Here is a 143,658-nt window from a genome sequence, read left to right as displayed (position 1 = left end):
GGTATCTTACGGGGATGCTGCTGCAGGTGGTTCGGCCGTCCCTGTCCTTGCTGCCGGACACCGCTCCTGGGGAAGGGACCACAAGCGTCTCCCCGGGTTCAATGTTTTTGAGATCCGTGTTGTGGGCTGGCCATGGGAGGGCACTGTGTAGTGGTAAATGTAAACCCAAGGTTATCCTCTGTTTCTGCACAGATCCCGTTTTCCTGGGAAGCAAACATGGACCGTGAGCCCCTCGCCTGTGGAGCAAAGCCCTCCTGCTGCCGCAGCAGCCTTCCCAGCACGGGGACACGGCTTCTGGGGAGTTACGCTCGATGGAGCTCTGATGGCGTGGCTTGTTTGGGAAATATAACCAGGCATGATAGGAGTGCCAAGTGAGCTTACCTTTCTGCAGGGAATAAACTGAACTGACTAACCTAGTGGCCTTCTATGATGAAGTGACTAGGTCAGTAGACAAGGGGCGACCTATGGATGTGATCTATCTGGACTTCTGTAAGGCCTTTGACACAGTTCCTCACAACATTCTACTTGCCAAATTGGGGGGATACGGATTTGATGGGTGGACGGTTCGGTGGATAAGGAATTGGCTGAATGGTCGCACCCAGAGGGTGGTACTCAATGGCTTTAAGTCCAGATGGAGAGCAGTGACTAGTGGTGTCCCTCAAGGGTCCGTCCTGGGACCAGTACTGTTTAACATTTTTATCAAAGACATAGACAGAGGGATTGAGAGCACCATCAGCAAGTTTGCAGATGACACCAAGCTGTGTGGTGTTGTCGATACACCGGAGGGACAGGATGTCATTCAGAGGGACCTGGACAGGCTGGAGAGGTGGGCCCAGATGAACCTCATGAGGTTCAACAAAAGCAAGTGCAGGATTCTGCACCTGGGAAGAAACAATCCTCAGTATAAATACAGACTGGGGGATGAGGTATTAGAAAGCAGCCCTGAGGAAAGGGACTTGGGGGTGCTGATGGACGAGAAGCTGGACATGAGCTGGCAATGTGCACTCGCAGCCCAGAAGGCCAATCCCATCCTGGGCTGCATCAAAAGAAGTGTTGCCAGCAGATCCAGAGAGGTGATTCTGCCACTTTGCTCTGCTCTGGTGAGACCTCACCTGGAGTACTGTGTGCAGGTCTGGAGCCCTCAATATAGAAAGGACATGGACCTGATGGAGCGGGTCCAGAGGAGGGCCACCAAAATGATCAGGGGGCTGGAGCACCTCTCCTATGAGGACAGACTGAGGGAGCTGGGGTTGTTCAGCCTGGAGAAAAGGAGGCTCCGGGGAGACCTCATAGCGGCCTTCCAGTACCTGAGGGGGCCTACAGGAAGGCTGGGGAGGGTCTGTTTACAAAGGCCTGCAGTGACAGGACGAGGGGCAATGGTTTGAAGTTGGAGAAGGGGAGATTTAGATTGGATATTAGGAAAAAATTCTTTACCATGAGGGTGGTGGAACACTGGAACGGGTTGCCCAGGGAGGTGGTTGAGGCCCCTTCCCTTGAGATATTCAAGGTGAAGCTCGACGAGGCCCTGGGCAACCTGGTCTAGTTGGGGGTGTCCCTGCTGACTGCGGGGAGGTCGGACTAGATGACCTTTGGAGGTCCCTTCCGGCCTGGACCAATCTACGAATCTATGAATCTATGAATGTCTTAGGTGTTACGGGAAGAAAGGGCGCACCTCTGCAGGTTCCAGGCTGGACCTGCATCTTCAGCCAACCGAGAGGTTCAACGGGTTATAATATTTATCCTTTCTAAACCCAGTACAGCTCATGATGCGAGGCGGGCTGTCCCCAGGGGCTCTGTAGGATCCCGAGGCCACATCGGGGGCTGTGGGACTGGGTGCTGTTACCTCTGTCTGTGTCACCCCCGTGGGTGACGCTGCGCGGGCCCAAGGAAGCATCTGCTGGGGGGCTCCGCCGGTGCCGGTGTGGGAAGGGCCGGTTTGGCAGCTGGCGGATTTCAGCTGAATCAGGCCAAACAGACAGCCTGGCGGTCCCCCGGGATTATTTTGGGCCGAGACCTCTTGCTTAATTAAACTCATATAAACTGGGACTTCCCTGGGAGAGCGGGAAGCCTCCGAATAGCAGGGAGGGGTGGGTCGGCTGCCGGCCCGGCTCGGTGGGGAGCCGCAGGCGCGACAGCGACGCGCAGCAGCAGCTCTGTCGGTTTTGGTGTGGGTGAACAGAGAAAGTCTCAGCATCGTAAATTTCTTCCTCTTTCGCTTTCATTCCCGCTTCCTCTGAAATGCCCGTTTCCATTGTGTTGAACGGCGAGCGTTGCTGCAGCAGCGGCAGAAGGGGCTACACTCTGCCCCCGTGTAGCCGGAGCCCGCGCGCGGCCCGGTGAGCGCTGTTGCTCTGGCTGCGCCGGGTAAGAGCGCAGCGGCAGGTTGGGCGACTTCTCGGACTTGAAAGGAACGTGGCTTTACTGCCGGCGCGCTCAGCTCCGCGCTCGAGCTGCTGCCATTGCGTTGTTAAAACCTGCCCGGGTTCTGCCTTCCGCCGGGGCTGGGGCTGGAGCTCGCAGAAGGGCTCGACCCGCTGCCCTGCCGGCGTTTCCCAGCTTCAGCTGCTCCCTGCCCCCTCCCATAAAGAAGGAAGTAAAACAAAACCTCGGGAAAGAGATTGTTTTCTGCAAAGAAGCAGCAATTTACGAGTAATTCATTTTAAAATAAGAGATGCGGTTAAAGGGCACAGGCCCGGCAGCTAACTATAGTTAAAATAGCTTGAAAAAAACCACCAACAACAACCCAACCTAAACCCCAACAAAACAAATCCAGAAACTTGGATTCTTGGATTCTTGAAATGCGTTGTGAAATGTCTGTCCTCCAGATGATGCCTCGGCTGGGCAGCAGACTCAGTGTGTACGTTTCTAATTGTTCGTTCTTTCCTCCCGCCGTTCTTTTAACCTTGATCCCTGTGCTCTGGCAGGATGTGGATATTTGTCAGAATCCCGATTTCTAGGAGTTGGGAACTTTGCCCGTCACAAAGGGAATAGCCACGACTGTGAGAACGCTGGCGGGACGTGAGGAATAGCTCCGCGGATGAGTTGTGCCTTGCAGCTGAGCCGTAGTGCCTTGCTTTTGTGCCCAGCTGCACGGGCTGGGGTTGCGTTAGCGGGGCCGCGCTAACTCAAGGCAGGTTTTCTTTTTTTACCAGGGTTTATCTGCTGGAAAAGGGCAGGATGGTTCAGAACGGTGCACTGTCAGGCTGTCCTCTCCTTTGGCAGTTCCCAGCCTTGAATAGTCCTGCCTGGAGGGTGGAAGTATGGTAATATAATCTGTGCTTTTCTGTGTTTGTTTTCAACTGAAAGCAGTTCAAAGTCTAACTCTCCTTACGCATCTCTATGCTGTGATCACACTGCGCTGATTTTGGAGAGATGGGAGTGATGAGTAACGCTCAGCAGAAGGTGTCCTGGGGTGACGTCCTCGTCAACTGTCCATCTGGTGACTGGTGTGGCGGGGAAAAGCTCTGCTTCTGGCCTCCCCCCGGTGCGAGTGGGCGCGAGGTCCTGAGCCGTGGTGGGTGTCCATACACACGTGAGGGCTCATCACAGCTGGAAGGGTGCTCTGCTCTTCCCTGCCCCTGCCGGGCGGGTACGGGTTGTCTTTCAGGTCTCTGGGGGATGAAGCGGCATCTTATCTTGCAAGAATGAAGTGCTCTGGAAGATAAACTAACAGCAGGGAAGAAGTTTTTTTGGGTTAGGTTGGAGGGAGGAGAGCCAAAGGAATGTGTTTGGGTTTGTGCTCTGCGTGCAGTCCTCCTCCTCCTCTGTTTATCCAGCTCCTCTGATGAGAGAGAATGTCAGGTCTCCTTCATGCCACGGAGTAACTTACGTAGACTGTCATCAACTTCTGAAATAAGTCAACAAAAGTATTTAACTTTTTAATCATTGAGAAATTACAATAGGGACATTGCTTCACAATCTCAGTATTTTATTTTTTTTCTGCTGAACGCCAGCCAGGCTTCTTTTTTTCCTGGCTTTTGGTATTTCCATGTGAAATCTTGCTTCATCTCTGCTGCTAAATGAAAGCAGAGACATTTCACTCAAACTTTTTTGTCTGTTTGAACAAACTTAATAAATGAGCATCTCTTTTTTTCCAAAAAAATCCCTTGGCTGATATTTTCACCAGCCCTCCTTATGGCCGGCAAGTGATAAGGCATTCTGGCCAGTGTGTAATGGAAGCCATAGCCTTGCAGTCATCAGGTCCTGGGTCTGCTGTGTCCCACAAGAAATAATCGTAATAAAAGATCTGAATGAAAATGAATGACTTTCTATTACAAACAGATTGCCTCGCTTTCTTGGCTTTGAATTCAGACATACAGATTCGGTCTCTGGAAGGTCCTTGAGTCTGACGTCCCTGGAAGCTGGGGGTTAATACCATTTTGATGTTGCCAGGTTTTTGTCTGTATCTTACTCTCTTTAGTGTTTGCTTTTGGTTGGTATAGGAAGGCATTTGCTGGCCCAGCTGGACCTTTGGCTGGTGTGTATACGCCTGTGAGTTAAAGGGGCTTGTGGGGTGACCTTGGATGGGCTCCTGGGTCGGTGAAGCAGAGCGGGATTCACTGGGCAGATTTAGGTGGGGATCGCTGGAAAGCTGCTGTTGTTGCCTGAATGTTGGGAACGCCTCAGAGCTTTGGAGTGTGTGTTGCACCTCTTGAAAGGGTTTGGATGTGTGGCCTTTAGGGTCATGGAGATCATCATCTCTGATCTCAGCTGACATGGTGCCTCTAGCAAATCCTGGAGTGTCACTCAGGTATGCTACTAAATATGAAATGATTTTTAAAGCCTTTCAGTCCTCACATGATTGTCAGATGGCAAAGGCTGAAGGTGTTAGAAGAGCTAATTCCCTGCTGTGGGGAGGAATTGGTGGAGGGGAGGTGGCCAGGCGGTCCCAGCACACGAGCTCTGTGCTGAGGGGAGGAGGATAAAGTCTCCCCAGGTTCTTGTGTGGAAGAGAAGTGTCAGGTTTTGTGGTGGGAAGGAGGAGGCCAGGCTGAGGCCATTGGAGATGGAGACAGCCCAGGCACCTGGAAATGAGGCTGAAAAGAGGTCCTTTAGCCCAGATTATTAAAATGAACTGAAATCTGGATTTCTGGGTTGGTGTAATGCTGTGGCTACCTCATTACCCTGGTTCCCTCCTCCTGGGGAGGCTGGGGAAGGCACAGCTGGGTGGGCTGAGGACCTTCAGCTGATGGTCATCTGCTGCCACCTGCGAGTCGTTACCTGTGGGCAGTGCCCCAGTGCCACCTTGTTTAGCAGAGGGAGTGGAGGCTGTGTCTGTTGGGTGATGGCTTCTGGAGCAGCCGCTATGGATCTGGTGGATTTGCACTGCTGAAAGGCAGGTCCTGCTTTCTTGGGTACATCTCGGGACCTTCTGTGAACCAGTACAAATGGCTAGTTTGCAGGCAGCTGCCTGCCCCTTTGCTGGGCTGTTGAATTGCTGGAGAGGCGATGGGAGTCAGAGGTATGTGGCAGGAGGGTGGTGGTGGTGGAGGTGTGTGAAGAAGTGAGGGCAGGACATCTACTGTTTGGTGGCCGTGAGCTATCAAGTTGGGCGTCTGGGTCTCGTGAATCCAAAGCTTTGGCTGGAATCCTGACCCTGGTGAAATCTGTGGTGAGTCTGTCTAAAACCAGCTCATCTGTAGCCTTCTGGGAATGATAAATGGATGAACTCCCCAGCAAACAAGTGGAGAAAATAAAGGTCTCTTGAGTTTGCCTGCGATGATGTTTGTGGTGATGGGAGTTGTGAGAGGGACACATGGTGTGTGGACACAACCATGCATCTGTGCTTTCCGCTTATGCTAATTTAGCCTTATTAACAAAGCAGCAGAAATGGTGCTTTTGAAAGAGCAAGGGGCAGCGTACTCGCTTAACCTCTGCTCTTAGGGAGGTGATGTTGTATGTGTTGTAAAATATTGGCTTATAGCTATATTGCTTATAGCTATTGAGCCAAAAGAACTTGAATATACTCAGCTTTGGACAAGTCTTGCTTTAGTGAACTGAATGATAGCCGCAGATTGAGTGGAATATTTCAGCAATTTCACTTTATAGCTGTGGTAATGTTGTAATTGTTTGAAATCTCAGTATTACCGGGCTCTCCTCCCTGGCTTTGTATGTGCTTTTTTCCCCCTCTCTTTCTTAAAATGCAGTCTCAGTGCTAGTGTTAACACGCGGACGTGTCAGTAGGTAGACACCTGAGGAGATGGTAAACCCTTGTGTGCCCGAGAAGGTGTGTGCTGTGGTGGGGGAGCTGCTTCACCCCTTACGGTACCTGTCCTGGGGAAGGACTCTCTATTGCTGCCTCTGACTCTCAAACATTCAAAGTACTATGTACCTACAGCCTTTGGGGTGGTTTTCCGGTTACTTATAATCTTTCTTATTGGAATGCCAAAAATTAAGTATTGTGTTTGTATTTTTAAGAGGTACATTGGTACTATACATCGGATTGTTCTGAGCAGGGAATTCTACCATTTTTAATGGCTACAAATATATTTAAACTAGGCACAGCCTAGGTGTTGTGGAGGTACAGTTACTTATCTAAACTTGTGGAAACTTCTTGAATCCCATCAAGTTACTGACTGAATGGTATAATCTGCCTTATGGTTAGGAGACGTTCACCAGCTATGACAAAAATGGTTGCTCTTAAGATGCGATTTGGTTTTGGTACATCCAAGGAGCTGAATTAACATCTCATTGCAGCCGGAGCGGGCAGGCTGGATGGCTTTGCCTCCCCCTTCCTTGGCTCCAGCTGTGATTCCCCCCACCCTTTGTGCCGGCACTCTGCCGATAGCCAGGTGTGTTGGTACGGGTTAGCCAGAAGGGGTTAGAAATAAATCACAGTTCAGGACAGGTCTGGTTTCTGCTGTCCTGGTGAGTTCCTTTCGCTTGGATGCAGTTGTGCGGTCCCGCGGCTGTCTCGGGTAAGCGGTGGAGGCCAGTGGTTGGATGGGTGGGAGAAAGACCTTTATTTTCATCCTTGCTCTCTGTTTTGCTTCGGTTCCATCTGGTCAAGTCTTATCACTTAATATTTTATTCCTCATTTCCAGTGTCTGTAGAAGAAACTTAATTCCTGGAGGTCAGGCAGGAGATAACGAGCACAACACTAGAAGTTCACGTGCGAGTTCAGCCCGGGTTTTGGGTGAATAATGCCTACTCCCACAGCCTTGGCCTGAGGAGGCACTTCTCGTTTCCGTTCCTTGCACAAAGGAGCTTTGCGGTTTGGTGATCCTTTGTGGGGAAGGCTGGTCTCAAGGGTGCTGTGACACACCTCTGTCCTGACAGTGTCCCTCACAGTGACTCACCGGTACTCCCCGTTGGAGCAGAGGCCTATTAGACAGCAGAGTGAGTGGGATGAGTCGTGTTTCCTGTCTTCTCCCTTGGTAGTACCTCCCAGGCTTACCCCGCAGGAGGGCTTGCTTCTGCTGTATTGTCATCTCCTGGGCTAGATCTGCTGCTGGTTCTCGCCCACAGTTCTGGTGCTCATCTTCTCTAGCAGTAATGGTTGGTTAGAGGCTTGTAGGAGATGAGTCCAAGAGCATTCTCATTAAAAACTAGATGTCCTGGGGTATCAGCAGCCTGAGACTACCGCAGGTGTTTCTCCTTCCTCTGAAGCTTCTTTGTGGTTGTGCCCATCACCGGCTGTTTAACGAACAGTAGTCTTTGCTGTGCTGTGTCGTTGTGGCTTCACTGAAGTCTTGATGAGTAGGAGGTACAACATACATTGTGCCCCAATTCTTTTCTGACTCTGATATCAAAGAAATGTGCTCTGTTAACTTCATGGGGTGCTAACTTCAGCAAGACCACGTTTTACCTGCCACGTGTCTCTATAGTTGTAGTTTCTCTCTTAGAGCGTGTTTTTTCTACTTTTCAGAGTTTATTGTATTCTAGATTTATTGTGTGCCTGGGTTTATCTTACTGATTAGGAGGTGGCTTTGGGCTGACTAATGACTTGATGATTTTGTGAGTGCTTTCTGAGGGTAGGAGCTGTGACAGCCGTGTTCAGCACAGTGACCGTTTGCTCAAAAGGAACGGGTGGAGGGGTTTGTTTGATGTGTTGGGCTGCCTGGCCTGGCTGGCTGTGTGCCCACACGAGCGAGCCAGCGGGGCACCGGTGGCGTGTCAGGATCCAGGTGGGCGCTCAAATGTGACCTCGGATGCATGGATGCTCGCTAGTGACCTGGGCAGAGACAGAAGTGGGCATAACCTGGCCACCAGGAAGGCTGGGCTAAAGGTCTGAAAACCAGATGTAAAGGTGGGGGCCAGTAGTGTTTCAAAACAGCCTCGAATAGAAATAATGGGCAGTTAACTTGAATGGATCTTCTCTTTCTTTTTAAGGTAACACAATATTATTTTTTTTTCCTTTTTTTTTTTTTTTTTTTTTTTTTTTTACAAAGAGGATTATCCTGATGGTGCTGTCCTGTTGCCTCTTTTATCCAAAAGGCACCTTCTCCTTCTGTGGCCTAACAAGCAGGATAAAGAAGCTCTCTCGTTTTCCTCCCCTGCTTTGAGGATGTGATTTCCTCGGTACCCGATTCAGTGAGAGGCCCGGCTGCACCCCCGAGCGTGGTGGCTCTGCCTTTGTGGAACCCCAAGAAGGGGAAGAGGTGGGAGCAGCGAGGAGGGTCCAGCAGATCTCCTGTCCTGATGGTGCTGGGTTTGCCTGGTCCAGCCAGGGTTAGAGCTGCCACTTCCGGGGACATCCTGCAGTTGAACCAGAGGTTGGGTGACATGAAGCCGCACAGTCAGGTTCTGTTTTTGTCTTACTAGTTTCTATTGTAGTTTAAAAGTCAAATGTTGTAAAACAGACTACTGCTAAGCGGTTACGAGCTGGGTGTGGATGACCTGCAAGGTCATTAGTCACCATATGCCAGCGAGGTCCTGGGAGAGCCACTTCTGGGAGCCCTCAGAGCCATGGGTCCTTCGTAACCCGTAACCAGCAGCCTCCAAGTCCTCCCAGTAAAGTTTGTAGCTAATGCATTTTCAGGTCTTGTGGAGATCTGATACCGTGTGCCTACCTGTGTCACTTGTTCCTTAGGATGTTGTCCAAACTTTGGCTTGGAACTGGTGCATATTTTAAAGCATTTCCGTCATTGTCATTGGAGTGACCGACATTGTTATTACAGAAATGCCTCTGACGCTTGCATGAATTGATTTAGCAAACTTTTTTATTGTTCTCTCATCCTGCTGACACTAGGAAAATTCACCTTTAATCCGTTGTGCTGCTGTCATGGAGTCTGATTTTTTGTTTTAAGCCTGGTCGGTTCAGTTCTGAACGGCTCGTATGCGTTTGTTTCCCTTCATTTCACTCCGGTGAGGGACAATTAGAGGTAACCAGGCACAGGTGACCATAACCTGTTGGGAGTGTGTGCCGTGCCCCACAACCACTGGCGAGCTGTCCTGGCCGCCCTGCCAGGGATGGAGGTTTTGTTTCAGATTCCTAAAACTTGCACCAGAAGCAGAGCCGTCAGCCCATGTGGCCAACCCCAGCGAGAGGGGGCTCAGAGGTGAAGGGGGCGCCCCAGCCTGGGCCTTGTGCGGGGTCTCAGAGCTGGCTGAGACCCCCTGGGGCTGGGGCTGCCCGCGCCAGGGCTACGGCCTCCGGCAAAGGGGACGAAGGGCGCTGCGGCGTGTCCCTGGGCCGGCTGGAGCACACATGCCCATAGTGTTTGATAAGGCAGGAATGCACCGCCGCAGCGCTCTGTGTCATTGCGAGCGTTGCCATGGAAACTGGAATTTTAGCCCCGGCTGGTTTCGGTGTGTTTGCCGCTCGGCATCCCGATGTTTATCGGGGACGCAGGCCCGCGGCCTGGGGTGGCAGGCCGGGCCCGGCGGACATGGGGGCTGCCTCCGCGCCGGTGCTGCAGGGTGCCGGCTGTGCCGTGGCTCCCCTCGGCGGTCAGACCCTCCGCAGGTGTGTCCCAGGGCTGGCCTTGCTGTCCGAGGCACCTTCTCCTGGCTTCTCCCCTGGTGTGGGCTGTCCCGCCATGGGCCGTGCTGGCCCCCAGGCCTGGTCGTGGCCCGTGGCTGGGCCGCAGCGAGGCAGAGCCCACGGGGACCCCCGGCCCGAGCCCCCTCTGTGGCTGAGCAGGAGACGGACCGTGGGGACAAGACCCCGTTATGGGGAACGCGTGCTGTGGTTTGGTTGTGTTCACTGTAAGGGTTACACCTTTGAAAATCCAGCGCCTCTGCCTGGAAGAAGCTGTACGCAGCTCTTATCTGGCTTCCCGAGTTGTTCTGGCCCTGGCACTCACCTGACTCCTGTGTTTGCCTAGCAACAGCTGCTTTTTTTTTTTTTTTTTTTTTTTTTTCATTTTGAGGCTCTTTCGGGTTTTCTTCCTGCTGGGTGTCATGGTCTCCTCTCGCCGCCCGTTAGGCGGTCGGGCTCTCCCGCCCCGCGCCGATGGTGTCGGTGTTCAACACCGAGCTACAACCGGCAGCTGGGCAGGGCGCCTGTCTGGCTGCACTGGTACGGACTGGTGTGTGGCAATGGTGCAGCAATTGACCTTTGGATTTCACCTCTGGTCTCTGGGTGCAGGCTGTGCTCTTTATGCCTCCTCACATCAAGGGGTTGTGCATCGCTCTCTTCTGAAGAGGTTCAGGCCCTTCTCCACTGTTCAACTGTCCATTAGTGTTGTGCAAGTCACTGGTCTGATGTAGCTTAGACTGAAACATACTTCCCCTTTTACTGGCACTAAAGAGGTTTTTCTCTTTGGACAAGAGTCTCCCAGTCAGATGGGAAGATGTGGCTGTTGGCAAGTGGAAGCACTATGAGATCCCCTTAGAAAAGCCTTTTCACAGAGAGAGTCCTCCCCCACCCCAATATTCCATAAAGGCTTGAAATACCTGAAAGGTGCATGAGAGGCAGGAGGTGTGTGAGAGCACAGCACAGGTGGTCTATTGATTTATTGTTATCTTTTACAATTTCTGACCACGCTTGCGGGTTTTAGGGTAGGCCGGATGAAGAAAGAATAGCACGGCCATATCGTATTGGAGACCCAAAAATGTTGAGAGAAGGTAGCACTTCACTGCTGACGGATGCAGAAATGTTTAGATGTTCCCCTCAGAAAAGAGTAGTAAATGAAGTTGTGGGCTTTGCACGCCAGTGAAACAGCCTGCTGGCTTGGCCAGCACTCTTAAAGAATATTAAACAAAAATGACCCTTTTTCATTCAAGCAATGACTCGGGAGGGAATGCTGGTGAGATTCTGCCATTTGTTTCCCCTGACTTACACTCCAGCGGCGGTGCTTCTGGCCGTGCTGCTGCCGGGCTGGGGTATGCTCTGGTTGGAAAATTACTGAGCTAAAAAGCTGCCGTGTTTCTTCCTCTGAGATGATCAGAATGAAACAAGATGAAGTTGTTGCAAAAGGCTGAAGGCTTAGTGATTAATGTTAATTTCTTGCTCCCGTTACTGCCTTGCATCTCTGGCAACCTGCCTATTGTGCTGTGCCTTTTTTCTGTTGTAGTCATCTTCCCATCCCTCGGCGTTACTCCTTACATGGGAGGAACTTGTACTTTTCCTCTCGCACTGTTTTCTCCTGGCTGCTCGTTCTGCCGTTCCCTGCAGCATCGCTCCGAGGGCACCGGCTTGACTAGATAACGAAGGTTTGCCTTTTGCTTTGGGTTAGTTTTTTTCCTCGCTGTGAAAATGCTTAGGGATAAAGAATAAATACCTCTGAGTGATACCTGCTTCACAGAGCTGTTACTTGGCAGTCTCTCTCTCTCTAGGCCAGTGATTTTCAGGTTTCCCCTGGTAGCGAAGCCTCCCTCGGTGAAACAGGCTGTGGCTTGTGCCACACAAGCTGCTGTCTTTTCCCTGCCCAGGGCTGGGACTGCTCCCGTTATCCCCGCAGCCCGTGCTGGGAAGCAAGGCCGGGTTCAGCAGATACTGGGCAGTCCTGGATGCAGGCTGGTTCCTTGGGTCAGGAATCACTGCCAAGGACCTGCAGACCACCACCGGAGAAGATGGCTCCACTGAAGCTGCTACCTTCTTCTTCCGCCTGTTTCCCTGATGATGGGGGTTTAAGCAAATTCCTCACACAGGGGAAAAGCCTGGGACTGGTTGCCAGAATAACCCCCGAGACTGGTTACCAGCATAACCACCGCCTCTTCTGAGCAACCACCTACCCCAGGCCCCACTGTCACCAGGCAGCCGTGACCCCCAGACCAACAGGGGTTAGGCTAAAAACTACACCACCCCACCCTCCTTTTTTTTGATTGCTTGTGAGTAATTGTTGAGGAAGCGATTTGGGAAGGTGTAATTGTAGCAAAACATAGTTGGAACAAAGTTTTCCTCGCCCCAAGGTGTGAGGGCAACCCCTGCGTAATGCCCTCACCCCTGCAGCCCAATAGCTCCCTTTGTTTGCAATCACAGAATTAGCTTGTAGCGTGCTTTAACTGTATGCCCTTAAAAACACTACTGAAAAAAATACTATATTAAAAACATCACACAAAACCCCCTAAATTCGAATACTGGTTTTTTTCTCAGAAACTTAAAACCCCCAACATTGGATTGAGGGTTGCAGGTTTTTGAACAAGCGAGGCTCACCCATTCACAAAGCACTTATTTTGTATTCAGCAAACCTTCCAAACCATTTTCTTCCCCTTCCGTGTAGCACGTGTGTACCGCAGCTTCCTACCCAGCAGCAGGAGGATAAAGTGATGGCAGCGCAGGGTCACGTTGAGTTGATTGATCTGATTTGACCCCTTCCCTTCTGCCTGCTGCAGCGACCAGGAGCAGCAAAGCCGGTCAGTTTGGTGAATTGAACAGGCAGACGAGGAATGTCTTGTGGGGTTGTGTTTCTGTCACATCGACCTGATGGCCACACTTACCCTGTCTGTCTGAGCCGTGGGTCAGGTGCAGGGAAGGCATTGAGAGTGCTGTGGTGGTGGAGGGGACAGGCGCTCTTTGGGGGTGACTGCAGCTGGGCTTCATCCAGTGAAATACAGCGTGGTCATTCCCAGTCCACTGCGTCTGAGATGCCTTTTCTGGTTTTGATGTGTTAAAGCTTCCTTTTTGCTTATAAACTGTTGATACCTGTGCAGGTTAGCTTAGGGGTCTGACAGTCTATTTGATCTCTTGGGAAAGGCATACTGAGCTCAAGTCACTTTCATTTGAGGAGACGTGTCTTCACCAGTCCCTCTGTGTCGCTTCAGCAGATTATCCATGGGACTCTCGTGAATGAACGCGCAGGGGGAAATGCTGCATCTTCTCTTGTTCGCAGAGTTAATTTGTCTTCAGAAATGTTGCCTGCAAAAAACAACTTCTGCTAAGTTTCTTCGTGATGCTTTGTGGGGGTTTTAGGAAAAAGCCAGAAGTTTGACAAAATGTTCAGATACTTTCCCTAACAGAATTTTCTTGGCAATTGCTTGTGGGTTGTACATGTTGTTTATGGGAGATCTTGCGTGCAGAGAGAACGTGGTTGTAAGTTTTAAGTGCTGACTGATGTTCCCTGTGGCACGTGGGAGGAGAGGAGAGCCCAGAAGATGTTAACACACTTGGACATAGTGGTGCCATTTGTGTTCTCCCCACCAAGTCCTCTGAACCAGTGAGACTGCTGCTGCTTTTGAGATGATTTTTGTTGTCTGGGTGATGTTCAGCTGGGAAGGGGAAGTTCCCTGGATTGTGTAGCAGTTCTGAGAAGTTTGGTGGTGGTTTTTTTTTTTTTTTTTTCCTTTTTGCACCAAACTTTCTGCTTGCCAAATAAAATCTCAGCACAGCCACTCTCCTTCTTACTTAGTGTTTGGTGATTTAACACAGTCCATCTAAAGTCTTGACAAACACAGTGCCTTGCCCTGGCATTGCGCACTTGTACTGCCTGAGCGTTGTTTTAGGAAACTTCTTACATTGTGGTCCTTCGCGATGGCATCTCTGACCATACTGCAGCTTTATTCCCTTACTGGTGGCCCTGGTTCTCATCTAAGGCTATGGCAGTGTGGTTTTGCGGGTAACTTCTGTGTTTCCTGAGTTTTGGGGTTCCTTTGGGCAACAACTTAAAGCTGCTTTTAGTTAGGATTGACAAGTGTGGCGGGGGTGAGCGGAGGTACGGGGGGGTGTGTATTATTTTGTTTGTCCCCCAGCGCTGCTGGTGCCTGTCAGCTTCACCTGACTCTTTTTGCCGACCAATTCAGCACTTTTCATAGCATCATAGGTTCCTTACCAGCAGTTGCGTTTTCTGGAGCTGTTACCTGATCCTCTGGGCAGATTTTGCTATATTTGATATAAACAACTGCAATATGAAGTTGTGTATAGGCCAAGTAGTATTACATGAAATGCCTAAGGGTAGGTATTGTTTTTAAACTCCCGACGTATACAGAAGCTATGCCTGTTAAAGGGAGCAGTTCTGTGTGCAGTTGGATTTTGGTATCGCTGCAGCAGCTCCTACCTGCTTTTCTCCCTTTGCTTTGTGTGGCCACAGTAATAGCTTAGCAGCAAAACTGGACTTTCTGTAGATTGTCTTTGTTATTTCTGAAAGGGGCCGTAACTTCATTTCAACCTGCCTGGAGGAAACTGACTTTGTTTTCAGACTCCATCTGTTAATTTGTATTCTCCCAAGAGCTTTTCGCTGCTGTACTTCATTCACCGTAATACTCATTTGTTGTCTTGGGGAAAAAAAATAAATAATCCCGTCCTTGATTCTCGATGTTCCTGACTGAGCTCTCTAGAAGTAAAAGCCTTGATGGTGGTAGAAGGTAGAAATTACCCTTCCCAAACAGCTCTCTGTGTTACTCCCCATCCTGCCGCGCCGGCCAGTTCCTGCTCTACTGGGAGAGGTGTCTTGTGCTTTGGGACTAGGCGCAAGATTAATCTAAAACTCTTATGTCTAAAATGATGAGTGAAGATGTGGTTAAGAAAATGGCTTGTATTTGTTATCACAGGCTGCCCAGTTAGATACAGCTAGAGAAACTGATATGAAACTCCAAATCTTGGAAACTTCATACAGGTTGGGTAATTTTGGGAGTGCAAGCAGCAGTGGGGAAGAAATGATTGCTTCTACCAGCCTGTTCCTGACCCTGGATGGCTTTGCTGACACCGTGGAAGGTGAGGTAGAAGCTGTTTGGTTGCCTTGTAGCTTGGCGAGGAGATTTTGAATTGCTCTGCCCTCTGCTCCCTTCTTTTTCTGTTTCTTCCAAGAACACGCATCTGCGCTTCTCTGGGACCAGGTCCTGCTCCAAGATGATGAATGACTGACCTTATTGCAGATCTTCTGCAATACATTGATTCTGAATGTGGCTTTTGTTCGGCCACATTTGGCATCCAGAATGCCTGGCAGAACACAAAGTCCACCCTTTGTTTTGGATAATGAGCGTTGAATATTTTAATGAGCGTTTCTTAGTCTAGTCAGTGTCAAGTACCATTTTGGGAACAAGCGACTGAGCTAACCTCTCAGCTTCGTCCAGCAGCAAGCCATTTATTTATAGGACTGCACAAATTCTTAAGGAGTTCCCTATGAGCAATTAATGCAATTAAAAAAAACAAACCCAAAACACCAAACCCAAAGCAAACAACACACCAAACCTCCCAAGACCAGAAGAACCCCAAGCCTTCCACCCTCAGTATGTGTGCAGATATTATTTACATAAAACAAAAAAGTTCTTGGTGTCACTGTATGCTTTCTGCTTTTTTTTTTTTTAATATGGGTCTTTTTTACAATGTGAAAAAGAAGAGCATATTTTATTAAAGGAAGAAAAAATATTCCTTAGGTATTCCCAGCATTTCCATGGTACAGATGCAGCTGCCAGTGTGTTCTGGTTGCCCCCGGAGCGAGGGCATTGCTCACCGCTCTGCACGCTGAACATAACACTGTGAACCCACGCTAAAGATCTTACGGACAAGCGAATGCTGACACAGCTCTGCAGTTATGTAACTTCATTTTTAAAAACCACAGTAAGCCATTTTTTAAGTGTTTTAACAAGTATTTTTCGTCCAAGCAGAAGTACTGTGGTTTTTACCCAATCCTGTTGATTTGCTGGTGATGAACTGACTGTGATGGATTCTTTTGACTGTGTACATTAACTCAGGTGTGCCTTCGGCCTGTTTTGAGCAGTGATCATATGTCTTCTAATTAGGAAGAAAGACAGTAACTACTTTTCTGCCTCCTGAAAAGCATCTTAAATGCACGTATGCGTAGGAAATAACTTTTGTAGCTAAATTGCTTTAAATTTAGTCTCCTGCATTGGTCGTGTTCTTGTTAATTATTTCTTTTAAGGTACAGCTATTTTTCACCATAGCTTAACTTTTGTCCATGTCTTTGGCTGTTGATACCATACCCTTGTAGGTCAGGGACACACTGGAGAAGGGAAGGGTTGGACTCCATTGTGGGATTTGCTGCCCTTCCAGCCAGGAGGGTCTGTGTGTGCTCAACACAACTTCCCAAACCTAAGCAGTCTAAGCCCGAGTTGGAAACTGCACGGATTTCTTAGGCTTTTACGAGACACTGTAGTTCTCAACTGTAAGAGCTCACTAGCCTTAGAGTAGACATTTAAATGACAAATACTCTTAGCGAGCAAAAAAAAAATAAATAAAAAATTCAAAGGGCTGCCGCATTGTTAAAGCGAGTAGGAAAGAAAAGGAGGGAAAGGGGTGGAACAGAGTGTGTGGGTGTGTTGGGAACGGCAGGCGCAGGACCAGGACGCGAAGCCTGAGCACTAGACATCGATGGTGAGAGCAGGTCCCTTCTCCATCAGCTTGGCTGGGCACTGGTTTGAGGAGTGGGATTTTCCCCCCCCAATCCAGGCAGAGGCTGGGACAGGAGCGATTCATCCCCAAAATGTAGAAATCCCTGGGGAGCAGGGCTGATGGTTGGGTGTGCCTTATGGGAAAAGAAGTGCAGCTGGAGGGATGACTTGATGTTGTTTTTAAAAAGAAAGAAACTCGCTCAAGATGAAGAAGGGAGGCCGAAGGAGCGAGCTGCTGGGGTGACTGACAGCAGCCCTCATTGAAATGTTAATGTCTTTGACAGGGCTTCTTCACCAGGGAAGACTGGAAACTCGTACAGTAACATTAATTATTAACTCCGGTTGAGAGCTGGAAGATCTAATTTCATTTCTGGTTGGATAATAGGATGATTCATGCAAGAAAACGAATTGTGTCAGAAAACGGAGTCTTTCTCTGAAAATTGACGTTCCTGATTTCTGCTCTGAGCTGAAGTTTACCGCGGTTGAGCTATTACAAGAGTTAAAGACAAAGTGAGCCTTGCCCTCTGCTGAAGTGGTGTTAGGTCTTGGGAGTGACCTGGCAGTGACCAAGACTTACTCTAGTCTGGAAACGCGCTTGATGCTGCAGCACCTCAGCCTTGGAAATGCTGTAAGAAGCTCTGCTTTTAGAGGCATTTAAGGTGCTAAGAGTCTCACTGGCGTTTTCCTGGCAGTTCCTGCGGTTTTCCCTGCTATCAAGGCTTTTTCAGCAAAGCCTGTTAAATGGTTCGTCCTGTTCCTCACCTGCCCCGCGGTCACTCTCCAGCTGTGACAGCCAGTGGTGGCACTTGGTCGCTGGCTCCGTGCTCTCCAACAGCTCCCTGGGGCTGTTGGGTGAGAAGTGAGACTCCAAACCCCACTATTGTTGGGTTACGGCTTTATCAAGTGCCTCTTCTGTCATCAGACAGGGCGGCCGCAATAAGGCTGACTGGTTATAGTCCGAAATCATTAAATATCTACTAGGAACATAGATTGTGGTTACGTAAACGTGCTCCTGTGATCAGCTGGCAACTAGCTGGGCTGCTGGAATGAAGTACAGTTAAACCTCCCACACGTGATACTCGGATCTTCTTTTGCATGTTTCAGAACTGGTGAAAGGTTCAGTAGGTGATTGAAACTTGCATCTCTTGGGGAAACAAAAGAAGAAAAGAAATCTAAGCTGGTGACCAACAGCACCCTGGTGAATGTACATCTTCTGTGCATGAAACTGCAAAATGGCAAGTTTTTTAGTTATCTGCAGGCACTTGCTGGGTTTTTCACTAAGGAGGCGTGACTATCAGTCTATGACATGACAACGATCGACGCTGGCTTTTTTTTGATCACAGCTGTCAATGTCCTCAGGGATTAAATAAAGAAGATAACAGAATTTTCATACAAGTGGCTTTAAACAAAGGATGTCTAGAATATCCTGCGTGCGCAGGAAGCACTTGCTGCGCTGCAACATAAATATCTTGAAGTTTGGTCTATCAGAACACGTGTATGAAACCAGCATCTCTTTGAAAGTGGAAGTATCTCCTCGGAGGGGGGACACCCTGGTGACTCGCCTCTTGCCTGGTTTGCAGCAAACTGGCTGGATCCTGGCTCCGTGTGCAATTAACAGCCTGTCACTTGTGCCACGCTGAGAGAGCTGCTGTCCAGGACCATCGAGCAAGCTATCCTGGGAAGTGATAGAAGCTTTAAAGTCGCATTGTGAAGCGTGTGAAATGGCAGGGACAAAATGCAGGTTGCAAATGAGCATAAGCGAGATAAGAGTGTCATTTTCTTCTGAGGCTTGTTGGTTTTCCTGCTTAGCGATTCAATAGTTCGTTCTTAAGAACATCTAAAATTAACTGCTGCCCATTGCGGAGGCTCTTAAGGAAGATCTTTGAAATGCGTTGGTCGGAGCTTTAGTCCCCCTTCTCTTGACACCTGGTGATCTCCAGCGCTGGTTATTGCTCGCGGCTGAGTTTCTGAGCACCCTGGTGTGAAGGAAAGCCCCGAGTCCCTTCTCTCCAGCCGGACACCGCGGCACTGCCACCTCGGTTCTGCTGCCCCCAGAGGTGCTCGGGACAGCGCTCCTCGTTAGCTCAGCCTTGTTAATTGCCGGTCAGGATGAGAGGCTGAAGTGGGGCCGCAGGTGCCGGTCTGCACTGTCAATCCCACTGAGGCTGCTGCTGAGCTGGGGGGGTGTGCGCGTTGGTTGTGTCGCCTTTACAGAAACGGAGCGGAGCTCGAGTTTTATTCTACTGAGCGTCTTCCTTCTTTTCTAGAAAAGGAACAACTGATCATTAGAAAGTGGATTTATTTCCTCTGTGAGGGAGGAAAATCCATCTCTAAAGGATGCTCTTCTCGTACTGCCTTTCTGCAGTGGAAAACCGCATATAAGCTGTTGAAATACAGGCTCATGATCTTCAGACCCAGTGAATGAAAAACAAACAAACAAAAAACCCGACAACAAACAAAACCCTACAAACCAAACCCAGCCCCGCCTGTGTGTCTAACAAATCTGTAACACAATTCATAAACAAACAAAGCATCTTCTTTGGACTGGTAAAATAACATTCCCGTTTCTGAACTGTTATTTTGTTGCAGTCGGGTTTGTTTTGCAAACAAAATGCTGAAGTCTAGTCAAATACAAAAATAATTCAAGTTTTGGTCACAGAAAACAAGATACCCACGTGTAAACGAAGAAATGTGTGTAATTCCTTGGATTTTTGTCTGTATAATGAAGTCACACTGGTTCTGGTTAATCCTAGGACCCGATGGCTTGTGACTGTGCAGAGCTGGTCAGGGTGTCCCCCCCGGCTCGGCCCTGCCCTGCGAGTGGGGCATCAGGAACACTCCCTCTGTTTGCCCTTGTTTAAATCCCTCCTGAGATGCTCCGGGAGTTTCTGTTGCTGTGGTACATCCCAAGACGGTCATTCCAATGTCTAATAGCTGGTTACAGAAGAATCATGCTGAGGGTTTCGGAGTTTTTTCTGGACGTAAAGGCAGCAATATTTGCGAAGGCTGAAACAGACCTTATTCTTACTGCGTGGTTTTCCTCCAGTGGTTTGCAATAAAGAAATCTTCCCAAATTCACCACTCTGGTGACGGTCAGTGTGGCTGTAATCCTCGGAACAGCGGCAGCAGTAGCGAGGTGCTGATACCGTGAACATTTACATGCAGTTTAACCAGTTAGCAGCAGAGTCGGTAGGAGGTGCTTTGGGCCGGTGCTGCTCCGGGCCGTGCTGAAAGCTCGTGCAGACGCCCAGCATCGCCGAGCGTGGGCCCGGGTGAGCCGGAGCGGTGCCTTCCCCCAGCAGCGTTGGTCTGTGCGCGAGTGCCCTTTGCAGCGCCACGTCTGTCCCCTCGGAGCCTGGCACTTGTCATTGCCTGCAAATACAGCCTCAGCTCCGTGTTTTCCTCCCTGCCTGCTTCCTAACCACGGTGGTTTGAACCTGCTCTCCTGCCTGCCTCATTCCTAACCGCAATGGAAGCTGGTTTTCAGGGAATTCTGTTTTTATCTGTTTCCAAGTCATTTGTAGTAGTACTATTATTTAAATCTGAAAACACTTTGTGTTTGAAGACCTTTGTTGCCCGGGTCTAATTCGCTATTTGTCAGCAAACTTTTGAGATGGAGATGGTAGAAACTGGGAGGGGAGGCTGGTACCCCAGAGGGTTGCTCTGCTGCTGGGAGGGACCCAGACGGGCTGGAGAAAGGGGCTGGCAGGAACCTCCTGAGGTTCAACAAAGGGAAATGTATGTCCTGCACCTGGGCAGGAATAACCCAGGAACAGCCCACGCGCCAGGAGAGGGTGGGCCTGACACAGGAAAAATTAAGTGGGTTGTATTAAGTGGAGTTCAAATCTTTCACTTCGAAAGAGTTTGCATTTTAACGGCCTGGTGGATTTCATCATATCAAAAACACCAAGATGGTTAGTGTTTAAAAAAAATATGAACGTTGAAGTGTATCAGAGGTTGGCGTAGTGAAAAGTAAAAACCGAATTGTCGTGCTAGAAAAGATGCTTTGAAAACAAGTCTATTGCGTCCTTCTGTGACTTCTTCCTGCAGGCTCTTCGTTGGGAATTCAGTCCGTTCTTCATTATTGGCTAAAATTGTTAGACCTTCACTGGGGAATTGGATTTTTTGTGTTTCTCTTTTGACTAATAAGTTTTGAAGTACTGCTCTCTTTTGTGTGCTGGAGAGTAATAGATCTGTCCGGACATTGACCCGAGGATAATGAATATCTGAAATTAAACAGCTGGCCTTGCTTCTCTCTGGTTGGCAAAGCTCTTACCAGTGTCAGGGCCAGTGTAACGCAATCACCCGACACGTAAAAACGTTGTTCCTTTATTTTATGGTAGTTCATGCTCAAAGGGCTGCTTTTGCGTGCCAGAAAGTTACGTATTTGTTTAAATAAAACTTGAGGTTTTAATGAATCAGTTGAGTTTCTGTATCCTCTAAGGGAAGGAAAAGAAGTTACTGTCAGATTTTCCTTTATGGATTTTCCATTTAAACTTGCAGTAGATTTTCAGTTTGGATACAGATGATCTTGGAGCTGGTCTCTGGTGCACCATCAGGGTTGGGTGGGTGGGTTGTTGGGGTTTTTTTTTCCCTTTTAAAACTAAAACTAAGTCAATCAGGAGAGTCACTTTCAGGTCACAGGCTTCTGCGAATGCACCAGTAACTTTTAGTCAAAGCTTTGTTAATATTTTTAATAGCAACATGTACCAAATGCTTTTCCTGTTTCTTTGCTCCTACCAAAGATTATACACCTCTCGTGGCTTGTCCAGGGAAAAGCAGATTGAGGGTTCCTTCAGAAAGAGAATTTCCTACACCATAAATCTGTGACGTGTACAAATGATTCAGCAAATATACCCTCCTTTCTCATGCTACACTGGGTTTTTTCCTTCCTTTGAGATGCTTGCGCAAAACGGTGCTAAATTAAGCAGATGTGAGTGATCATTGTGCTTTTTATGGGAAACGTGTTGGTATTGCAAGCTTCCCAGGGGTAGTCCCTCGTCTCCTACGAATGAGAGGAGGAGGTGTTTAGACCAGTGTCAGCCTGTTGAGATGGAAAAGCCAAGAAGATGGAAATCCGAGTAACCACTGGGTCAGAGCCCAGGACGGGCGCAAGCAAAGGGACACCAGGGGGTGAGTGGTCACAGCCCCTTTGCGGGGTCGTGTCCCCCCGCTCTGTGCTCGGAAGCTCAGAGCCATCCAAAGGGAGTGAGTCCAATGAACTAACCTGACTTACTGTGACTGTCACCGACTGCTGTCAGCTGGAGGGGGAGATGGCAACCTCTGGCAGTGTTAAATACTGGGAAGAAGGCTGTTGGATAAGAATTGTTTTCTTTACTGGCACAGCTGGATCCAGAAAACATCTGTGCACAGCCTGCAGGAGGCTGCTGGGGAGTTCAGTAAATCAGGTTGTGCAGAAAACAACGGGTCGGTTAGATGAGTTCCTTTAGTGAGTGATATAAATAGGGCTAAATGTTAAGTAAGGAGAATAAAGTCTTGTGCAGGATGGCGAGTGCATTAATTTAAAGTTCTTCTGCATTCTCTTAGGTATTTCGACAGAGCCCAGGTGACCTGGTTCAACACGCTTGCTACGGTTGCTCAAGTCTATCTAGCTGCGTGGGCTTCAGCTGATTTTTATAAAAATAGATCACAATTCACCTGGAACACTTACTTTTTTTTTAAAATGTGCAGTAAAAATAACTCATAAGCAATTTTTCATGAGGTCAGTACTGTGATTGGAGCCTGTCTCTTAATCGTGCGCTCTCAGCGTTGGAGTGGGAGTTCTGGGGTTCCCAGCCCCGTCTGATACGTGGGTTCCTGTGCTCTCCATGCACCACTCCTGGTGGATGGGTTTTTAACTTGCTCACTTCAGTGCTGTCTGCCCTGCTCGTCCACAGGCACGAGCACCGCCAGGGTATGTCCCTCTAAGACAACCTCGTGCCTTTCTGAAATTCTACCTGGTGGTTTTTTTCCCCCCAACAAAATTTAAACAAAATAACGTGTTGTTTTTTAAAATACGTTGCATCATGCAAGGAGGGTTGAGAATTCTGCAGGGAAGAAAGGGCACAATTTGTTCTGGTGTCGGACTTCGCAAGGGGAGTGCGGTCAGCTCTTGAAGGGAGGAAGGTCTGAACTGGGCTCCCAGGTTGGTCGTGGTGATTTACCTGCAATGACATTTTAATTTCCGTGCCCAAGCCAGAGAAGTGGGTGGTTGTGACCCAGTCACCTCTACTCTGTGTTTGTTTCCCTGTGCTGAGCGTCGCAGAGCGGAGATGCGGTTCGTACCCTTGGTGCCCGTTCTTGTTTCCATTGCAGAGCTGAGATTTTATCGAAGGCTGTTTGCAAAATTGCCACTGACAAATTTCAAGATTATTAAGATATCGCAGGAATTGTACTGAGGCTTATCACGTTCTGTTGCTGCGGCCGGCAGAAAATCGCCATAGTGTCCCCAGAGGCTGAGTTCTTCACTTTGGGCGCCTCTCTTCTCCCCGTGTCTCCAGAAAGAAAACCAGCTTCTCCCTGCTCCCGCTGCCCGCGCTGTTGGAGATAACAGTTTCTGTTGACTGGCTTCCCTGCTTGGCTCGTGGCCTTTCTTCCAAACCGTGGTCACTTTTGTGTTGTTTTGCTGTTTTTCTTTTGACTGTCTGCAGAGACTTTAACTTGAAAGCAGAGCGTTTCTGGCTCGGGGCGCAGGTGGGGTGTCCCACCCCAGTTCTCCCTCCTGGGCTGCCCTCCCCTTGTTGGTGTTGGCAGGTCCCTGTCTGTCAGAGGAGAGGATTATCTGACTTGGCAACGCTCGGTGTGAGACGTGGATGTGGTTTAGCTTCCTAGAGGGTGGGTTGGTTTAATCCTCTCTGCCTAGTGATAGGGGTTAGTGGTGATTTTTGTCAGTGTTAAGTCAGTGGTTGGACTCGATGAAAGGTCTCTTCCAACCCAGGCAATTCTGTGATTCTATGAATCCACCAACAAATCAAAGTAGGAATTGGCACGACCCTTCTGTGATCTCGCTTTTCTTCTGCCCTCTCAGTTGCTAGGAGGTGTGGGATTGCCTACCATTGTTAGGCTGGCCATAGACAACACTTCTCTTTTTTTTTTAAGGAGGTGTCAAATATTCTGGTTTGTTTTGAAGCTGGAATGCTGGTTGATTTTTCACAATAACGGGGAGAATTAAAGAGCAGTTTGTCTGGGTGACTGTGTTTTTATTACGTCCGGCACAGCAGGGGCTCTGTGCGTGTTGTGTCATTCAGGATAACAGAGGTTCCAGCAGTTAAAACATTGGGTTAAAGTTTTGTTGTCTTTTCCACCCTGATGTGTTTTGCAACCAAAACGTTGAGTTAAAGATCTGTTGTCTTTTCTGTTTTGTTATGTTTTGCAAACTTTCAGGTATAATAAACCAGAGATGAGGTGCTCAGTGGATGAAACCGGGTTCACAGAGTCCCTGCGTGCAGGTAACTTTCCAGTGTGATCTGGTTTCCCTCCTTCCAGTCAGTGGAAATTTACCTTGCCGACGCCTATCTTGGTTTGGAATCAAAAATGTCTCTACACAGGGAGAAGGAAAAAAAACCCCACAAACTCCAAAACAAAAACCAACCCAACACTCCCCCGCCGCGGTTCAGGTTAAGCTTTCTCCAGGTGAAACCCTAGATTGCTGTCCTTTCCCCCGGTTGCCCTGGTGAGGGACGTTGATTGCCTCCCTCAGCCAAGCCTGCGCGGTGGCCGGTGGCGGCAGCGGTGCCTCGCGGCGCTCCCGGGGACGTGCCAGCTCCGGACCGGGGGGCTCAGCCCGGGGTGAGTGAGGCTTCGGTGACTGCGGGCGGTGGGGTGTCTGGGTGCGCTCCCACTGCTCGGGGTCCCCCACGCAGGCACGAGGAAGGCTGGCTGGGGTGTCGCGCGACTCGGGAAACATGAAAGGGAATTTGTCCGTCTTGAGGGACTTGGCTCACGGGTGGGTTTATGCACCTTTTATAGGGTAGTTGCGGAAGAACGTGTTGAATGTTTAATCTTCTCTGGTCTGCACGGCATCCGGCTTGCGTTGATCCAAGCGTTGTGCCTCTCACACCTGTCTGTTGGTTTAAAAAAGCCAGGTTTCTCATTTTATACCCATATCGATAGTTATTTCAGTGCACGCTCTAAACGTACCACGGGATTTTCCATCCTATAGAAGCTGACGCCTACAGCTTTCCTTCTTACACCGGGCAGTGGCTTGCTGTGGGTTTCTTTTTACGTGTTTATTTAGAACATACGGATGTGTATTCCAATAGTTGCTCCTGTCGGCTTTTGTAGCCCGGCTGTTTTGCTTTAGCAGCTGGGGACTGTGCCACCTCTCCTGGACCGTCCCTCGGAGGGGCAAAGCGGAGGGGTGGCCTTTCATCCTCGCCGGTGGGGGACAAGCACCCAGCTCAGGGCACTGAGTTCTGCCCACATTCTTCCCCTGTCGCTGCCATAGCTCTTCCCTGAACTTCCCGGCTCCAGGATATTTTGTTAATCCAAGGGCAGGAGGAATTTTTAATAAATTTTCTTTATGTGAATACTTTATTAAGTTTTAGAAATTACTTTGCTCTTCAGAGCACCTGGAGAAAGTAAACATGTCGCTCATTTAAAAATTAATTAAAAAATGTGAATCATGCATATAAATATACGCACAAAAGTAAACACATCTGTATCCCGTCATCTGTTTTCTGAGGTGAATTGGGGTCTGTTCCTTCTCGGTGAAATCCGGTCCTTGCTGCATGACTGGCTTTGGGTTTCATAGCTGGGTTCCACCTGAATCGGCCATGTCTTCTACAACAGCAATGTGAATTGCAGATGAGAAAACAGAATGTGTGTAAAGGTTATCCTTCAGCAAAGAAGAGAACTATGTGACCTCTGACATTTTTCGGGGAGGCAAGAATACATAAACTGCACGTTAATGATTGGACAAAGCGGGAGCCGGTACGAAGGGGCTGAGCGGTGGAGCTGGCCGTTAATGCCTAACCGAGGGGTTTATGGCCCCCTGCCGCAGTGGGTGAGGTGGGGTAAGGTTAGCGGGGCATAAATGGCTGTGACAAGTGAGGCTTCATAAACGTTAGCGTTTTACTGCTTAACAGCCCGCCAGCAGCCGCCTCCCCAGCGCGCACCCATACCCCCGGCTTTCCAGCAGCAGCGGTGCGACATTTCTGTAATCCAAGTGCTCTGAACAACATAACTTTTTAAAATTCTGAGACTTGTTCTGGTTGTCGCGGCCAAAACCCGGTGGAAGGTGGACTTGCCCTTGGTGAAGCCATGCTGGCTGTCACCAGTCATCTCCTTATTTCCCATATGCCTTAGCAGCGATTCCAGGAGGATCTGCTCCACCATCCTGCTGGGCACAGAGGTGAGACTGACCGGCCTGTAGTTCCCCGGGTCTTCCTTTGTTCCCTTTTTGAAAATGGGGTTACATTTCCCCTTTTCCGGTCAGCGGGAACTTCACCAGACTGCCACAACTTCTCCAGTAGAATAGAAAGCGGGTTAGCAACTTCATCCGCCAGCTCCCTCAGGACCCGTGGATGGATCTCATCAGGTCCATGGACTTGCGTATCTTCAGGTTCCTTAGATGGTCTCGTACTTGATCTTCTCCTACAGTGGGCAGTGTGTCTTGCAGAACATGAATTAGGGATCTTCCTGTAGCTGGACTTCATCCTGCTCTGTAATTTATTTTTTTTAAATTTTTTTTTTTATTCAATTAATACACAGAGGTGATTTTAACGCACAAATAAAATGCCACTCTAGCAAAGTTGATGTTGGACTTCGTGGGAAGAAATCTGAGTAGCTTTGATAATGTAGTGACTGCCAGAAATCCCGCTTCCCGTCCCTCTTTCCTTATTATTACAGCTTCTTGTCCTCCAGTTCTCCTTCAGTAAGGTCAGAATAGTCTGACCCATTTCTGATGGGTTTTTTCTGTGCTGTCTTCTCTTAATGAAGGAATTTTCTTGATCGCCATTTGCAAGTTCATTGCCTTTTGTCTATTCAAACCACTCTGGAAGAGCAAGCACGTTGTATTGACATTAACAGCTTGAAAAAAGTTAACATACCAAAAAATTCAGTATCCACTACCATAGCACCATTGAAATTTCCCATAGTGTTTTGTTCACCTGTCCTGTAAGCTTCAGGCTCTTCTGGGAAGGGATCCCACTTTCTTAATTAGAAACTCCTTGGGACAGTGCGAAGGGCTGCTGGAAAGAACACCGACAAAGGCATTTTCAGAAAGGATTTAAATCCTCACGCTCTTGTTTGGCAGCAGCTCCCTACGGCAGGACGGGTGTCAGGATGGACCTCGCCCTGCAGACAGGTTCAATGAGACCTTTGTTTTTCTTTCTCTGAAGTCATCTGTTTGTGACTCCTTCCAGAGGAATGGCATTAGACCGGACAGGTACGGCTTTGCTTCTGGGGAGTTTCTGACCTTCCTAATAATCTCAAAAATCTCAGCAGCAGCTAACAAATCTGTGCCTGGCTCCTAGCTATCGAAAGCAAATAGAGTAGGTGTAGTATGGCCATGCCAGGAGAAACCTGGGGGAAAACGCTATTGTTTTCTGAGCAAGCTTCAAGGAACGGAGTCTCAAATTACTGTAACTGAATCTTGTATCTTGCAGGTCTGGGAGGCTTATCAGGGCAGAAACAGGTATCAGTGATACAGGTGACTGCAGAACCTGTTTCTGTAGGATCCTTTCCAGATTTCATTTGGGTGGCCTCTTTGTGCAGCAAAAATTAGCTGGTCAAACAGGGTGAAAAAAAAAATAAAGTGAAAAATACCCTTTCTACTGATGTTCCTCAGGAGCTTAACACAGTGGAGTGATAAACTGAGCGTCGGGTTGATGCCCTAGTGATAGGCAGCCTCGGGAATTGCCGTGTGTCACTGGAAGTTGTTTTTGAGCTCTGTATATACCCAGGTGGTGAGACAGGTTTAGAAAATGTAATTTTAAGGATTTATTTTTAATCTTGCACCCTTTTTTTAAACTGCAGACATTTCTCTGATCAAGAAGCATTAGCATTATTGGACAGAAATGTTGTATTTTCCCTTGTGTTTGAAGAGACAGCTTTAGAGTTGAAGCAGAATGAATTTGGGGGGAGTATGGATCCTTGAGGATTTGAAACGGCCCTGCTCAGCAAATTGTCATCTCCTTTTATTACTATTATTGTTAAATTACTATTACCATTACATTATTGCTATTATCTACCATTATTGTGCTTTTACGTAACTCTTTAGCAGCTCTGACTGGAGTTGGATGCTTTTCACGTTTGGATTCAGGATATTCTTCAGCAGATAAAGCGTATGCCTCCTTCCAAGAGATTTTTCTTTTCAAAATCCCACCCAGGAGAGACTCCCGCTCTCTAAAGGCTGGGAGTTCACCCACAGCTTAACCTCTTGCCAACAGCTGATCTTCAAAATGAATTGCAGAATGAACATTAAACCCGTTTTCTTTTTCTGTTAACAGGAGGAGTCTCGTATCCTCAGGGTAAAGGTGGTTTCTGGCATTGATCTGGCGAAAAAAGACATCTTCGGAGCCAGGTGGGTGTTCTGCATTGACCGTTGTGTGGCTTTAAACAGAACAAACTTCGCAGAGCAGAGATGCTGTATAATTGGTTGTTCATTAACGTGACGAGAGGTCCTGTTACTCAGTTACAGCCAGTGCAAGTTAGGGGCAGTGCTGGCGAGAGCCCCCAACTCGGTAGCCAGGCTCTGAATTGCCATGGTCTCAGACAGATCCAGGTGCCACTGTTGCAGTTCCTAAGGGTGGCACCTTGGAATCTAGAATACCTCAAGTTGGAGGGAACCCATAAGGATCAGCGTGAGAAAGGCAATGAAAGCATTTTCTCCTGTCCGGCCTGTGCCAGGAGAAGGCAGCAGTACGTGCTGGTGTGGAAGAGGTGTTCTGAGAGGACTGTGCTGGCTCAGTGCTCTCCTGTTAGGCCAGGGCAAGCCCGGGTTTTCATCCCGCTTGAGCCTCAAAACACTGTGAGTTTCAAACTGGGGACCTGAGAAGGAAAAGAGAAGGTTTTGGAGGGAATAACACGGTTCTTCCTATGGTTGCTTCCCTGTTCGTCTGTGTATCAAGAGATGGGGCAAACAGAGCATGGTTTGCACTGGTCTTTGGCCAAAATAACAATTGTCAAACGAGAAAACTGGTTCTAAATGGTCTAATGGAAAGATACAGATACAGTCACTTTGTGTGTTCTCAAGTCTTTTGTTTTGAAAGAGTTAGTCACAGCTGTAGGAATAGCTTTTCTCCAAGTCTGGGCTTGCTGTGCAATGACTTAAAGAATCAAATCCCCTAGTTACTGGGGAGAAGCTGGTTCTGAAGCCACAACGAACCGGAAATCATTACATTTTTTCCCAAAGATTAATTCAGGTTTGACATTCTTGTTACCTCAAGCCTAAGTGTGAGGAAATCCTTTACTGTAAATGCTCTAATCTACTTAGAAATTTTTTTATCAGTTTGAAATTAGTGGTATCCAATTTAGCTTTTATTGAAATGACTAATTTCTTAATGTATAAATGAGCCTCCTTGTGGATTTTCCTGTATTTCATTAAAGATGCTTACAAACTGTTCATTAGCTTGCATATCTAGCTTGAAACTACCTGAAAGCAGCAATTCAAAGTTTAATCAACTAATGTGTTTCTTGTGAAATTTGCAACAAACGTTCCTTCGGTAGCTGTGTGCGGAATATGGTAAGACAAAGCTGCTTTTCTTTCCCCAAAATTTGCTGTTTTGAAGAACAGCTTTTGATGCTGCCCGTCAGCAGCAAAAGCAGCAGCTCGTTTGTAGATGTAGTGGGACACCTAACGCTTGCTGAAGAGCTCCAGTACTGTTACTGGTGTCACTGGGCCGCACCGGAGGGGTCCTACCGCTTGCTTGAGATGCTGCAGTACCAAAATAAAAGAGAGCAGGGGCAAATTCTAGAGAAGAGCTGGGGCAAAGGCACATAGAAAACAAGATTCCTATTGTAAATACTAATCCTAGAATTGCCATGTTTATCTGCTAACTTGGCTTTTTCTAGATCTTGTTTAATTTGGCCTTTTCACACAATTACAGATTTCTTTGATTACTTGATATATTTAATTGGCTGGATTTTGTTTCTGCGGTGTTTCCAGAGCTTTAACTTTTACCACTTCTTTGGAAAAAAGCAAAACTAGTGGTTGGAATATTGAATCTGCTCATTTAAGAGGAACTTTATATAACTCTTGAAGTGCGCGGCAACTTTACAGAAGTAATCCGAGAGAAGTGAGAATCTTTTTAGTGTTCATTTGATGTGTTAAAGGATACACCGGAAGCTTTACAGCTGAATCCCCGCATTGGAGTATCTCCTTCGGCCATACTTCTCATAGAACTTTTGTTAATATTTAAGATGTGTTCAAAAGAACGCCTAAAATTTGCTTCGGAATTGATTAATCGTAAAAATAGTTTTAACTTCATGCATTTTGAAAGATAAAAGGTAAGTGACATTTGAACTGAGGCCTATTGATGTGGCCCTTAAATATTTAAGTAAATTGGTCTGGAGTCAGTAGGATTTCCATGAAACCAGAGAGTTCAAGCATATCCCCAACTTAGGCTTTTAACTTTTACTAAAGAGCTGTTTAAAACAAAGTTGAGACTCACAGCATCATATATTATAAACTTAGTGAAATGCTTGAATTGCTGTGTTGGCAAGCTTTCAGAAAGTTTTCTTTTTTGGCTAAAGTTCCAATTTAATTTTTCCGTTTGTTTTGGGGGGCCTTGCCAACCTTGCTGAGGGACTAACATTTCGTGCTGCCTGAACCTCCAGAGTGAGTTCAGTTCCTACAGGTAGTGTCAGTCTGACAAAGCTGTCGAGTGTCAGTCTGACATAGCGTTGGGGAATGGCTGCCCGTGAGCAGCTCTGCTGAGGATCAGCACGGAGTAGGTGACTAAATTCTCATTTGGGACGATGGAGGAGGAACATCTAATGTTTGACCTAAGCAAGAGGATAAGGAAAATTAATCCTTGTCCTTTAAAAAGGCCGGGGCTGCACTGGGTGTTTGCCGCCGCCATAGCAAAAAGAAAAGAAGTCGTCAGCACCCAAAACCACAACAGCACGGCCTGAGGATTTTCATACACTTGGAGTATCCTGCACACCATGAAACATGAGGATTTCTGCACGTCGTTCCAAACCGGCACTTCTGGATTATGATCAAATACGTTTTGGGGGGTGTGTGTCTCTTTTCAGAAATTAAATTGAGTGTTGAGGACAAATTCCTGGTCTCTGTAATGTCCTTTTTGGGAGAAAGAAGGTCAAGTGACTGCTAAATATTTTAGATAGTTACACGCTTTAGAATGAGTTAATCTAAAATCATTTGGAAGCAGGTTAGAATTGCAGAGGTAGGGCCCCGGCAGCTGCCGAGCCTCTGGGTGGTGGAGTCACTGCGGGCTCAGTGCTGGGCTGCACAGCAAGTGACCGTGTAACGGTGAAAGATTAACTACGAGGCACACACTGTGTTTTGCTCCGCAGTGGGTTTTCCCTACCGCTTGTAATCAATTTTACCATTATACAGCACTGCCTGTAGGCTTGCCGAGTCTGAAAGCCGTTTCTTGCCTGGTTAGACCCAGGGAAGGTCTCTTGCCAGCGTAGAGCATGAGAAACCAGCATTTTCCTTCTGAAGACTGCAACTATAAAGAAAACTCAGCACTTCTGATTTTGCTTTTTTGAAGTTCCTTTTGGCCTCTGAAATCGTTTCAATAGTAACTAATGATATATGAGTTCAGAAATGCATAGAATTATGATTACAGGACACAAAGTATACTAGAATATAGAATGAAATACAAGCTCTGAGCAACTGAGGAGATGGTTAAACAGGATGAGGTCCATCTGCGTGGTTTCAGCTGAGGTGGACGTCAGGGGCTGGTGGGTTTGGGTGTAGGTGGGGTTTATAACCTGTTTGACGTTCTGCCCTGTACAGTCACACGCCTTTGATAGGTACTGATGGCTGATAGGTACTGCAGGCTGGAGCTTTGGGAATTTAGTGCTAGCTTTGCATGCGGAACTCTGAAAGGCACGTTACAGTCTCGTTGCTGCCTAGTGCATTGGCACCATCTGACATAAACTATACTAGAATATATACAGTATTATTTTACATTTATTTCCTTTTCATTGCCTCTCAACTTTTTGAATGTAATGTCTTAATGAATTCAGCTAGTATTTGTGTTCTCGTATGTAATTAGGTAATGCAAATTATAATGTAATTAATCTTAGTTGGGCAACATACTGGAAAAAAGTTATTATTTATTACTGTTTTGCTTTTACTCACATATTTGGAATGATGCTGTGAGTATCACGGTAGCTGAGGCTGCTCAGTGCAAGTCACTCCACGTGAATGCAGTCACTGCCTAGAGAACCTTGGAATATAAAATGGCATTTCCCCTCCTGAATCTCTTTACGTATTACTGAAATCAAAATAGAAGGACTTCTCTAGTGACTTTGCTGAGCAGGCTCTGCCTCAGTGGACAAGTTTGTGTCTTTCCCCAAAGGTACGTCCTGCGTGGGCTTGGGGTTTTGATTGGTTTTGTTTTTCCACTTTTAAAAAATATAAATAAGCAAAATCCAGCACTTGTGAAGGTAGCGGAGGGATGGCCATTGGGGTATTTGGCACAGTGGGGACACACTTCTTAGGAATATAGTTTCTGCATATACACACCAATGCACTCACAAGTAGAAAAGGTGAATGCGTATGTATAAATGAGAAGAAAATGTCTTCTGGTTATTATTGGTTGTGTGAAATAAGACCCTATGGTGGGGATATTCTTATTTAAACTTATGGTTTTGGAAAGAACGAAGGGATTGTGTCTAAGTAAACAGGTATATCTGATGGAATTTCTTCATTGCTGCTTTTGCCTTCTAAATCATGAAGTAAGTGGAAATTGTGGCTGTCAGGAAGTTGAAAAAGGTAAAGTGCTTTCCAGTTAAAATTGCGGGTGTTTCTCGTTAGGGGGAAGCTACACCCCAACTGAGACGATCGCTTACGGGGGTTGCCTCTGGGGTTATTGCTTTTACCTGCTCTCTTCTGAAAACCCGGCAGCCACGACACGGGCAGCTTTTCCGATCTGCTCTCCTGGGCCCGGGATGGGTGGCTCAGTGGGAGAGCTGGGGTGCTGGGTCACGCAGGCTCCTGGTGGCATCTGAAATCACCCTGTGGGCCCCTGTGGAGAGCAAGGCTCTTCCAAATGGGGCTGGATTCCCTAATTCCTGTGTATTCTGTCACTGGACATCGGCAATGGGAGGAGAGCACACGTGACTGTGAATATGCCTTGCGGATGACAAAGACAGCAGATGTTTATCTTCTAGCTATTCCTTTAAGTCCACTATCACTGTTTCTACACCAATTCGAGTTAGGGCATACCCTGTTTGAGCTAACAGAAAAATTCTGGTGACAGCTGTACCCCTGGAACTATGCCCCCTAGCGAGTGCGCTGCCTTGGGACTGGGCTTTAGAAACAGCCTGTTCTCCTCCTACTGCTAGCTCCTTTGTCCAGCGCAGACACGTTAATTGAAGTGAGTGTCACTCAGAAATTCACCAAACATTTTTCTGTTTCCTTTAAAATTATTTACTGCATGTAAAAATAGACAAAACTCAAACTCTTAATGGATTTTTTTTGTGTGGTGGGCCTAACGAAATGGATTTTGACATCAGCCATCAGTCAAAAATCATAGCCGGTAAAGTGTTACATTAGCTAGATTCATAGAAGCCATTCTTGGGGAAATGTGTCAGTGGTGCAAAGTGGCACATACGCCAGTGTGAAGTCTGCCATTATCCTGGCTCGGGAAGCTGCTGGAGGTGGAGCAAAACGAGAGTTCTGCATCCCAAACCTCTCAAAGGACCGAATTCAACAAAGCCACTTGCCCAGATGGCAGTTGCTCAAGTAGGAGAGAGTTCACACTGTGGCTCTTTTTCCTTTTTCTAGTTGGGGAAAAAAAAAAAACAGTCTAGAAAACCACTTTTCTGCTGGTTTTAAGGCTTTGAGAAATGGAATATTCAAAGCAATACAAATGTTCCACTTTCTGAGATTTGAGCAATGCCATTGAAGAGAGCCTTTGCTCTTACCAGAGTGATCTGCTTGCTCCCACCCCTGCTTTGTGCCAGCCGTAGCTATGGAATTTTCTCATTTGCCATCACTTGCTGGGTTTCGAGGGACCGTTGGGCAATCCGAGTTGAAATTCACTAGAAAATCTTGATGTGTTACGGTACTTCAACAAAAATCAGGACCAAATAAGACTTTTTGTTCTTGCAGACTGGAATGAGTGCTCTAGTAGGCACTGGGATGAAACCATGATGAGTTCCTATCACTGCTGTCTTTACTGTTCTTTAGATGATGAATGATTCAATGCATGGCAGTTAATTACAGTACTGCATCGGAGGGGGGACGTTTGCTGGCAATATATTCTAAGTGACAACTCGCAATGAAAAAATGAAGGTTTTTCTAGTATAGTAGAAATGAATATATTATTTACAGAGTTAGGGGGAAGGGAAAGAAACCAATTGGGAGCTTCATTAAGTCTAAACCTGGCTGTACTTCAGAAGGCAAAGGAGTAAAAGAAAAAAACACGGTTCAGAAGCTGACAGTAAGATGGTGAGGATGTCCCGGAGAAAGCAGGCTCCCCGTGGAGCACCGTGACTGAGCCGTCAGCTCCGGGTCGCTCTGGGGAGCTGGCACCAGAGGGCACCAGAGAATTTCCTCAGCGAGGTACCACAAGCTGGTACTTTGATGGATTTTGTGGAAATTAGTCTTTCATGTTTTTCACCAAAATCAGCAGGGTTTTATCCATTTATACATACTATGTTCTTCAGGAGGCACTGGGTATGTATTTCAGTAGCCGTAAATGGAGAAATACTGCTTAGCGGAGTATGTGGTCTTGCTAATGGGTAAGAGGACTTAGTAATAATTCCTGAGCTTTATAATGTTACAGTGAAAAATAATTTTAATCAGGTAATTGCTCACTAGAAAGGTTTCTGTGTATGGATGCAAAAATTTAAAATATTTCTTGTTATTTGAAAAAGGAATTGTCTGTATTCGGCCCCTCATTTTTCCCACCAGCCTGCTGTCTGCTGGGACCCACTGTTCACCTCAGTCTGATCTTCATAAAAGATAAAGAGGCACGTGAACAAAATCTTCTAAGGAGAACCTTTTGCTTTTAAGTATTTGAGGCAGAATGTGTGTCTTTCTTCCTCTTCTACTAATCACTTTAAATCATTAAGCAGAATGGATTGAAATGTTCCGCAGCTTCTACTTTTTATATATTTTAATTTTTCCTCCTAAACTTAGTAATGTTTCGTATCTTAGAGTTGAAAGATTGTCCATGTCTGACAGTTTCCCAGGATGCATGGTATATTTATTTCTACTTCATTAGAACTAATCAACAGCCCCAGCATTATTGTATTGTTTCTCCTCTGACAAATGAATATACATCTTGCTGCTCTGCTCAGCAGTGTGAGCCTGTAACTGCGTTTTCATCTTGCAGTTGTGGAACGCATACAGCAGCTGTAGGCGGTATTTTACTCCAGAAGTACAGCTGCTTACCTATGGTTGCAAGGGCGATGCTAGAACAGCTGTCTGTAGACTTGGAGAAGCTTTCTTCTGTGGAGCTTTTCCTTTGTGTGTGAAGTACTTCTTTCTGCCCGAAAATTTCAGGCCTGGGGTTGTGCATATGCATTTAAGGATGTCCAGCGCTTTAGATTTCAAATGGCTCTTACTCTATTTTCAATCTCTATTTAATGAGAATTAGTAACACTGCTCGTAGGTACTTTTGGGCAGCGGGATGGTTGGGGATTCCCTCCTTCGGTGCTGCTCTCCTTGACCCTGCCAACTGACCTTTCTGGGCCTTTGCTCTGAAGCATGAGCGACCAGCTGAGGGCTCTCTGACTCTCTGTTTCCCACCCTGTCCTTCTCCCAGGTAGTCTTCCCTCCACTCCTCTGAGCTGGGGAGGAGGCCCTGAGAATCGGAGAGCTCGATGAAGTTCCATAGGAGGGCAGTGAGCAGGCCACGAGACAAGGGTCATGGCTACGAAGTGGTATTGCTGCCAAATAACGTATTTTTTTGCGTACAGAGCTATGGATTCAGTAAGTTTGGATCTCTGGTGGATGTCCAGCCTTCAGCTCAAACCATTTGATCTCTCCCTGGGACTTGAGCCCTACGCTGCCTCGCGTCTCTGCTCACAGCAGCATCGAGCCTGTTTCGTGCCAGCATCGCTTGTGGCTGCGTCTCCAGGCTGTGAAGTTTGCAGATCTCTTCAGTATAAATCCATGAGTTGGAGCCCTCCTTGCCTCTGGCCATCACGCATCTCCATTACTTCCACGGCCTGTGTTTCTTGCTTGGGCTGGTGCACATGGGGTCGTTTGTGGCAGAGGGACACATTTCTCTAACTGGCTGCGTTGACCCTGTCACACTACTCTCTTTGAAGCTTCTGCTCTCAGCGGCTGAGGTTGTTTGCTGCTGCCAGCGATTGCTTTGGGAGGTCTGGCGCTCTCAGTAATCCATTAATTTTTTAAAAAAGATTTTGTTTCCTGTACTTTAGCTGTGTGGGTCATCACAGAACCCTGTTTTGGTGGTGAAGCTTGGGAATGCCTCGCTAATAGCCAAAGGGGCCAGTGCTGAGATGTGTCATAGAATCACAGAACACCAGGTTGGAAGGGATCTCAAGGATGGTGTGGCCCAACCTTTCTTGGCAGTATCCCATCACGCTGCCTGGTGCTGTTTGTTGTTTCTTTGTATTCACCCATCTGTTTCTGTTGGATCTCGTCTCATGCTTGGGTTGTCCCCTCTTAGGGTCATGGACCATCTTTCTGTTCTGTATTTGTCCAGTACAAGGAGGTTTTGCACATTTAAAGACACCACAGTGATTATTATTTTTTTGCTTTTACAGAATTTACAATTGAATCAATAGTTTATGTAAGTGAAAAACAAACAGTTTTGAGGTTTGAGTGTCTTCTTGGGTGACAACAAGGTGTGGTAGCTTCTCACGGATTATCAGAGACAGAGGGGAGCGCCGGGAGCCTCGGGCTAGCTGCGGGAGCAGTGAGAGAGCCTAGGCGGTGGTTTGAGCCATGCTGGTCCTGCCAGCACTGAGCGCTGGCCTGGATGTCCCCAGGAGGGGACAGCAAACCCCAGTGGTGGGGAAGGTGGTGTGAGGGCCCTTGTCCCGCCCCAGGCAGTGCTCTGTTCCTGCAGCTTTACCTTTTGTCCCAGCTGCTTACTTGCCCCTCTTAGAGTTGTCCAAATCTTCACCTACCTGGTAAAAATAAATGCATAAATAAAATCATAATTTGTGGTTAAGAATGTGCTCCAAGTTTTATGGAAGTTAAGACTGGTGAAATAGGGAATACAGATGCTGCAAACAGTGCTTTTTGCCCTGAGAGAACTCGGAAAAACATTTTGCATGTCTTGGTAGCACAACAGTTAGTTTTTTATTGATGTAAGATGTGAGGAGATTCTGACACTACACAACCACGTCGAACTAAGGCAGTTCCTAGAAGCCCTTCTGCTAAAACCTCGCCCTTGCCACAGCTGTTGGCTGTTGCTGTTTGGAGTTGCCGTTGGGTTGGAGCAGCCAGGTGTGCCTGTATGGTCAGCACCAGTGATAACGAACTGAAAACAGTAATTTCTGATGAGCAACACATGTTGTTTGTTGCCATGTTGCCAATGTTGGTGCCATTGAACAGGGATTATTGTCACTTAGCTGACTTGAGTAGCGGCTGCTGCAGTCCTGGCCCCTGCTTGCTGTGCCCCAATGGCGTGGATCTGCGTGCTCACAGGAGGGTGAGTAGGACTCCACGTTGGTCCGGGGAGGTGGTTTGGCTGGAAATGAGCACATGATGAAAGCCACTTGGTAACTCGTGGATGTGCGCATCACCTGGCTGCAACAGGAAGGACAGGAGGACCAGGACTGCCAGACGTCGGAGACCTTCTCCATCTGCTGCGGGAGAAAAGATGAGCTGATCCCGTTTCATGGGACTCGGTGTTTCTGGATGCGTTTCCCTCAAATGGTCAGTTCAGGACAGTCTGCGATGTCCCCACATGTGTGGGTGCTGTTCTGTCTCGAAGCACCCTGCCCACGGCGAGGGGATGAGTGCTGGGACAGGGGAGCAGGACTGGGGCAGTGGTGGGGCTGGGAGCTGCTGGGGTGGAGAGCTGTAGAGCCACTGCAGCGTAGGCAAATGTGGAGAGAAGAAAGTGGAGAGGAATGCAGACACTTCCAAAAATAACCGCTTTAGCACTTTTTCCCCTGACTTCTCTGTGAGGAACTGGAGCAGGTATAACTTGGTGGTTGGTTTTTGTTCAATGTTTTTGTCGTTATTTTTCCAATTTTGCTGCCGGCCAATATAGTTTCTGTTGCTGTCACTGATTCTGATGTGCATTAAAAACCAGCGTATTCTACATGCATTTGTCATTGTCAGTGAGCTAAAGAACTGAGTTGTTTCCCTCCTCGCTTCCCTTGCTGGAAATCCTGATACAGGTTTAGTATTCACAGAGGGTGGATTTCAGTCAGGATGAGTTTATCTACGAAGTTTCATGTATCCCAGTCACTCTTTGCAGGATATAAACGCATCTCAGCTTACCCTAACTTGTGAGCTCCATTTTTTAAGTAATTTTAAAAATAATACCTCAGGGAGCTTAAATATAGTGGCGTGCAGTTGTTTCATGCCTGCCAGTGCTGTCTGAGAGAAGGAAAAGCATCTACTTGGCTATCTCTGTGTTTTAGGAGGTAATAAATTGTGGATTAGCCTTCTAAATGGAATTTTTTGATGCAGATTTAACCAGGGTGCTGTAAGTACTCGTTTCTGTCTGAAGACTCCAGGGCTGCAGCTGTGGTGTTGGGGAGCACGAGCAACCCTTATCTTGCCCCCGTTGCGGGGAGGGCTGCGTGCCAGCCTGCAGGAGGGCAGGGATGCTGGAGCTGAGCATGGCTGCCCTCCTCTGCAGAGACAGCTCCTGCTGAGGAACAGGTCACTGCTCTTCACTAGGGACATCACTCATCCTCACTCTGCCCTTCATAGAATCATAGAATGGTTCAGGTTGGAAGGGACCTTAAAGATCATCGAGTTCCAACCCCCCTGCCAGACTTTGCTGTCTTCCCTGGTGCCTTCTTGGTCAGGAGGAGTGTTTTGATACGATGGAGAGCGTGGTGGTGAATCTCACCAAAACCTCATTGTAATAATGAGTAACAGCACAGAGGAGTAAGGCTGGACTCCCCCTCTCAGCGGTTCCTGATTGCTGTTCTTGAAGCTGTTCTCTCCGGTAATTCATGTCTGCAGCCTCCCTTTGCTGTGTTTGAAAGCAGCTGCCTTCTCCTTTGCAGATGGAGCTGCAGAGCTTTGACAGGCAACCACTAACCCCTGTACACGCACGCTTTCCTTACAGCCATTTTAATAAACACATTCTTAAGACAAATAACCATCTTTATAACTAAGAACTTAATCTTAGGCGATGACTCATGGCAGATTTCCTATCATCTCTAAAATAAGGAAAGATTTTCTTGGCTTGATTTTTTTCCTCCTGTTCTGGCATGCAAAATGTTGCGGTTCAGTGTGTTTCTGTTAGTGAAGGCGGCTGGAGGGCAGCTGGGACAGGAGCGGGCACAGGAGCCGCTGGATGGAGACATCTGATGGCAGCTATACCTTTCCTCAACGTCCTAAAGCATGGTCCTGATGGCGCCTCTAATGGCACGAGTTCGCTTCACCCTGTACATTTCGTGTTCTATGGGTGCGATTGCAATAGGGGTGAATACCTAGTACTTACAATCCTGTTGTGAGATGGAGGGGAAAGGGATTTTCACGTCTATGGCCTTGTAAGTGCTCTTTGGGAGGTGACCCTGAAGGGCCAGCCCCAGTCTCCTGTAGCTGCCCCTTCTGGGCAGGATGGTGGTGGGAAGGGAGACGTGGCTCCCCCCTGCAGCTCTCCCTCAGAAAACCCGGGCCTCTGCCCGCTCCCCCCCTGCAATCTGCCGCCTTTTTGGGTGGCAAATGGGGGAGAAGACCATTTTTGGTTGAGTTTAGCTGGCTGAGGCAGCCCTCGATGTTGTCTGACCAGGGTCGGAGCTGATGCAAACTATAGTTCCTATCTGTATGGCCCGGAGTACAGAAACGGCTTGGCGTCTGCCTGCAAAAATGACACTAATGTGTCATGAAATGCTGTGGAATACTAAGTACTCTTCAGAAACTGGCTTTGAAGCGTGTGGGCAGGTTGGGTGCCGGTGTGTGGGTGCTGGGGGAGCCCCGTGGGGGGAGCCGGGGCCGGTTCCGGCCGGTTTGCAGCCGCCCTCAGGCCGGGCCCCGCCGAGGCACCCTGCAACAGCCTGTCTGAGAAAGGGCAAAAACACTGGGCAGGACTGAGGGGAAAAGTGAGAGAAACAGCCCCGCAAACAGCAAGGTCAGAGAAGCAGCACAGAAAAGTACCGTGTGAGGTTTGTTTGGGTTTTTTTTTTTCTTCCCAGTGTCTTGGATAGCTGATTGTAAAACGCGGACAAACGCCAGCCCTCGGTTTCCACAGGTGTGAGGTGGGAGGTGGGCAGGAGTAGTGCTTGTGAAATAATCCCTGGAAATTGGAGCCTGAGAAAAGTCTATGAGGAAATTAGTAATTCAGTCTTCAGAACAAGGCTAAACACCGAATAAAATAAAGGGGGACGAATAAAAAACGGTGGGCAGAGGTTGCGTGCAGAGGTGCCGAAGCTGGAGCTGTGGGAGGCAGAGGCCTGTCAGACCCTCCCTGTGCGGGTTCACATGGAGGTGCTGCTGGGCTGGGTTATATTTCTTGTCACCGGCAGGGTGTTCAGTGTTCTACTCTCAGCTCTTTAGTAGGAATTCATTTTTAATTAAGTGGGCTTCCGTTGGCACCCACAAATGTTGGGTTTTGGGAACTTTTGGCAACTTGTGGTTACTGTCCACTCTAGGTGTAGAAGGTAAATTTAATTAAACTGCAATCTCAGAAACTATCCTGTAGATAGCAAATGCATGCTGTCGTGATGCTGTACCAGGAGATTAAAATGAAAAATAAAGAAATCTGTCTTCAGATGGGGGTAAAGTTCTGTTCAGAAGTATACATCTGCTGCATTTCTGGGAGAAAGCCTTTCGGAAGGAGCTGCTCAGACAGAAGTTCAGACTTTCCTCATACAGTCCGGTGAAGAGTAACATAGCGTTTCTTAGGAGTAATAAATGACATTTTGTTTCTAAGCAATAAGCCCATGATATGCATCTCTTTTTCTGGTGGGTGGAGACTGTTAGGTGGTTGGGTTGCCACATCCTTCAGTAGCACTAGCTGAAGACTGGCTTTGGCTTGCCACGGGTAGCGGCTAAGGGAGCACACTGGCCCTGGAGATCACAACCTCTTCAGTGTTCAGGTAGGACAGAAAATAACGAAATCGTATATTTCAAGGAGAAGCAATGGAGTCGAGCACTTATATATCAGGCAGGGCGGGGAAAGGCTGATTGAATAAAGTTGGTGTTGTGTTACAGTTTTGGCCTTCTACCTGCTAATGGCTTTAAAGGTTTGTGGCCTTTAATAGCGCTCGGGCTGTTTGTACGTTTGTGTGCAGATGTGATGGTGGCCGGCACCAGCAAAGGGTGTGGGCGCCTGGCATTGCCCAACCTGTAGGATGGCGGTCACCGCCGCTCACTGGAAACAATAGAGCCCAGTTGCCTTCTGTTAGGTGTTTGCATAACTTGCATTTTCATTCAGTCATTGACACAGTAATCACTGGGGAATTTAATTCACTAAACCCAGCCCCTGTTGCCAAGTTCCCAGGTCTCTTAACGGTAGTGATTTTGTACAGAACTTACTATCTTCTGTACTTGGGATAAATAGCATGAAACTTTTCCTTCTACTGCTTTCCTTGAAATTTAAGCATGATAGAAATGTCATTTATTTTGTGAATTTTTAGTTTATGTATCCATTTATGTCCTCTGTGGCTGTTGAAAGTTGAGATTTAAAAGATGTTATGTAAATAATTAATTCTTCATTCTTTGCTGTATTCTTCTGTCATTTGTCCTAGTATTCAGCATGCTACACTTTTCTTTCCTAGTGTGTGTTGCAGAATAAGGATCATTGAATATATTTAGATAAAAGATAGCAAGGTCTTATTTTGTACTGAAAACCTCATACTTAGCAGACTGTCTTGAGTTAAATTTCCTTGTAAATCTGAATTCAGGATTTTTTAATCTGAGGTTGTTGGAAGTCTGGCCTTCACAGTGACTTCTACCGGCTAATTCAACCTGTGTTAGTAAGAAAATAATGTGCTTCTCATAAGTTTGAGTTTTACCTCAGTAACTAAAGATTAACATCAGACTTCAGGCAGGAGTTTTTTAATGTATCCCGAGTTTTTGATGAACTTAGCTGGCTGCTCTTGTTGTGAACGTGACCAACTTGGTGCCTTTTGAACCTGGCTAATTCCCTAACCACAGTGAATACCACTGACTAATTACGTTTCACTGAATTTCACTGTTTCCTTTGTTTATGTTTCCTTTGCTTTCTGCCTTTTACTTTCGTCAGATACCATTCTGCTCCTGTGTCAGGACTCGTGTGTCTGCCGGCAGCAGCTGGGGAATGCAGAGGGCTCCTGTGGCTGATGGATGGGCTAGCAGCCTCAGTGGAAAGCCAGGCTTTCTGAGGGTGAGATGGCAGTTTACACCTGCTAAATCAGTAGTCAAAGTCTTGCTCATACTGCTCTTCCCTCTGCTGAGCAGAAAACCTGGCAAAAGTAGCTATCAATCATCCTCAGTTTGGTCCTGTGCGATTGCTCACCTTGTCCTGCCTGACACAAAGGAGGTGGCAGCAGTGGGGCTCTTTGGGGCAGTAGGGCGAGACCCCAGCAGTTCTGTCCAAGAGCCTTGGCGAGACTTGCGCATCATGTGGCAGGGACAAATCCCATTGTCCTCTGCCTCAGCTGCTCGTTCCACCAACTCTTCCACCCACCAGCGCTTAAGAGGCTTTGCAGTGAACTGGGTGAAGGACCTGGTCTGGGTTTAGGACACCCTGGACTGAAGGAAAGCGTAACCCGAGTTTGACTCAAGTTCATTTCCCCATCGGTTTCATCTCTGGTGTGTGAGGTACGTGTTTGGTGACAGGAGAGGGGATAGCAGAGGACCCGGAGCAAGTGGTGGGGTGAGCCAGCTTCCAGCAGCAGTGCTCAATTAGGTCATTTAAAATGTCGCTGAGATTGTGGCCTCTCTCATCCCTTTGTGTTAAGCTGGATAAGCCTGTTCCTGAACGCACCCAGTGAATGTGGTATTCATTGGTACGGGTGCTGCCTCGAGCTCCCCTGTGGAACTTTTCCAAAAGTCAGGTGTCACGGGATTTTATTCTTTTTTTTTTTTTTTTTTTTTTTCCCTGCTGGATTTTAGAACTTGTTAAGATATTTTGGGAGTGTGAACCAGCGTAGGAAGAATTCAGATCTAGGGCTGATGTATGCAGATTTTCTTTTAGAGCATTCATTTACCTTTGCCTTACAATTACAAAAATGGCCTCAAGGAAAATTAAAAAATCCATATGTTTACACTTAAAGTCTCTTACAAAATCAAAAAGATAGTACCTTTTTTTTTTTTGAGACATGCTTAGAAAACTGAGCTTTTCTTTGTGCTCTAGGAGTATTTCAATACAGGAAAAATGCAAAAGGAATCTGGTCTTCTTACTCTAATAGAAGACAGCATTTTAAAGGAACAACCTAGGAAGGTGGAGACACTGTAGGTGGAGTTTGATATATAATTTTTAACTCCCTCTTTCACCCACAGGCACTTCTTTGCAGCTGTCTGTGATGTGAGTCATTATCTCTAGTAGCTCTTTGAATAAAGCCTTGCTAAATTGCTTGTAGAGCCAGATGAGGTGTGAGCCTTTCCTTGGAAAATAAAAAAATAGAAGGAAAATGTGGGGCCTGTAAAACGGCTCTGGGATTTAGTATGGAGAAGTGAGATTTTAGCATGCTGAGACACAGAGGATTGCAAGTTTGGCTTTTCAGTGAAGGATAAGGTAAGAGTTTCTTTTCTTCTTGAAAGCAGATGTTCCTCTGTTCTAGTGCAGTTAGTCACTTCGTGCTTTGCTTTAGTCACAGTGCATGAGGCTTGTACGACAGTGAGAGCAGAATCATTTCTCTTTTAAAAAAACTCATGATTTTATGTGGTACAGACAGGAAGATACACCTCAGAAGGCTCATGTTAAAATAAAAACCTGTGAGTAAATGCAGACTATCTGCTCGGAGGCATTCCTTGCAGTTAATTTCGGTATATTTTCGTTGTGCTCTCCCTTCTTACAGTTGCAGGAATGGCAAAATTGACCAGGGAAAATGGTTGTTGCGATAAAAAATGATAGTGACTGTAAAAGATATTTTGCCTTGTAACATTGTTTTTACTACTTTTCATAAAACTTTGTTAGAACTATCCCATTATTATTCTAACCTTATTTAATGATGCGTATTTTGGGCATTGTTTCCACCATCTCTTTCATCTAAAAATCACCAAACAAAACTTTGATTGCTTATTGATCACTTTTTAAGCTCAACTAAGTGCATGAACACACAGAGTTTAAATGATTCTGTAAAACATTTTCAAGTTCAAGGAACTTCCTCTTGCCGAGTATAATCTGCTTCAGCCCTGATGTTAATTGCTGTTCATGGGGCTCCCCTAATTTTATAGAGACTTGTTGAGATGAACATTTTTGAAGGTGGTATATTTTCCTGATCTGAATTTGTAAATTACAGCATACTGGCTGTAAAAGTGCGTCTATAATAGTACATATAGACCACAGTCTGCAGATTAACCCTGGTGTCCTCTTGGAGTAAGTTGGTTGATAGGAAGTGCTGAGCTAATTTGGACACCTTTGCACATCCGTAACAGTAGCATAGCGGTACCTGTAGGTGCCTGTACCAGATGGTGTGCAGGGTTGTTAGCATTAAGAAGTTTTATATGGCAAGGGTTTTGAAATACCCAGTCCTTTCTCCAGAAAGCTGTTTCTCATCATGCCCCATGCCAGTTTAAAAGAGTGGGTCTGGAGAGACACACAGCAACCTTCAGTCCCATCCTGGCTTGGCTCCTCGCCTCCCAGCAGGTGCGTCTTACAGCTGGGAAGATGCTGCTTCTCGGGCACAGATCTCTGCAGGAACTGAAGCCTAGAGTTTGCTTTGTCTTCAGTAACTGGGAGGATTTTTTTGTGCATCTTAATGAATTGTGCTAGTGCTGGCATTTTCTAATCTTTAGAATATTTAGGTGAGAATAAATGTTACCCACTTTAAGACTGGGGTAATGTAAATATGTTATTAAAAAAATTAATCTGACAAGTGAGCTCTGACAGGTTTAGTTGCACTGGTGTTCCTTGCCCTGTACCTGTGCGTTTTACTTCTCTTGTGTTTGATCTGTCGTGCCTGGGAAGTGGCAGGCTGGTGTGCTGCTGCTGTTCCAGTTAGGTAGGGGGTAAGCCCGGTAACTTGTGCAGAGCTTCCTCACACTTCAGTGCAATAGTGTAAGACAGTAGCAATTTCAAGTGCATTCTCCTTATTCTTCTTCCTTCAGATTTCACAGAGGTTAAGTTAAAATACTGGAATTCTGTCTGTCTGTTCCGCTTCACTTTCGGTTAAGCGTGACTGGTGAAAGTCAGGGGTTCAGTGAAAAACTGCCCAATAGCCAAATAGAGCCCTCAAGACCATGGAAAGCAGTGAATTTGGGTGTCGTTTCAAGAAAAAGCCTTTTCTGCCTTCATGTTTGAGGGTGCTAGTATTTCTCTAGACAGAACTACATGAGCTGTTGAGGAGTTCCTTTCATGTATGTGGAACAGAGGCAGGAAAGGGAAAACACAAAGGGAACACACCTGCATTTCTTACAGAAGCAAAATTATCATCTCATCAAGACGTGATTCCTTTGAAATGATAAGGCTATTTTGAAACGTGAAGTTTGCCTTCGTGCAGCAAGGTTGGCATGCATGCACTTGCATAACAAGTGATACTAAATTTTATACTTGGGGAGGCGGTTTCAGCTTTTAAAATAAAAATAGAGCAGTGTAGGGCTTAGTAGTTTCGTTTTTCTTTCACATATGCCTGTACTCTCCACCCCCTTCTTTTGTGCCTTAAAATAAATAAATAATACATCAGGTCACTGGCAAAAGGTGTTTTGAGACTTGCTTTCAAAACTATTTCAAGAATATACAGCAAACACAATTCCAGACTCAAGTGAAGACATGTGAAACTATTAATGGGCCCCAGTTTCACAGGACTCTGAAATAACATGGTTTTTAAAGGATGCTGGTGTGTTTGGGTTTGTTTGTTGTTTTTTAAATTTTCAGATTTTTTAAGTCATCAGTGCTTTCTGTTGTCCTCCACGTGAAGAAGCACTGGAAGCTGGCCTTTTCAAGCTGAGGTTCAAATAAAAGATGATAATGATATCTACAATTGCTTGAGTTTAAGAAAATTCTGAGAGTTGGCGAAACCACGGCAAATGGATAATTTTGAATGTCTGAGGGATTTTAGAAGGTCAGGAAAAGGATTTCTTAAGATCTCAGATTAAAAAAAAAAAAAAAAAAAAAAATCAAACAGCTGTTGCTCTGCCAAACTCTCTTTTCAGTAACTTGTGATTATGATTAACATAACTTTTCTTATTAACATAATTTTCTTAGGATTCCAGTTTATTCTCCAAAGAACTGTTATCACCTTCAAAGTTGTTCTAATCTGAGCAGGCATTGACATCCTCTTTAGGTTTTGGGCAGATCATGTTGGGACAGATGAGATTATTGTTTTTAATCATTTTGGGATTTTGTAAAGAGGAATATTATAGATAGGTGTTCAAGAAATCAACGCCCGTTCATCCCCAGTCACTAGTGTGATAATGAAACGATGGGCTCATGGCTCTTCACAAAAACGTGCCTTTAAAACCCGGCTTAGTCCTTTGAATGCCTGGTAATACACACTGAATATATCTGCTGACGTCTGATATTAGAGGGTGATGACATTGTCAAGTATAAGAAATTTAAAGCATTAGAAACTGTAACCTTTCAGACTGTAAGTCTGTGAGTTCAGACTATCAGGCTGTGCCTGTCTCCTTCACTGCACCTGGAGGCTTCCTGCCTCCCGCCGCATTGTGGTGTTCCATTTTATTACGAATGTCCCTGAGGTTGGCTTTTTTGGTGTAATTTCTGCAGCACTATCTGTAAAAAGGAGCCCTCTAGCAGGTAAAAGAAACTTCTACTTACACGCCCCCTCAGTCGTCTTTATACAATAGCCGACATACCTTCATCACAACATACCTTCATGGCTAAAGAGGGTGTTATAACATTACTCTCTGTTCCACTACATGTTCGTTATGTCCTGTTAGAGTTGGGTTGTCTCTTTAGCGGACAGCCCCTTGATCCCGGTGGCCGTGCTTGTGTTGTGTGACTCTGTCAGTCTCTCATCTCTCTTTGCTGGTGTCCCCAGTGTTGAAATCCTCCCAGCTGAAAGTTGGCCAGTGTAAAACAGGGTACGGAGCTGGCTATGCGGAACTGCCATCTGTACTGTCCCCAGGCTCCAAGCTTGTGTTTCATTTTCTGTATCCACTTTCTGTTATTACAGTAATTCTACTGGAACACCTGTGTAAACTTTCACTTGGGTATTAACTACATTAGCAGCTTTCAACAGCTTTCTAGAAGTCTGATTTTTGTCAATTTGTTATGTTATGGGTTTCATTAAGCTTGCATTTTAACACTGATACTGGTATAAAAATTCATACAGATCAAGATTTCTACTTATAGTTTTCTACTTTATTATTTTGCTACATTTTTTCATGTAATATTTTACCCTCTTCCCAAGACAAAAGCAGTTCTTCTTCTCGAAGCTACCTCTACAGTGAGTTTTCCAAGCAAATTGCAAAACTGCTCAAACATAAAACTGTTCAAAAACTGTTCAAACATATGTCAATTATATGATGTCATCTCCATGAGCTGAAGGGCTTAATTCTGCTCATCCGGTGGCATGCTCTTAAACTCACCTGGCATTCAGATTTAAAACCTGATGCAAATCAGCAGTGATTCAAGTCAGAGACTGACGCTCACAAGGAAATGTGGGATGAGTTGCTTTATTTTCAACTTATTTTTAGAGCACAATGGAAGTATTCATACATCACTTGAAATTGTGGTTACCAGGAGTGCCGTATGGGTTTTTTTATAATGCTTTCTTCAAGAATGAATCTGTCTGCCTTATAAGTCAAGAAGACAATACTTCATTTTAATCCCTTGTCTCTCCTCCTTTTCATCCATCAATTTCGGAGTGAAAGTATCTGGCAAGTGCAACTTCAGGCTGATCTGAGTCTGCCTTCGGTGCTCACAAGTCCCCTCTGACCTAGTTGGTTTGTTGTTTTTTCTGAGTACTCTCAGCAGGTGTCTCATTTATCATTGTGTCTTCTGGGATCTGGATCATCAGGATTTCCTTTCTGTAACACTCCTACAAATACTGCCGTTGGACAGGAATCTGGTATTTCCTCTTGTCTTCCTCTATATTGCTTTCCAATTTGCTGGTAATTTTTCCAGTGATTTTTTTAACAGATCAGATTCTATATTTTGTTTTTCTGCAAATTGAGGAAAATTTTACTGATCTTCATGTTGTTGTCTATAAACCTTCCATGTCAGTAACAGTTTTACCTTGCAAAGATGCCATGTTCATCTACAATGCTTGCTTTTAGATAGGACTTCAGGGTGCAATTAGCCATTGCAAAGCTCTTCCAGTGCTTCTACTACTTTGATGTTTAGAGTCTGTTCTCTGGGATACCTTTTACATATGTTGTTTTGCTACTGTAGTTGTATTCTTAATGGTGGATCTGCTTCTTTCATTCTTTTCCCATTCTTTGATTTCTTCACCGGTTTGCTCAATGCTTGTACTATGTCTGCTCTCCAAGAAGTCTCAGCTAATCTCTCGTCCTTTACTTTGTAGCTTGTTTAGTTTTCCCAGTAAATGTATTGATCTCAGGATAGTCTGTTGTATCGCTTACAGAGCAGGTGATAGACGTGTATGGGGTGAGATTTGTAAAGCTGGGTGAGTCAGGATGAAAAAGCAGATTATGAATTACTCTTGATAGTCTTCTCTCATTTTCTGCAGCCCTTTTGGGAAGGTTAATGCTGGATGCTGTAAGACTGTCTTAATGTCCTTGCTCTGCTGACAGAGCTCTAATTCTGCAGTCGTCTCAGACGAGTGAGGCTTTTCTTTCTGTGGACATACAAAACTCCAAAGTTCATCTGGAGCTGCTGAATTAGTGGCACTTAAATGTTTTATTTAGTTGTTGCAATCTGACCCTGCTTCTAAGTAACAAGTTTCTTTAAAGCTTTACTGTGTGTTTTAGTCATAGACTTTCAAACACAAGAAGTTTAATATTAGTCAGATATATTCTAGTCACTAAGAGTTTATGTAAGTGCAATGTAAAGAATTGTCTAATTATATTTATGACTGTTGGAAATTCTGTCTTGTTACTTGAGAAATTTGTTGAAGAATGATCACAATGTTGCAGGGTTGGCTTGCTGAAACATGCAGTGCGGAGGAGCCAAATGCAATCAAAAGTCTTTGGGAACTGGGGAGTGGCACCAAAACTGGAAGAAGTGGTAGGGAGAGGTTAATGTGCTGGATTAAGGAATGAATTGCAGTGTGATTACTCGGACTATTCAATGATACTTTTTTTGTCTGATATTAATGTTTACAAAAACTTAGACAATTCCTTGACCACACTTACACTTATAAATATTCATTTTTTAAAGTGTTTTAACTATCCTTTATAGAAAATAATATAAATTAATGAGCTGCATACAGTGTGATTTGAAACTTTACATTTGGAGCAAGAAAGCTGTTAATTTCAACTTCTGTTGAAATACACTGAGTCATCCCAGTTTTAAATGTTTAAATCAGCAGATCTTTAAAAAAAAAAAATATTTTGCTATATTTCAATTTAATTTAGACATTAACTTCAGTGAAGTGAGATGTGGTGGAACCCTGTCCCCAGTGGAATTGGCTGAAACCTGTAAGCTATAACAGTCTCGTTTTCACTAAGACTTTCCTTTGAATTGACTAATGTAAAAACACAGCTTTCTCCGAACAAAGATGTAGCTTAGGAGGATTGACTGAAATGATTCCTTGAGCATTTGGCCTCTGTAAAATCTCTTAAACTAAGAACTAGTGTGTGTGATGCTTGAAAATAAGTTTCGATCTGTGTTTTATCTGGACGCAGAAGATACCCAGATTCACGATTTTGGCCGTATGTCTGATTTTAGCCCTTGCCATGGCTCAATGTGATTACCACGATCCTGCATCCTAATGAAGAAAAATTAGATGATTTCCTGTAAACTTTCACTGAGTTAGAATTATGCAGTGAGAGAAGCAACCTAATAGACTTCAATGATGTATTTCCTATTTACAGCTAATTCCAAGTGGAGAAGAAGACTGTTACAAATTCAGTGTTCTGTTCTGTGGTATCTGATACTCATGTTCACCTATGTTCTGATGGCATGAACAGAAGTTGTGCATGTGGTAGTTATTCTTCAGATACCTAAATTCTTGTAGGAAACTTTGGCCTGGAAGCTACAATCTGTGAATGAGAAGCTGTCTCTGCCACTCACTAAATGAGTGTGGTGCTCTGATCCTCATCACATGAAGTTTCACAGCACTCTAGGACAGATCATGAGTTCCAAGTACAGAAAAAAATTACCAACTGTCAGATTTGTTTAGGCAGCTGCAGCTTCCAGGGTTGTGAATGAAATGCTGAATTTAGCAGTATGTAAAGCAGATAACATGACTTAACTTTTTCTATAAGCTGTCATCAAATCACATCAGTCACAGCTTCTGGATAAGTAACTGTAGTGGTAAATCTCAGGTCTTGATTCTTTTCCTCTTTATTTGTTTCCTTATGTTCTATTTAACAGTTTTCTTCTTTCTTTTTTTAATGCTCATTGCTATTCAAAAAGCTAAAAACAAAAAACCAAGCCGGCAGTGCATTTCATGTGCCTTAAAGATGTCCTTAACAAGTGCTGTTTTCTGTTTATTTGCAATGTTTGACTTGTTGACAGAGCAAGTCAGATGCTAGACTTTAGAAAACATTAAGATGACATTGTGGCTGTAGAAGAGCTTGCGCGTGACATCCACGAACATGCCTAAATGCCTCTGTGGGTTCAAATGTTAGCAGTTAATCTTAGTTTCTTAATGTTATGCAGTGTTGAGGATAAGACTTTCATTTCACAGCCCTATAAGATCCTTAATTTTGCCTCTTAATCCTCCTTCTTCCATACAAACTTCTTTCTTCTCGTTGGCTTGTGGCAGGAAGGCTCTGTTTGAGCCCTCGCCCACACTGCAAACTGCTGGCTTCAGTGAATATCTGGTTTCTGCTGCTTCTTGTAATAGACTATTTTGCCAGTAAATGGTAGGCAGCACAGTACATTAAGCACTTCAAAGTAGTATCAGCATTTCTTTTTAATCACAGTGGTGCTTTGTTTTATTCTAAATCTTGGTGCTTAATGCTGAATTTAATTGCAGTTCACAAGCAGATGCATTTATGTACATCTACTGATACAAGTAATCAATCCGACATGATGTGCACGCTCACGAGCAGCAGTTGTGTGCAGGCAAGTGGTTCTTGGCCAAAGCATTGGGACAAAGCTGCAAGTTAAATTGTCTTTAATGCTATGGTCAGTATTTAATTGAGCTCATTCAAACACATATTTTAAATGTTTCAGTAGCTTACTACAGTTACTAGGTTTCACTGAAAACACTTTCACTAGAAGTGGTTAGAGCTGTTATTATCCCATTAAATGACATATAGATATATATATATATACTGAAATTATATTTGGCTGTAAAACTATATTCCTATTAAATATGACGTCTTCTTTTGCAGTGACCCATACGTGAAACTTTCCTTGTATGTAGCAGATGAGAACAGAGAACTTGCTCTTGTGCAGACAAAAACTATTAAAAAGGTATGTATATACTCTTTTTTATTCCGTTGTTTTGGAAATATTAAAGAATACTGGAAGAGAATTCTATAACCTAATACGACACATTTAAACTACTACATTAATGTATAGCAACTAAATAATGTATTTTTGTTTTCAAACCAAAATAAGTGCATGCATTTTCAGTGTGCATGATCTGTTGACAGAATCTAACATGTTGCATATTATTCTCTAAAGCTTGGCTTATCAAATCTCATTACATCATTCGCTGTTTCTTTTATGAAAGTCATATTTCAATGAAAGGCATAGCTGAAATAAAGATCTAAGGAATTCTGCTTTAATTATCATTGATTTCACTTTTAGCAAAAATGATCATTCTTTAATGTTCCCTTTCAAAATTTCCTTTTTCAAAATGTTTTCCTAATATGGGACTTTAAAATAGACAAATAACAGAAGATACTGTAAGAAAAGCCTGGAAATCCACTAAAAATATTTTTGGTTTCATTATCAATTAGAACCAAAATTAAATTTTATTTGGTTTCTTAATTTCATTCCACCCCAAACCAAAATTCCACTAGGGAATATTTATCATTATCAGAGCCCTAAGATTTTAGAAGGATGATACTTTTTTTTAAAAAATTTTTTTTTTTTTTTTAACATTTGCTGGTAGTTGATGGCAGAGAGGAAAAAAATCATAACCCATATGAAAAGCAAGGGAAAAAGAATAAGTTGTCATTTTTATGAAGGTATTTAGAATCAACAATGATTCAATTGAAATAATTGCAAAACAGAGTAGTGAGGAAAATTGTGTTACTGAAAACACAAGATAGCATGGTGCTGTTCTAAAATCAGAACATTAGGTGTCATGAGAAACCCAATGTGAAATCCCGGAAGCATGGAAGATTCAAGCAGAACTTTTCACAGGACCCAGGGCATATTTGATGTAGGCAAGTAAAAGTAATTTTTAAAGGATGTTGATCACATCCAGAGCTTTATTCATTTTCTGATTCCGTTTTTTAAATTCATTTAATATTTTAATTTTTTTTTAATCCTTACTAGAATAACATTGCCCTTATTTGAAAAGCTGTTTCTGCTATAAAAGCATGATTACTAAAGACACGGCATATTCAGCTCCTACACATTTGAGGTGTAATGGCTACAGTGCAAAGCGTGAGGAGAGGTTGAAATGAGAGCATTAGATTGGGAATGAGGTTCTGACATTACTGCAGATCTGAAGCGATACTTACCAGCTTTGGAGAGAAAGGAGAATAAGAAAGCTTCCGAGAAGACTACCATAATTAAGATAAAACGTTATAAGGATGGGAAAAATACTGCATTGATTGTATCAAGGAAGGGATAAATTCAGTGCTGCCCTAGGAAGGAAGAGAAAAAGGACAATGTTGCAACCCAGCTGTAGACAGGGCTGAGGATGAGGTGGTGGTGATGATGATGATGATGTATTCCTGGGGTTGCATCTGCCTTTTTTCACTGTTTTTGTAACTGTCACTTAAAGCCTGGACTTTCTCAGTCATTTCCATAATAGTAATATTAACTCATCTATTGGAAAGTTCTAGTAAGTCATTTCTGTTTTGAATTGTTAAATTTCATCTCAAGACTTCTGCCCTCAAAGCAGTACTTTTCCTATGCAATTTGCAACCTCTGTTTATTTCATAAACAGCAAATATCATCAGTATGTCTTGATTTTTAGTTAAAATCATTAACAAAAAACACGGAGGAAAATCAGTCTCAGGAGTGGTTCTGAAAGACACTGCCAGTTATCTCCTTCAGCTCTGTGACATTTAATATGACGCCATCTAACCCTTCACTAGTTTCTTGTTTTTCTACTCCTTTTGTCTTCCTCAGTTTAACGGGTACCTTTCTGTATGGCACTGCCTCGCAGGAGTGCCTGCAAGAGAGCAGAAGTTCCTGCTATTTATTCTCCTTTCCCGTTACCTGGGCAGTTGTCTGACTCGTGTCCTGCTGTCCAGCTGGACCCAGACTTAGGAGGGGCTCATTTACAGCCAAGGGATTCAATGCAATTGTTTCCTTACTCTGAAAAAATGAAGTTATCAGGAAAATTTCAGATTGATCTGGCACGATCTAGCTGTGTTGAGTTTCTGAGGCTTTTTGTTTTGATTTACCTCCCTCCACACATTCGGTTATTCCAACTGTAAGATTTGATTAATGACTCATGTTTGCTTTTGGAGCCATGTTTTGAATAGGCTGTTGGAAATGCTCTTCTTTCTGCAGTAGAAAAAGCTGTATTTGCTCTTTGCCTTCTTATGATCTTGTCAGATGCTCAGTATGTTTTTTAAATTCCTGCTACTAGGCTTGTGATTTCATGTGTCAATTCTTTTAAAAGTCTGGATGAAGATTATCCAGTTTCCTCAATTTGACTGTGCTGAGCTCTGAAGACTTCACTTCTACATCAGTTGTGACAACTTCTATCTTCATCCTGGTCCCTCTTAGTCATTCTGCCTTTCCCATATGTAATGTTAAACGTAATTTCCCATATCTAAATGTTCTTAGTCTCCCCATTGAGCTTCATTGCTTGGTAGCATCATTTCTGTCTGTGTTCTCGTTTCATTTATATAGTTGAAAAACCTTCTTTGTGTTTGTTCTAATATCCTGTGGAAGATCTAACTCAGCTTGACTCTTGGCAGTTCTTTATCTGTACAATACTTGCCCTTTTTAGGATGTAGCTCTTTTTGCTGATGAGTCTTTTTGTTGTTGTTTCCCTGCTAATGTCCTTTATGAAGTAATTCATGCATTTATTTCTGGAGCCTTTCTTTACAAGTGCTTTTCTCCTTTGCTAAGATTCTAGTGTTTGTACTTTCTGACTTGACCGACTAATTGTTTGACTTGTGAAGGTGGAAGAAATTTCTACCACTTATAGGGCATTTACCAAAAATGTGCTGCTTAATACATCAAATATTTCCTGAAATTTGTATTTGTGGTTAAGCAACATTCAAAATTAATGCATTATTGATGGACAGTAGTGCTCTCAAATTTAGTACGAGACCATGCTTCATTTGTTAAATTACATGGAACCACTCTTGCCAATGACAATTGTTAAATTACATGGAACCACTCTTGCCAATGACAGCCACATTTGATGACTACAACTATTTAAAAAGTAACTTTTTTTCTTATTGCTTCATTATTTTTTTTTACTGAATACATTTGTACTTGTTAAGACAAAAGAGCTGAAAGTTTCTCTCTGCCCCCAACCCCTAGCCCCCCTACCCTTTACCTACACTCATTTTACTCTTTTCATCTACCCTTTACAGCAGTCTCTTCTTTCATGAAATATTTTCCTGCTCTGTCATAAGACTATTCAGGGTAAGCAGGTAGAACTTCTCTGAGAGTACAACTGTTGACCGGCTGCATAGCTGTTCATATAGGTTTAGAGTTTCATCTTTTTTATACTCTTATTTCCTTTTGTCCTCCTTTTCCCCCCTAAACTTTCTGGAACAAAGTTTGCAAATTTCCAACTCCGATTTCATTGCTAACTAGTTCCATGTCTGCTGGGTTGGGATTGAGCCCCAGTTTGAGTGGGAAGGAGCCGCTGTGATGACAGGAGTGTGTGGGGCGCTGCAGTGTGGCCCCTCTGTTTCCCTTTGGTGGGGAGCTGCGGTGCGGGGAGCCCCCGTGCCCTGGCCACCCCACATCTAACGGATCTGTGTCCCGGAGTCAGATAAACAGCCCCCAGACCTCGCTCTGCTCTAACAAAATGTTGGTGTGTGAAGAGCCAGTTTTTACTGTCAGCTCTTCCGGTAAATCTCTGCTGTGTGAGAGAATGAGGGAATGATTTGGCATGAAAACAAAACCATTGGACATATCAGACTTGTTTTTAAATTTATCCAAATTTGAATTGCCCAAATTATTAATGTTTGTAGTTCTAATCTCCTTTTTTGTCAGTTTTTTATTTTATGCTTGAGCTCCCTTCAGATTGCAACCTGTGTGCATATTCATTCTGTACGTTTTATTCAGGTTATTAATACAAAATTCAAATCCTCCATAGGCTTGAGGGAGATTAGGAAGAGTATCATACCTATTCAAAGGAAATAATCTTTCCTTTTGTTCTTTTTTTTTTTTTTCTGTTTAATACACAGTATAAATCTTGTCCTTATTTTTGTAGCCCTAAAGTTGTCCCTGTGTTTAAAAAAATACATATTTTTTTTTTTCATCTGGGTTTAAATGAATCTCAAGGATGAGATGAAATGTCTCCAGGTTTTATTTCTATAGGTTCTCAGTGACTTGCCTTTTACTCATAGAATCCTATTTATACTTAACATCTATTTTAGGATCATCTGACTCAAATATCCTCCCACATTTGTTTTACTCACTAGAGAATTTCTAAATAATTTGGTGGCAACTTTTTTATAACATGCTGTTTTCTCCTTTCTTTTTTTTCCTAGAAAATTGTCACTTGTATGCACATTTAGATGATTACAAAATGGCAAACCTAAAGAAATTTTAGTATGTAAATATGTTTATTTCTTTTACAGACACTGAATCCAAAATGGAATGAAGAATTTTATTTTAGAGTAAGTTTCCCTTTACTTGCAATCATTATTATGACATGTACAATTAATCATGTGGCTTTTTATATGGTTGGGAAGAAGCTTATTTTTTATTTGTTGTTTATATGTTTACATAAAAAAATTCTTGTCCTGGTGTAATTGCTCATCTGCTTCTGTAGTGATGGAATGTTCAACAGAAATTGGCATAAGGTTAATTAGAAATGGACTGTTTCCCAATTTGGGATTTTATTTAGAGTAAGTTTTGAGTTAATTCATCTGGCAAATAAAAAGTTCTTTTTACTTGAAAATGTATTTTTAGCAGAGCATGTTCGCTGTGGTTTTAACATGTTAATGCAGTGGTAAATAATCAAGAGTTATTTCCAAAAGCTGTATGAAATTTAAATTATCATAGCAAAAAATAATGAAATACAAATGTAGGGAAGGAAGACAGAAAAAGTCATTTCTCTTGGCCTTTATGTTACTTGCCAAAAAGGTCAAAATATGTTTGGGTTATTTCTGTAGTTCCATTTCAATATTTGTAGATCTTGCTTAAAATGAAAACCAAGTTATAGCTATAATGGAGTGATTTTTATCAGAAAAAATATTTTTAAGTAGTTGAAAGTGCTAAAGAAGGGGTTAAAATAGTGATTATCAAAACCAACATAATATAAATGAGAAGGGTGATAGCAACTGTGTTACTTAATTGCTGAAAATATTTTTCCAAAGAAGAATGACTTAATTTAAGTGCAGCTGTAGCTTTCACAAAAGAAGATGAGGTAGAATTGCAGTGGTTTTTAAAATTTAATCTTAAACAGCTGCTTGAGAAAAGATGTCATTGTAGTTTGTTAAATACGGGTATCATATTGAACATTGTTTATAGAGGCTTAGCAATTGGCTGTCTTGCTAATAGGATCTTTCAGATAGATAGTTCCCACCAATATAACTGTTAATACACAGGGTTTTGAGGCTTAAGGGGAATTTTTATTTTTAAAGGTGTTCCAAATAGCTTTTCTAGGTTTTACAGCTGGGTAATACATATGTAAAACCATCTTTATCTAATGAAATACTTTGATTTTTATCATGTGCTCCAAAGGGAGAATATGGGCTCACACTTTTTAAAGTTCTGCAGCCTCCATAGGAACTGCCTTGACAGTAAATTACAGCCGGGCCTAAGGTTTTCTATTTTCATCCCACTGATGTTTGCCCACCTCTCGTCACAGAGGTGGCTTTGCCCTGGGGCAGTTTAAGCTGCCTGCCTGTAAAAGTGCAGAGCTGTTTCAATACTGTAATTTCCCTAGAAGGTCATTACCCCAGTGAGAGAGCATTTTGTACTCAAGTGTTTAAATGTCTTTGCCTTCAGCATAGAGGACAAATTATATATATAGAGAGAGAGATTGCCATCCTGCGCATTGCACAGAAGAGGGAAGGGGAAGAAAGTTTTAGGCTGTTTATCTATTTGAAGACATTTCAGGCTCTCCCAGATTCCATCCCGACTGCATATGGGATTCAGAAATGGATGACCTCTCCTCCATAAGCCCATCTCTGTGAATACTGGTCTCATAAACACGCTGACTTGTAAGACAGACTGTAAGGAACAAATTCATGTGTTTTAAAGTGAAATATATTTCCTCGGGATTAAGCAAGCTTGTTATGTGTATTTGTGCTTATAATTTTAACTGATATTATTCAGGGTAGTCTTTCTAATTATATACTTTTCCCAGGAAAAGAGAATACCCAAAACTGCCATAATTAGCGTTGCTTAAACTACAGATCTAGTTCATAAAAGCTCGGTTAAAACATTTTGAAAATCACAGAATCCTAAAATCCTGAACAGTAGTGTGGATATAGAATATAATGCATACCCTTTTTTGTGTGTCACAATTCTCTGATTTTCTCAAAACTGGGAAGTTCATTGTCACCCCCACAGAATTATCAGCCCATTGTGGAATATTGTTTCTAAATTTTCTTAATTAAAGATATTGGACATGGTGAAATCTGGCTTACAAAGGCTCTCTGAAAAAAATATATCAAGTGGATCAAATACTATAGAACTTTTTTCTTGTTTAATAGTGACTGTTTTGTCTTCCTACCAGTTTGTTTGTTTGTTTGTTTGTTTTCCTTTTACATGTTGGTAATCTTTCTGCTTAAATTTACTTCAATGTAAATAATTTTCTGGGGGTATATTTGCTGCTTCCAAGTGCTGGAGAGGCTTCTGTTGTGTTTCCCACAGGTTTGTGTGGTACATGAGCTAGAAATGGTGAGTGATGGACAGTGCGAGAGATAGATGATCATGGAATTCTGAAAGAAATACAGTAAAACTCTTGCTCCCTACAGTTTAGTTGAGCTTTGCAGCTGTAGAACAAAAAAAATCTGGGCGCTCTGATAGTCTGTCCAGCCTGGGACTTGTTCCCAAAACACAGCACTTTTCTGGCAGGCCACCTTTCCTGAGATCACGGTAGCTTGGCTAGTGTCCGGGAGGCCACTGAAGCCGCCCCACTAGCCTTTCTGAGGGTGACATCGGAGAGAAGCAGCCTGCCTTGCCAGGGGTCTGACATTGAACACAGCAAGTGAGAGCTTTTAGCGTTGCCTGCTGGGCTAGTTCTAGTCGCAGCAGGGTTTACAAACAAAGTGGTCTAGTGCTTCAGTTTAAGTAAAACTAAAGCTTTACGCAAACCCCACTAGCCCTGTTCTGTTTGCCCTGGTTTAATCACGGTATGAGCGGGTACCCATGTATTGTTACCACCAAGCTCCTGAACCTAATCTGATGTTGTTTGAATTTTCTCATAGGTAAACCCAACCAATCATCGTCTCCTGTTTGAAGTGTTTGATGAAAACAGATTGGTGAGTGCTTGTCTTGATTGTGTTTTACTAAACACAAGGCTCTGTGTAATGCACCTGATGAAAATATAGCACATCTTAAAGGTGGTTTTTTGTCTGTTGTTTAAAAGTGTGCTAAAAAATATAGCTAGAAGCACAAAAAGTATCTGATTTTGGGGACTAATAGAGCATTAAACACAAAAGTAGTAACCTGTTGGATCAGACCAAAATGATCCTCTGTAACCCACTATTCTGACAGTGAAAACCTCATCTTATTCTTCCTTAGGTGTCTCCACTGCAAACCAATGAAGTCACAACCTTTTTAGTCACTTAGAAGGCAGCTGCTTCATCCCCTGGTCATTTTAGTGTCTCTTTCCTGTACCTTTTAATATTTCTGCATGTGTTTTTGGGACGTGGTTGCCAGAGCTGCACCTTGTACTCAAGATGTGGGTATAAGAAGGTTTAGGGTAATGGCAAAATAATGCTCTCTCTTATGTTTTCAGTTCTCTGCCTCATAATGCCCTGCACATCGCTAGTGTTTTTAGTCTGCAGCTTAATTTGTCTGATGCAGTTGCTCTTCCAGAGAAGTCTTCCAACATCTTAGGCCTTCTTGCTTTTTTGTGATTAAGTAAATAAGTTTTTCACATAGACATCTATGGAATAAGTGACAGTGTCGTTCTGAACATCCTGGCTTAATATCCCAGTGCAGTGGTGTACTGGGTGAATGACTCTGGGGTTTTGTCTGGTGAGAATTGTAACGCCGTCTCTTTGGTTTAGAGATCAGGTGTTAATGCTTTCTTGGTTGGGTGCAGTACAACCTCTACTAAACATGTTTGCTTTGTGAAGATTAGGATCAGTATTGTGGAGATCCTTTTATTGAAAAAACCTCACTATGGAAACATCTGTCTTCAAAAATTATATTCTTTTCCTCTGTCTTCCTATTAAGTATAGAGCAAAGGAAAACGTACAAGCTGTAATCTTGTGGGGGAAAAGAGGACTTCTAGCCAAAGGATTATATCTTCCTTTAGGAGGAAGTAAGTCAGTGAATCTGTGATGATGTGTATTTAGAGTGGGCTGAGTGTGAGCATATTTATTGGCATGTAATGACCACTTGCACTATCAAAACTGTCCTATGCCTTTTGAACTTAAAGGATGTTATCAGTAAGTTGTTCCCAGTGTTGAGGTCCTCTCCCGTTGCCAGCCGATGCAGACAGCATTGCAGCAGAGCTGCTGTACCTGTAACCGTGCGGCAGTGGGTGTGAGCCTGGGCTCGGGGTGTGCTGACGTTACTGGGTGGCGTGTGTGTGGTTGGGGGGGGCTGGAATATGTTTGTGTCGGCAAGGAGGACAGAGCAAGAGGCTTGGCTGTGGCCTGGAGAGGGCAATGGCAGGCATGGGGATGTCTGTGGGTGGTGGTGACAGGGTGCCGATTCAGGATAATATTCTATACGCAGGGACAGCTGAGAAACAACAGTTTTGGTAGCCTCGATTCGCATATATTGCTTAAGATTTTCAATTTTCTGTATGCAGGACCAGCCTTATGCTGGTGGGTTTGGTACTTTTTTGTTGTTGAAGCGTTTTCTGTTCATTGTTCCTGTGCCCCCGCTTCTGACAGCCATCTGCCCTTGGGCTCATAACCTGCTTGCAGAGGCAGCAGCCTGGGGTTCAGGAGCCGTTGGTTCCTTTCAGAAGGTGTTCTGAGCTAGCAACAAAGCAAGGACATTGGGATTTTTAGAGCAGCGTATTCCCATCAGGTTGTTTACAGAAGGAGGAGACATTGAAACTGATTATTTTTGCTTTACTCTGAAAAACTTAATGTTTGCATGGGTTTTATTGCAAGAACTTTGTTTCTTCTTCATGCTCCCAAATTATCCCAAAGCACTTTCTGTCTTTATAATGCGTCCTTCCCTTTCTGTCTCCCAAGCAAAGTAGAGAATAGATGATGCAGGCTTCATCTTTGGGAAAAGAGAGATTGTGTACTTGGATAATACATTTTATCTGAAAAATAAGATAAAATAATATCAGCACCTGTGCTTCCACAAGGCAGTGTATAATACTGTTGCACTGTAGAAGCTATTCATGTTTTTCTTCTTGTTGGCTCATAGTCCACTTAAAACAATAGGGGATTGTGCTGTCTGTTGGCAGTTTTATCGTTTTAAGCTTCCATTTCTCTTGTGATTGGTCATTTTCTGTCTTTTGAAAACAAGCTGCTTGCAAACAGAGGTTTAAGTGTCTGTCTAGAGTATTGACCCTCCACCTACAAATTTTCAGAGCTGTTGTCAAAACTTAGGCTTTCAAGTTCTCCCAGGGAGTAAATGTCCGTGTATTGAAATGAAGCTACGCTTCTTGCTAAACAGAGTTTCTTTTCCAGTATGTGCTACAAGTGCTATTGGGAGCACACTTCAAGTGTGAGTATCCTCAGACCGCTGAGTTTCTGCATTGCAATAGAGCTGATTTAGGGTGTTTGGTTTACGTTTTGATGTATCCTGTCTGTCTGTTCGTCTTCTGAGGTCTTTTGGCTCTCGGAGAGCGTAACTGTATTCCGTGCTGGCAGTCACACTCGTGGTAATATTCTAACTTTCTCGCTGGAGGCTGGCCAGCAATGGGCAGAGTTTCTCTACGGTGTTTTAGACAAATCGGTACAAAACGACATGCAGCACCCGTCTCCGGTTTTCCCTCGTCTTTACTGCCTGGTAAAACTGAAAAAGAAACTTTGTCTCCTGCCATCTTGCACATTTCTGCGGCTTTTATTGTGTGAGAAATCTTTGCCATATGTACGATTGCTTGCTTTGTTGTAATTTTTAATTCTTAGAAGGGACTGCACAGGGTAGTGTAGGTTATGTTGTGTTCATAGGGACAATGTAAAAATTGCAGCTTTTTAAAGGCAAGAAGTTTGTTGCTTAATCATGTTATGAGCACAGTTAAAACTGAAAGCGTAACCGTGCTATATTTATTCATATTCTGCCATGATAGCCTAATGCTGTAACACACACCAAAATGTTAAGCATGAAATAATGTTCCTCATTTGCATGTGGAGTTGACTTAAACTTTTAACACTAACTCAAAGTGGTTTTGTTGTAGTTAAGTTTTGGGTTATGTGCTTTATACAAATGTGCCTTGTGAGTACGCTGGGGTTTAGATTTATAGCAGTGCCGAGTGTGTTCGCTGCCTTAGTCAGCTGTGAGAGCTCTCCCGCTGGGGCCGCTCCTCTCTGATGGAAAAGGAGCAGCTGGGAAGGTGCTGTTTCAGGCTCTTGCTGGCATTAAAAAAAAAAAAAAAAAAAAAAAAAAAAAAAGAAAAGAAAAAACAAACCCTCCCCGCAGCTTACACTGGAGAGGGGGGACCAGGCCACGTGACTCCCACCATCCTACCCTATGTCCCAGTGTGTAGGAGCGCTGATTGCTCTTACCCAATCATGCCTGGAATGCCGCTTGCCACTTGGGCTATTTCTGCTATCTGTCGCTATCAGGGCTGCAGTGCTAACAGTTTGGCAGATGGGACACTTTTTCTTGGAGTTTATGTCTTTGGTTTTTAACTTCTGGCAGTGCCTGAATTGTTGCTGTTCTCCCTCTCCTTTTCTTCTCTCTGTAAAACCATGGCCCATCGGCTGCGGTTTCATTTTGGCTCTGGGCGAAGCAACACAGCCCCCGAATCAGAGATCCTCGACCGGGAGAGGGAAGATGACTTTTTCATGGCATTCCACACTTTGCCAAGAAGAAACAGTCCTCACGCCTTCTCCCGACATGGAGCGGATTATGGTGGTGGCAGCGATTTGCAAGAGGTGGGCTCCTTAAAAAGGAGTACATCCATGTTTATTCCCCAGCTGCTGAACAGCATTGATGTGCGGCCAACGAGAAGCTCGTCAATGCAGATCTCTCTTCAGCGCAAAGCTGCGAACGGCTGTGCGGACGAGTGCGCAACCCTGGAATCTCCTGAGGAGACACCTCCTTGTAAATTCTCAGACTTCAGGGAGCGTTACGCATCCCCTGTTGAAAACCGTTCTCCTCCAAACAGTCCAGAGGGAACTCCTGAACATCCTCCGCCCAGGCCCATGGAAGAGTTAGGGCAACAGATGAATGGAACTATTTGCTCTAATCGTAGAATATTTTGTACTATTCCTTCTAATAACCAGAGTGAGGACGCTTCATCAGCTACCCAAGAAGATGAGGCAAATGAAGCCGCTTCAGGTTTAAACATAAGTGGTGTGAGGATTCAGCATCGGGCTTCAAGTGCAGACGTGCCTCAGGTTACTCTGCTACCCTTTGGTACCGAGGCTCAAAATAATGCTCCCAGCCCTGAACCCCGGCGTTGGTCTTTGCAACACATGCCAGATATGTCAGCAAATTCAGGGAAAAAGTTCTTTGTTCTCCAGTTACAGCAACCGCAGACAAGTGGTACAGGTGCAGGAGGCGAATATAACTTTGGTTTTACTGGAACAAAAGGGGACAGATTGGTCAGGTATCCTCGGATACGGCTGGAAAGGAGTACTTCCTACCCTGTCCAGCCACCAATGGAAGAAAGCAGCCCCACAAATGATGGATCAAATTCAGAACTGCGTGGAAACGGCAGGAATGGGTCGGAAATGTCTAGAAGCGGTTCAGTAGAGCGGATTCCTCAAGGGCAGGGGGGATGCTTGTTTAAAATCAGACCAGATCAAAACACCAGGCAGCAGCACTTCAGAATTCTTGTCACCCGTGGTCCTGAAGAACAAAATCAGGTTGTTGGTAAAGAGGGTCGTGGCACCCCTGGGCCTACAACAGCCAGCCCCGCAGTAAGTATGTGCTGTGCTATAAAATACAGAATTGCCGTAGAAAGGCTTCTAGACTTGAGGCAACTGAAGCGCTTCCGTTGTTAGTGCTAGAATGTTCTGCATTTCTCTGGACAAGCCACGAATCATCTCTATTTCTAATCTAACGTAACTTAGCTCTCAGTTATGATTACATCCAGTGTAATATTTTAAGATCCTAATGTCACACATGTTTTCTTAATTCAGTGTTACATCAACTGGAAAGATTTTTAAAAATCAGAACATTCAAATGGCAAATTAAGTGTTCATGTTAATTTAGTTGGCTGAGAACTTGCTGCATGAAGAATTCTTCATGCACTCTGGTTTTAAAAACAAATTCTTTGACACCTTCTAAGTATAATGTACACGTGTGTACCTCTACACGCTTTTGAAATTTGTATTGTAGTGCAGTAAGACTATAGAAGGACTGCTAAGACTGTAGAAATCTTACAATAATTCCAATCAAGTTACTGACTTAGCAGATAAGGTATCAAGAAGTTAGGAAAAAAAAATAGCTTTCTTATAGGCTTTTTATTATTTTTTTTTGCCTTCTGGAAATTAAAACCACGTCCTCTTTTCTGTGTGCCACAAGTCCTGATCAAACAACTGCACAAGCAGCTCAGCACAGCTTAGTAAACTGTCGTCTTGTTTGTATGTGCTGTGATTTTGCTTCAAGATGACAAAATTAATCGTCTGGTTTTTCTTTGTTATAATGGGAGAAGACTGATGGTTTATGTTTTTAAGCCACTTTTGAAAAGACCAAAGTAGGAATGAAACTTAAGGGTTTAGATTAGTCATTTGCTTAAATTGCTTTCCTGTGCAATCTAACACTGCCCACTTGAGTTCCTGAGCGGAGAGATGCTGTATATAGAATAGTGAGCGCTCGGGCTCCAGCTGTGAAAACAGAGGCACTAGAGCAGATTTTGGGTTTCAGTGCTTGTGTGTGCTCCTTCTGCTCTTTCCTCCTGTGAAACGTTGCACGGGGACAACCACTCACCGCAGCAAGGCTCTAGGACGAATCTGCAGCTTTCCTGTGGAAAAGCTGATAGTCTTAAAGGTATTCCAGTATTACCTTCTCTTCAGCTTTTCAGTAGACATTGTGAGTAGAAAATCACAAAGTTGTCCTAAGCTTTTATTTTAAAAAAGTAAAATTTAAAAAAAACCCTCCCTTGCCAGTTCCAGGCTTCATCTCTGTCTCTCGAAGCTGGCACTTCTGATAAGCAGTGCACCGTATCTCTCCTGCCGGCCTGAGAACATCTCAGCAGGAGAATTTGGATTGCAGAAACTTCTCTGATTTTCTTCTTCATTTGACTTTCATGTATGCAGCACAGTATGTTAAGTCTTCTCATACTGAAATGAATCTAAATCTCAGACTAAAAATGAAATGTGTGGGGAAGTATGTCTGATTTTCCCTTTTCTGTGTACTCTCCCTTGTTCCTTTCCAGTCCTGGCTGTTACGGAACGGCACCATAACCAATTCTGTACGTAGCTATACTGTGTCAAGCCCAGTACAGAAGCATCAGAGTTTTACAGGTCTGTGCAGCTTGCGGAGAGCTGTGCCCCAGTGTCTCTGCAGTAGTTCTCCTACAGGATCTACCCCCCAAAGTCACTTCTTTGATCTTCACTGTCATGATGACTCACATACCAAAGACATACTTCAGTGTTTCCAGAGGAGAATTATGAAATTTGTTCCTGTGTGCTCTTAGTTTTAGTTACCATGGGGAATCAATTTAGTCAGCCATGAAGCGTGGCAGTCACAGAGGCGCTCAGTCCAAATGGTACTTGCATTCTTTAGTGCAAAAAGTTTCAAAAATAAAGAACTAATTGAAACTTAAAACTTTTTTGTGGTGTTTTCTCATATTTGTAGTAAGCCCAGAAATGCTGTGGGCAGAGGTGATTGGCTAGGCAAGGTGCCACAGGAAGTGTGGGCAATGAAAGCATTTTGGTGAAAGTTTTGCTTTATTTTGTCTACGTATAAAACATTCTTTAGTAAGGTGTCATTTTTAATCTATCCCACAGAAGTTTGTTTGGAGGACCTACTGTACTAAGTAAGGGTGTGCCTGAAATATTTGCTCTATTAAGCTGAGGGGAAAAGTTGTCGTGTTTTATAGTTGTTAGCTTAAAAAAAAGAATCCTAGGCTCTTCCAGTTAACGGCGTTAGTGTGTGTTTGATTGATACCGGGGCTGGGCCCGGGGCTGGAGGCAGCAGCTGCTACAGCCGTATTTATCCGCAGCGCAAACATCCAGGCGGGCGTCTGCAGTCCTACTGCTACCAAGTGTTTATGACCTTTCAAATATCTTCGCTTTTAGACAGAAGCAGTTTGGGGCAAGCAGGATGTATTTCATTACAAGTCATTATAAAATATTGAGTAAAGCATAAGCTTATGCCCAATCGTGAAAAATTTTATTTGGAAGCCTTGTTACAAATTCCTTTGACTGCTATGATATTTTATATGTCATGCAATAGGCTGCTGGGAAGTGTGTGTGTACCGTGGCACATAACAAATACTCACATTGTTTATAATGGAGGTCTGTGAGTGCATAGCTGTATTTGTGGGAAACACTTCAAAAATCTCATGTATTAGACAACTGTTTCAGAGACCTGACAAAGGCATCTTTGTTGTGATAAAAATACAAAGTGCCCTAACAAAATGGTGTAGTACTAGTACTGAATTATATTTAGTTAACAAACAGAAATGGCAACTCTCGACTCTGCAAGGCTTCATTTCTCACAACTCAGCTCTTGTTTTCCTTCCTTAGAAATAACTTTAGAATAAACGTTGTTGTGAAAGTACAGAGAATCTACTTATGCTCCTACAGATCCCAGCTGGGATTGGGGCATGTAAACCCAAAAGAGCAAACTAGGAGAAACACAGTTCAGCAGTCACGAAGGCCAAAATTCTGGGTTACACAGTGCCCAGAAGACTTGAACGTGGGCACCTCCAACGTGTGGCTCCTCCAGGCTGGTGCTGTGGCAAAGGACCGCCTGATTGCTGGAACTCTAGCTGGGACGCTGCCTTGGGCAAAAGTTCACTTATGTGAAAGTGGGAGCAGGGCTGGGGAACACATGCAGTGCACGTGGTGACTTTCACACGGACTCTGTGGGAAGTGGTTAAAAAGTTCTTCCGAAGAATGTGGAACTCGGTGGAACTAAGGAACTAGAAGTGCTGCTCCTCTCTCTGCTGTCCCAAAGGCTGTCACATCCACTCCCCTGCCGTACTCTGCCCTTCGCTGGAGGTCGTGCAAACCTTCGTGCTTCTGTTGAAACCCTGAATTTTGGTGGGGAAAGGGATACCAGTGCCATTGTTTTATTGGAAATGCTTTCATGGGAGACCTCTGCCTGTCACTGAGGCAGTGGACTTCAGATGTGTCAGTGCTGAGCTCTGTGTTTATCAGGAATAATTTTTATCACCTAGAGCAGAGGCAGCTCCAGTTAATAAAGCCGGGGGGGGGGAGGGAAAGGCAGAGTTGTTTGCTGGAATCCTTTTACAAAATTAGTAATTAGCAACTGAGAATTACATGACCGCAATGCAGATGAGAAAAATGTAATAAAAATGTATTTTGATGCATTGTTATATTATGACATATGGAATAATGGATTTTGACAGTTTTGTTTTTTCCAAAGGGGATTAATGCTCCTCTTGGTTCCACTTGCCATTTTTCTTAGCTTCAGTGATACCTCTTCAGTGTAAAAAGGTTGCTCGTAACCCCTTTTTACCTTGGTGATTTCCCGTCATTTAGAATAAATTTACACCAGGGCAAAACTTTGCAAAGAATAGAGACTAATTGACTCAGAAAATTGTTACTGCTGGGCAAGTTGAAAGCCTTGAACCGTCCTCTTTCATATCCCACTAGGAGAGCTGTGAGTTGAATCTGTTCAATCATATTGGGGATTATTTGTTTGTGGGTTTGACTCAAGAGAAAGCAGGTCAAGGAGATTGCTGATTGATTTAGAGAAACTGCTGGTGAAAACTTTCTAGTGTTCAACAGTGCTAGTAAAATACTGTTGAACACTAAACAATATTTTTACTGTTATCCTATTTTTGGTCAAAAGCTCTTGACACACCATGCTCCAAGATATTCATAGTCTGGGAATAGTTTTTTTTTTACAGATGGGGAAAAAAAAAATCATATGAGGGAAACACATTCAATTTCACATGTTGGAAAAATTGTAATAAATTTAAATAAAAAATACAGACTAGTTAAGGGATGTCCAACATTGTGCTTTTTTTAGCTTGAACACTTATTCTTTAGACAGTCTCACAAATTAGTGTTTTCTATAGCAAGTGTCTGCTTTAGTGCTCCTATGGTGTCTTCTTTATATTCCTATATATTACTGCCTCCCGAGTTACCACTCTGAGCATTGTGGATCTCTGTTCTTTTAACTGGAGATAGTTTTCTGTGCACAGTGGTATTCAAGGAGGAAACATCTGAATCACTGTTAGGTAGCTAAGCCTTTGCTGCAAGAAGCAAAAGAAAGTGAAATAAATTTCATTGTTTGCAGTCCATTGAAGATGGTGAATGCGTAGAGGAGCTTCCGTTGGCCATATCTTCAGGCTGTATCTCTACCGTAGACTTTCCTTATCCATTTGTTTCAAATTTATACTCTGTCTTGGATGCAGTGGGTTGGAGAAGAGTTTCTTACCTGGCAGTTCCATCCTGTGGCCTGAGCTAGATCTAACGAACAAGCAGCAATTGTCTGTGCTCTCCCTGTGCTGAGCCTTCGTTTATAGGGCACATACCACTCTATGACAATGAAAAAGGGGGGCAGTGCAGGGATAATGTTGTTCTGTATTTTTACCAGTGTGATTTGCAAAATATGAGACATAATTTGGTTAGTATGAAATTCAACTCTGGGTTGAATTTTCTGGTTTTTTACTTTCATACATAACTGATCCATTTGGTTAAAAAAAAAAAAAAAAAGAATCCTTCAGTGTTTCAGTGTAAACTATGGCAAAGTCTGAAAGTCTCTTTTCTGAGATAGTCCTGAGACAGCAAATGGTTGAAGTATTGCTGATTAGCATGAGAAAAACTGATGTGTATCTTTAAAGATGAAATGAAATGAGAAGCATCCCCCGCCCCTTCTCCCAACCAAATAACCATTGCAAGAGTTTATTTGTTTTACATTAGTTAATGCATTCAACAGAGAGAGATACTGATTTTTTCCTTTAGAGCAGCTCTTCTTGCCTGCTTCTGTGGTCCTTCCTTAGCCTGTCCCTGACAGGGTGTTCAGCACTTAATTTAACATCATTCATCATCTTTAACTAGCCCCACGCATATACTTTTCTGGGACTTGAGTTGGTATGGGAAATGGTGGGGCTTTTGAATTGGAAAAGAGGTTTAATTGCTTCTATTACAATTTCTGAACCAAGCCTACGTGTCCGAGAACTCCGAAGAATCAAAAGGCAAAAATGGGACAAACCCTGTTCCTAAGGAACGAATACGTAACTGTATATCTGTCTGTCCTGTTTTCTCGTGCATGGTGAAGTATATTAGAACCAGCAGCCGCCCCAGTAGGATCTACCATGCAGAGTGAGAACACAGTTGGTGTTGGAGACTTTCCTTCTGTCTGTCTGTCCGTCTGTCCGTGCAGGCACAGCGGAAAGTTCAGATGGCTGCAGTTGCGCTTCGGGTGTCCAGTGCTGAGCTGGTTCTGCAGAAGCAGTTTCTGAGTGTGGTATAGCACAGGTCTAAATGGTACAAACCAAGAAAAGTCAAATTGCTAGCAGTTTATTTGCCAGCCTTCGTTATACCAGGAGCATACTCTTGGAAATTTAGAGTTCTTTAAAACAGGCAAAAGCTGTGTCAGAAGCAAGTGTTCCTTCCCAAGTCTCTTCAGGGAGAGCTGAATCGGTGCAGCTCCCCGCCCCGGCTTTGGTGGGCAAACGGTATGGGACATCCTCTGCCCTTTCCAGAGGCTGCTTTCTGGGCAGTGCTACGCAGGAGTAACGCTGCACCACCGCTTTAGCTTCCATACTGCACGTGTCAAAGTTTGCAGACCTACTCCAGGGATTGCTGTCTGGACTCTAATCGGCATTTCTAGAACACAGCTCCTGTTGTCCTTAGCTGGGTGTTAAAAACAACTCAGGTGAACAGTGCTATGAATTTCCTGTCTCCCCACTTGCTCTGCAAGGAGTGCATATGCCTAGCTGGAAAAAGCCTCTTTCTGCGCAGGTGAGGACTTTGTTGACATCTGCAGGTAGAGGTGATGAATTCCATCCCTCAAGTCTTTTCAGGTTTTCTGTGGAGGACAAAACCAATTTTTCTTTCCTCCTCTCTCCTCAGCAAACCTACCTGTATGTTGCACTGAAAGAAAGGTATCTCCTGACCACAGTAGCCTGTGCCTAGAGATTGCCATTTTTCTCATGCTTTTCTATTCAGGGATCTGCCATAGGCTACAGCCCACTTTGGGTGTTTCCCCCATGTGAAAAAAAAAAAAAAAAAACCAAACACACACCTCCTTTTTTTTTCCCTTTTCTTATTCCCCTCCAGAAATGACCTGGCCCCTTTCTTAATTAGCCTCTCCATCAGCCTGCACGGCTGCTCTCAAGAGATCTCCCTGCCCTGGCAGGGAGGGACTCGGGTTCAGACCCGTGCAGAGCAGGAGGTGGTTTGACAAGAAGGAAGGTACCAAGGAGCAGTCTCATTTTTGGTCTTTTCTTTTCCCCATGTGAGTGGAGGACAAACAGCACATTGCAAGTAGTGTAAATTAGCTTGCAGAATCAAGAACTCCACACCTCATTTTTAGTTAAGTTTTCAGAGAGTGAAGAATTGGCAGTGCTGTCTTTGCCCTGTCCCTACACATTCTCAGAGCTCCCTGGGAAACGATTCTGCCTTTCATTGTCAGGCGTTTTCCCCCCTGCAGGCTGCATCTTTTGGTATTTCTCTGTAAAGAAAGAAGAATAAAACTTTGAGCAGAAGAGGTGGAAATAACATCACTCTTTTTAATAGCAGTAATAAACTATTTGCTGCTGCATGGAAAAAGTGTGTGTGTGCTGAGTTTCAGTACACAGTGATCTCTTTAAAGCTGAGTTTATAAGGCCCTCAATTTACAATGGAAATGCTGACACAGTCTTAACAATGAAGGTGCCAGCCAGAGCAGCTCTGGTATAGATCTAGCTGCAGAAAACTGCAGATAATAATCCAGATAGAGTCTTGATTGCTTTTTGTACTGTTTAGCTGTTTTCTTATTTGAGAAAAGCTGTCAAGTAATGAAGAATCGAGGAATGTGCATGTTTCATGACTGTTCTAGTTCAGAAAGCTATTCTAAATCCAAATCTATCCTGTTTACTTAGTTTCCAGCTTAAATCTCATTGTAAAATACATTACTGCATACAGTGATCTAACATCTGATGCTTTTATCTGTTTTTTCATCTAACGGGATGGCATTGGTAGCTTCTGAAAGTCAGAAATTATGTACAGAAAAATACATTATTAAAATCAGCAGTATGACCATGCAGGTTTCTGTCTCCAAAAAGATTGAATAAATAAAAAAGAAAAAACTCATCTTTGCTCTAGTTAAATTGTCTGACATTATAAACCTAGCAAAATGCTGGGCTGGTCTTACATATGTGTGAAAAGCTAATTCTAGAGCTGAAGTCCCAGGCATTGTCACTGCCAAAATACCATCCCGCTCCCCAGGTCTGTGGTGTGCTGACTCCTCAAGCTGCGGGGCCAGAGGGGTACGGGGTGGTGGACGTGAAAGTGAAACTCATCTAATGAGTTGCACAAATAAAACCCATACTGCACTGTGTACTGTGGTGTAAACTGGGAGTTTTTCAGTTGGTTAGTAGAATGCTTCATCTTCCCCTTTCATCCCAAGCTGAAAAGAGTAACCTCCTGGGTGACTGGTGTTTCCAGGCTGTACTTTTTGTGTTCTAGAAAAGAGTAAGAGAATATAAAGTTTGTTATAAGGTGGGATTTTTGTTTCCAGTAAAAGAGAGATTCAGCTCTAGTTTTCTGTGACGTGACTGGCCGCCTTTTCAGTTACTTGGTGAAGTCTTACATTCCTAATCCTATTATGTGAAGAGAGTTTTGTTGTTGTGGATTCTTTTAAAGGCAAAGAATAATATGTAATCATTGTTTATAATAAGACAACAGGAGCCTACTTATTCAGCATTAACTTTAGCATTCAACAGATTGCTGGACACACACAAGCATAAAACTCCAGAATATGGTATTTTAGACGCTTTTATTATCGAAAGCAAGCTACTTCAAAAATGAAAAGGAAGGTATTCATCAAACCATGAAAATCCTTTCAAACAAGACATTAGAGGCTGATACTAATTCTTCTTGAGAAAGTTATAGCCTCAGTTTTACCTCAAGTGAGTGTTTAAAACAGTTCACATAGTTAAAAAGAAGTTTTTCTGCTTTTAAAATTATTTCTACTTTACATCCTTTAAATAAAAAACACAGCGTATCAAGATGTGAGAATAGCAGTATTATTTGAGGGATTCTGTTAAATCACAATTATTTAAAATACTTTCATGTCGCTGAATAAAATTTAAAGCATTATTATTAAAGCTAAGAATTACATCCATTACATTTTGCATGTATCATCCTGGATAGTGAAGAACTCCTCTAATTTAAGTTTTGTGCTTTTTATCAGTAATAAATTTTCCTTTTAGTACTCAGTGTGGTAGAGACTTCAAATTCCAAATAATGCTAACCATTTAGTTATTTGAAATCTGCTTCAAGCATGCCTTTATATTCAGAGAATCATATTGCCACAAGGCGTTTATTTGCTTCAAGTTCTGTGAAAGTGGAACTCGGCTTTATTGTTGGGAAGTTGAGCAGAATCTCCCTCAGCTGGCACACAGGCAGCCCCGTGCCCTCTCTCCGGAGCTTTGGAAGCGGAGGCCGCCGTAGTTGCTGCGTTACTGACACTTCGTTATTTTTAGAAGCTCTATGGGAGAGCGCCTGCCAGCCCCCTGAGTTATTATAAACACAGCGAGCTCTACGTGTGGGGAAAGGATTGCGGTGTGTTTGGTGATGCAGCTTGCAGTTATGGGGCTGTGTGTTTGCTCACAGGCAGCTTTGCAGAGTTCAGCAATCTGGGGTTCTAGCCCTAGGCAGAGTCATGAAGGTTTTTTGTAGTATTTGACATTTTAAGGTGTAGGATTGCAAGAGATACTCTACAAGGCACTCTAATCAAGCTATAGAGTAACTCCGAAAGTTTTTCTTTATTTATATAGTTTACAGTACTTGTGACATTATCAGCTTTCCCGATTCACTTCCAGTCCTGCGAGACGCCCTTTTGGATGCCGAGTGACTGGCTCGTGGCCGGCTGGGGGTGAGTCACAGAACAGGCTGAGATAGAACCGTCCAACAGAAACGGGAAACCAGCTGGGAGAAACAGAGGGGCAGGAACTGTTTCCTGTAAAGAGCTGGTCATAACCACTGTCAACTCAAATCTTTAGTGAAGGTAGCAAAGGTGTCGGTGCCTGATCTTCCAGCAGGTCCAGCTCACTTGTGTTTTGCACACATGCGTTGCATATTCAGGCATCAATAGAAGATTTTTAGCTGGTTTGTATGATTTGAAGGTATGTGGCTAAATACTGACTAATCTGGAGTTGTTAGGAATTCTGCCATTGACTTCGGCATGGTTGAAGCTGCACTTGTGAGCTTCCTTTCACTACTCCGGTCTGACATTTAGCCTCAGTAATTCCAAAGGCTTCAGTGTCACAGCTCTTGTAAGGTGAAGGGAAACTGCTCAGACTGGCTGCTCGTCTCCACCATCAGTATGGTTCCTACTCCAGTGTAGGTATGAACATCTCTCTGCTAGGGTATGGGGCAAAGTCCCAACCGTAATCACAGCAATTCCAGCCAAGGTCCTGCTTGAGGCATAGCAGCAAACAAACAGGACGAAGGGAGATGGACAATTTGGGACAGATACAAGCTTTGCTGAAACAATCCAGCTTCAAAGTACAATCTTGTCTGGTTGCCACAAGGAAAGCTGGCTGGTCAGCACAGCTACGCTGCAGAATTTATTTGCTCAGCGACAAGTCTGCAGGTCTCAATTCACTATATATTTCAGTCTGTTCTCTAGTGACACATGAGCATGCAGAAATTTTCAAAAAAAATCTTCAAAAGTGGTAGCAGGTCCTCCAGTCCTTGGGATTATGCCTCTCAACTTCTGCAGTCATCAGTCTTTCTGAGGCGTTGGAAGAATTTTAAATTCTCACATATTTTAAAGTAAAAAATTATTTTGGTTTGTTCACATACTGCAGATTGTCTGCTTTGTCTCCTACTCTAGATAAAGTGTTGTCATTCAGCTCTGGGGAAAACAGCAAAAAAACCAAACCCACTCGGAACTGTAAATTGAGCTTTCTCTGAACATACTTCTCTGTGGGAAAGATTCAGTAACTGAACGCTACTGAATGAAGGAAATGTGCTGCCGATGGTTGTTCATCTAAAAGGACAAGCTGTACTCTCAATAAAAGGTTGCTTCTATTTGCATAGCAACCATCAGGGAAGAAAAACTGTTTTGAAGGAGACATGCAAATCTGTCTGCGTTTTCCCAGTGCTACTTGGGCTGTTAAACCTTCGAAAAGGCAGACTTTGCTGTTTCTTTGACAGTGAGACATTCATGTACTTAATACTTGCTTGTTTTATTGATTTACATTCAGAAATACATTGAAGCTTTTCTCCCGGTTGCAGGATGAACAGCATTATGGCATCGTGGTTCAGTAAGCACCTCAAAGATAGGCATTTTATTTTAAGACTAATCTTCTGGTTCTGAATTGTAGAGAACAGTTCTGTTGCCAGCTCTGTGACTGCTTTCATCTCTTCATGTATGTCCACTGAATTGTCGGTCTCTCCTCGTTCCTGACGTTGCTGCCCTTTTGCTCCCCAGTCAGTTGTGTGCAGTCACGTGTGGCACCGAGAGAGAACAAGGAAAATGAGGAATATTAGGAATTACAATGGAAGTCGTTTAAAACAATTAATTAGCAGTTTGGATGCAATCCAGGGCCTAAATATACTTTTGTGAGTCAATTCTGTGCATAAAAATTTCATAATGAAATAAATGATATTTCCATTTTCAAACAATTGCCGTTTCTGTGCAGTGAGCTGTATACCAGCAACTGCAGTATGAAATGCAGAAAAAGCAGCTACAATTTGGTGCTTAAAGCCAAAACCGAAGTGGTTTTCAGGTACCAATTAATTTGTGGTGACATTATTCGAGATCTATTACATGTTTAATTTACTGTGTTAAAATACCTGATCTTAACCGAGCGAGTGAAAGGTAACTTGTGTGCAGATGTGGGCTCTGTGGGGAATGATGCACTAGGGAAATGGGAAAGCCTTACGGTAGCGTTTCGATGTGGGAAACTGCTCTTGATAGATTTCTTTTTGTCTGATGTCACCGTTTTTTAATATCTTTTGGGCCTTGTAACATCTGCCCTAATGTAACATCTCAAGTGAAAGCAAACTTTATCTGCTTTAAATTTAATGGGAGAACTGAAAATCAGAAGTGTATCTTACTCTTGCCATCTTGTAAGCCTTGTGGTGGTTTTGTGTTAGGGAATTAGCATTGCATTGTGCTAGTTTTTCCTATTTAGTTTTCTGTTAACTTAGGAGAAATAAAAAAGGGGGTAGAGAAGAGAGTCTGTAGAGAATTTGGTTGCTCTCCCTATATAGACTTGTAAATACTGAGAATTTGATACAATTTAGTAATTGCCCAACTTTGCAGAGTGTAACTGTACATAAAAATGTAAAATATTATAATTTTCCATTAAATAGATGCATCTTTATCCCACAGTAGGACCCGATGTCTGAAATTTACCAATCCTGCCTCCTTTTTCCTGATACTAAAACCTGGATGTTATTACAACATACGTCTAGTTTATTACTTGTTTGGAGTTATGGAGTATAATTTTACCTTAAATAGTTCCTTATCCTAAAGGTAGGAGCAGGTGGAAGCAGAGAAGGCAGTTAAACACTGGACCTGTGGGGTACGGGAGAAGATCCGTCTGTGTTTGAAAGCGTTAGGCGGGAGAACAGCCCCTTCCCTCCCTATGGAAATCCCAAGCCTGTGAGTGCCCTTTGTAAAACACACGCCATCTCCGAGAGCTTGTGTGTGACCCACTCCCTGCATATTACTTCCAAATACTTGATTCTTTTTACATCTGCTACGATCAGTGTTTGGTAGGGATTTATTTGATGTGTGACCTGCCGTGCACTGCCCTGATGCTGTTCCCAAAGAGCAGGAGTGGGGATCTGGGGAGTTCCCGCTGCGCACAGAACCTGCCTCTCCTGGCCCCAAACCGCGGTGCTTTTGGGTCGGGTTTGCCCTGCACAGCCCGTCAGAGCAGCGCTGGCTCGGGCAGGAGCCCTCCACCAGGTTTCTGTGTCAGGTGCCAGCCAGAGCAGATGCGGGAGGAGGAGGGAGGGAAGAATGCGGAGCCGTCGGCCTGCAGCGCCAGCCCCATTCGTCATGGCGCTGGTGTGTGTTTGCCTTGCCTGGTGTTCCCTGCCCCGGCAAAGGCCGTCTCCTCCGAATGAGAGCTTGGGGCTGGAGAGAGGGCTTGCTTGCCTTTGGTTACGTTCCTGGATTTTACGGGGATTAGCCTTCCTGACAAACATTTGCAGCAAAAGTTTCTGGAGTTCTGGCCTTCCTGCTTTTTGGCACAATCAAATTTTAAATATAGATAAAATCTTTTGTATCAGCTTGTGAAGTCTCCCAAAGGTCAATTCTGAGGAATAGTCTAGTAAAAGCATCATTTGTCAAACAATCCAAAGTATAACCTAAGACACCACATTCTTCCTCTGTGCAAAGTGCAATCCCAATGGAAAAGGGGCTCCTAGCCAAGCTCCTGTAGGGAGGCGTGGGCATGGCTGTGTCAGCACTGCAACTGGGAAGGACTGGTAAGTCACCATCATTTTGGCTATCCTCTCTACTATAAACAAATGTGTTGTTTCTAACCGTTAAAATTTAGCAAGTCTCAAGGTTCTTTGTCTCAGCGAGAAAAAAAGTGGTTGAACGTGTATTAGTGTAAATGATCATTCATTTAAAGAAGTTAAGTTTACCTTAGTTAACTGTCAGCTAGTCAGCATTTCAATGACCTCAGCATAAAGTAGTTTCTGTTTCCCTCTAGTTAGTCCCTAGCCGTTTTTCCCCTCAGTTGTTCTGGTAAATAACAAGTATAATGTGTTCTTGTCTCAGATAAACTTGGCATTTAGAATTCTTACAATGTATTTTGTTTCTTTCCTTAACCCTAGGGAAACCATTAAAGCAAAAACATTCCATTGCCAAGTCTAATGTCTTCTTGAGCATAAGTGCTACTCGGATCTGATGGTTGAAAGAACGTACTTAGTACCTTTGAAAAATTCAGTCTGAATAAATGTCAGCGTGCTTTCTCTGATTCCGTTACTGCTCTCATTTCTCTGCCTCCTGGTACTTTCATGACTTTTTTTTCTCCTTTGTCACTGTTCTCTTTTGTTTAACCTCAGTCTACAATTCTTCCATCGGCCACATACCTAAAGTGCTGCATCACGGTCCAAGATAAACATGTTGATGACTCCCGATGTAGTATAACTGAATATTTGGAGAAAGTGCTTAGTGGGACTCCTGCTCCCTCTCAGCCCTGGCAATTTATAGGGCACTCACACGTTGGTTAGGAGGAACAGAATTTTCTAAGTACCACTGGAGCCCTAGCGTGTAATTTTTAAACAAAAGCCTGATCCTACATTTTTACTGAGGCTCACTTCAAGTGCAGTTTTCTCGAGTGTTGTTAATAAAGATGCCCCTTCAGCTTCTCCAGACGAAGAGAGAGTTGAGGTTTGAGGCGGAGGAGCTGTAATTCTGGTAGCGGAACAGAACCCGTGTGCTCTCGGTGGGAATTGTAGCTTGTATAAATGTTAGTTGTTGTTTGTCTGCCCATAGGGCCAAGTATTTTATTAAGAGTTCACAAGGGGTCAGATAAACATTTAGTGGCTTTCAAAACCTGTCTCTGGTCATTTGAGTAGGTTGTGTTATGTGGTCAAGTTACAGTGAATTTGGAAGCGCTGCGGGGATTACTGCTCTTGGGGCTGCCCTGGGCTGTTGATAGTGGCGTATGCCCAAGTGGAGAGCGTGCTTGAGGGGAGGATGAAATAGCAGAAATTAATGTGTCTACTGAAGGGAAAATCAGGGATTTTTATTTTGCCTTGAGTCACGTTTTGTTATATATTCCTGCTACTTTGAAATTAATACGGGAGTGTACATATGGAGGAAAACAAGCTCAGGAATAGTATTCGGTAATAAAGGAGTATTATATCAGTGTAATGACATGTGATGGATGACTAAAAATACGGTTGTTCTTCAAGAGCATTTTTGCACCGTTGAAATAATTCTTTGCTGCAGAGTTCTTTGCTTGAAAATTCTTCTTATTTATGTGGAGAAAGCCAGGAAATTTGACCAGAAATTGTGGAAGAAGAGCTGCAGAGAGAAGAATCAGTAGTTCGGAAAGTTACAAAGTCTGCTGTTTTATCTGTTCACATGTGGTGGGTTTGGCAGTGTCAGGTTAATGGTTGGACTTGATGATATTAAAGGTCCCTTCCACCCTAGGTGATTCTATGATTCTATGTGTATGCAGAATATGTATACATTATGCCTTATGGAAGTGATGCATCTCTAATCCCTTTACTTTTTGAGCTCTTTATTAAAATAGCAATTCCATTTTTGACTGATTTTAAGAGAAAGAAATTATGACTTCTGGATTTGTTCAGTTTTGTCCATGTTCAATTCCCATACAAGTCACAGTCTTAGCATTTTTCGAAGGCGGCTGCATTCCAACAGGCTCGAAACCTGTCTGTGATTTCCCCCTGCCAAATCTTAGTGTATGGTCAAAACAGGACAGGAGAAGGTTGCCATCATGCTTTGCAGCTCTCTCCTTCAAGAAGCAGCAGGAGGCAAAAGTTAAAAGTTTTAAGAGAAGATTATGTTAATTTTTAACTTTTTTTTGCTATTGCGTTGCTAACCTTTCAGCGTGGTTGCAGGAGCTGCACACATTCTGCACCTTGAGCTCTTACCTCTTTTTAAGCTCGGTTCCTGCAGTTCTCTGGGATCTATGATAAGCGTTGGAATGGCTTTAGAGGGCATATAACCCCCCCCCCAGCACTAGGGCATTTAGACTGTTACAGTACTTGCCTTTTCTGAGGGTTATATTTCTTAGTTGCTTTCTGCGAAGAAAGCACATACATAGAAAAATTGGTCATGACAGATGCATAGTGAAATCCAAAATTCTGAAGAAAAAGGCTGAACTGCTGTTGCTGAGGAAAGAAACAGAAAAAGTAGGCCATCTCTTTGAGCAGAGAGAAAGGTAGGATGAACAGATCAGTGAAGAGGAGAAAAGAAGAAATGGTAGTAGAGACAATAAAAGCTCATTGTGATTTGAATGGTTCATAGCATCTGCAACACAAGGCAACATAAATGAACAATTTGCCAGCTAATTATACGCTTTTAAACCTCCTTAATATTGTATGCCACAGCAGAGTTTCCTGAGCCTGCCTCACTTGCTTACCAGTGTTAGCAGCAATAGTTCCCAGCTGCAGTTACACTTCACTTCAGAAATCCGTTCACTATCCGTTCGCTAGTTTTCTTAGATCTTTCCAGTCTGCACCTTTGAAAGAATAAATGTGTTTCTCTGACCCTTAGTAGGACCTCACTGGATCCCGCAATGATGGATCTAATACTTTCCATTTAACTGCATTTCACAAGGTTTTGTGAAATGTCGTAACTGTTTAGTCATTTTCTTCACGTGGTGACAAAAAAGGTTGTTACTGTTTCTGTGTCTCACACTGTGTTGCTTTATCATCATTTTTGTACAGTATAAACATGGGATTTCAAGGTCACACCCCACCGAAACTCCTGGTTACATGATACAGGTATCTGTGGGTAGGTTGTGTGTGAGCTCACAAACACTGTGTGCTGCAGTACGCTCTCTGCATCCCCCCCCGGGTCTGCCCTCTCCCAGGCAAGAAGCAATGCTAAATATGAGTCTCAGCAAATGAAGAATTTTTGAGCCTCTGTGAAAGTTCCAAGTAGTAAAAGTGCAGCTGTTTGTGCTTTGGAGAGCCACCAGCCTCTCCTTGGAACAATTATCCTGTTATAAACCTGCCTTCGTTTTGCTCTCTGACTACCAACTGAGCTTCTCGTCGAGCAGTTTTCAACTTTGAATGTCATTGTTTTCTAAATTCTGTGCCTTATACACAAAAATCCAGAATTTGAATAAAGTTTATGCTATTAGATATGAGGGACAGTGATCCCCTAGGGAATGCTTCTGTGCAGTGTCAAACATACAGTGTGAGAATGCTTTGGCCTCCCTGCCCCGTGCCAGTGGCAGTATGGATTTCAGTTGATAAGACAGCAGGCAGACAACGTTGAGGGCAAAACTTATCGGGGCACTGGGCAAAAATTTTTAGAGCCATTAGAGTATTAATGGAAAGAATAATGGTAGGGGCGTGGTAGATTGCTAAGATACCTTCCTCAGTGTTTGATTCCTCATATCTTGGAACACCCAAGAACGTGAAGCACAGTTTAGTGAGCTGTTCCTGGAGGGGCCTGTAGGTGTGAGCTGTTGTTTTGGGGAATTAGTAATTCCTCAACTAGTGAGAGATGGGTGTGTTTGTGTTCCGTACCCTTTGCTGGGGCACTGCATGTACTCTATGGACTTGACTTCTGAAATTCTGAAGAGCAACATTGTCCAAACCTGACACCAAGAGCAAATGTTACTTTCTTCCATCATTTTTTGACTGTAGCTCGGGTAAGGAAGGCTTGAGGTGTGGGAGCAGAGGGAAGGCTCACCCCTCACTGCCCTCACTGCTGGCTGCCTTTGCCATGGGGACATGCTGCTGGGCCACGCTCAGCCTGGGGTCCACAGGACATCATGCTTTCATGTCCCAGGGAAATTAAAAAGATTTGACTTGCACACAGTGGGTTATAGCATCATGTCCTCCTAATGTCACTAAAATTCACAGATACCTTGACTTAAAGTACAGTCACCAGTTAAGTTAGGTATATATGCAAGATTGTCCTTGTCTAACTTCAAGTTACTTCATGTAACTGTCAAGAAAAAAGGGTTTCGGCAACAGTTCTTTGGAAAACTGCTCTCACAGTGCTGCCCTTTCCATAAATGTGACTAAACCAGTGTGAAGTAAACAGGGTAGGATTGGCTTGTTACACAGTTTTGCAAATTAACTATCAAAATGCAATGCCTTTACCTGCACTCTGGTGGTTTTGAATAGATGAACTGGTCTGGACAAGTCAGAGGTTTCCCCAGATCCGTGCTGCTCTCCCGAGTGCAGCTAACCATTACCCAAATGTTCTTTTAGCATCACGTGCTGAAATGGTTGATAGAGATTGGAGGGGTGGGGGGGGTTCTGGTATGTCCCAGAGCAGGTTATTGTGCAGAATTGCCCCAGCAGCCTACAGTTCTTACTGCTCCTTCTGCACTAGTGGCTGCTGAAGGATGGAGAGACATTTGGAAACTGAGGTTAAAAGACTATGGAAACAGGTTAAAAGAAAAACTACAGCTAAACGTCCCTAACTGGATAAGCGTATTCCATGATACAGCTGTGGTTGTCCAGCTGAACTCCGGTGGTAAATACTTCACCTGTTGCTGTGAGGAGTGTACACAGGCATTTCCTTTGGGAATAGAGAAGAGTATAAACAAATCAAAAGCTGGTAGGAGTGACTTCAAATCAGTACAGAAACAAGGCTGCAGGAACTTACTGGTAAGGGTTCCATTTTTTGCCATATTTTTCTCTTCCATTTTGCAGTTACAGATGAGATTCTGTCATCAAGAACACACAGCTCTCTCAGCGTTGTGGCTCCTGTGTGGGGATTCCCCATCCTCATTTTAATGAGAAGCCATAAGCTTACGGCTTCACTTGTCCATTTTAGTTTGTCACCAGCATGATTTCAGCTCTTGGGATGCAAGTGAAATCAGCTTATGGACAACGTTTTGAATATTTTGGAACTTAGTGCTTACTTGATTATCCCATAGTGAATCTGTACTCCATTCCAGCCTCATCCTCTCACTGTGCCTCACTGTTCTTTCTTGGAGAGTTGTAATGAAATACTGAAAATTCATGAGAAGATTGTTTCATTTTTGTTCTGAGATATTTTTTTAGTCAGTAATTCCTTCATGTCTTGTGGAACAAGGGATAGAAACTGTCGTAACACATTTAATTTGTTCTAGACTTTCTACCTGTCCTTTCACTTACGCACATTGATTCTGTTCCTGTTTTCCACACCCTCTCACAACTCAGGCCTGATTTGAGGATCTCTCAGGCACCACCTCCCTCCTCCTGCCAAGGCTTCTCCTTTCCTTAGTCCCCTTTCCGTCTGGCCCATATCGGAACAAAAGCGGATTCTCATCTTTTCAGAGGCAGCTCCTAATACAGCAGTACTAAGAATAGCAGGTATTCACCCTTGGCGTACGTCACAGATACAGCCTTTTATAACTGCGACCCATGGTAGAGCGAGGAAATAGAAGTCTCTTCCCAGCGCTCCGGTGTGTCACACTTTTAATTATAAGAGGGATCTAAATAGGAAGCCATTTTATTATAATGAATGGAATAAATCTTTAACTTGCTGTCTTCTCCCTGGCATTGTCCAGAGGTTTTTTTGGATGTTAGTCACGTTTCAGGAATGCATCAGATCTTGGCACAGGTGCCCAGTGTTTTTTAGTATGTTTAAATAAGCAGTAGCAACACAAGAGAAATATTTTAGAATTTAAATAATTTCTGCTTGTGTACTGCAGCTTGCTTAGTCCGTTTAAGTAAGGCTCTAGTTGCCTTGGCTGTCCGTGCTTGCTAGGAAATAGACTTTTCACTCAGCTGTGACAATTTTGGAGCGCTACTGCCTCGTCTCTGAAACGGCAACTTAAACATGTTGTCTTTTCTTTCTGGTTGGATTCATGAAGGGCCTCTCTCTGCACGTTACACGCTTTGATCTTGTCAAAGATCCTTGGTCTAGAGCAGGCATGAACGAGTGTAGGTCATATCCTGGGAACCCATTGGGCAGTGTCTCGTCATTACCTATCCTTCATGGATGGAAAGGACACCAGAGGGTGTACAGTAATTAACTCCTAAAGTAAAAGTCTTAACATGTGAGAGATCTGGCTGAAGGAGAATGAATCCCGTCTGCCATGCAGCAGTATTCTGGGGGGTATCATTAATTCCTACAGGATAAGCCATCCAAATCTAGTGGAGTCTATTCATATACCTGATGTATCCTGTTTTTTCTGCCCTGTTCTGAGTTGTTACAAAGCACTGGAAATGACAAATTTCAAAAGCTAGTGCGCAGTTGGGAGGCACCGTTCACATTAAAGTGTCCCCACAACGGGCTTGGCTGTGCGCTGAGAAAGTAAGTCTTACGGGAACTAAAATACAACCGAGTTCTTGCATGAAGTTTCTGGGAACGCTGTTAAAGGAACAGTAAGTATTTATTTATTTTCGTACATGAATAACAGAAGCTAATTGTTTAGGAAATAAACTAGTCTTTGTATTCTGCTCTGTCTTCACTTAGAGATTTGGAATAGGGAAAGCCCCTACCACCAGAGTTTATTCTGTTTTGTTCTGTGGTTAAATTGTGTGCCTTGCAGTTGAGCACAAACACTGAAACGCTTTAGATTACCGTTAGGTAGTAAATACTGTCCCCAAATCAAAATTTCATGTAAAGCCTCTATCAGCAGAGGTATTTGTAAAAATGAATTAAAAATAGAAAATACCAAGTCCAAAAAAAAATTATGCATTCAACAACAAATTTAAGTTTGCAGTGCAAAATATTTTTTTTCTAAAATACTTTGCTCTCTAGAAAGAATTACTGAAACATGTTTATTTTTTTATAAGAATCTTGAATGTTGCATGTCACAAGAAGAAATAGTGGAAAAAAAAAAGAGATAAAAAAAAAATCCAGCATTCAGATATTGGTTGAAAAAAGGAAGATACATACATAGCTAAAGAATCTGACAGGAGCAACTCAATAAATCATCTGTGCTGTCAAGTCACCCGTTATTGGTCAGGAAAGAGACTTAGTAAAAGGCTGTTGTCCTGAATGTCGTGAACGACACGTTGGGTCAGGCATTAAAAAAAGAAATCAGAAATTTAGGATGAAAGTAACTTTACCAAATTTCAGCTGCCTAGAGATTTTGGGACCCTTGTGATGAAGGATTTGGTTTTGGTCAGTAGGTTTGTTTTGGGCACCTGCCTGAGCGTAGGGGTGAGCCCAGGCCTTTGGGACCATGAGCTGCTTCTACAGAGCCACAGAGGTTCAGTAGTTATTTAGGAGTTAAATTTTCCAGTTGCATCCTTACTGCAGTGGGGAGGTTAGGAATTCTCTTTCTTTGTTGGAATAGCCAGTTTGTAGCCTGTGTATGAATGATGGGTATCCCTTAGTTGTGATCACCATAGGTTACAGCGCTAGGAGAACAAGCCAGATGACCTCTACATTTGTGCATCACCGTTTTCAGTCCCTGACGGCAGTTGTGCTGTGGTGCCCTGCGCAGCGGCGAGGCTGCCTCCGCTTTGGGGTTCACTGGGTGTGTTTAAGGGTAACTGGGGAGCAGAACAGTGTGTGAGCCCCAGGGCTGGCTGTCATGCCCAGAGGGTGGGCTCCTGCAGAGCAATGCTTGGCAATGCTCAGCGTTTCCTGCCCAGGGCAGCGAGGGGGGAGGAAACCTTTATTTATGTGTTTAAGGAAGATGCAGGCAAATTGTGCATCCTGAAGGTACTACCTAAAAAGCTTTTAGACGGTTAAAGGTTTGAGTTGCCGCTGCCCGCTTTACGCTTCTGCCTTCTCTCCATCTGGCACGAAGCTGAGCGATGGCGGGTGCGACGCTTCCAGGGAAGAGCAGAGCGCGGTATGGAGTTCTGCAAGATACACGGTGCTGATGGTTCCCTTTTTGTGAACTCGTATCTAACGCACATGAGGTGGTCAGGTTTGGGAAATCTAGGGAGGATATCGATAAGGGCTCTCTGTGTTTGGAGAGGCTGGAAGCAGAGAGGGTATCTGTGATTTGCAGTTGAAATAGCTCCCTGGGAAGGCAGCGCTGGTAATGAGAAAAACATTTTACAGCGCAATCCTTTCCAAATACGAAAGCGGTTAGTGAGGGCTGATGGAGCTGCTGCTCCATCTTGGTTGTGCTTTTAAGAACGCTGCGTTTAGAGTTATGAATATTTATCTATTTTGTCAGCATTTGGAATACAACTTAAAATACCACCTTTTAAATAAAAAGTTCTGATAATTAATTCCAGTGTTAATAAGATATAATTAGTTCTAATCTAATGATTTCTAATCTGATAATTTCAATGTTAACTATTCCTTCTCTTGCTTTTAGTTCCTACTTTGTCATGTCTTAAGTGCAGAAATAAAGTTAGAGTTCTGTATGCAAAAAGCTTAGCCTTACTTTTGTAATAATGCAATTTTAATAAAAGCTTGGTAAAGGAATAATTTTGCAAGGAAGAAAATGTTTCATTTGGTCTAAAATGCAGAATGGGTGACAGTTTTTCTTTTCTATTTTAAGCTATTTTTGTTATGCTTGTGGAAGGAAGGAGAGACTGTAAGTAGTTAGACAAATTAGCTAATTAGACTGGTATATGAGGTTTCCTCCATAACTGAAACCAGAGTTTAAGGTTCTGTCGTACAATTATCGTTGTAGCTTTATTGATGCAAGTGAGATCAGGGAGTTGATATGCCTTGGGTGTAGAAAGGCATCTGTCATGGCTAATAAAAAGCATCAAAATCAAAAGCAGTTAAAGATAAATGTGCTTTGTTTCCATTAATAAAATCATGTTTTGCTGCTAGTTTTCAAAAAAAAACCAAACACAAATCCTATTTTGGTTTTGGGGTCCCTTACATTTTTAAAGCCTTCAGTAAAAGTAAAGTTCCACGTTTTCCCCGTTCAGCCACGTTATTATGAAGGTAAGGGCTTTAGGAGTTGACACAGATGGACGAACCTAGTGATCTAATTGTATTTGTGGGGAGAAGGGAATGTATGTGTCTCAGTTTGTTGTTGCTTCTGTTGTTTTCTTTAAAAACATTCCCCTGTTGAGGGGAAAATGATTGATTTTTATTGCGTTATCTTTAAAAATATTTTTAATGCAACAATGGCTTCCTCTGTGTGCGTGTCTACGTTTGCTAATTCAGGGGGGAAAAGAGCTCTCTCTGTCAAGGTAACATGGGTGATTTTATGTGGTTTTATCTAAAGGCAGCAGGTATTTTCTGCTCTGGGGTTGGTGGTTTTCTGTTTGGTATGTGCAACTCCTGTATTTCTGTTGTGGCGATGTAGTGCTGTATAAGTGAGACACTCTTTAGCTCTTGGAACAGCTTCTCCGGCACTTGACAGGGATGGTACATCATATCTCAACTACGGGGCTTAAGTAATATATAGGTAACATTTGCTTAATTCTTGCTTAATTTTACACTTTGTATTCTACCAGTTTGGCTGCTGAGTTTGGTCAGTGGTGGTAATCACCTCTGTGGAGTCTTGTGGTTTTCTTTGCCAGGTTGTGGTTTTTTTGCCAGTTTCTCCCAGCTTAAACTGTGCCATGAAAAAGCTTGGCTGTACGTCCCCAAAGCCTCGTGTCCTTCTGCACCTTGAGGGGCTGATTTATGCTGACATACTGATCGTTCTTTGCAACTAAAATTGTCCCACAATGATAACAGCCCCTCACCGTGTTTGGTTGGGTGACAGGGCACATGGCTGCAGTCATTCTGGGACTGTCTCTCTCCCCCAGCCAGCAGCTCCTGGCGCTGGGCATGAGAGAAAGATGAGGAGCTAAATAGGCACCCACAGGACATGAGATCTGAGTTTATAATACAAAACATCTTGTATTTTTTATTGTCTAGCTCTGTTTGCAGCTTGAAGGTCCTGCAATCACCTGCCTCCAGTACAACCCAATTACAGTTGGTAAGGACAATGCAGAAGGGTGCACAGCCATGGTTCTGCAGTCTCTCCATGCATTTGCTTCTCCATCCCATGCTTGTGATGGAGCACTGCTGGGAGAGGGAGATCTCAGAACAGCTTTCTCATCACCTACAAGGATCGTGTCACCCCGTTCTGAAATCAAGCAATATCTGGGTTGGAATGTGGCATCTGTTTAAACAGTGCACAGAAATAGTACACAACAGTTTTTAGGTCAGGAAGCTGGGAACATCCTGACCAACTGAAAATGCCAAGGGAATTGGCAGTAGGTGGAGTGTTATTACCCCATCTGGTATTTGGCCAGGGAACCAAAACATCTCTGCAAACCTCTGTGGGTTTGTTGATAACCACAGCTGATCAGGACTCACCTCCAGGTCAGCAATACAGGTTCTCTTGTCTCTTTTTTTATTTTTCTTTTTGCATCTCCCCTGTCTCTCTGTCCAGTACTTCAGTTTCACCCACAGATGTTGATGCGACATCACTCCGGTGGCTGGCAGGTGTTGCTGGTTCCCAGGCCAAGGCAACCGACAGCACGTTTGCACGCAACTGCCACCCGTCCTCCTCAGTTATGCCAGGGAAGCTCTTAATAGAGTCACTTAGCAAACTAGATCAGGCAATTAATGGTCTGTTTTTAAAGCCAGCTTAATTTCTTGATCTAGTTCATGCAAGCACAATGGGAGGTGCAAGATGTTACAGTGCCAGGGAGGAAAGCAGCAGAAGGCATGGGAGCAGGAGTGACTTGGTCTGCTTGTGTCACTAAATGCCGGTTGTAACAATTGTAAACGGGAGTTTCATTGCACGGACTGGAACTCTTGCATCAGTCAGTCCTTTATCTAAGTTGTTTTCTTATGTTTGCTTGGTAAATGCCTGGGTGAGCTGTTGATGTGCTAGCTACAATATCGAGTGAGTCCCTGAGTCCTGCTGTTTCACAATCACATCTCTCTATTGACACTGTAACAACGGGTGGGTGTTTGAGGTACCACATCACAGGTGAGGACTTGGAAACCGCTCAAAGTATCCTGGCTCCTGACTTCTTAGATTCATGTCACTGCCATGAATGCGTATCTTAAGGCTTTATTTCCATGTTAATGAAGTGTGAGATGTGCATTTGGCATAACTAAGTACATATTTATCGAGTTTTGCTGCATAGCCAAAATGCTTTTTTTTTTTTACTGCTGTTTGGACATTGCATAATTTTCAGGCATTTTCAGAAGTTTGTGCTGCGCTATTTGTGATCAGTTTTAACAATGTGGCGTATTGTTCTGGATTTAGAAACAGGAAGGTTTTCAAAAGTATGAGACCTGGGGGTATTGAGGCAGTTGTCGATGATAGAAGTGGATCGTAGGGGTCAGAAAATATGACACAGGATTTCACCATTTAACCTATTGCTGAAATGCAGCATTAAAGTTAGCCTGGGAGGAGAACTTGTGTTTTAGGAGTGTTTGTTTGTGTACACATATGGGGTTTTTAAATAGTATTTTTCTGTTGATTAGGATTTTTTTGCTTTTCAGTTCCTCTAAGACATATCTGTTGAATGATAATGTGTTAAAGCTGCTCCCAGACCTTACAAGGAAATATATGTATGAATAATCATTATGAAGATGCACAATGAAAATAAAAACATAAACCAGAAAGGTGTGTGTGAAAATCCAGCAGGAAAGTGTATTTAAGACACAGCTAACGGGGAAATTATCTACTAGAGGTTGCCTGACATACCTGAGTTCAGCAGCAAAGTTTAAAGCAGTTCTTGAGTGTCTGGAGCTGGGAGCGTCTGTGTGATCCCAGGTGCCGGCAGAGAACTGGTACTGGGACATCCGCAGCGCCTCTAGGCAGCCTGTTCCCGTGTTGGACCAGTGCTGGACCAGTCTCACAGTAAAGAAGTTTCTCTTCTGTTTAAATACAATTTCCTGTGTTTCGATCCCTGTCTATTGCTGCTTGTCCTGTCGCTGGGCAACAATATATACCTCGTGCTTGGCTCTTGCATGTAAGTCACCTGTCCGCGTGTCTGTTGAGAAGAATGCCCCGAGGGAACTTGGTAGACACGTCTCTTCGTGTCCCCACCCTCTGCACAAGCCCATGGTGGGGTGTCCTCCCCGTCTCAGGTGCGGAGGAAGGACACTTCCCCACATAAACAGTGAAACTGCGTGTGGTCGATTCTGTTTCTAACCAACGTGAAAATTTTCCATGACCATGAGTTGAGATGTTCTTGAACTCAAAGCTGCAGGAACAGATCTAGAAATGGGTGTATATATTTTCTTCCAAGTACTTGGTATCTGAGTAACTGAATTGAAGCAGGAGGTGGAAGGTACTTGATATTTGCCAATGTTAAGGGAGAAATATATTAATTCTCTAAAAGCAGTGCATGCTACCAGGTTTTTCCAGTAATTGTTAGGAAGAGGATTAATAGTCAAAATTTTTTTATGAAAAAACCTGTTATCTATTTTTACTTGAATTTGGAAAAAATGAAGGCTCCTTTTTGCAGATACTCTTTTTGTGTTTTTCCATGGGCTTATAGCACAGCAGTACCTGTCTGTGCTCTGGCCATCACGGGACTTCATGCTATCGTTGTAGTAGAAACAGAATTCTTGTGGTGTTATCATAGAAAATATGAATTTTAATATTAAAGTTAATGCTCTGCTATGAGAAATATGTAAACTTGGCTTTGGAGCGGCAGTATGCACTTCCTGGAATTCTGTGCATAGCGTGGTTATAAATAAGCAGCAGGTTATTTGGGAATCACTAGGGCTGATATCTGGTATCAGAAACAGTATCTGGGAGAAATTGTTTTCCCTGACAGTTGATTTTTGAAGAATGCAATATGCTTTTTTTTTTTAAATTCGTATCTTACTAATGAATAGCAAGCATCCATCGAGCAGTGACCCGCTCACAAAGCCAACACATACGTGCTATTTAACTACTTTATACCTCATCTGTTGCCAAAATTCCCTTCCTTTGACTGTTGAATATAAAATTTCCGATGTAGATCAAAATGCTAGAATGCATTGTGTTTAGGTAAGATTAAAATGATTGATGAGCATAAGATTGTCAATAGATGGTTTAAGTCTGACTTTAAAATAAATTCATTTTAAAGGGAATTATCTTTTACTTGTGGAAACTTTATATATTTGTATTCAATTAAATAGGATTTTAAAAGTCTTTAGGAGAGTATTCCCTTCGTTGTTGTAGCATCATGGTCACAGGGGAATTTGGGAGGGAGTAGCTGCAAGAACAAAACCACCCCATTCAGAGGCATGAATTTTAGATCATGTATTAATAAATCGTGGGTGTCGTGAGCGGGTGGTGGTTTCCCCTCTGAGGTTTGTTTGGCCCCCATGAAACAAGTTTTGGAGTTTACAGGTTGTTGGGGTTTTTGCCGTGTTTTTAATGGCTTTCATCACAGGAAGGAAGGAAGGAGTCTTAATCCGAGCCGCTAGCACCGACAATTGCTGTTATAAATGAGCAAATGATGATCATAATCAGTGGGTAGATGAGATTAGCTGCGGAGCTGCCTTTCAGCGCAGCCACACCACTTCCGGGCAGGAAACCGCATGTGGCTCTGAAGATACTCTCTCCTCGGCGGCACTCTGTGTGTGTGTCCCGTTAGATTTTCAGATTTTGCACTTATCCTATCAGAACTGTTTATAAAGGACAAATGGGAATATTTATCCGGTGTCTGCACATCGCTGGTGCAGTCGCTCCTCCTGCTCTTCCCAGCACATGAGAGCGCCCGGGCCGGGCCCAGCAGGCTGGGACGCTGCTGCTCGTGCTCAGATTCTCATCAGGAATGAGACTTTGATCAGAGTCTGGGATGGTTAATTTTCAGTGAGTACTCTGTCACGTTCCGGGGTACTTTGTCATAGCAGCAAGCTACTCGCACACATGGCATTTTGGGGAAATGTGGTGCTGACAGACAGGAGGGATCTCTCCGTGCAGTGCCTGACTATACCCTTTGCTTTTCATTGATTGGATTTCTAGGTTGCCCTCCGTTACTTACCAGCAGGGAAGACCAACTGATCCACATGTATGCGGTTCAGACAGGGAGATTGCCTGCATTTTGGGTTTGCATGGGGATGCGTTGGCTGCTACTATCCATCCAGCTTCACATTTAAAGGAAAATCACCCCTGAGATTTAGATTAATTGACAATAAAAGGTACCAGTGCAACTCTGCTCTTCAGGTGGCACTGTTAATCATAGATTGTTAAATGCTGAAGTAGTTTTGAGGCATCTCTAAGTGATACAGGTGACACCTGAGCAGTACTTTAAAATGGTAATTTATTTAAAGCGATCACAGTCTATTCAGCATGCAAATATTTTCAGCTAGAAATGTTTTATCTCATGTAATTGAATATATCGAGTGAACAGACTTTATTGTTCAGTGGGAAAACTGATGACAGCTCTTTCTTTCTAGGCTTTATTGAGCTGTTAAGCCAGTGATAACAGTACACATTTTCCCTCTCAGAGTTTATCCTTGGTTTGTCCACCTCTCCTAATATTTCACGTTCCTTTTCATCTGTCTGTCCCTGTAAGTGGATTGCCAGAAGTGTGCTGAGATATCTCACGTGAATATGAATGGGTGATTAGGCCACGGCACACGGGCCAGGCTGAGCATCTTCAGCAGTCACTGAGTATTGCAAAGATCAGACAGATCTTTGAAGGGCTCTCTTTATCCTGTCTTTTTTACAGTTGTAAAAGGGGTATGGAATATAGTTGGTGGAGTTACGAATAATGGTACAAATACCCAGTCACAAAGATACAGTCGGTACAGACCAGGTCCTGTTGTCAGCTTGGTGGTGGTTACCTCCATGGGAGACGGTGTCTTCGGCTCATTTACTCTGAGAGAAGGTGGTGGTCAAACAGATAGTGCAGAACAAGCAGAAAAGCAGTGTTTATCACTTCTGTATGGACGTAACTGTGCATAAGGGAGTTTGTGATGGCGCTGGGTGGCCCAAACATTGGTATAACCACATCCACGTGCTTAACTTGAAGCAGCGTATGAACAGTCAAGTCTTCAAGTGGGAAACAGAGTTGCGGAAAAGGCTGGTTATACGGTGTATAACTGTTCCTCACAAAGGAAGCATCTAGAATTAATGGAACAGCATTCTGTAAAAAAAAAAAAAAACAAAACAAAAGTTCTAATACTTTGATGTCTGTTTGGTAAAGTGATAAAAAAAATTTTTATTTGGGGGAGAAATGTTTACAATTCATGCAGCTCTGTCTTCACTGTTTTGATGTTGATTTCTCCTCCCTTCCCTGTCAGATGGGCGTATAAGGTTTTCCTTAAAAAATTAAAAATAAAAAGAAAAAAGTTTGACATGATTATTTCAATGCGATGGTGAACGGTAATTTCACTCTGCTTTTTAATGCACATAGAGTCTAATTCATGGAAAGAGTAGATTATTACTTTGTGCTTTGCATTATGCATAGATTGTCAGAGGAAACGGAATTTTGTCAGTCCTGAACATACGTTCTGTGGGCTAAGAAGCCCTTTTGCTCTGTCCCAGAAAATGCTCTGCTGAAATAGATAAATTACAACAACAGATAATGTGCAACAATAAAGGGGTAGAAACCAGTAATTGTTAAAATAATAGTACTCAACCATTTTTGGTTTTGCTTCATTGTGTCTTGATTGATGTTTATAATTTTTTGCTTTTCTGATGTAAAATTATTCATTTTTCTGCCTTTTTTTTCTGTTTGACAGACTAGAGACGACTTCCTGGGTCAAGTGGATGTGCCGCTCAGTCACCTTCCGGTAAGCAGCGCTTTTGTCTCAGCGTGCTGGATGTGAAAAACCCTGATGTTATGTAGAATTTATTTCCATAAATAGCCCAGTTCCATTTTCTTAAAGCAAGCATTCCCAGCATTGCCTTAGAGGCAAAAATGTTACAGACAGCAAAACCCCACCACTCACAGGAGCTGGGAGAACTGGTTCCCTTTGCAGGGATAAGGAAGACAGTTGCTCTCTGATCTGTGTTACATTTCTCATAATCCAGGATTCTCTTCTCAGCCTGATTCCGTCTAAAAATCCTTGGCTGGTCTGAGTCAGTTCATGAACGACATGTGGCCAACAGACCGATTGTTTCTCACCTTGCTGTTGATGATTTTTGTCCTATTAATTGTTTTATGCTTGGTAGAAGTGTTTGCTGATATTATATAATGTTTTGGAAGACTAACATGGTCTGGATGCAGTTAATATTTTTAAGATGTTGTACATGTTAATTTTACTTGCATCAACTTGGAGAGTTTTTTTTGTATTTGAATGGGTGAGTGTGGGAATGGGGGAAGTTACTGAAAATGTTTACATCAAATAAGGTTTCGGTTTTAGCATGAGTGCTGCTCTTTGCGCCTGAATTTGACTTCTTGCTATTGATGGATGTTATGGTGGGAGGAAAATGGCTTTATAATGACTTTCACAGTGATGCCTTTTTAGATCTGTCTGTTATGGTTAGTCATGAGCCATAACGCTGTTACTGTTGGCTTAGAAACTATAAAAGTTGAAAAATATGATGGAACAATCATTCCATTCTCATATGACCTCATGTCATATGAGCTGTATTGTGTAGCATTATTTTATCCCTACTTGTGTGTATATTTCCGTTTAAATGTATCCATATGCACAGGCAGTATCTAAATAGCCCACACATAACTATAGAAGCAGCCCTCCAGAGTTAAGCTACGTGTGTCTGCAAACAATGTACTGCAAAGTATAAAATGCTGAGGGACATACTAGTGCACGCCTATTTTAGAGAGTCAGGAAGTATTTTAAAGTTCCTTTTTTGTAAACACTATTTTTAATAATTAAACATCATCAGCAAGATTTGAGATAGAGCTATAGCTATGTCTCACATGTTATGTGAGCTGTTTTGAGGAATTAGCAATTTTCTGTTTTCCTTCCGTATTCTGTAGGAAGAGAACAAATCTCACTGGGGAGTTACGTGGAACATGAGAGTGCTTGTCTCTTTCTAGCTCATATTTGAGTGGAATGCTGAACTTTTTCAAACTGTTTTAAAGTCTTCTACTGTCTATGTAGAAAATCCAAGATTTCCTGGATCAGCTACTTAACTGGCATTGAAGAAAGTAACTTATTTGATAAGAAAGCTGAAATTCTCAAATAGATTACTCAATAGGAAGTTTTCAAGATTTAAGGCTTTATGAAACTTACAGTTAAGTGAAAATCAGGAGATATAATCTGTCAGCCTGATAATATTACTTACGTACATCATAAATGATTTCAAAGTCTTAATTATTTTTTAAAGTCTCAACTGTTTTGAAATAAAAATGAAAGCCAGCTGAGGAGTTTTATTTCATCTAACGTGCAATAAAAATACTGCTTTGAAATGGCTGCAACCTTTTCTGACACTGCTGTTGGGTGACTGGAAAAAGTTGAGATTTGTTTCTTTGGTCTTTTCCACCTTTTTCTGAACTGTGAGTGTCGTGTACAGTCAGAAACAAGACTGGGTTCAGCCGGTCACTGATATTTGCAGTGACATCTCGTGGACTGCTTCTGCAACTGTGTATAGCAGCTGATGGACGCACACTGGTAGAGGTCTGCCTGCTATAACTTCGATATTTAAACATCTTCTCTAGCACTTCTTCCGCATCTGTGATGTGAGTGCTCTTTATGTGTCTGTACTTGTGGGCAAGCCCTTTAATTTGCCATTTTCTTAAATGCTTCTAGACTGAAGACCCAACCATGGAAAGGCCGTACACATTTAAGGATTTCCTTCTCAGACCAAGAAGGTGAGTGGGAGGACTTTGTATTTTAAAACATTCCTTACTTAAAGGTTTGTTATTTTTACCTATTAAAGGGTTGTTGAATGAAATGTACCTCCTTGTCTTGTAGCCACAAATCTCGTGTAAAGGGTTTTTTGAGGCTGAAGATGGCTTATATGCCTAAAAATGGTGGCCAAGAGGAAGAAAACAGCGATCAAAGGGATGATTCTGAGGTAAGGTTTAATGCTTGTGGAAGCATTAAGTTATTAGAGATTCAGGAATATTTTCAGAAAAAGTTGTACCTTTGAAAGACAAACCCCTGGTAGCAGTGCTAGTGGCAGCTTACTCCTCTCCCTCCCCCCCAGCAATTTTTTTTTTAAGTGTAACGTGGTGCTTTCTCAAGCATTTTAAAGTATTTCAGCTGCCACAATGAATTCTAAAGTCTGTCTGACCCAGTTTGTGAGCAGGTATAAGTGGAAGCCATGCCAAGTAGAAGAATTCAGAAAGCCTGTACAAGTAATTTATAAACATAGCGGTCTGTATGAGGTACCTCTTCTTCAGAGGCCATTTCAAAATAGGTGTTAGAACATGGTTCTTTATTTCCTTGGTGGCAGTGACTTTGCAGAGAGTAAAGCTCATGGAAGCACAGCACGTGAAAGACTTCTCAGCGCTGTCAGCCGTTGCCATGTTAAGAGTTAGCTGCGATTAGCCTGTACGCTAGCGTAAGCACAAGAAAACAAGTTCTCTTTGGCTGAACTTTAAAATTATTAACTATTTTTTTCCCTTCATTCCTAAGCATGGATGGGATGTGGTTGATTCCAATGACCCCGCATCTCAGCGTCAGGAGGAGTTACCACCTCCTCCACTGCCTCCTGGATGGGAAGAAAAGGTGGACAACCTGGGGCGGACTTACTATGTCAACCATAACAACAGGACGACTCAGTGGCATCGGCCAAGCTTAATGTAAGTGGCAGCGTGGTGCGGTGTTTTGTGTGTGCAGAGTTACCAATAAAGGTAGTGATTTTTTCCAGCAAACATAACCATTTTGAATTTGCAAGTTCAAGGCTGGAAAAAGTCTTTAGGGAAGACTTTTATGAAGCAGTTTATAAAGGTACATTATTCTTTTCAGTAACAGATTAATTGTGATTTCGGTGCTGTGCTACATATCTGAAACTATGCTTTATTCATGGAAAAATTTTCACAGATGCACTTGTAAATTGAGAACCAAAGTCTGGATATCTTTAGTTTAAAGAAAACATCTTTTTTTTTTTAAGAATGAGAGAGAGTTGCCCACCCCCAGCAAATCACACACACACACAGGTATTCTGGGACATTCTAGGAAACCTGAAGGGGTGGGAGGGAAGTCAGTGCATTAACAGCATACCTTAGAATATTGGGAGACAGATGTGGAATTTTTAACAGGAATAAATTACTTTCTTCTCTAGAGACTGTTGGAAAAGTAGGAGGGGAAAGGCAACTCTATTAATTTTTAATTAAATTAAACTGATTATCTTTGAGGAGGTCCTGATTATTATTCAGTGTATAGACTGCATTACCTGCGTGTGCTGGTTGTGCTAATGTGGAGCTCCTGTTCAAGCCTTCGTTATGTTTCTTATGATTAAGTTTATGAAACTGTGAGAAGCTTACATTTTAAAAAGTACGTGTAATTGACAAAGTTAAGAGTTATACTGAAATCATGGATTAGTTAAACATCTTGCATTATTTTTGTGTAGCCACTATTCTTCTACTATTGCTTATTACAACAGTAATGGTTATTCTTTATTGAATATTCATAGTCATAGCTAAATTATGCAAATGTGTGTTGTCCTTGTTTAAGGCACTATTTGTTCTTCCTGTCTGATGTGTTTATCTTAAAATTTAATTAAATTTTGTTCTGTATGTTTTGAACTATTTACTGTTGAACTATTTGAGCTATTTACTAAGCAATGTGTATTTTGTCAAGTAAATCTCATCAACTACTGTCATTATCCACAGGTAGTTTGGACATAAATGCATAATTATGACTGATAAACTTTACACGTGACACCAGGCTTGGTGAAGAGTGAAGGCTTTAGAATTTTTATCCTTTAAATTCCATGAATTTATGAAACCACGAGGAGTGGAAGATTGAAAGTAGTACATAACCTCTCAATTTTAGGCCAGTGACTCGGATGCTAAGTTGGTCACCAGGGAAAAACACTGAGGACTGTACAGTCCATGGCTGCTGTAGGAACACGAGAGTAGTTCATTTCTCATAGTTCTTTAGAATGTGCAATGGTAAAATGATTGCACAAAGAGGATTTTCCTGAACATAACCATCTTTCACAGCTACAGTCCCTCGTCCTGAAGGAGAGGCTCAAATGCTGTACTGCCTTCTGATGGCGTCTGCCCTCTGAGAGCTGTGACAGAGATGTGCACCTGGCTGTGCGTGCTGGGGATGCCCACGAGCCAGGCAGGGCTCCATCAGGGGAACTGGGGTATTTTCCATTTCCACCACTGGTTACAGCCAGTTCAGAAAGTTATCCATAGTGCAACAGCTTGCGTTTGCGTGGGCTATCGCAAAAAGGAAAACAACAGTTGACATAAAGACAGGGACAAAGGTAAAATGTCCGTGTCAGGACTGATTCTGGCCATCACAGGAAAGGACGAGTAAGGATGGGTTAGTCCATTTGAGCGTGGACTTCCATTTCCACTCAGCCAACTTCCATGCATAAAGAATGTTAATTTCTGGTGTTACGTGACATTGGTGAAGCACTTCCAGTTTTATTTACTTTGGATTGAGGGATTAAAGAGTCTCCTGTTTATGAACCCTGACATATGCAAGAATAATTATTTTTTTAATCAAAAGCATTAATGAGGTTTTGAAAGCAATGGACAAAGTAGGTGTTTTAGTTTAACATTCTTTTTCTCATTCTTTTCTCCTTCCCATGCTTTCAATTCCCCGCTATCCAGTGATGTGGGCTCCGAGTCAGATAACAATATCAGACAAATAAACCAGGAAGCAGCCCACAGGCGGTTCCGCTCTCGGAGACACATCAGTGAGGATTTGGAACCAGAACCTGTGGAGAGTGGAGACATTCCGGAGGTAAGTAAGGTCTTGGCTTTAAGAAGTTGACTAAACTTCAAGTTGATGTGTTTCTCAGTTGTAAACTAATTACTATACAACATTCATAGCAATGTTTTTACATGGTGTTTATGGAAATTGTCCAAGTAAAATACCAGTAACACAATAAAATCCCTAAACAGAGCTACACTTCCAAGGTCCCATGCATTTGTGGGTGCCTGATAATGAATGCACAATATTAAATACTATTAAATACTGTGCAAATGCTGGGAGAAACATTTATAATCCCAAGCACTGCTTGTTACATATATGTTGATAGAAACATTTTCAATATTCTGCTTTGAGTAACAGTGGCATAAGTTGTAAAAAGAAAGGAAACGTGCTGGCTGGAACTGCCATGTACTTCAGTTTTCTTTAGTGTCTTGATTTAGAGGAGGGAGAAGCTGTTGGCTTTTTTTCACCAAATACTTGGGTTGAGTTAGAATTCTGCGATCTTATTAATCAGGGCAAGTGTTTGTTTAATTTATAGCTAGACTAAATAAATTTGGTAGATATTTGTAGGCTTAAGTGAGAGTCTGTGCAAAGCTCTAATGCCATTCAACTTTAAGAAATATTTTATTGTGTGAATCACAGACAAAATTCTTCGTGAAAGCTAGTTTCATTTCACAAAATGTTCTTCAGAGCAACAAATAGATTGCTGAAACTATTGTTACACTGTTCACCTGTTAATATTTGATTTGCAGATACTAATGAGTACTTTCTATTATGCATTTTATTCTAAATTATAATTAACAGTTTCTTACAAGTTTTTAGTAAGAGTGTGGAATTATATACACTCTTATAATAAAACATGAATAATAAATAAATTAATGAATAATAAATTATTCATATAATTTAATTGAATTAATAATAATGAGTTATTAAATATATAAATATATATGAATATAAAGCATTCTGTCATCATCAACATGAAGACTGTTTTGAAGTCAACGTGAAAACCGTTTTTCCCTGTGACTCCTTCACACCGAGTAGAATGTTTGTTTGTGTGTTCTAGGGGTCGGTTTATTCCGCTAAATATTAAGGCTGATGATCACACTTGTGTTTGTCACAATGAGGTGGCCACATAGAAGGCAAAGGGAAAGAAGACGCCATTTGTCTTTATAAATCCTTACCGTAGTTTTTTCTCTTTTGTTAGCCTTGGGAAACCATTTCAGAGGAGGCAAGTGCCAGTGGAGATTCCTTAAGCTTGTCACTGCCACCGCCTCCTGCATCGCCAGTGTCCCGTACCAGTCCCCAGGAGCTGTCTGAGGAGCTCAGCAGAAGGCTTCAGGTCACTCCTGATTCCAATGGGGAACAGCTCAGTTCTTTGATTGTACGTCCCATGCTGCTCTCTCTATAGAAACCTCTGTTGCTGTCATCTTCTGGTGGTTTGCCCTAATGTCAGTCATTTACACGGGTGGGTGGTAATTGCTGGTCTCAGGAAAACCTGAGTGTACAGTTAAATTATCTTCCAAAACATGCATCATGATTTCACCATAAAGCAGCCTGCCTTGAACAGTTTAGATTTAGTGTTTTCTTCTGTGTGAGTTTGACTTCAGACCCTGCTACTATTTTACTTGTAGTGAAACAAAATAAGTAATACTGGAGAGTATCAAGTTAAGAATTTCCAAAGAAGGAGGAGAAACTGCTAATGCTGTTTCAATCATCATCCATTTTACAACATACTGAACTTTAGAAAAAATATTATTTTAACTGTACATGTTTATATTAAAGCGTGTGTTTTCTCGTATTAGGATTTTATAAACGCCTTGTAGTTTACTGGATCAACTGTTGTGAGAGTAACAAAGGATTGGAACTGGCAGTAGGTAGTTCTGGTGCAAACCACCCCAGGTTTGTAAATGCCTAGTCTGGAAAAAATTGTCTCTCACAAGAAGAGTTTACTTGAGGTGAACAAAAAAATTGTTCTCTACATTTGTGTTACCCATTAGTTTGTCAGACTGACGGTACCACAAAAAATGAGGATAATACACTTGCAAGAAGGGGAATGCCTTATGTCTCTTTGATTGAGAAAATAATTGTAAGTATTGGACAGAACATCATGCTGAGAGTTATTCATTGTTTTATTCTTGGTATATGCCATCAAGGTCCCTTTCCCATTCAGGAGAGAAGAAATTGTATTTACTCTTGCTCTGATTAAGTAGAATCGTGACTAGATGCAAGTCTTTCCCAAAGACCCTATGCAATAAGTGTCTTATAGCTGAGTGTTATCTAGAGGTTGTTAGCAAAGTCTAGCTCTGGCTGACCATCTGCATAGGGAGTCGCTTGTGCTGTTGTAGATAACTGCAGGTTGTAGTAGACTTCACTTGGAGGGCAGGAGGGTAATCAGATAGTTTCAGTGGCAAGATCAGGGCCTGTGGTTTTTTACACTAAATAAATAAATGGTATAGCTGCAAAGTTATCTAATAATTCAGTAATTCTATTCCTATACAAACTAGCTCTTTTATGAGCCATTAAGTGATAGCATCTTTCTTCTCAGTGCAATAAAAATTATGCTCAGACCACACTTGCAAAGTAGGAAATTGTCAAAGCATTAAAAATCTCTGTTACTGCACATCATGCAGCGGGAGGGTGTAGGGACACTGGAAGTGCCATAAAAGCCAGGCAGTGGAGTTGCTGTCGGAGACTTGCTGAGGCCGGCAGCCGTCTGCCTGCAGGGACTGGTGGGGAACCAGTGCTCAGGACATCTGCCAGGCAAATCCTTTCACGTTAATCTTTAGCATAACAGAGAAGCAAAGTGGAATTACATCTTTTTTCTCTATATATTTTTTAAACAGTGATCTTTCAACAGAAAGTGCTCTTAGGACTGATGTTTTCAAGTAAGAGCTGGATTTGTGATACACCTCTCAAACAGTTGCTTTGTTATCGTTCAGTGGTAGACAGGGGTGCCCATGTGAGTGGTTATAAATAGGCTGGGTCATTTACTTGCCTATTAGTGCGTTCATAATCACACCCTTAATAGCCGGAAAAGGGTAACATTAGTTACTCTTTCAATAAAGATGGGGTATCAGCTATGCAAAATAATAAGTTTAAGAATTACCCAAGGTTTGTTTCTGTACATGGAGCTTAGAGCCTCAATCAAACCACACACAAAAGCTGTGTGAGAGAATGCATTTGAAGTAAAATGCTCTTTAGAGGTATATTGATTTTATTGAAAACTGTATGAATACTGTATTTCATTGAACACTGCTCAGCCCTGAAGTGGTCAGGCTCTTGGACTGGATGATCCCGTAGGTCCCTTCCAACAGAAGTATTCTGTTGATGGCTTGCTTTGTTGCCAGTCCTCATGACTACAGTATTTGTACTTTTTTTTATTATATGAGATTTCTCATGAGAGTAATAAAAAATGATTGCTGATGCCATGCCTGATGCCTTTGAGATGTCTTGGTATGAGCTGTGAGCATAGCTCAAAATTGCTGTAACACTCACCTAGTTCTTATGTTGGACTACACCTTGTAGACCAGGTATTAGTTCTATGGGGCAGTGGTTGCTCACTGATGTAGGCAGGACATTAGTTCCTTTTTAAATATAAAGAATATAAACCAAGGTGGAGCATTCACTCCCCAAAGGGCTGATAAACAGCTACAGTTTTCTTTGCAATGTCTGATTTTAAGGGAAGTGTCATCTGCTTAATTTTTTAAGTCTAAGAAACAATATTCTTAGCTTAATTGCTCAGATTTTTGCTATCCCTCTTAAAATTTTTTCTTGCCAGGCAAATTGGCCTGCTTTTATGCTAAGATTTCTCATCACTTACACTTAGAAAATCATGGGGGACAGAGGATTTTTACCGTGGGAGTTGCCCTTTCTATTTGAGCTTTCCAGAGAAATCCGTAGCAATTCACCTGGTCCTCACCAAGTTCAAACCAGAATTGCTGGAGTTGATGTTTTGGCCTGGGGTAATACTGCTGCAGTCTGCCGGTGTTCTTATGACAGTAGGGAAAAAAAAGAAATCACATCTTCCTATCAGAATTTGTTCGTGTTGACAATTCTCCTTTAGGAAAATGAATGAGCCCTTTTTCATTACTATATAGGAAGAGTCATTGTCAACAGCGAAACTGTATATCCAGTGCCTAGATAGAATAGATACTAAGTGTTTGCTGGAGATTTTGTTACAAAGAGGGTTGTACCTGTAAAACATAAGTAATCTGTCTAGTAACTATGTATATTCTAGTGTCCTTTCGTTTGGCATTATTTATATTATACTTACAGGTGCCCTAATGATCATTACAATACAGAGTCCTATCTCTAGGAGTTAGTTTGGTTTCGTATGAAATGTTTCCAGCCACAAAGTTCTGAGCACTTCTTTGCTGTTTGCTAATCAGTAAACTGTAAAGCTGTTCATAATGCTACAGCTGATGTTTTCCTTTTCTCAGTTAATCTGAAACAGTCTAGGACGGAATGATGAAAATACAGATTTCTCATTGCTTGCCGTGTTCCTGTAGAAACACTAAAACTAAAGACATTGCAACATAAATATTAGTTTTTAGGGGTTTGGATTAAGTGGTAGAAAAGTAAAATTACTGAATAAACCCCCGTGTTTTAAGACACCTTAACTTAAAGACATCTTCTTTTTTCTTTTTTTTTTTTTCCCCAGCAAAGAGATCCTTCCTCAAGACTAAGATCTTGCAGTGTAACAGACGCAGTTGCTGAACAGTCTCAATTATCCTTGGTAAATCAAAGCTATTTCTTTTTGTTTGAACGTGCTCTGCTTTTGAATAATGTCTGTCCTTAGGTCAGTGTCAGCTGCTATAGATCAGTAACCAGTATGGGCCTGTGACTGTCCCAAACAGTAACCGATACCAAATTAATATCATCATGGTCAGCAAGTAAAATGAGGACATTCAGGAGAGAGAAGAACACTTTGGGACTGACCACAGTCACGCTAACTTTGGTTATCTACCGTAGAAATTCAGTTTACTAAACTCCAGATACATAGTCAGTGGAGAGAGAAAATCTGAGGGTTTCTCAGCTGGGATGGGGGGGGCAGTAGCACCATCTATACTGGGAGCTGTAGCAGCCACCGGACTCTCCTAATAACTATATTTTTGTGTCCCGGAAGTTGATTTTACTTGGAATGTATAAATCTGTATAACGTGAAAAAGGATTGGTGTTTTACCTGGGTGTAGGGGAAAGGAGCCTTTTTGTGATAGTCCTTATACAATAGAACTGAACAGAATTGCATCTGTTGTAGTTTTTTAATCTGAGTAATTTAGGTAGGCAGCAGCTTCTGCAATTTTTTTAAAGTAGATTCTTCAAACAAGAAAAAATACAAAGATTTTTTTTTTAAAAAAAAGATTCTCACAATGTAAGCGCACACACCTTTGTTCTAATTGATAGAGAGCTATACATATTTTGTCCTACAGCCCCACTATGAAGACTGCAAAGGTGGCAGGCTGTAGAGAGACTAGTTAAAATAGCATTGTGCAAGATATGCTTCTGAATAAAACTGTTCAGATTTTCAAAACATTTTATTTTTTTAAAAAATTATACTTCCAGGATTTTTCCCCCAGTTTATTAATTAGAAATGTATTACACATGAATTTACAGATAGCAAATTTGTGTGTCTTTTTTATGGAAATACTGAGTAAATAGAGTATATCAGTAAGTTTGTTATTAAAGGTGATGTCTTTCCTTGTTCTTTCCGTTGCTGTTGGGCAGATGTTTACAACAACAGTAGTGTTTTTGTTTAATTTTTTCACATATTCTCGAATTTGTTGAGTGTATCTACATTTGCTGCTTACAGATGCATGTAATAGCTGCTGTTCAAAACTGCTTCTCAGTATTATCCCTCTCTACTTTCTCTTCCGGGTACACAGTGGTGTGGTTTCCAGTGCAATTACACCTTCACTGTCTGCTCTCTCCACTAGACAGAGTCAACTCCTAATGCAGGCTGTTCCAGAGCTGTTCAGCTTCCCTATTTAATATCACTTCGTGGAGCCTGGGATTCTTATCTCTTTACAGAGCCTGGGGTTCTTTAACTGGTGCAATCAGATTGGGATTGGGGATGTGCCTTTCACATTATTACTGTAGAACTCTCATTTCATTAACAGATGCTCAAAACAGCAGAATTGAAAGCATTGCTCTAAAACAAGGACATTACTGGATCTTAACTATATTTAATCCTTACTGAGCTAATGATAATTTGTTTTCTAGCAACTAAATACATACCTTCTTTCTAAATGCAGTGCTGCTCTTGACTGTATTAATACTTACTGAAAATTCATAGTCTCAGTTTCATCTTTTCCATCTGACTTCTGTGCACTCACTGATGACCAGAAGGGATCCATTTTGGTTTTGAATTTGGTTTATGGTTTGTGGGCAGAACATGCAAAATTTGTTTGGGGTGGGGGAAATCATGTTACATTTAGAATAAGTGTTCTTACTATTATCATCATTAGCAATACTGAACTTAGAGAATTGGATGTAAGAACTTTTGAGATTAGTTCCCTTCGTGGATTTTGTATGAGATTCTAACTTGGTTATCAGTGACTGATGACTCACTTCTTTTGCTGTTATCTTAAACATTATTTCCATCTAATTGCTCTCTTTCAATAAATTTGAGTGTCTGTGATTCCTTACTCCTAAAGATGTGACAGTAATCCGTGATCTTCATCACTAAGTATACTTATCTGTAACATTAATTATCATTTAACAGCAGAGTGGTCCATCTAGGAGAGCTCGTTCTTCAACTGTCACAGGTGGTGAGGAACCAACGGTAATAATACTCTTTATCAAGCACTATCTCTAAATAAAATATGGGTAGATTTAGATCTTGCACAATAAGGAACTTTTTTTTCACAAAGCAGCAGTGTTGAATGAAATGCAGCCACTGAATGGTTATAATTTTGTTGTTTCAACTTTTCTCAAAATTTCTCAAAACACTGCAATGTCACTCAAATACTAGCGTGTTTTAATGATGTGAATATGCCACTGAGTTTGAACAAAGCCTATGCACTATGGAAATACTGTAGGCTTCTAAAAAATGAAAGATATAGCACCTAGTTCTTTAAAAACTGATATTGAGAGAATCTGGGATTAGAAACATCAAATTAGTGTACATGTAACTGTGTTTTTAGCTGGCATCTACCTTCCCTTACTCTCCATTGGACTAATTCCGTTTAATTCTTAAGTTCATCTTCATTTGAGAACCGTGGAGCTACAGTGATATATCATATAGCTCTTAATGGTCTTAATGGCCACTTTCTATTTTCCAGTAGTAGTTCAGCAGTGCAAGGCTGAATTTTTGCTTTGTTCATCCATTAAAATTCTGGAAGTGCTTTTCTGAAAGTGTAATACAAAGAAAGTGGTTCTAATTTATATTGGACTTTGTCAAAAACATCCCATTCTCTTTTAACCTGGTTAAATGTCAGTCTGGAACAAGTTATTTCATGGAAACCATTTTACCGTAACTATCATAAATAGCTTTTATGAATATTTTTTATTAAATTCTTTCCTTTTTACAAGTTTGATGTTCTTCAGCCTCAGTCCCTAACGAAGCTTAATTAAGTGATGACGGCCCTTTTCATCACTGGCTGAGCTGCAGGACATCCCGAGCAGGACGCACCCCATCCGGTGCCCTGCTGCGCTGGAGCTGGTGCAACTCCTCATGTCTCCTCAGGAGCAGCCCCAGCGCAGGGCTCTCTCTGCTGGGAGCTGGTTCTCAGCGAGAATAAGAGAGGCGTTGCTCTGGAGAGGGAGCCATCACCCTGCCTGGCTCTGCCCAAGAGTGGCATACCCTGATTGATTGCTCTAATTACTGATGGTCTATGTGAGAGCTGGTGTGCCCGCCATGGACCCCTCTGTCGAGTGTGAGTGAGGCAGGGACCAGTCAGCCTTGGTTTGTGGTTTCTCTTGGCCAGCCTTGGCGCCTGAGGAAGTACCCAAACCAACGGTACCGGATTTTTTTCTCCCTGTGTGTCCAAGCCTAAGCATTTAAAGAGCTCATAAGAAACTGATACACTGAATATTATGTGTAATGTAAAAATGTTCCATCTGCCCTAGGTTTGTCATGGCTGACTTTTTATATTGGTCAGTGAAAGAAGATAAGTGAAGGTGTTACTTGAGTGTGTGTGATGAAGTAGGTGTTGATGGTTGTAGATAAAGTGCATGTTTGGGTAAACACATCTGTGGTTATTAACCACTTTGCTTTGCAGGAATTTTAAATTTTTTTTTAAGTCCCCAAGGAGCTTGACCGTTCCTCTGTGAAAGCTGCACTGTGAAACGAGTCTGAGCAAAACAGAAGTTAATGCATCATGTGTCCCAGCATCTCCATTCTCGTGACACGTTGTCCTTAACCATACTTTTTTCCCCCCACTATTTACTGAAGACAGTTGTTAAAAAGCGTTCAGTTTTTGGGTAGAAGGCTCTTGATAAACCTCCCAAGTTTCTAGTCTGTGTGGTAGAATATCTTTTACCCTGGTATCTGACATATAAAAAGGAGACGCAAGAGCAAACTCTGATTTGCCGGTTGTATTATGGGTTGCATTAAACCACATGAGTAGTAAGGAGAAAGGCTGCTGGTAGCTGGATTTATTTTGGCAGAGAGTTAGAGAGAAAGGAGAGATCAGGTGGCGTAACTAGAGCATCTTTCTGGTCTTTCTGTAGCCTCAGAGTTGAGGTTGATAATGTGCAGCGTGCCATCTTACAGTGAGTGAATAGAATGTGTATTATTACAACTAAATAATTCAAGATTTGAATTTAAAACCTCTGAATTATGCACACCACCTGTTTACTCTGCACTGTAGATAATATTAATAGCCTGAAATGAGCAAACATGGAAGAATGTGTGGCAGCCATCCATTGGTCCAGAAAATCTGCTAATCACTGCCAGCCCTCTCAATTTCTCCCACAATATCAGATACTGTAATTATCTAATTTTTAACTAAAACATTGTCTGTGGACTGTTTTCAGACACTTACTGTGGCCCTGTTGACCACGGATTAACAGTTTGGAAACCATCAAACAGTCTTGGAAAGGGTTGTTGTCTTCTCATTGCCTGCCAGCCCTGTGAACTAAGCCAGTGGGAAAATATGATGGGCTTTCCAGCACCTGACTGGTTCAGAGAGAAAGAAATCAGAGTCTCATAGTTTGTTTCAGTGGGTATTACTTAGTGTCCTCAGCTGTTTTTCCCCTGTTCTCGTTTGCCTCGCTGGCAGCCAGGAGACCTGTCCTTAATCATAGAGGCAAGGGGTGCCTTAAGAGAAGGGGAGTCCCCAGCTAGGAAGTGACTGAGCTTAATGAACAGATGGATTTATGCAGAGTGTACACTCTGAAAACTCCCTGGGCAGCCTCCCCTTCCAAAATACAGGCTCAGGTGCAGGCAGGGTCAATGGTAACAGTGCTCTCTAGGCTCTATTTCTTCAAGGAGCTCTGCCGTTTGTGCTACAGTGCAATTTTTTTTCTGCTGTATTTTCCAGAGAACAGCATCCAGTTGGTTTAAGCATTGACTGTTTTCCTCACAGGAAGTCCACCAGACAACATCAGCAACACACGATAGTATCATTAGTGCGTTGAATAGTGGCATAACTTGTTTAATGACAGTTAGTGCCTTTGGCACCCTTGTCGTTATCTGTCTATTTTCATTAGAACAGTGTCTTTCTCGTGGAACTTTTAGTCAAAAAATCTTTTCATACTAAATTTGGGGCTCCGATTTGGGGTGTATCTTGTGTCTTCAGGACACCTGACCCTGAGTGCAACATTTGTAACTATAACAAAATGGTTAAACTTCAGGTTTTAAGCCTTTTCTTGCAACTGATTCAAGGCACCCTGTGGTAAAGAAAGGAACGGAACTTGACTGCACAGTTACTTCAATTCTTATTTATCTGTACTAATGAAAGGGAAAAAATCCACCTTTTTAAGGAAAAAAAGTTAACCCACAAAGTTCCTTTTTGTCTTTATGTGTAATCTACAAATTAAAAAGTTTGAGGGCATATAGTCTTAGCTGTTTTCTGAACAAGGTACTTCAGTCTGTGCAAAAGTGAATCGAAAGATCTATTGTGAGAAAAAATTCTTTGACTCAAAGGTGCATGAAGAAGAGCTTATATTAAATGAAATCAGAAACCATATTATTCTGTATGTTTTTGTAAGAATAAAAAGTTTTTTAAAACACTAGACTTATGAAATACTATTTTTTAGCAATTATAAAATAATGATACAGTAATTTCTTGCTTGAACAGCCTTCAGTGGCCTATGTGCATACCACCCCGGGCTTACCTTCAGGCTGGGAGGAAAGAAAGGATGCCAAGGGCCGGACTTACTATGTCAATCACAACAACCGAACCACGACATGGACAAGGCCCATTATGCAGGTAGGAACATCTATTATAATGCCTCATTTAGACAGCAAACACTTAGCATCTATTGAGTATAATTTCAGTTGAAGCAGTTCTTCCAAACTCTGAAATTAAAAAAAAAAAAATCCTAAGCATTGTCCTGATAACTCAGAATAATGATAAAAAATGGCAACGATTGGGATTTTTTTGTTACCACTTTTAACTGTGTTAAGGTGGAGATGGAGTTGATTGCTAGAGGGGAAGGAATTTACAGTGAGGTACATATGAACTCATAAAAGGAGGCAAATGCATTCTTAGGATTGAATTTGAAACTTGTGTTGATCTGTTAATAGTACCATACATTATTTGCCCTTCCAATGGACCTAAATATTTGATCTTTAAGAAAGTATATTTGGTATTTCCTAATAGTAGTAAATAATTACATCATTTTTTAAGTGTGCTAAGTCTGGATGAGTTGTGTTTCTGCCACCTTGCTCACTTGGTTTTGCCTCTGACCTAGCTTGCGGAAGATGGGATGATCGGGTCAGCAGCGAACAGCAGCAACCATCTGAGCGAGCCCCAGATCAGACGGCCCCGAAGCCTCAGTTCTCCTACCGTCACTTTGTCTGCTCCACTAGAGGTGAGAAACTGTTAGCAAGAAAGATCACTCATGTCTGACTTCTCTTTCTTTGGTGTCCTTACAACTTTTAATTTCCTTTTTAGTTATGCGACAAAGCCATTTTTCCCTATTATTGATTTTGCCCTAATACAGTGATGTTTTCTTTAGCAGTTTTCCGCCTGGATCTTTGTGTTGTACAATAGTATTGCTTAACTTTTATGGTGATTGAATGATGTATTTTATATATGATTATTTGGTTTGGTCAGCTAAAACTTAACCTGTTGATGTCTGAAACATACGTCATTGTTTCCTTTCAAGTGTTATGAGTGTACAGGAATATTTTTTTAAGTTGAAACATTTATTTTGATGATGATAAATGAAAATAATACACGCAATTGAGTTTGGAAAATCTGTGGCCATTATCATTGCAGAGGGAAGTGATAGAACACTGTGTCCTTCAAAGCAAAAAGCTCAGTATGTTATAAGGAGCAGACTTCAGTTAAGTTCTAGGAAATCAGTCCCAGCACTTAATTCTAGTATTAATTGGAATTTGGAATGAAAAACTGTTTGCTATGACAGCAAGTTTATTCATTTTACATTATTGAGTGTTATTTGATAAATCCTTATGAGATGATAAATCTCTCATTTCCCTCAGGGTATGAAGGACTCCCCGGTGCGCAGGGCGGTAAAGGACACCCTTTCCAACCCCCAGTCCCCACAGCCCTCCCCGTACAACTCTCCCAAACCCCAGCACAAAGTTGCACAGAGCTTCCTTCCTCCGGGCTGGGAGATGCGAATCGCACCCAACGGCAGGCCCTTCTTCATCGATCACAATACGAAAACTACCACCTGGGTAAGAGAAGTTCTAGAGAATGAGTTTTAAATCAGATGCCATTTTTAAATAGCATATGTTTATGTCTTTGTTTTTCTGTCTATATACCCCCCATGTCATCGTGGCATTTGTCTTGTCTTTAAGAGAGCGGATGTGCCTGACTTTTCATAAAACAGATGCAGGGTGTTTCTGAACCCTCCCTGCAATCATGTACTGTAGCAATAGACCTAAGTAACTACTTTCCTGAAATGACTGCAGTGCTGCCATTGCTGCTCTCAGAGAAAGGAGACTCATTTGTTGGTACCCTCTTAGGTTTTGGTGCATCTATGCCTCCTATACCATGCAATAGTGGTTTGCATTTTGTATCTGACCTTTTTATACTTGACAAATGATTGCATACAAGTGCTGTTCTTGAGATTCCCCAGATTCGGGGTTTAGAGGCGCACAGCGCGATGGAGACTTGGATCATTTAGTGTGAGACTGTCCAGAATTGTATTGTATTTGGCTGTGACTACGGCTGCTTTTTTATTAATATAATGTATTATATTTTTGTATTTCTGTTACAGGAGGATCCACGACTGAAATTTCCAGTGCATTTGAGATCAAAAGCGTCTTTGAACCCTAATGATTTGGGCCCTCTTCCTGTAAGTGATAATGCCTCTGTATTTTAATATATACCTGTTCTCTTATGTGATCTGATCTATTATTGCAGTCACATAGTGTATGTGGACACAAACATTGCTGTCATTGCTTTTGTGAAGATATAAAAGCTATGTTTATATATAGCACCAAAAAGCTTTATTGTGATCTGTCAATCAGTCAGGCTCTTTGAAGCCAGTCTGTAGTATTTCTGAAATGATTACATGTTTCTTTGCTTATCTGAAGCTTTTGAGCTTTAAAGAAACTTACCTTCGTTTTATCTCTGACTATGTGCTGTGAGATAATTACCTGTTGCTGGGGCAGGTTGTTCAAAGGGTGCTCTAGTACTGTACCAGCATATATTGGCATTCAGAAATCGAAATACATTCTGATTTTTTCAATGAAACTTCCATATTCTGCAGAGAAAATTATCATTTTATCATCAGAAGTTTTGTGATGCTTGTAACCAAAGTATAATATTGATGATACAGCCATGTCAAATACAGAGCTTTGCTTTGTTTTTAAAAACCTGCATCCGTAAAGGCAGAGACAAGGCTAGGAAAGCTGACGCTTTTCCCAAGATGCTGATTTTTACAGCGTAGTGTTGATTCAGCTCGTTATCTCATATATACTAAGCGTACCTTTGCGAAATCACCATTGACATTGTGCTTGGGACACCAGAAACCTTAGTGACAAGGAGCCACTAATTGTCACCAGCACTCTCAGTGTGTTATGGAGAGGCTGTCTGCAAATGGCTGTGCCAGCAGAGGTTGCTCTCCCTCCCTACAGAACGTGGCAGTTGACAGTATTTGAATTTTAAACAGTTGGAATAACAAGTTCTTTAATCCTGCTTATTTTCACTGAGCTGGGTCACAGTCCTTCAGATACAGGAGGCACCGCACGGGAGTAACTGAGGGACCAATTTACGATTTAGTGTGTTAATTGCAAGAGGTAAAACATGCAGTGAAATCAGGTAGCCTGAATATCACTGGAAATACGTAATTAGTAACAGATTTCCACTGAGTTAATCCATTTTTGAGTGAGGTAACAAAATTTAATAAGAATTTCCCAAAAAAGATTGAAATTAAATCATTTCTCACTGGTATTTTCTAGAAGTCTGGAGCTGGTGAGGAGCATACGGGTACACGAGTGCTAGACTGGGCAGCATCACATGTTCTAACAGTGTGCCAGTTACTGCCCTTTCTGTACATGAGTAACTGGGAAGATGAGAAAAGGGCGTGGAAAAAAGGGAGGAATTGGGGACTAGGTTAGACATTCTCATCCCGCTGCAGTGGGATCCTGGCTTACATCTGTACAGTAAAGAACCCACACACGTCAGGAGTGGAAGCAGAAACTCTCAAACCCAACCAGTGATGGACAATCTATTCTTTGTGATCATTTTCTCATAGCAGGAAGTGGATATAAACCCTGATGCAAGAAGTTTCCACTTCCAAGCTTTAAAAAAATATTCACTTATTGGATACAGCTACTTGTACAAATAGCCAGTTCTTTGAATCTTCCTAGATTTTTGGCCTTGACATAATGCATCTGTGAGCATGTTGTGTTTTCTACCTCACAAGCATCTCTCAGACAACTTAAGTCGGTGTGGTTAATGTATTGTTTCATGCTGTGGGAGAATGGTAGTATTTCACTTATTTTCTCTCTTTTTTTTTTATTTCCCGATTCCAGCCCGGTTGGGAGGAGAGAATACATTTGGATGGAAGGACGTTTTATATAGACCATAGTAAGTAACCGCTCAGGTACTACAGCAAATAGACAAAGGGAGGTAATAAATATTGAAGTGAAAGCTTTATAATTTTACTCTTCATTTAGGAAGCCAGGTGTTGATATGTGGAGACATTGATACCAGAGACTTAGTGCCCTCATACGGTACTGTATATTCACTGAAAGCTTGCTTTTAATTGGCTCATCAAGCTTTGTCCCTCTCTGACTTGTGAAGCATTAACATTTCTTCTTTGTGGTTTCTTTTGTTCTTGTTGATATTTTGGATTCGTCGTCGTTGTTGTTGATGATCCCATGGCTTATTTGCACTTAATAAATTAAACTATACACTAGGAATAGAAAATAAGATGAGAAGAGATCATATAGCCACAACTCCACATAGAGGCAGTGGAGAGATTAGCACTGATGAGTCTCTTTCCTCTCTGTTAAGAAGGTCTTGTGGCAGTGCGGATTCTGATCTTATTTCCTATTTGTGGCATGTTAAACTGCACCCAGCCCATTAATATTATTCAGTTCTGTTAGTGAAGTTCTAGTGTAAGTGATGTCTCAATGTAGACCTGTCTTATTACGGCATCTCAGAACTACTGTGTGAGTTTCTGTTGTTGTTTGAAAATAAAACAGCCCAGAAAGGGGGGGTTGTTTCCTCCTCTTCTTTTTTTTTCATTTATTTTGTTTAAGACTTCAGCTGGACTTTTTAATGAGGTATTTCTACAGGTGGCATAATCTTCACTGAAATAGATAACTCACAAAACCACTAGAAGAGGGTATATATGCTATGCAAAACTTAAAGAATTAAAATCTTAAACTATTATACATATTTGATAGTATTACATTTTTTCTTCAGTATCAGTAACGTTGACTCCGATGCTTATCTCTAGTTGCATATATGGTATTACTAAATCATTATTAAAAGACTCTCTCTGAACTAATATGAATTTTGAAATTGTATAAATAGTTTTAAATAAAATTTAGAAATAATGTACTTGTCAAGCACAAGATTAACCTTGGAAGCGCGGTGACGTTTGACCATGACAATAGGTTTGTGGCAGAGCCTGCGGACTCTGGCTTGTTCTGTGGCAAACGGGGGAGCGTGCGCTGAAATCAGTTGTGGGTGCCATCGGCTGCGCCTGCCCTGAACACACAGGTCCCAGTGCCCCTTACCGTGATTAACTGCCATCGGGTCAGTCCCCCTCTGCTGAGGAGATGAGTTAAAATGCAACAAACGTAGTTAGTTTTGTGATTAGAATTCCATTTAAATGTTGAAAGTATTAACAGATTCAGCTGCTATTAATGTCCTGGTTCCCCAGATACATTTTGTATTTCTTCTGCATAATTATCCTATATTGTTGTCCTATTTTGAAATGTTTTTCTCATCCCTGAGAGAAACTGTAAAAAAGTAATGCAGCCAGCAGGGAAACCTCCTCTTGCGGAGCGATGCAAACTGCTATTAAGCGTGCCATGTAAACTAGTAAAGCAGAGTGCTGTTAAGATAACTTAGGTATTACTTGTAGCATAGTAGCCTGAAAATACGGTATTTTTAGATTTTAATTGTAAACAGTTCTAATTTCTGCAGTGGTCAATCTTTTAACAAAAAAAACACAGTCTCTAGTTCTCCGTGAGTGGTCCTTAGCTAGCTAAGGCAACAGTATTTACCATCCATGAATGAAACAGTGTTCTCCATTCATTGTAGCACACAAATAGATTTGCATTTCCTAGGAGCATTACAGGAAAAGATGATCTGTCTGTTGGGAGGTGTCACAAAGGAACACACAGAGGTTTTCCAGCCATAAGCAGAAGAGTTATCAGTGGTTCACTGACAGAGGGATGGATCTATCAAATGGGTTCCCCTCAAAGTCTGTCTTGGACCCAGCATTTTCAATATATTAATTAATTAATGATTTGAACAATGAATGAGGGGGAATGTACTCGTTAGTTCAGCAAAAAGCAACAGTGTAGGGGAGGTGAGGGGTGCTCACCGGAACAGGGTGAGAAATCAGAATGAGTCTGGCAAATTGCCTCTGTAGTGTGAAGTGAGATGCAAAGTATTACTCAGAATAGGAATAATTAGCGGAATTTTGGTTGAAAAGGGCATGAAAAAATATATCATCAATTGAACAGGAGTTAACTCATCCTGTGATGTATCAACGGGAGTGTCTTAAATAAGACCTGAAGTAATCCTTCTAGTCTCCTGAGCCCTGCTGACGTCTCGGCTGTGATAATGTTGTGTCTGGCATTGGGGCCCGAACTTCAGGAAAATAGTGGACCTCTTGGAAAGGGACCAGAGGAAAAGAGGGAACCCTCAAAGGCCTAGAGTCCAATTTAAGAGGAAAGACAGAGTATTGTATTTGTGTGAAGACTTGAGAGAGATGGTAGATTTTTGAAAATGTCCTGCAAAAGGAATGAATTTGTTACCCATATCCACTCTGGATAAACCAGAGAATCTTGAGCTACAACTTCAGGTGGGGTGGTTCAGGTTGGACCCTTCTAATGGTTGGGACATTTAAGCCCTGGAATAGTGTTTATAATATGAAGTCCCCGTCACTGTAATACTATGAAAAAAATTTATACAGAGATTTGTCGGTAACATCATACACTCTTAAGTGTGTAGGGCAATAAGAAAGGATTGATGAACTTGCAGTCATTTCCAGTTCTATCTTTGATTCCATAGAAGATTGCCACTGTGACTTGTGACTGCCCATTTCAAGTAGGTGTAAGAAATGGATTGGTATAAAACCAGTAAACTTTGTAGAAGGAAATTTGACTGAAGAGGTTGAAGCAGGATGGAAAGGGCCAGATCAGGCATCGCGCCTTTACGGCAGGCTCTGGTCTGTGGAGCTCCTCTGGTTTCGGGAGCTGTCAGTCTAACAGCCTTCCTCCAGAGTTTCCATAAGCACTAAATAGACTTAATGCATCAAGGGAAATAAAATAGTACTTTAATATTAAATTAACTGATAGATCAAATTTCTTGAAATGTGCTTGTGATCTTTTTAAATTTTCTTCAGTTAACATTTAATGAATGTCACCTTTCAAATCCCAGTCCATTTTCAAACGAGCTTGGGATGCTCAAAACCTAGGGGTCTTTTCCAGCTGTAGAAACATGGAAAATACTTGTGGTTTAATATCAGTGGGTTTGGGTCTTTGCTTTTACCTATAGTAGCCATAAAAACAATTTTCTTGAAACTTAAATGTGTTTATTCCCAAACTTAACAGTAACAAAACTTAAAATCTGGACGAGTATCCTAATATGCAGTTCACAAATCAACAGAGAGATGTATTACTATCACCCTTTTGGTGCAGGAAATGAATGACTTGAGCCTTGCCGTTGCAGGTGGCATCTAGTTTGGTTTTCGGAGCATTGTCTTATTGTTGCAACATCATCATTTTGTTGTGATTCTGTTGTGTTCAGAATCTTGTGAGGAGCAGTTGTCTGGAGGCAGAGAGTTTCACCATGGTCCTCTCTAACCTTCCATATCACCCTCCTGTAGATGGAAAGAACTGGATTCTGTCATGTCACTGCCAAAATTTCCTGTGGTCAAAACGGAATGAGCTCTTATATCATAATAGTATAATTTTGCCTCCCTTAATGGTCCTATAACCTTTTCATTAAATTAGTGTCTAAGACATTTTTTTAAAGGGATGTTATTCCCTCCAAATTTAAATACAGACTGTCTTCTAGAAGTATGATGTTTTGGCTACCTTTATGCAAATTCTCAAAAGTAAACTTAGTCCATTATTCGACAAAGTTTTTGGGTTCCTTTACATTTCAGGCATGAAGTCTGTGTATTTCTAATATGAGTTGAATCCAAGACCATGTTCAAACAGAACATGTTTACTACTACAGACATTGAAATAAAAGCAGTGTAAATACACTGGATTCTGTTGTAGTTTTGCATTTTTGAATGAGTGTTTTCAACTAAACAGTGTGATGGGGTTTTGGTGTAGATGGGTGAATGCAGCCTTTTCTAACCCTGAAATACTAAGTTGTGGGAACAATAGGGAAAACAGGTGTAGGGAGAAAAAAAACCAACATAAATTCACAGTGTGGTAACAGAGAAGTAATGATATAATTTCTTTTGTTATTTACAGATAATAAAATTACCCAGTGGGAAGACCCCAGACTGCAGAACCCGGCAATTACTGGTCCAGTAAGTACCATTATGGTTCTTCCCATTGAATGCTGTGACTCGGTACACTTGGTACAGACGGGAAGCCTTACCGAGCAGCAGGTCCTGCCTCACCAGGCAGAGTTTGATCTGCAGAAGAACTGACAGGAGGCAGGACCTCTGCCTGAGGGACACGGGAGGCTCAGGGCCAGCTTCAGCGAGTCTGTGAGGGCAGGAGGAGCTGCCACCGTGCTACAGCCTGCCAAGGTGCCCCCCGGCATTCTAATGCTTGTACCGCACTGCGGGTGCTGTTTTGTTACGCACAGGCTGGGGTGTGCTGGGGACTCCTGCTGCCGGTGGCCCAGAGGAGCACTGGGCTCGTTAGCCATCAATGGAACAGTTGGAACCCCAGCGCTGTGCACACTATGCCCAGGTCAGGCAGTAGGTTTGGATTTGATGGCTTTGGAAGCTTATACATCCAATTTATGCCATTTTATGGTATTGTGAGTGATCAGACTTCCCAACCCGAAGATGTTTCCAGCCCCCAGAATACCTTTGCATTTTGGATTTTTAAGGATCTCAGGACACAGCAGATTAACTACTGCATGGTGTAATTCCAGTTCCTCTTGTTTATTATAAGATTAATAATAATCATTTGTTTGAACATAATTGCTTTTGGAGTGATTTACCCATTTATCATGGACTTAATGCTTGAGATACTAATATACAGAATGCTATACCAATTCTTAATGTTTTTTCCCAGAAATGGGAAGCATAATGAGAAAGACTTATCTGGGTAATTTTCTTTCAAGATAATAAGGGACAATCGTGATCCCATTGAGTAAATAGCAGTTATTTGTGTGTTTGGGGTTTCTTTAAAGAGAAAGGAAACTCATTATACAGCCATGTAAGCATTAAGGATTCGTCTTAGTGCTTTTAATAGTATTTTTGATGCTGTGACAAAAACAAACAACTACTTGAATTGCACTTCACGTTGCATTTAAACAATGGAAACACGTTGAAAGATTATTTAATGGCCGTAGTAAAGTCATATTATCATCAGAGTAAAATTATTTAGTTTGACTTTGTTTTTAATTTTCATGTCTCATTGTCCACACGAGAAAACTCCTATAGGACTATTTCCGCCTCCCGCTCTCCCCTACATCCAGTCAGGAATCGACTTCAGGCCCAGCCCGTACCTACCCTCCCCCAGATTCCCAGTCCTCACCCAGAAACTGAACTTGAACCAGAGCTTTGGAATTAGGGATTCAGCCTTCAGAGAACAGAGGGTGTAACTTCTGCAGTCCTGTGGAATTCAAAATCCTTCTTTTGCTCCCCAAAAAAATCACACTTCACTTGTTTAGCTCGTTGTTTTACTAGGTCTGCCCTTTCATCTTGCAGGAACAGTGGAGCAAAGGAAGGTAGGGATGGAGTTGGAAAATACTGTGATCAATGCCAGCAAGCCTTTTTTGTTTCCCAAACAAAAGAGTTTTTCCAAACTCTAAATTGATGTTGTATAAAAACCAGATAATTAAGGATTCTTAATTCTCAGAAAATTAATTGTCAAGAACCCAAAGAGAATTAAGGAATCTGTAGCAGTTCTTTGTTAGAGCACAGTGTTGAAATAGAAATGTCTTTCTGAACTGAACAAGAGTGCTTGGAAGAGCCTTTGTTGAACCTTGATTTGTGCATGCCTGGAATCATCCTGCCATGCCTTTCGGGTACCTGGAAATCCAGGGAGGTACTTCAGAGACCCGTGGCATTTGTTACGGGCTGCTTATATCTGCCAGAAACCAATTTCCAGCTCTGCTGATTCATGTACTTCTACATTAAAATTTGTTAATTGTTTTTAACTGTGTTAAAAATTGTTTTCCTCTTTCCTGTTCATAAAAGAAGAAAAAAAATGAGCGTAAGTAGTTGATAAACAGAAGAACTGGGTTGAAAGTTTTTATACCTTTTAAGTCAAATTACACCCTGAGAAATGGGAGCATTTTGGCCGTTGACTTCATGCACGGGGGGTTTCATTGGATGGGCTCTGGCACACGTGTATAGAGAGCATGTCTTTAAATTTCTTTTTTGTTTCAATAGTGCTGGAATATCAGACTGCCAAATAGCTGCAATAATGTGTATTTGTGATTCTCTGACAGGCAGTTCCATACTCCAGGGAGTTCAAACAGAAATACGACTATTTCCGGAAGAAGTTAAAGAAACCAGTGAGTAGAGACACGCTGCTGTGTGTTGGAGTCAATTAACACTCTGTCCAGGAGAAACAATGGGCTCTCCCGAGTGGGGGTCTGGCACGAGCTTCTGGTGGTCTCCTTCTGTGAGAAACAGTATTTTCAGTAACACCTTTAGCGTAGGAGAGCACCAGTGTTAGCTGGCACGTGATGCTGCCTCACAGTTACCAGTAAGCATCTGGCACAAAACTCAGTGCCAGCTGGAGTTTGAAGAGGGACTTGCCAGTGTCTTTACCCGTTTATTGGTAGCTCCTCGAATTCTCACCATGAGTTTGACCAATGACTGCACACAATAAGCACTTGAGTTGTCAGAAAAAAGCAAACCTTCTGAAACGGTTGTTTCAAGTCAGTTTTATCAGGAAATCTATATATGTCTGCGCTGGTCATGTTTATCTGTTCTTCCAGTCATCTTTCTAGAAATGGTTCCCTCGGGTCTCTCCTGCCCTTTCTGTTTTACCCCCCTGGGCTCATCCCCCTGGCCGTTGGCTCTCTCCCGTTCAGACAGAACTCCTAAGGCGTTCTGGCAGCCCCACGCCCTTTTGTTTGCACCTTTGCAGTTCAGTTGTGTTGTGTGTCTGGTCCTGTACGAGTTCTTGTTGTGAAACTGCTCTGGCCTTTACAGGTATGAGAGAAAAGCGGTTGCATAAATTACCATTTTAAGCTAAAATGCCCTTAAAATAGAGCATAGTAATATCGCTCATTTTCTCACTTTGTTTGTTACTTTTCTTGTTTTCACTGTTGTGTCAAATATCATAGAAATCTCTGAACCGCTGTACTGGAACTTACCCAGTTCACCATATGCTATTGGCCTGTAGGCTTAGAGCGCGCTGGAAACAAAAAATAAAGGGAAACCGGCCACTTCATTTGTCTAATCTGTCATTTAGTTGTTACCGCTGGTCAGTAATTTGCCTGAAGACTTATTTGTTGAGACTTAACAAGTGTAATACAATCTCCTTTCCCGTAGGCTGACATACCAAACAGGTTTGAGATGAAGCTACACAGAAATAATATTTTTGAGGAGTCCTACAGAAGAATCATGTCTGTGAAGAGACCTGATGTACTGAAAGCCAGGCTCTGGATTGAATTTGAGTCAGAAAAAGGACTTGACTATGGAGGTGTGGCCAGAGAATGGTTTTTTCTCTTGTCCAAGGAGATGTTTAACCCTTACTATGGTCTCTTTGAATATTCAGCAACGTAAGTGTCTGTTAAAATATTTCCATTCGTAAGGGATACACGTTAGATTTTGTGTAAGAGGCACAAAATCGGGGAAGGAGTTAGAGCACCCTTCGTGGTGCATCTGAATGGACTCTTAGAGCCAGATCCCTCTGTTCTCTACTATCATTGCTTACTTGCTTTTCAGACAAACTTTTAAATTGTTGAAATCTCACAAAAAATGTCATTATTAAGACAGTATTCTGTGTTGCCTTGCTTGCGGCAAAACTGCAATTTTTGAGGTCAGTAACAATGACTTACACTGTAAAACACCCCCGGCCAGAATCGCGGTGCTCCTTTACAGTGAGCTCATGAGGCAGCTCCTCCGTGACAGTTCAGTAGTGACACAGCAGTGGCCTTACGGAAGTTAAAGTCTGGGTTTGTCCAACTTTAAAACCTTTGAGCAATCCGTTAGTGTAACTTAGAGAGCAAGTCACTGCCTTAAAGTCCGCTTGGGTTAACGCGCTGTGTGTAATTCCACATTGTGAGGAGGGGGTTCTGAGTCGCAGGCAGTAGTTTCGGTGATTTTCCATCAGGATCGAGCTCAGTCCTTTCTCTGTTAAGTGCTGACTGGGTTGTAAAGCGGCTGAACAAGGACTGCACGATGAGTTTTCTCCCATTTGTGTCAGAAAAGACACGTTCTGCTGTAGAAGGGAAACACAAACAGCGTTGGGGAGCGCAGAATGGCCGTGTGTTAACAGAGTTCACGGGATACGCGTTTGGTTTGAAATATTTCCACTTACGGGACATAGGTCACTGCAGATACTCTAAATACAATGTTATGTCATTTTAGGTTCAGAAATCTAACTAGTTATTTTAAGAAATAAGAAAAAAAAGGTACTTAAAAACCGCGTATCTTGCTTCACAGATTAAGAACATACTGCAAATTAAAAATACCGCTTTTATACTAATGTCTTATTGTGACACATGTTTTCACTCGAGTCTTAATGCTTTTTTACCCAGCTGAAAGATCTTAGGCCTTTGAGGGCTCTTCCCAGTGTCCTGGGGGTTAAGCGAATGTCAGCGAGGCGCTCTAGTGTGCAGTGTGAGATGCTAGGAAGAAAACATGCCTTATCCCAGGAGGGTTGGACCATGGGCCTGTACTTCATTCCTCTTCAGTTCCTTCAGATATTTCAGGAACTAAAAGCAACTACTGCAAAAGAGAATCCTAAAGTTTTAAGCCCTGCAATTTGGCTGGCAAGAGCGAATAATGGAACCCGGCAGAAGAGATAATTTAGCTGAAATTCTCATTCCACGGAAGCTGGTGGCAAAACGTTCCTGTTTTCAGTGACACCGGGCTTTTATCCTTTGTGGGGGTGAACACAGCTCTCACACTTGCCACAGGTGGAATGCCGTGAGCCACAAGCAGCAGTTTTATTTACCTTTGTCAAATAATCGCTGTGGTGGTGGCCAGCGAGAGGTGATGAGGTTGGCCCATAGACTGTCGGGTACTGCTTGTGAGGAACACACGGATAAATGACACTATTACACTCTTGCAAAGGTGGCAAAGCTCAAATTATTTATTAACATATCTGAATACCTGGCTATTTAAAGACTTGGTTATTTAGATATTTTTTTTCTTTCCCCAAAAAAGGGACAACTATACACTTCAGATTAATCCTAATTCAGGTCTTTGTAATGAAGATCACCTGTCGTATTTCACATTCATTGGCCGGGTGGCTGGTCTGGCAGTGTATCACGGGAAGCTACTGGATGGTGAGTTATTACACTGTGTGGCTGTGCTACTCTTGCTGCATTTTTATTAAATGAAATAAGTCACTTCAGTAATTCGTATGCTTTAGAGCCTAGTATTTCTGGAGACAAAGTATGAGAGAAAAGTAACGGAACTGGAACTGTTGGAAATTGCATTCCTGATGTGAATGGGCATTCAAAAATTACAGTGTCTTACTCAATAAATACATTTGATAGAAAGTTTTGCTACTTTCTCCACTTGCGTTAGAACTACAGACTCAGCATTGCCAAATAATCAGTCCCTAAAGGAAAATGGCTACATTTATGTCAGCCATTGCCTCACAAACCTGCAGCCAAAGCAGGCGTGCGGGTGTCAGTTGCAGCGTATTTTGATCTGTAAATTATTACTGAATGATTTAATGAGAAAATATGATTTCTGCTGAACTTTGGAATCCCACAAGAAGCAAGCAAACCTTATAAAGTGACTATTTTAGTGAGCAGCAATGAGGCACATGAGGAGAGGAAGGTTTATCCTGTTTTTCTAGCATCTCATGTGAGAGAACGGCAATTGTAAATGATTAGAGTGCCTTGAGCTCAATTCCCCATCCTTAGTGTCTCCCAGCCGTTAATGTTGTAGTGTTATGGTAATATGGTAATTAACAACATAATTCTTGTAATTGAAAAATGGGACTTTCCGTGCCTAAATCAGAAATGAGCCTCCCGTGTGAACGTGGGCTGTTACAGGGCTGTTCTTTCAGGAGGTCTCTTTCTTGCTGGCACAGGAGGAGAATATCCCACTGTGTTCTCCTCGAGGCGCCACATCTTTATCCGAGATGGAAATGCAGAGCAGCGCAGGTAACACTCTGCCCTCTCTTCCAGGCTTCTTCATCAGACCTTTTTACAAGATGATGCTGGGGAAACCAATAACTCTGAAAGACATGGAGTCCGTGGTGAGATAACGGTTCAGCCCTCTCAGTGTTAGCAATTAATGCCTTTTTCCTCTGGGGAAATCTGTAAGAGCCAACAGTTCCAGGAAACTGTGTGGTGGGAAACACCAGGTCATGGTTGCAACTTTAGAGAGAAATGTACGTAGCTTTTAAATGAAACAAATTTTCCCTGCCAGGAGAGCTGTTTGAGCAGCGGTGCAGTAGCTGCGGTGAGAGGGGCAGGAGCCATGAATAGCCCAGTAGGAAACGCTCCATAAGCCCATGAGTTTTGGAGTTTTACAGACTTTGAGCTCCTGACATAAGCGCTGGCTGAGCTGCTGAATCTCTGCTCCAGCTTCCCCTGGCTCACAGTCACCGCGTTTGGGCAGGTTGTTCTTCTCTTGAAGGACACAGGAGTAAATAATGGTTTAACTTTATTTTGAAATTAATTTTTTTGGCTCTCTTGCTTGGAAATGATAGCTACACCGGAGGCTTTTTTTCTTTTTTTTTTCCCCTTGGGTCAATATTTAATTATGAACCTAATACATGATGAATATACAACCCTTTTAGGAAATCAGAGCGGTCTTTCACTCAATAAACTTCAAGGCTTCTCATAACAGCGCTGCAGTCAGTTACTGTGTAATACACTGTCGATGTAATGAAGTGGTATCCACATTGTGTTGGAAAGAACGTACAGTTTTATCAAGAAGAGATTTTTTTAACCAGTTATTTCACACCGCTATAGACGTATTTACCAAATAGATCTGTAGAGACAATTTATTGTGTTGTATAACGGTAAAGTTACATACATCTAAAAATACAGCATCTAAGAGAATACATATGAATAAAGTAATCCATTTTACCCAGCTTTACAGTAACTGCACAGATGAATGAATTCTGGTCTTTCCAGTCCCGTTGGAGTTCTAGTTTTAGGTGGTTTTATTTGTTGAATTTAAAGTTAAACCATACATTTAATGTTCACATTTTCAAACCTTGTTTAATTATAATTCCTGTAGGACAGTGAATACTACAACTCTTTGAAGTGGATCCTGGAAAATGACCCTACAGAGCTGGATCTCATGTTCTGCATCGATGAGGAAAACTTTGGGCAGGTACGTAAAGGTTATCCCAAAAGTCCGTATTTCCATCTTATTATTGGTTATTGCCAAAAAGTAAATAAATACCGAGCAGTGTCTCAGGGCTGGGAACTTGATGAGGACTGTGGACGGTCAGTGGTGGGTACAGGCAGACCGTGAGGATTTCAAAACCTACGCACACAACGTGCCGTCAAGGGCCTTCTGATCCTCTTCTCAGCGCTTAGTACTTACCTCCTGAGGCAACGTAAGTTTATCAGTTACATGGAAAATTGGGGAGAACGTTAAATCCACAGGTTGAAAAGTTTTTGTAGTACACCGAGTTGTTTGTGGTAATTTTCACTGTCTTCTGTTCTGAAACAATTTAACTTCAAATTATTGATAGCCTTTCCCTGCCAGTTTTCACTTCTGCTGTGAAGTTTGTTCTCTGACTCAAAGCACAAATCAACTGACTTGGAGATAGTTCCTCCTCCTCTGCTAACTCTTTAGTACCTCAAATAGCTAATTCTGGCATTATCAGCAAATTGATTTTTGTTTAATTTACAAGAGATGCGTGTGATTGCAGGGGAGGTTAATCCCTAAGCTGCTGCGGCTCAGCAGCTCAGCGCTGTGCGGGCACGGGGCAGAGATCACTGCTGAGGTGTGTGTGACAGGGAGTGGAAAGGAGCTGCAGTGTCCAGGGGCGTTCAATGTTCTCGAGGAAACTACAAACCCATGTTAAAAATAGCTCCAGCTCGAGGTTCACGGGTTGGTTTCTTAGTTTACTTTTTTATTAAATCCCTCCTGTGTTGTTTCTGTGTCTCATGGGTGCAGAGCAACTAATGGCATTTACGATTTCTTTTGTCTGAACACAACATTTTAGCGTGTTCTTACAGGGTGTGGGGCTCGGGGGAAGCTCCCGTGATATAACTGTATGAGTACCTGATGCAGGCGGTGGCCTCTTCAGAGAAATTTATTGGGGGGTGGCGGGAGGTGGAATAAAGGCATCACAAATATCTGTCTGATTGTTCTTGGTGTTTCTATTCACCTTTTTACCCCCGGGTAATGAATGGGGTAATGTGGCGGGTGTTTCTGGGTTTTGGAGAGTCACCGTTGTTGATGTGGGGACCCAGAGGCGGCTGCTGCGGGTGTCAGGGGTCTGTGCTCCCCTGATGCCGTAGCTCCAGATGAAGGGACCCATAAGGAGTAACTGGCTTCGTGTGCTCATTTAGTGCCCAGTTTATTAGCAGAAGTAACAGTTCTTGTTCTAATTACCGTAACGTGCATTCCACTCCGAGCAAGAAAATCCCCAGCTCCCCTCCCTGCTCCCCAGAGGAGGGGCGCTCCCAGAAAGGGGTGCCAGCAGGTGCCCGGGTGTTCGGAAACACTGGGATCTGCACCCAGAACTGTGTCCCCCGAGCTGCGCTGCTTCCATACCAACACTGTGTGGCACTAACTGGGAAAAGCCACCACCTCCTCGCTTTCATGGTACCTGCCCAGCGTTAATTCTGTGAATTCCTGCGGATAAATCACTTTGTGCGAAATAAATGCATTATTTCGAGTTGGTGTAGTTTGTTGTGAACTGTAATGAGTTTGGTTTTTTCAGTCTTACGCTCCACGGGGACACCGTCCTTCGCGAACTTACACTGAAGCGTTTCTGGACGTTTTGCTACTTTACTTTTCTGGCCTTTTTAGGAAACAGTTTCTCTACGGATTTTAAGTAATCATTTTCATTCAGGCACTTTGAAAAATGAGAGGCCTTGCTCTGCCCTTATTACGATGCAATATGTGTTCACCCAAATGAACCTGCTGTTCAGGACTGAAAGTTTGCTTGGAATTGTTTGCTCATTTGCTAATGAAGATGAACAGGAATTCGTTCTTATGAGTGATTGGATAATGCTTTGTTCTTAACGATGCCGCCTTTAAATGTGGAGTGTTCTGATGTCTCAGTAGCTGCTACACTGTGATATTTTTACTACTTGTAAATTGCTGCTCAAGGAGAGTGGATTTTGTGAGAAATGTGTCTCGAAATAATGTCGTGTTGTGTTTTGTTCTGTGCTTTTCTTTGGCAACACAGACGTATCAAGTCGACCTGAAGCCCAATGGCTCGGAAATCATGGTCACGAACGAGAACAAACGGGAGTACATCGAGTACGTAAACGCTTCTCCTCCTGACAAAGTCTGAGTTTCAGCCCGTGCTGTTCCCTGAGTTACACTGACTGGGGGAGCTGAGCCAACAGGAGACCGGTTTCTGGGTGGGGAGGCACGAGGAGCACTGGGAGGGCCAATAAGAAATTTCTGCTTTGATGATTATTATTTTTTCCCCGTTTCTTTGTGTGTAATACATTTGCACTGTCAGCTCTTTCTTTTTTTTCAGGTATATATATATTTATTTTTTTTTTCAGTTTTCAGAGGCAAAATATTAGACATCATAAACTTATTTTACCTCCATCATCTCATACAGTGCAGAAACCAAAAGCTCTTTGAAAACGCATAGGCCAGAATCTGGAGCTGGGTTAGTTTGCAGCTGGAGAATGCTTTCCTGGGCTTTTATAGCTTTAGAGTCAATACTTGTGTGCTCTCATTTGGAGAGAATTCATGCAACTTACATTTTTCAGATATTTTTCCCCAGAATTCCATTATGGTAGAGAAATATTCTAGTTGTTAGGCTTAAAAAAAAACAAATGAACAACAAAAAACCAAACAAAAACACCTCCATCAAACTTCAGGTGTGGTCACAAATGTCATTTTATTTTTGCCTCTCTCTTAACACCCCGGTGATGGACTGTCATGCACACGTAGCGCTGACAGGGTATCGCGTGTGTAATGAACAGTCAGCGTCTGATGGAAGATCTGCTGGTTTGTGTGCGTTGGTTTATTGTGTGATGTTTATTGCAGAGAGGAAGGGAAAGAGCTAAACTGCGTCAATAGCTGCTAATTACACGAGTGTTATTTCTGTAAGCAGTACGAGAGGATGACAGGAGGAATGTTCTAGTAACTGCCAAGTGAACACTATCCCCCAGTAACTTCGATTTGAAACGCAGCTCAGGGAACATTGGCCAATATCAGAACAAAACCAGAGTAAATTGAATTACCTGCTTGGTTTTCCAGAAATGCCCCCCCAGGACCGGGCTGCCCAAAGCCCAAGCTCAGATCAGAAACTGAACTGGGGGGGCTGCTGAAATCTCTCAAACTCGTCGTTTGCCGTCGTCTAATGCGTGCGTGTCCATGTCTCTTACAGCCTGGTCATCCAGTGGAGGTTTGTAAACAGAGTTCAGAAACAGATGAACGCCTTTTTGGAGGTGAGGGTCGGGCCTTTGGCCGCTTTTGGTTTTTTCCCCCAGCTATTTTTTTTTTTAACGCACCTCGGTGTCTGCGCCGAGGGAGTGGGAAGCTTCGTGTAACCGCACGGGCTCCGGAATGCTTCGAGTTCGTGATTTTACAGTTTCAGCGTGTATAAGCATGTGTATGATACTGTGTGACCTTGCCCTTAGGGGAAGTAGGTCATTTTCATTCAAGCTTAAATTATTTGAGCTTGAAATAATTTAGTGATTAATTTTTTTAATTCGGGACTCTTATTTCAGCGACTGTGTATGTCCTTTTCAAAACCCTACTTTGTGCTCTGTCATGTACTGAGGTTCCCCGAAGCCAAAGATCCTGTGAGACAAAACCTCAATTTTAGATGGTACGAGAATTTTAACTTTGCTTTGCTTCCTTTTCAGGGCTTCACGGAGCTTCTTCCCATTGATCTGATCAAAATTTTTGATGAAAATGAACTAGAGGTGAGTTTGTTTCGTTGACACCCAGAGACACCAGATCACAAAAAGATGCTCTAGGCTCATCATCCGCCACTTACTCATCATGTTTTGCTTATAGTGGGAAATGAGATTTGTCTCACAAATTAACAAATCACATAAAAGCACAAAAAACGGTAATTATTCAGTGAGGTGGTTGAGTAAGTGCCTATAAAAGCCTGTCAGGAGCTGACTGAATTGGTGCCGCTGTGCCTGTACCAGCCCCTTTGAGCAAATCACCGTAAAGCTGCTGGCAGCAGAGCACAGGTCCCTCACACCGTACAGGAAGATGAGGTGTTCTTGGGAATTCTCCTGGAGAGAATCAGTCCCTGCTCTAGGTTTGTGTTCCTGTTTGCGCTGCCTGGCCCTGGGAAGGGCGGGAGGGCCGAGGGGGGTGACCTCCACTGTGTGATAAGGGCACGGGTAACACAATCCTGTCTCCAATGTCTCTCCCTGGGCAGTTACTGATGTGTGGCCTTGGCGATGTCGATGTCAACGACTGGAGACAACACACCATCTACAAAAATGGCTACTGCCCAAATCACCCTGTTATCCAGTGGTTCTGGAAGGTAGGATCACCGCCTGCGCTGGGCTTCTCGGGCTGTTCCTAAAGGCGAGAGAGTTACCTCTCTATTACAGCCCAATAGAGATTGTTACTCAGGTTTTGGGTTGTTTTAACAATGCGGTGTACAGCTGTGGCAGTGTAAAGCGAGTGACTCTGTGTGTGTGTGTGTGTGTGTGTGTGTTGCAGGCCGTGTTACTGATGGATGCGGAGAAGCGGATCCGGTTGCTGCAGTTCGTCACCGGGACGTCACGCGTGCCTATGAACGGATTTGCTGAACTCTACGGTGAGCTCCCTCTCGGCTCCCTGCGGGGGGGACGCTCCCCGCACCAGCGGAACAGGGACAGGAAATCAGGGGCACAGCTCAAACCCAGAGACAGGCAGCCCCGACCCCCAGGGACAGTTCTGCTGGATGCCGAGAGCTCGGCAGAGATTGCGGGGGCGGGGGGGAGGGGCACTGAGGAGAACGGGTTTGTACACCAGGGGTGTTACGTACACCAGGGGTGTTACGTACACCCTCTCCTGCCTCCCGTGGAAAAAATTCGGCCATCAACAGGAATAACATTAATGTCATATGAACAATATTTTGGAACAACATTCATGTAATGCTAACACTCCCGTCACATGAAGGGGAGGGGAAGGCGTGTGTAACCAGCACTTCGATTGTTCAGTGTTGGTGTCTGAGCTCACTCTGGCGTTACACACTCTCTGCACAGAGGCAGGTGGATAAACTGAACAGGCTGACAGGGCTCGGAAATAAATAACCCCCTTCCTCTTTGCTTTAACGTAGTGTTAATTCATTAAGAGAGGTTGTACCAGGTATTTTGTACCGGTTGAAAAATCCAGCCCAGGATTTATGCAAACATTTACTGTTAAAAATAACACTGAGGCAGTCTCTGTGGTGTCCAGCAGTTTATATTTCATATGATTTTCATTTTCAACCAGGTTCAAATGGTCCTCAGCTGTTTACAATAGAGCAATGGGGGAGTCCTGATAAACTGCCCAGAGCTCACACCTGGTAAGTCAGGAAAGATGTAATAATATGGCTGCTTCTGCCAGGAACAGGGGAAACGGGTGTGTGCTTCTCTCAGACAGGCTTCTGCTCTGCATCCTACAGCGTTTATAAAATGTGTGTGACTGCGTGTAGAGGGGGTATGTAGGGGGGTGTGGGTGCATAGGTGCGTGTGTAGGTAGGTGCGTGTAGGTGCACAGGTAAGTAGGTGCATGTAGGGGTGCGTGTGTAGGTAGGGGCACGTAGGGGTGTAGGTGCACAGGTAGGTAGTGGCGTGTGTAGGTAGGTGCATGTAGGTGCATAAGTACATAGGTGCGTGTAGGTGTGTAGCTGTGTGTGTGTAGGTAGGGGCGCCTGTAGGTAGGTGCATGTGTAGGGGTGTGTGTGTAAGTAGGGGCGCCTGTAGGTAGTGGCGCATAGGTGTGTAGGTATGTAGATGCGTAGGTAGATGTGTAGGTAAGTGCATGTGTAGATGAGTCCGTGTGTGTGTGTAGGTGTGCTGGTAGGTAGGTGCGCATGTAAGTGTGTGCGGGTAGTTAGGTAGGTGCATATGTAGGTAGGGGTGCCTGTAGGTGTGTAGGTGCACGGGTAGGTAGTGGCGTGTGTAGGTAGGTGCGTGTGTAGGTCAGTGCGTAGGTAGGTGTAGGTAGGGGTGCCTGTAGATGTATGTGTATGTGCAGGTAGGTGTGTAGATGAGCGTAGGTGCATGTGTAGGTAGGTCTGTGTAGGTGTGTGCGTGTAGGTAGGGGCACCTGTAGGTGTGTACATACGTGTGTAGGTAGGTGCATGTGTAGGTAGGTCCGTGTAGGTATATGTGTGGATAGGTGCGTGGGTAGGTGTGTAGGTTTGCAGGCAGGTTTGTGTGTAGGTAGTGGCATGTGTAGCTTCGTGTGTAGGTAGGTAGATGCGTAGGTAGCTGCATGTAGGTGCACGGGTGCATGTAGGTAGGAGTGCATCGGTGCGTGTGTACAGAGGTAGGTGTGTGTAGATGGGAGTGCAGGTAGGTGGATGCGTGAGTAGCTAATTGATTGTCTAAGCGTGACTGTGTAGGTGTGTAGGTGCATGTGTAGGTAGGTGCGTGTATGCGTGTAGGTAGGGGCACCTGTAGGGTGTGTAGGGGCATCTGTAGTTGTGTAGGTGCACGGGTAGGTAGGTAGTGCTGTGTGTAGGTAGGGGTGCGTCGGTGTGTGTGTAGGTAGGCGCGTATAGGTGTGTAGGTAAGTGCATGTGTAGCTGGGTCCACGTGTGTAGGTGTGCTGGTAGGTAGGTGTGTGTGTAGGTAGGGGTGCCTGTAGGTGTGTAGGTGCGCAGGTAGGTAGTGGCGTATAGGTGCATAGGTACATAGGTGCGTGTGTAGGTAGGTGTGTGTAGGTGTGTGCCTGTAGGTAGGGGCGTAGATGCACATAGATGCGTGTGTAGGTAGGTGCATGTAGGTGTGTAGGTGTGTGTGTACAGGTAGGTGCATGGAGGTAGGGGTGCCAGTAGGTGCGTGTAGGTCCATAGGTAAATAGGTGCGTGTAGGTAGGGGCGCCTGTAGGTAGGTGAGTGTGTAGATAGGGGCACATAGGGGTGTGTGTGCGCGTGTAGGTAGGGGCGCCTGTAGGTAGGTGAGTATGTAGGTAGGGGCACATAGGTGTGTATGTGTGCGTGTAGGGGGGTGTGTGTAGGTATGGGCATGTAGGCAGCAGCGCGTGTAGGTGCATGTGTAGGCAGGGGTGCCTGTAGGTATGTGCGTGTGTAGGTAGTTGCATGTAGGTTTGGGCACCTGTAGGTAGGTGTGTATGTAGGTAGCTGTGTAGGTGTGTACATAGGTGCATGTGTAGGTGCGTGGGTAGATAGTGGCGTGTGTCGGTAGGTGCATAGGTAAATAGGTGTGTGTAGGTAGGGGCGCATAGCTACGTAGATAAGTGTGTGTAGGTGTATGCGTGTAGATTGGGGCGCCTGTAGGTGTGTAGGTTCATGTGTAGGTAGGTGCATAGGTGCGCATGTAGGTGTGTGCGTGTGTACACACGAACCTACCTACCTACACACGCACCTACCTGCACTTGCCTCTGGGTAGTTGGGTAGGTAGGTGTGTAAAGGCAGAGCACAGTGTTACCTGCTGACAGCCGGCCGCGGGGTGGAACAGGCAGAGCTCCAGGCGGTGGTTCCTGCCAGAACTGGGTTAGCGAAGAACGAGCAACAGCAATTACATTTTAGGCTTTAGTAACTTTAATAGGAATGTTACAACAGTGTAACTATGAATGTGTGTATGTAACAATGTAACTACAATGTTTCTATGAATGTTTCCGTCCTGTCCGGGGCCGTTCCCAGGGTGAGGGGGGTTGATCAGGCCCTGCTGAAGGAGAAATCCTGCCTCCCCCTGCGGGGCCGACAATTCGCTGCTTCTTGTGTACCTCCCAGAAACGTGTCGCCTCTTCCTCCTCCCTTTGGGGACACTCGGAAACCCCAGCCAACCCCTAACCGCCTTCCACAGTCAACCCGTCCTCCGCCTTTCACTTACCTGTTAGATTTTAAGGAGCTTTCCCGAACCCTCGGGATGTATAAACGCAGAACCTCCTGCTGAGCCGTTTGGCAAAGGTGAAATGTTTGCCATCAACTCAATAGGGTGGGCGTTCTCTTGTGGGGTTTTTTTTCCTTTCCTAAGTGTTTTTTAAACAAATTCCCGCTTCCAGCTCTGCCAGGAAAGGAGCCACGGAGCTGTTTGCGGCGAGTCCCGTTGAGCAGGGGCCTGGCTGTGGGGAGCAGGAGGCTCCCGCTGGGTTTGCGGGGGACACGGGGGAGACGGGCCCATTCGGGCGATAAGGGGGATCCCAGCTCTTTAACGTTTTCAATATATTTGAAATACTGTGTGTTTTGCAATGGATTCTTAAATGGTTCTTTTCCTTCTGCATTTCAGCTTTAATCGCCTAGACTTACCTCTGTACGAATCTTTTGAAGATTTGCGAGAGAAGCTCCTGATGGCAGTTGAAAACGCCCAAGGGTTCGAAGGAGTGGATTAAAACGCCCAGGGTTTTTCCCCCTTGGAGCCAGTTCTGCTGCACTTTGCCCGGCGGCCCCGGGTGGCTCCGGCAGAACCCTCGCCCGGCGCTGGGCCCCGGAGCGGAGCCTCGGGCAGCGCGGCCGCCCGCACCCCCTCCCTGGAAGGGCAGAGCTGCGGGGGCTCCCACGGCCCAGCGCTTACCCTGAACTCTGACCACATTTCAGCAGGACTTACTCTATTTATGTTGTGCCTCTGTAGGCAAAGCCCTTAATAAATATTTTACATAATTTCTAATGACGATGAATGGAATTAATCATTTTACAGGTATAGTATTACAACTCATGTTTACTTTTTAATTGATTTAGACATTTTCAGATTTTATTTCATTACAATTAAATATCATATACTTGGAAAAATGAGCATTTTTTCTTAATTTCACACCAGACTTGATGCCAGTGTCATTTTTTCAAAGCACGTTTTGAGCCTCGTGTTCCCAAACCATTAGGGAAGCGGGAGAAAGCTGCGCTGGAAATTTTCTCCGCCCGGGCTGTATCTCGAGAGCACGTAACTGTTTCTCTCTCTCCAGCAGTACGGACTGGATGTTGCATTTTTGTATAGATACTAGACTGGTCCCGGGTGACGGGAGAGCCCCCCACAGCATGCCAGAGCTCCTCTGCGGTAGCGGAGCTGCCTCAGTATCGGCGATACTCGCGTGTGCTCTACAGCATTTTGGGGTAGGGTTGGCATTAACGGTTTTAGGAAAACGTGCTTAACCCTGTCGTTATCTTTGTACAGTGATTCTTTTATTATCCTTTAACTGTTTGCAACGGAGGCATTTGGAATGACACCTGGCACCATGTGATTTGGCACTCTGGGAACAGGTCTGTTCCGTCTCCTCTTTGTACGCGTTTGCTAATGGTATCTAAACAACGAGGGGGGTTGTTTGTTTCTAACTGCACCAACTCTAAAGGCACTTTATGTAACACATGGAACTCATATCTGGTTTTTATCATAAACGTTAATGTGATTATATTCCTTCTCACTGCACATGTCTCTCTGGTGCAATATCTATCCATTGTGAACTTGGCTGCTGCTGATGTATAAAAGAAAAACCACGACCAGATGTAGAGCTGAGCCTGCAGACATGTTCCTCAGCAATCGGTTTTGTGATTTATTTTTTACTTAATCACAAAGATTTATTTAATATACACTGCTATCTAATCGATTTTGTTACCTATGACATGTTGCATGCTTAAACTATAATGTCTGAGTTGCATCTCTTTTGTGATGGATTAAAAGTGAAAGATTTGTATTCGATCCACTAAAGTTAAATGGTTCCAGTACTCCCAGAGCAGGTTTGAGGGGACGGCTTCAGCAACTTAACTTAACACTCCCTTTGGGAAGTTTTGCCCACGTACTCGCCTATGGAGAGGCTTTTCCCCCAGTGCCCATGAAGCAGGATGACACCGTGTGCCAAAACAAACTGTCACCTCGCTGCCAGCGGCTCCTCTAGCCCTGTCCTTACCCCAGCAAGGGCCAGCTCCGTCTGCGGGAGCAGCCACGCTGCAGCCTCCGGTGTAGTAACGCTGCAGCTGGGAAGCAACAGCCAGCAGGAGGGCTGAAGCCCTCGGAGATGCCTGAGGAAGGTTATTCCATTATCTGAACACAGGTCTGTTCAGTGAGTTTCCTGATGTTCCTTCCTGTCCTTTACCTGTGACGTGTGAGCTGGAACAGGAGGCCGTGGGCTGTATCTGAGCAGACAGACACGGTCCTGGGCGCTTAGCGGGGTAAGGAGAGAACGAGGTAAATTCCACTGACCTTGGGTACGTCAGGCACAGCCGGTTCTGTCAGGGTCTCCCTCCAGGGAAGTGTCGAACTCCAGAACATATTTCCTTGCTGTTGGAAGCTGGAGGATTGTTGGTGTGGTTGGAGGCTCTGTTTGTGTGCAGTACCGTAAGAGCTCCTGAGGCTTCTTTGGTCAGCGCAGCTGACGTGTGCTCTCCAGTGCGGATGGAGGCTGTGACCTCGCAGCAGCGCAGTGGAGGTTGAACCACAACTCGGGTTGTGTTTAAGGATCTGCCGTTTCTCATTGTGATCCTGCTTTGGTCCCACCCCTCTCCCTTGTTCTCAAACAGGTTTACCAATACTTACCAGCACCAAGGCCTTTCAGCTATCTAGAGTGACGCAGTAACATCTCACCGGAAAGGACATTTTTGTTGTTTGGATTCTTATTCTTTCTTTAAAGAACATTTAGAATGAAGATCCACTCCTGCTCAGACCCACTCACCCCACACCCTGACAGACACCCAAAAGCATTCACAAGGTATTAAAATAGTGAGGCGAGTTCCACTGCATGAATTGCAGTTAACGTGCGTCTGGAGTGTTGTGGTGCTGCTTGTGTCTGTGCTGGACACGGCAGCCTCAGCTCTGGGCTGCACTGCGAACCCACCACCACTGCAGCCCCGGCGCAGCCCCACACACAGCTCTCCCAGCGGGCTTGTGTTTGGTCACCCCTCGGCGAAGGTGTCACTCCCAACAGCCCAGGCGCTTTGCGCCTAAAGCTCTCGCTGTGGGAATCAGAACCTCCCCGTTTGCTGGAGCTGTGGGGCTGTTACCGACGGGCTCGGCGTCAGGAGTTGGAGGGCCACGAGCCCCTGCTGAAGGGCACCGTACCCATGCAACTCACATTTTATTGCTGGCGGCTAAACCCTTGGGCAGCTGTGCCCTCCAGCCACAAAGTCAGAATAGTCCGTGCTGTGACAAAGCCCAGGACATTACCTGCAGTTTGGCAATAACCTGTGGCTGAGTACGGGGTGTCAGCTCTGCAGAGGAAATGGATTCTCCGCTGTGAGGCTCTTCACCCTGGTGCTGTTCTCAACAGCCTACGCTGGATCCAGCCTTGCCATCTAGGAGTCCTTCTGGAGCTCCTGAAGCTACATTCGATGAATCTTTCTAGGAAAAAAGGTAGCTAAATGTCATTTATCTAAAACATCTAAACCATAAAGCAACTCACATTCCAGTGGGACTCGTCCCACAGCATTGTGCCTTTCCCAGCACAGTACATACACTCTGGAACACCGACGGCCCAGCCCACTCCCCACAAAGCAAGTGGCCCAACAGTATTTTAAAAGATTCTATTCAGCTACTTTTTTTTGGTTAATAAATGGCAGTCAAAAAGGTGGTACCTAAACTATTATTTGTTTGCTCTTAAGAAGCCTTCAGGCAAAAATTAATAAACACTTTAGTGAGAAGGCAGGGTCTGCAGCTGTCACCTCCTGTTCAAGTTGACTTAACAGCTCTGTGCCTTGTAAGGGTGTAGCTGGGGTACACCATGCCCAGCCCATTAACCCCCTGGCAAGTTTCCTCGCTGCTGGAAATGGCTGCTTTTTATTTTGCTCCCCAAAAGGAACAGCAAACCCACAGCCCTCCCTTAGCACAAGATTTTATTTCTGTCTCTCTCCTGCTGCCCTCTCCCTGTGTGAGTTCTGAGGGGAAGGCAGGAGTGCCACGCTGGTGTGATGGGTGGGTGATGAAGGGGCAGGGGACACCGCTGCAGGTGCCCAGGCAGCTAGCGCCTGTCCCCCACCCCGAGGGACACGGTGCCCTCTCAAACCGGGAATGGGGACTGCAATGGTGGGCGCTCCCACATATCCTCCACATGGTCCTCCGCTCCCTCACGTTGGGGTTTTTTTCTTTTTTCTATATCATTTTCACATAAACCTTGCGCTTTTTTCCCCCTCTTAATTTTGTAATACACAGCTGTACAAAGCATCTGGTTCTGATGCTTTGGGGGGGACAGGGAGGGGGAGTTGGAGCCTTATACTGCACGTTTAAGAGTTAAAAATAAGCGCTCATACACATGTAATTGCAAGGGCTAGTTATCAGTATATATAAAAAAAGGCAAATTACAAGATTGGACATCTTAAAATGTACATTAATCTTCTTTTTAATAAAACATTTTCCTTTTGTAGGTAAAATTACAGCATCAAAGAAAAAGCCCTTCAGTCTCCGCCCCTGTTGCGATGTTGCACTAAGCAGCGATGCATATTTGAAACGCACGGGAAGGCTCTAGGCTGGAATCTATCCCTGTTCACGTTCCACACCCTGCACGTACAGCCCCCTTGGACACCATCACCACAAACCCTAGGTCCTGTGTCTGTCCGTGCACGCTTCTAACCTGCTCTTTCTCCACATTTCTCCTCCACTCCCTCACATGTTGGGTTTTTTCTTTTTTCTATATCATTTTCACATAAATCTTGCGCTTTTTTGCCACTCTTCGTTTTGTAATACACCGCTGTGCAAACACACACTGTATGCACCTGCAAAGCACAGCACGTGTTGCTTTTTTACACCTGGATTTGAAGAGGCTGGTGGGCCGTCTGTCCCCCGTGCAGGCTTGTCACCACCCTGCCCTGTCACGACCCTGAACAGGTCGTGATTCTCCAAACCCAAACGGAAAATGCCAAAAAACAATGTTGCTGTGTCTATGTGAACACAAATTTTAAATCAAATTTAAGACTAAGGTTATTAATGTTTCCAAACATGCAAAAGTGTCAAACATTCCAGCTTAAATTCACACTGGTTTAATAATTTATTTTTTTGTAAAAATCACCTCATACTAGAAGGCTATTCAAAATTATGCTAAACTACCTTAAGCTTGATTTTAAAAGTACTACTTACAAGTAATGCTCATTTTCACAATTAATACAGCTTTAAACTGTGGTTGGATTTGATACACTGTGGGGAAAGGATTTGTTTATGAACAAGAGTCATTTTTTCCCCATTTATTTTCTGAGGAGCAGTGAAAGAAATTGTAGTTTGTTTTCCTGACAGCAAAAGCTCAATGTGACAAAATGAAGTTGTTGTAATGAAATGATGCAACTTAATTAAATATTAAATAAAGAATTATGGAAGCTACAACATTTTATAATTCAAATATATTTTTTGTCTAACTGAAGCTTTGTTTTGTTTTGTTAAAAAACCCAAATTGCCTTAAAGTGACAATTTGCAGGAAGGCTGTCCCAGCCCAGGATGTGGTGGGGGAGCCCACGTGCAGTCACGTCAGTACCCGAATTATTTTTAAGTGATTAAACACACCATCCACTTATTCCAGCTGCCGTAAAAGTGGTTCCCAGGTTTTCCCCGATGCCCCGCACTGTGTCCACAAACCAGCAGCATCTCTGATGTTTCCAGCTGAATCAGAACGTGTCCCTGAGCAAAGCTTACAGTGGCTGCTGGTCACTGGTGCCACCCTCAGAAGGCACGAGTCAAGGGAACTTCATAAGGACTTGAACAATTAATATAAGGCGTGAGCATGCCGTGTTCTCTAAAGAAGTGTCCTTAGATTAAATACAAAAATTGTACCTCTCCAACTTTATTGGTATCTATCTCCTCTGTTCCATCATCACTTATAACACAAGCCCTGTAATACCAGACTTCCATGAGAAGTTCTGTTCCTGAATTACCCGATTGTGCAGTCACCCTCCAAAGCAGCATACTTACAAACTTCTCCTGTTTAAGCCATACCTGAAATAAGTGCGAGTTTTCTATCATTTCATTCCATATTTTCCTTGTTTACAGCAGTTTTCTGCAGCCCACAATAATGTGTGTACTACAGACAAAATACCCTGCTTGCAACAAACTCACAGTTCAGTTTAACAGTGCAGGTCTATGCGATGGGAAATTGGTTTTGATTTTCAGTGTTAGAGTTCTGACGCTGTAGTATTAATAACAACTTCTTATGAACAGCAATGGAACTGATGGTACCTTTTCTGTTAATTGGTGTGACTGCCTAACTTACAAAAAAAAAAAACCACCACAAAACAAAAAACCAACCACACACAAAACCAAAGCCAACAGCAACAAAAGCAAACCCACATAAAACCCCCAAACCTAACCAAAGAAAACCACCGCAAAGTATGCTTTGAGGTCACAGCTCGCTGTAGCTGGGGAGGGAAGCGCTGTATTCCTAACGTCAGGGCTCAGGAGAGCTGCAGCAGGACTGTCTGTTAGTCTGCAATACAGAACCAGTGTGCACGCAACAAGCTGCCTCCTTGCTTGAGCTCCAGGTGAAGCACAGCCTTCACACGACACTGATCTGCCTTGCACTAATACACCGCAAGGGTCCTGTAGCAGACTCTTACTGGTACCTTCAGCTGCAATTTGCTGAAGAAAAAGAAAAAAGGAAAGGGAAAAAAAGGCCCAACGCCCCCAACCCCCATCTACTGCAGCAAGAGCCCAGTAGTGCAGGAACTGGAAGAGGAAAAAGGTTGGCCAAGGCGACCGGCCAAAAGAGACACCTCTTCCTACAACCCAGGAACAGCCATGACCATCAGAACCCTATTCCCCTTCCCAACAGACAGGAATGCCTGTTATGGACCAAATTCCAAGGAGCACACTGGTACTGCTGTAGGGCCTCCTGGAGACACCACACCCCGAGATGACTCTGCCTATTCAGCTTTGCAATCCAGCTCTTTTTGTGCACATGTGATGCTGTGGCACATCATCTCCACTTGCAATCGCAGCACCACTTAGTCTGCTTGGTTAATTAATGCACCAGCCTCTTTATTGTTCAGCGGTGCCAACACCACAGAGCAGCAACTGATTTACTTTGTATAAACTCTGTGCGTTTTGCTCCCTGGCCGTCTCCTTCCATTCCTTCAAGCAGCCAGGCGGCAGCTCCAAAGTGGTTCTGTGCCGACACTGCAGCCTCCCCTGCAGGGAGCTAACCCAGCTGTGCCGGTGATGTTCTCCTTGCTCCTTCACACGAGCAAATGGCTCTCTAGGGAAAAGTGACAAACTCTGGGAAATGCTGAAGCATACAATTAGGCAGCACTCTTCACAACAGAAGTTTAAAAAAAAAAAAAAAAAAACAAACCACACCTCGACATACATGTCTCCTCCAGTGATACCTACACGTGTATTAATGTTTTGCCATACTTACATCCCCTAGGTTTCAAAAAAATAGAAAACCAACCCCACCCCCCGAAAACACCCTACGCAATTCCACCAGTGTTTCTTATTGGAAATTAACAATAAATTGTGGGAGGTAGTGTTCCAAAGTCTTGGAGAATGTCTGTGCAAATCCTTCCTATATGCTGTTTGTATATGGCTAGTAAAGTTTTGCTGCCCTTGAGAAAAAGCAAACAAACAAAAAAAGAGAAGCCACGCAAGTATATTCAAATCCCAAATCAATCCCTCCGTAACAACAGCCGCCCACAGGGGACGCTGCAGTAACGGTAGCAGCAGTGAATACACTCCTCTTCCCAGCCCTGACACCTGGGTGCTCCCTACCCTGCCCCTTCCTACTCCTGACACGGGAAAAACACCCTAGATTATCCAAACTAATTCCCTTTCTTTTTAAAAGCTTCCTGCCATTAATAAGAACAGCCATCAAACTCTAGGTGCAGCTGGACAAGTATCTTTCAAACATGAGTGATGTGTATGTAGCTCAAGGACCTCCTACAGAGGTGATGGCTTCTTTCTCTTCGTACATAAATAACCATATAATTTATACATATATTTTTAAATAGTGAAAACCAGTCCCAGAAGTGGCTTGGGACCCTGCCAAGAGGAGACAGAACTGACAAGACGTACAGTCATATTTATGTCATTGGTGACAAACTGAACAGCAAGTGCATCAACTCCACAGGCTGCCAAAGAGCTTCTGGTAATGTTTACAACTGCCCCCGCAATTCTGGTGCGAAACAACTCCCGGGGCACAGCTACAGCAAAAGGGCACAGGAGTGCCAGAGACAGCATCGGGCACCCGCTGTCACTGTCACAGGAACCCTGTACCTTGGCTCGGCTACACTTCACCCGTTCCGCGGAACAGCAGGGTAGAGACACCTTGCAACTGGCATACGCTGATACCCAGAAATTCGTTACGTGTATTAGAACATTAATTAAGTAGTAGAGCAATTGTACATGTGAGAATGATGGTTATTGTTGAAGACTTAGTTATGACTATATTTAATGAGCATTTGGGCACTGCAAACCTACCGGCAATCACAAAGGGCTGAAATGCCTTTAAAAAAACTGATCCACACCCTCTTCTCAAAGCCAACCTTTTCTCTGCTTCAGCAATCGTCAGCGTTTCAAACCCTACTGAATGACAGGCTGAACTCCATCTTCTCTCTCATTCCAAGGGTGACTCCACATAAAACCCACTACCATTTACGTCCCTACATAATACGATCGTGAGAAAGGCACCGGGGGTTTGCTATGGCAACCCAACAGGAAACACGCCTGTTCCAAACATCTCCAATACAAGGATCACAAAGATAAACAATCTCTCGATGATTACCGGGGAGTATTTTCCCCAGCTTTTGATTGGGAGCCTTGTTCAAATTCAATTTATTCTTGCTCGAATGCATCTGCTATTTTCACCCGACTTATTTTCTGCAGTTTGCTGTGGGCGTTTCATTAGTTTGACAATTAGACTCTTTAAGTTTAAAGCGCAATTCAATATAAACTTAAGATATATTCGTTAGATACACAAATGTATTAACTTTTATCCTGACTGTCATATCTCAGCCTTTTCAATACAAGTTTTTGCCTTTACATTTCAGTGCATTTTCCTCTCTCTGAGCATTCTCTCAGTAGTGTATAACAATGCAACCACTTTAAAATTTTATGCCAGTAGCTCATTTTTTCAAATGTTTTTAAGTGTTCTAATAATTTGCCACAATGCTAATAACCTAGAAACTGATTGAAACATCTACCGTTTCCAGTAAGTTACATGATTAATGCAAAGAGAAGAGCAATAGCCACCTTACTAGCAGCTGGATTTCCCAGTGGCCAAGTCCAGCTCCACCGGGGATGCAGGTACCCGGCTCCCGCTGAGATCCAACCGTTCCCAACACTTGAACAGGGACAGATGGTGGGTGAGCTCCAGGCTCTGAACATTCAGGAAGCTGAAGACTTTGCAAAGAAATTATTGGATGATGATGTGACTGTTCAGGCAATTGCCATTGTAGTGATAGGATGGGGTGGAATGGTTTTACACTGAAAGAGGGAAGCTCTAGATGAGATATAAGGAAGATATTTTGTACAATGAGGGTGGTGAGAGCCTGGCCCAGGTTGCCGAGAAAAGCTGTGGCTGCCCCATCCCTGGAGGGGTTCAAGGCCAGGTTGGAGGGGGCTTGGAGCAACCTGGTCTGGTGGGAGGTGTCCCTGCCCAGGGCAGGGGGTGGCACTGGATGGGCTTTAAGGTCCCTTCCAACCCAAACCATTCTGTGAGTCTATGACTCGAATATGGTGAGCTTGATCTTGTGGAGAGCTAAATGCACTGGCTCTCAGCTAACAAGAAATTTCGCTGTACTGCACATTTACACAGCAAAGTGAGCAATATCCACTGCCTCAAACTAGAGCAAATAACTCCGGTACCAAAGTCACAGTAACACGTGCAAAGATACAAACACAACACGGGTCCTCTGGTTTCCAGTTTATTGCTACCTAGCCTTGCTGGCCTAAGCTAGCAGCGGTGCAATTGCACAAGTTATAAACCCAACTTCATTTTCACTACCTCTGTGCAGAAACAGGTGGGACAAACCTGGGGCTTCTGCTTGTTCTGCTCATTTGGACCAATTACTTGCTCCACTTTGTCACTTTTCCAGGCTGACTGCGTAGGGCTGTGTTGGGGATACATACACATAGAGGTTTTCTGTATGGGCTTCAGAGTTTCCCTGCAAGTGGTGGTAAACGCTATTTTCATCCTGCAGACCTCTATCGCTACTGGATTAGCTAGAGGACACGACCTCCCTGTGAAATCAGTTTTTAAACAAAATGTAAGCTTTGAACCTTGGACTAAAGTTAAAGAATAACAGAGATGGATGCTAGGTCAATACTTGGCAAATATTAGTCGCATGCAGTGGACAGACACTTCTCTGCTGCACCTCTAATTACTTCAGTATCCTGGTGCAGAACACATATCTTCAGTTTTAAGGGTTTCTTTACACAGAACAAATATCAAAAAAAAAAAACTTCGAAGCAGCTAGAGGTTAATATTTTGTGCAAGTCTAGGAATTCCCTTTCTCTGCAGTCCATCTAGAAATCAGGGAATTGAGGGCTACTTGTTCCCACAAGTCACAACATTTTCCCTACCATCTCAGTAATTTCCTTCACTCTGGGGCTTTACTTTTGTGAACAACAGCTTTTAAGAAAATTGACGGGTCTTAAGCAGTTCTATTTCCTAATGAAGCATGCAGATGGTTCACTGTCTCTGATTATTTAATAATAATGTAAATAGAAATTGTGATTACATGTTGTTATCTCAATGGCTTGTTACAACATGCACATCTTGGACTCAGTATTTCCCAACTGTGCCCCTAGGTTTAAAAAAAAAAGAAGAAAAAAATTAAGAACAGGAGCATGCAATCCAAATTATGAATTCTTTTTTCCCTCCTTTTATAAAGGATTTTGTTATTTGATAGTGAGGTAGAAAACAGCTCCCTGTCTCTCTGCCTTTTATTTGTAACAACAGTACCGACCCTAATCCTAGAGTCTGCAGATCATCCAACATTCAGGGGAATGAAGCCCCAGGCCAGAGAGGCAAGTAGCGTTTCACCACAAGGAAGCAGCCCAAGACAACTCACAGTGTTCCTCAGAAGCCTAGATGTGACACTCGCTCCCTTGGCTCGCTGAGGGCTGTACCAGAAGAACAGCAACCAAACAGTTTAAGTGCAGGTGCAAAGCTCTGTGCTTATCTGCTGTGAACAGCTACACCTTGGCAGCATCCCGGCACAGAGAAGAACTGCTAAGAACTCTAGTAAGATTAAAAAATGCAACTACCTTTAGATTTTTTGGACTCTGAATGCTCAGGATAATGGAGAAGCTGATGTACTGTTTGCGAAGAAAAGCTTTTATGGTGAACTGTCACCAACGTTGCATTTCTTTCAGTGGCTTTCAGGGCACAAAGAAATTAATCAGTACTTAAATGCAGAGACAAACACTAAAGAGAGTTAGCATGGATTCTCCTAAACTAGAAGTTTAGACCAGAATTTGAACCTCCCCCAGTGTGGATCCCTGGAACCAAGATTTTGCTTTATCTCTAACTTAAATGAAAAACAAATGAAAAAATCCCCCTGCTTCCCAAGGAGACCCCTCCTCCTTAGAATTTGTACCAGTGCTTTAGTGTCCAGCCTCTCACGTCTTGAATGCAGGAGCCAGAAAACTCAGATCAGATCCAGTTCCCAAACCTCTGGCCTCTGATGCCTTTACAGAGCACAACAAATCCCTGAACTGTGCTTTGGTGACACATACCCAATATATATTGTTAATTTTACCATAAACAATTATAGATTTGTGAAGTCATTTCCATTTCTGCTTATTCTTACTACAAATTTACTATTTGTTGCATGGCAAACACAGTCGTCTAACAGCATCAGTTCAAGTAGCTTAGTTTTTAGGGGTTTTTTCCTTCTAGTGATAAAAGCATAAATTTTCACCATCAGTAGTTGCACGGAGGAGCAAGCACAGAGTCATGCTTGGCTCTGAGCAACACAAACTGGAACACTTCTTCCAACTTGAGTGCTAAGATCCATTTTCTTAACATTACATTACACAGCTTTCACTTGGCTCTGCAAGACACAAAAGGGATGAAGAAACTGCCCTACATCCACTCCTGAACTTATTATAGCTCTTGTTCTCAAAGCCTGAACACATCGCATCCCTTACTCTTGCTCCTGCGTTCACAGGACAAATAACTATCAAAACCAAACCTATCACTAATATCTAAACTCACAGGAAAAAAAAAAAAAAAAGAACAGACAGAAGCAATTCAAAGGGCACTTCCTAAACTGTGGTGAATGTAAGTGACAGTTTGATCTACCACAACTTCTATGGAAAAATTTCTGGTATGGACCCCTTGCATCTTTTGCCCAGAAAGAAACCAGGCAACGTAAGAGAGCACTGGGGTGTGGGGAACGAAGGAAGAGCTAGTCAGGCAGCTACTGTAAGCCACAGCCCACATCGAGCTGCTGTGGAAACAACCACGATCTTCAGGGGAGTCAGAGGACTTTCTACACCTACTGCACGCACAAACAAGTGTCACCTAAGAACATCCAAAACATTTTAAGACTTAAGAATATCTAACACCACAGAATACCAGCATGAGTGGCATTTAACAGAGAGAGCTGAGACTCACTTGGCTGTCACAGCAACTTTAAGTTAATGTGCAGAAAGAATTGTCACCAGGTTTTCCTCTTGGGCAGTTAAAAAAAAAAAAAAAAGCCTTTTTTTTTTTTGCCTCTAAGGCCGATGTATGTATACACATATGTATTCGAACCACCTTTTATCTGTGCCACTGGCATTTGTTTAAATAGCTTTGTTTGAGCACATCTGTCCATACCCTGAAGGACAGGAGTCCAACGACCAAACAGCCAGTTCATCTGCTGAGTACCTTGTTTGTTCCTGGCTATCAGTTTCCATTGGCAGAACAAAAGGGAGGGCGGGAGGGTAACAACACCCAAAAAACTCAAGCCAGTGACCCAGCAAAACCTTTCACATTGTAAAGTGTGAGTTACATCCTA

At 43.3% G+C, this 143,658-nt stretch overlaps 1 protein-coding gene across 3 annotated transcripts; it reads left to right on the top strand.

The window, feature by feature from the left end:
• Positions 1-28,127: 28,127 nt before the first annotated feature.
• LOC141476666 (E3 ubiquitin-protein ligase NEDD4-like) lies at positions 28,128-132,340 on the top strand. 3 transcript variants are annotated; one of them, XM_074165464.1, is made up of 30 exons: positions 28,128-28,195; positions 51,503-51,584; positions 56,072-56,110; positions 58,874-58,927; positions 92,298-92,348; positions 94,275-94,336; positions 94,440-94,542; positions 95,106-95,272; positions 97,262-97,394; positions 98,569-98,745; positions 102,025-102,099; positions 104,086-104,145; positions 107,606-107,737; positions 108,222-108,341; positions 108,976-109,173; positions 109,719-109,796; positions 111,481-111,535; positions 115,621-115,679; positions 117,785-117,850; positions 118,839-119,068; positions 120,681-120,802; positions 121,658-121,728; positions 122,721-122,816; positions 124,855-124,928; positions 126,019-126,079; positions 126,500-126,559; positions 127,033-127,140; positions 127,323-127,419; positions 128,079-128,151; positions 131,045-132,340. In XM_074165464.1, the coding sequence occupies exons 6-30, from the start codon at positions 94,290-94,292 to the stop codon at positions 131,145-131,147; spliced, it is 2,565 nt and encodes an 854-aa protein (XP_074021565.1). In that variant the 5' UTR covers positions 28,128-28,195; positions 51,503-51,584; positions 56,072-56,110; positions 58,874-58,927; positions 92,298-92,348; positions 94,275-94,289; the 3' UTR covers positions 131,148-132,340. The 3 variants fall into 3 exon arrangements, with proteins under 3 accessions (XP_074021565.1, XP_074021566.1, XP_074021564.1); XM_074165465.1 differs by lacking the exon at positions 104,086-104,145 and having other exon boundaries at positions 28,131-28,195; XM_074165463.1 differs by lacking the exons at positions 28,128-28,195; positions 51,503-51,584; positions 56,072-56,110; positions 58,874-58,927 and adding exons at positions 61,528-61,595; positions 62,448-63,673.
• Positions 132,341-143,658: the final 11,318 nt, after the last annotated feature.

The sequence above is a fragment of the Numenius arquata genome, chromosome W (genome assembly GCF_964106895.1).
Source record: "Numenius arquata chromosome W, bNumArq3.hap1.1, whole genome shotgun sequence".
Lineage (NCBI taxonomy): Eukaryota > Metazoa > Chordata > Aves > Charadriiformes > Scolopacidae > Numenius > Numenius arquata.
This window is presented reverse-complemented; position numbering and strand designations above follow the sequence as displayed.

What these genes read in the sequence shown, in the direction of transcription:
- LOC141476666 (XM_074165463.1), top strand. Translation starts at nt 62,498, where the DNA reads ATGGCCCATCGGCTGCGGTTTCATTTTGGCTCTGGGCGAAGCAACACA. An exon ending in GGACAAGGCCCATTATGCAG is followed by an intron (nt 107,738 to 108,221) that starts GTAGGAACATCT and finishes CCTCTGACCTAG; the next exon opens with CTTGCGGAAGATGGGATGAT. An exon ending in GGAAGAAGTTAAAGAAACCA is followed by an intron (nt 117,851 to 118,838) that starts GTGAGTAGAGAC and finishes CCTTTCCCGTAG; the next exon opens with GCTGACATACCAAACAGGTT.